General features: G+C 47.7%; 1 protein-coding gene across 5 annotated transcripts; it reads right to left on the bottom strand.

Moving 5' to 3' along the window:
* Positions 1 to 65,134: 65,134 nt before the first annotated feature.
* On the bottom strand, positions 65,135 to 141,451 carry NF2 (NF2, moesin-ezrin-radixin like (MERLIN) tumor suppressor). 5 transcript variants are annotated; one of them, XM_019493670.2, is made up of 17 exons: positions 141,173 to 141,451; positions 117,767 to 117,892; positions 116,400 to 116,522; positions 113,741 to 113,824; positions 108,211 to 108,279; positions 107,574 to 107,656; positions 106,585 to 106,660; positions 106,076 to 106,210; positions 103,628 to 103,702; positions 101,988 to 102,101; positions 99,680 to 99,802; positions 99,043 to 99,260; positions 95,539 to 95,644; positions 89,791 to 89,915; positions 88,559 to 88,718; positions 86,541 to 86,585; positions 65,135 to 68,807 (listed from the first exon to the last, which is right to left on the bottom strand). In XM_019493670.2, the coding sequence occupies exons 1-16, from the start codon at positions 141,284 to 141,286 to the stop codon at positions 86,550 to 86,552; spliced, it is 1,767 nt and encodes a 588-aa protein (XP_019349215.1). In that variant the 5' UTR covers positions 141,287 to 141,451; the 3' UTR covers positions 65,135 to 68,807; positions 86,541 to 86,549. The 5 variants fall into 5 exon arrangements, with proteins under 5 accessions (XP_019349215.1, XP_006265891.1, XP_014449095.1 ...); XM_006265829.4 differs by having other exon boundaries at positions 89,791 to 89,912; XM_014593609.3 differs by lacking the exon at positions 86,541 to 86,585 and having other exon boundaries at positions 141,173 to 141,450.
* Positions 141,452 to 144,179: the final 2,728 nt, after the last annotated feature.

The following is a 144,179-nucleotide window of genomic DNA, read 5'->3' as shown; positions in this document are numbered from 1 at the left end:
TTAAAGAGTCTCCCAGCCCAGCCATCAACCTTACACTGTTCGTTACCCACTGAGGCTTTGATTAATAGCTGCCTCACATGTACACAGCATCTTTCATCCCAGAGGGGATCCAAGCATAACATACACATGCCACAGCTGGTTGTTTGAATCATGCAGAAACCCAACTACATTGTGAGCTCAATGTCTAGTTGGCAGCGGGTATCAAGTGGAGTGCTCCAGGGATCAGTGCTGGGGCCAGTTTTGTTTAATTGGGGCCGGCCCATCCTATACTGCGAAACCTGAGGCCACAGGGGGGCCCACAGCTTAGCCATTCATTAATGACTTGGAAGATGGCATAGGGTGTGCCCTCAGCAAGTTTGCAGATGACACAAAGCTGGTGGGGGGTAGTAGATAAGCTGGAGGGTAGGGCTAGGATTCAGAGTGACCTGGACAAATTGGAGGATTGGGCCAAAAGAAATCTCATGAGGTTCAACAAGGACAAGTGCAAAGTCCTGCACTTAGGACAGAATAATCCCATGCACCAGTACAGGCTTGGGGCTGACTGGCTGGGCAGCAGCTCTGCAGAACAGAACCTGGAGGTTACAATGGACGATAAGCTGAATATGAGCCAACAGTGTGCCCTTGTTGCCAAGAAGGCTACTGGCATACTGGGCTGCATTGGTAGGTGTGTTGCCAGCAGGTCAAGGGGAGGGATCATTCCTCTCTATTCAGCACTGCTGAGGCCACATCTGGAGTAGTGTGTTCAGTTTTGGGTCCCCCACTACAGAAAGGATGTGGACAAATTGGAAAGAGTTGAGCAGTGGACAACGAAAATGGTTCATAGATTCATAGATTCATAGATGTTAGGGTCGGAAGGGACCTCAATAGATCATCAAGTCCGACCCCCTGCATAAGCAGGAAAGAGTGCTGGGTCTAGATGACCCCAGCTAGATACTCATCTAACCTCCTCTTGAAGACCCCCAGGGTAGGGGAGAGCACCACCTCCCTTGGGAGCCCGTTCCAGATCTTGGCCACTCGAACTGTGAAGAAGTTCTTCCTAATGTCCAATCTAAATCTGCTCTCTGCTAGCTTGTGGCCATTATTTCTTGTAACCCCCGGGGGTGCCTTGGTGAATAAATACTCACCAATTCCCTTCTGTGCCCCCGTGATGAACTTAAAGGCAGCCACAAGGTCGCCTCTCAACCTTCTCTTGCGGAGGCTGAAAAGGTCCAGTTTCTCTAGTCTTTCCTCGTAGGGCTTGGTCTGCAAGCCCTTGACCATACGAGTTTCCCTTCTCTGGACCCTCTCCAGGTTATCCGCATCCTTCTTGAAGTGTGGCGCCCAGAATTACATTCAGTACTCCAACTGCAGTCTGACCAGCGCCCTATAGAGGGGAAGTATCACCTCCCTGGACCTATTCATCATGCATCTGCTGATGCACGATAAAGTGCCATTGGCTTTTCTGATGGCTTCGTCACACTGCCAGCTCATGTTCAACTTGGAGTCCACTAGGACTCCAAGATCCCTTTCCACCTCTGTGCCACCCAGCAGGTCATTCCCTAGGCTGTAGGTGTGCTGGACATTTTTCCTCCCTAGGTGCAGCACTTTGCATTTCTCCTTGTTGCACTGCATCCTGTTGTTTTCTGCCCACTTGTCCAACCTATCCAGGTCTGCCTGCAGCTGTTCCCTGCCCTCCGGCGTGTCCACTTCTCCCCATACCTTTGTGTCATCTGCAAACTTGGACAGAATACATTTGACTCCCTCGTCCAAGTTGCTGATGAAGACATTAAAGAGTATCGGTCCAAGGACCGAGCCCTGCGGGACCCCACTGCCCACACCCTTCCAGGTTGAGACCGACCCATCCACCACAACTCTCTGGGTGCGGCCCTCTAGCCAATTCGCCACCCACCGGACTGTGCAGTCATCCACATCACAGCCTCTTAGCTTGTTCACCAGTATGGGGTGGGATACCGTATCGAAGGCCTTCCTGAAGTCTAAGTATACAACATCCACCCCTCCTCCTGTGTCCAGGCGTTTCGTAACCTGGTCATAGAAAGAGACTAGATTGGTCAGGCACGATCTGCCCGCCACAAACCCGTGCTGGTTTCCCCTCAGCATAATTTGCCCTGCCGGGCTCTCACAAATGTGAGCCTTGTTCGGGGGCTGGAGCACATGACTTCTGAAGAGAGGCAGAGGGAACTGGGCTTATTTAGTCTAGAGAAGAGAAGACTGAGAGGGGATTTAATAGCAGCCTTCAACTACCTGAGGGGTGGTTCCAAAGAGGATGGAGCTGGACTGTTCTCAGTGGTGGCCGATGACAAAACAAGAAGCAATGGTCTCAAGTTGCAGCAAGGGAAGTCTAGGTTAGATATTAGGAAGGATTTTCTCACTAGGAGCAGGGTTCGAATTACACTCCTGTTCTTGGGGGGTCTGCAGCGGTGGCACCTGGAAGTCAGAAGAAGCCACCACCACCACTGCCTGAGCTGCTTAGAAAGGTGTGGGGCAGGCTGGGAACTCTTGTTTCTTATGGGGAGGGGGCTTATGGGGGCTCTCATCTCTTATGGAGGGGCTCAGTCCCCACAAGCCTCCATGTATTTCAAACCCTAACTTGGAGGGTAGTAAAACACTGGAACAGATTACCCAGAGTGGTTGTGGACTCTGCATCCTTGGAGGCTTTTAAGACCCAGCTAGACAAAGCTTTGTCTGGGATGATCTAGTTGGAGATGGTCCTGCTTTGAGCACGGGTTTGAACTACATGACCTCCTGAGGTCCCTTCCAGCCCTTAATTTTCTATGATTCTATGATCTCTCTCTAGCCATGTTGATGTTTCTCATGGGATATTTGGGAGGGCCCCATATTATGAGTCCCAGATGACATGAGTTGTTCTGCACATGGCATTTCAGGACCCTGATGGTAGAAGAATTTTGGTATTTAACTTTATGTTGTTTTGCTCTAGTAAATGGTTTCCTGAGGCATTAAAGCCTGTAAAAGGTTATATTGAAATGACAGGATCCCGGGTAAGGCATGACTACTATTTAGTAGGGCATCATCATGACTCTGTGGAGCAATGTAGGTCAGGAGTGCAGCTTCTTTCCCTAGCAGAGTCCACCTCCCCTCCACCAGGGGACACAGAGGACCAGGAAAGCCCAAACGCACAGCTGCAGGGCTTGCACGTGGTATGCGTGGATACTCACTGCAGACACAGGAGAGACCCAGAGAAGTATGTAGACCAGCAATACCCACCTCTGTCTCTTGGAGTGATGCCCTTTAGGCAGCAGATGGCTGGTCTCCCACAGCTTGCATCAAGCAGCACTCATGGCACTCTCGGTGTGACAGGCTCCCCAGGCAGATTTTTTTTTGCAGTCACCCAGAACCATGGGGCTTGTCTGGTAACTCACTGCATCTTATTATGGCTTGTTTGGGCTGTCTCCACAGTATCTGCACCACTGTCTGTTCTTCAAGAAGAGGCCAATGGAGAGACATGCAGCCCTCTACACATGTTTCCAAGCACCTTGTCATAGAGTTTTGCTGGGAGTGTTGGGTTCAAATCACCGCAAACCCCACACACTCTAGAAATTTTAAGACACAGAAAACCAAAAACTGAGCCCAAGTTCACTCTGAAGGGTTGACGCTTGACTCAACTGCAGAGATAGTTTTGCAGTTAGATCACTGGGCTTGGACCAGGAGATCTGGATTTAATTCAGATGTATGGTCATGGGCAAGTCACTTAATAACCCTGAATGTGTTCATGCTGGATGGATACCCTGATTTAGGTTTTAGTCCAAGCCAACGTACTGTCTACACCAGTGTTGCTCAACTTACAGCTTGTGGGCCAGATCTGGACCATGACACTGTGTCATCCAGCCCATAAGGTTCCCCATGAGTCCAGAAATTTGGTGGCAGGGAAGTGGTGGCACTGCTCCCCTGCTGCCAAATTTCCAGGCTCATGGGGAACTCCAGGACCTGTGCAATGGATCCAATATCTGATCCCAGCCCACAGAGCCAGGCAGGGGTGGCATCAGCCCCCAGGGCCTAATCCTGGTGTGCAGTGTGTGGGAGGGGGTGGTGCCAGGCCCCCCAGGTTAGATCTGTCCTGCAGATGGGACCTGCATCATTCATCTGGCTCATATGGCCAAAAGATTGAGCACTACTGGTCTACACAGAAAAACCTCTGACCTAAGCTTGCAGATGCCTTGAGGCTATGCTAGCTGACACAGTTGGTGTGATATGTTAGAACGCAAGCTCTCTTGTTACGCAGGCTGTGATCTGCCTGTTTCACAGTGAGGATGTAGGCAAAAGTCACTTGATTGATGAAATACTCCAATGCCCTTTCCACATTTCCCCTTAGAGGACAGACAAGTTCTCCCAGAATTCACAGGGAAGTAAGTCACAAAGAACCATGGGATACACCTCTCATACACATGGATAAGTACAGAAGGATTGAGGCCCCAGTAGCACAAGCAGGGCTTTGTCATGGAGGTACTCATGACATGGGATACCTGTGACTGGTGCACCTGGGTGCCGGCTTGCTGGGCTAACCATTCAGAGTAGATATATCCTTGTGTCTCATCTCTCCCTCTGTAAAATGGAGGATGGTGATACCACTCCCTTTGTCTATTTATCTCTCCAGGATGGGGACTGCCTCTAAAATGGTCACCTCCCTGTCATTGCTGAAAAATAAGCCTTGCTCACTCACTTCAAGGCCCCCATGGGTATCTGGCTATTAGGTGCTTTAGCAGTTTATGCTGCTGCTCTATATGTTCAGGACCCTGCAAAGCCATTGGTGTAATTGCTGGGCTTGAATGCAGGTGGCATGAGAGTGAGTGTAAGCAGCCCTGGGGTCATGAGGTAGACCAGGGTTTGGCAAGCCCCAGTGCACATGCCAGACCATGGCACGTGAGACCATTTTGCTCATCGTGCCACAGCCGGCCCTGGTTCAGGAGGGCAGCTGCAGCCGGCCACAGAGCCCAGGCTGCTCATAGCAGGCAGTGGGGAGATTGCAAGCAGCCTGGTTCTGTGGCAGGCAGCCGCTACCCAAAACCCCAGGCTGGCTTTGGCAGGCACCTGGGCGGCTGGAACTGGTGCACTGGGGTCCAGAACCGCAGTATGGTTCTGTGGCTGGTGGTAGCTGCTCACACATCTTGGGGCACGCAGTGGGAAAGGGGCTGGGGCAGTGCAACCCCTCCCCTGCCATCTGCCTATAGGTGCATGTGCACCTGCTGCCAGTAGTGAGCCATGGCAGGACTCCACAGACCTCAATGCAGCTGCTTGCAGCATCCCTGCCACCTCCTGCAAGTAGCCCAGGCTCTGTGGCGGGTGGCAGGGGCCTGCCCAGAGCTCAGCTCAGGCTGGCTGTAACAGGTGCCCAGGAGACTGTAAGCTGCTGCACCAAGGGCTGCAGAGCCCCAGCCCAGCTCATTGCTATCAGTGGATGCATGTGCTCTTCTGGCTGGATGGCAAGGGAGAGGCCAGGGTTGCACTGCCCTGGTCCCTTCCCTACCATGTGCTCTGAGGTATACGTGCAGCTGCCACTGGTCAAGGCGCCTCCAGCCCCGGTGCAGCTGTTTTCAGCCTGCCCGCTGCCTGCTGTGAGCACAGCCCAGGCTCCTTGGCTGTCTGTGGCTGCATGTGCCATCTGCCCAGAGGTGCATGTGCAACTGCTGCTAGCAATGAGAATCAGGCCCCTCGCAGCTCCTGGGCCTTCTGCCCCTGGCACACAAAGTTGAGGAGTGGGTCAAGGTTGGGGTGTTTTTGGCACTCTGGCCAAAAACATTGCTGACCCCTGAGATAGACAGTATAGGCCTGGCCAGTGGGGCTGTACAGATGCAAACCTAGGGCAGCGCTGACCTCGGTCAAGTAACCTTAGGTGCTACAGAAACAGCGTTGCCAGCTCCTTGTACTTTTATCACAGATCAGGCAGTCTCCACAATTTTCTCTTAAAAACCTTGTTATGTGAACACAACTGAAGCTCAGCTTTCACTACATAAAAAAAAAAACCCTGCTAAAAGATATAAAACCTGGAGTTAGTGACTCATAGAAGAATCAAATGCCAGAAGGTAAATAAAAAGCCCCACGGGTTTTAGCTTTAAAATCTCATGATCTTTAAGTAGTTGGGGCTAGCTGTTCTGCAGAAATATGCATACATAATGAATAATTAACAGGCAGTGGACTGGTACTGGCTCTGTGGGTCTGTCTGCAGCCCACTGGGGTGGGGAACACAGCGGCATAAACAAATGGGACTGAGGAGAGCCGTCACTGCTCAGCCAGAGAAGAATTGTTAAACTCTGCTAGCTGGAACACGAGTGCTGGAACAAGGTGTCTCCTGGTTGAAGCAATTAATTGACTGAACAATTAAGCTAATTTTGTCATGTTTACATGAAACAAGAGCACTCAGATGAAAAGAGAACAACGAGCAGCGGGTTGCAAGTAGTATTTATCCAATAGAAGATGGAAAAAGGAGGGTCTCATTGAAGGAGGGGGAGGAGGAGCCTCACCGCTTTCCAAAGGATCTGAAGCAGCCACCGCAACTGGGTGCAACTGCCTGAGCCCTGTCTGCTTTGCAAACCTGCCCTGATGCCCTTGGACAACCATCTCTGGGAAACACCTAATGCAAGTGAGGTAAAGTGCAATAATCTATGACTGATGCCCTCATTCCAGTTTAACCCAAGTTTCAGACATGGATTGACAACACGGTCTGCTTGTGCAGGAGGTTGGGACTGGTATAGCTCTACAAATACAGACCAAGCCACTGAGTCCCAGGGGCCACATCTCCGCTTGGGGGTTTCTCCTATGCACAAGACATGGGGATCAGCAGGATTTTGCATCCATGAAAGGCCATGGCTGCAGAAGGAGCACCATTCAGTCACTGACTTGACGGACTATGAGGGGCACACTGAGATTTTAGAGTTCCAATAGAGATAGAGAGGACCTGCCCCTATGCACCCTTGACATAGCCTTTGAGAACAGAGATGAGTTGGAAATGGCTTTCCTGCCCAGGGGACCTGAGTCAGGTGAGTGATTTAACCACTGGGCCAGCAGCTGTCCTGATTGGGGTCTCACTCTAACTTTGACCAGGAATTCTGCCCTGGATCCAATAAAGCTTTGCTGTCCAAACTGATGTGTGCGTTCCCTCAAAAGGTTTGGCTTCAGTGCACTGAGGATTTATGATGAACAGCCATTTCACCAGAAAATTCCCAGCTAGCTTTTCTCAAGAAGCCCAAGGCTGTACTCTTAGAGCTGTGCAGCCACAGATGGAGTTGGGCATGAAGCTGGGATATCTCACATGAGGTCCTTTCTTTACCTTTCCTGTTGAGGTCCTTTCTTTACCTTTCCTGTGGGACCTGGGGAAATGAGGGGTCACTCATGCAGGGTTGTACTTTATCACCCCTGATGTTCGATATGAACTCGGTGAGGCACCATCAGGGCTGCAGTGCCATCTGCCTGCAGACATATGGATCTAAGGGCTCACCTACATCAGTGATGCCCAACCTTTTGACCCCATGTGCCAGGCAAGTAGTGTGGGGCTGGTTCATAGGCCAGACCAGGCCCCATGTGCCAGGATTGGGCCCTGCGCTGCCTCTGCCTGGACTTGCATGCCTGGATTGGGCCCCAAGACCCTATGCCATACCTACCTAGCAGGATTGGGCCTTGCAATGCCACCAGGCACTAGGATGAGACTCACGTCACTCTCCATGCTTGAACTAGGGCCACACTACCCAGCCCCTGGGGCTCCGTGTGGGTCCAGAAATTTAGCAGCGGGGTGGTGGCAATCAGTGTTGCCACTGTCACTAAATTTCTGGATTGGCGGGGAGCTGGAGGACTTGGGTCCAGGGGCTGGATCTGGCTCAGGCTGAGGTTGAGCACCCCCACGTTAGGGGGCTGCTGCCACCATAACTGCACTGGCAGAGCATGGCAGCAGTGCCCCCTTGTGGCGCTGCTGTGAATGGCAGCAGAAGGGCTTTTTGCCAGTTTAAGTTACACTAGGGCCATTTCACCCAGTCCAGGGGGCTGGGAGAGCGGTCAGGAATTTAGGGGCAGGGAGGCCAGGGGCAGGATCCGCCACCAAATCCCAAGCAATGGAGCCCTGATGGACATGTATGTTGGTGGCAGCAGCTGCATTAACACCTCCCCACCTCCCGCCCACCCCACTGCCATGGGGCCCAGATCTGGCCTGCAGCACCCCTGAACTACACTATTCACCAAACACCACAAATTAAGCTATCAAAAGCCCTCTTTTGCTGGTATAGCTGCATCTGTACCATAAGTTTTGTTTGTATTGGGGATGATCTTTTCACACCAACAAAGCCATGTGTGCAGGCCCGCCCTTAGGCTCATCCTTGTCAGGCCCTGAGGGCACAGTATTTCACCAGACCAGTGCCAAGCCAAGATGGGGACTGAGAGGAGACTGCAGAGACACCACCAGCTTGGAGAGAAAGGCTCTTGAAGGAAGGGTGAAGGGGAACATTGCTTGTGTTTGGGAGATGCTTTCTCCAGACTTTGCTCAAGGAACTTGCAGTATTGGGGTGAGGGGAGGAGAGCTCTGCTCTTGAGTCTTCAGGACATGCAGATCACCACTACTGGCATGGGGGGTGAGCAGTGGCCACTGGCCAGCATCTGATAAAGGGATGAAACCTTTGTGATATCTATCTATCTATAGACATATATGTAGATGTGTGTGTATACACACATATATACTTTGGCTAGCCTATAAGGTACAAATCTAGCCTGCCTTCAGCATGACACACACATTTTTCTGCCACTGCATTGTGTGCTTCCACACATCCAGGAGTTATTTTGGGTGTCGGTATTGATCTACAAGCCTCTTACCTTGATTCTTTGAATGATCCCCTGTGAACAACCAGGCCACTTGAGATCAAGTGGGTGCTGGAGCTCACAGTCCTTGACTCTGATCCACCATGGCTGGGTAAAGGGCCTTCCACTCTGGATTTCGCTTTCACAGATAGGTTGACAGAGCTAGAGTTGACTGACATGCAGGGCAGTGTGCACCACCCATCTGGGTTTGCCTACAGTCCAGGTAAATAAACACATTAATAGCAGTGCTTCTCATTTGTCATGCAAATATCTCAAAGCACTGTACATGAGGGAGAGTCTGTGTAATAATCACCTTGCTGCAGAAGAGGACCCTGAGGTGCAGAGAGGTGGAGGCAGTGGCAGAGCTGGGAACAGAGCCCAGATATCCTGTGTCCCAGTCCTGGGTCCAACCCAGGCTGCCCCTCCTTTCATAACCCATGGGGGCTGTTGCCTCTCAGAATTCTTCACTGCCACTGCCTCCCCCGGACAGTGTCAGCCCTTCTCTGCCCTGGTGGCAGGGAAACTGTGAACATACATCCAAGTTAAATCAGCAGCTTCCCCACAAGGCAAGCACAACTTGGGAGCTGTCTCTTTACAAGGGGCAATTAATCTGTGCACTGAAAAGCCGCCAGTCCAAAGTGTCTGGGAAATGAGGAAGGCGTCTGAAATCACAGCACAATCTGCTGCTCCCGTCTGGTTCTTGACCGCTTCCTCCTTCTGCCCCCTCCCCAACTCCTGTGTGATGCTCTGGGGGACAGCCTGGGCTGTACTAGTGAAAGGCACAAACAAGGACTCTGGTTTAGATTGTAGATCCTTCTGCTCGTGATGCAGTGAAGAGGGGCTGGGTGATTGTCTGTGGAGACTTGGTAAGGATGTGGGGATACTGCCCCTTGATGGGACTGCTTCTTGTTTTGCTTATCCTTTCTGTGATTCGTATTTCACTGCAGTATGACCTAGGCCACATAGTACATAGGCTTCTTTAGATGAGTGATGGAGAGTCCCAAACTCAGCATTAGATCTTTTGGAGGTACTTAGACAGCCACTGCTAAACTGGCTAAGTACCTGCCCCAGTGGGTGGTTAGCTGAGCTGCACCTCTGCTGAACAGGGCCTCAGTCTGCTGGAGTCACACACAGGTGCCTCCCACACCTTCCCTGGAATATCAATGGACAGGAAACATCTGTTTTTCTGGGTTAATGGCTTCTCCATCCCATAAGGGAGGCAATCTCTGCAGCCAAGAAGCAGCTTCTGTATAAATCTGTGCTATGTGCTGTCAGAGCAAGCTGCATGGAATCCAAGTGTCCAGTCAATCAGGGACCAGATCATTGCTCCCCAGGGTAGATCATCCTCCCTGGCACCTCCACAGGTTCATGGGCATTATGACTAGAGACCACCAGACAGTCTGACTTCCTGCATCCCAGGACCTGTCAACTATCACCCAGGCACTCTGAATAAAGTCCATACACTTTAGTTAGTTAGACAAAGACATTTCAGTCCTCAGGAGATTAACCTGTGTGCCACAGACAAAGAAAACATTCCCATTAATACACAAGGCCCCTTCAATGGCAGGGAACTGATGAGGAGAGAGTTTCCCAGGTGATGTCATTTCCAGAGACACAATAGAAATATTCCTGGTATAGCAGAGGAAAGCAAGAAGTCTCTGAAGTCCTTGGCAGGCCACCTTTCCCCAAGGGAACACCCTAAGTTAGAATACTCCCCAGCTCTGACCCTGAAATAATGCAACTCATACAAACGGGAGCTGCTGTTCAAATGTCTACCATCTTCCACTCCAGAGATGTCTGTCTCTTTAGGGGAAGGGGAATATGTATTTGTTATTCTATTACCCTATCCTGCATGATGAGCTTGCAGATTCATTCAGCCTTCACATGGCTTTACTTGAAACTAAAGCAATCCAAGAAAGAATAGAAGTGAAACCTTCATGGAGACAGAGCGCAGAGCATGAATCTGGAAGAGGGGGCTGCCACTCTTGACAGAAGTTTTAGCACATTTTAAGGTCCAGGAAAAATCATCCAAGTTTCACAGTCACCATTTTAGTTAAATGCTTTGGGATTCTGTAGGATTAAATTAGTTATGTAAATGTTTGCTGTGGATTATAACAATTAGGTCTCCTCATCCCAGCCACAGCAACACAACATTCATATGGATGTGTATTATGCTAGCAGAGGATGTGAACTAGTGCCTGCTGCAGTCAGTGGAAAGACTCCCATTGACTTCAGCAGGTATTTGGTGAAACCGTCTGGGTAGGGACAGCATCCGCCTCATACCTGAACCACATCTGGGGTAACAGGCTGCTGTTCAGAACAGAATTACTTTTTAGCTCAAGCCATTTTAGTGAGAGGGTCCAGTGGTACGCAGTCCATAAAGGGTGTTTTATAAGGTTAACTCAAGCTTAAATCCAGAGCTTCTGATGGTTTCTTTAGCTTCTAAAGCAGTGCTCACCAACCGGTCAATCCCAATTGACTGGTTGATCGTGGAGCCTCTGACAGTTGATCTCAGTCTGGGGGGGGGGGGGGGGGGTGAGCGTGTGCCCAGAGCTCCTAGACTGAGATCAACTATCAGAGGGTTTGGGAATGGGAGCAGCGGGACGCATGTGCGAAGCGGCCGGGACGCGATCCAGAAGTGGCAGGACTGACGTGGCTGGGCTGAGCTGCGCCCCCTGCCACCAGGGCCGGGCTGGGTGAGTGGGGCAATCCCCCTCCGTGCCTTGCTGCCCTGAGATGGGGCAGGGGCAGGGGTAAGTGGGGCCCTGGCAAGGCCAGGGGAGGATCAGAGCCCTGCTCTAAAGGCAAAATGGCTTCTTTTCTGTAGTGGCATGAGGGTGACCAACTCATATTTAGTCATAGATACAGGATTCAGGTCTGGTAATGTAAACATAGGTGTAACCCCAAATAACCCTGGGTGGGTTTGAACAGCTGCACTTAAGGCTGTCACCTGACAAAACCTTTGACCCTCTCGCACAGAGTCATCCCTCCAGGATGACCAGCCACTGTTTCATTTTTGAATGGGGTTGGAAACACTTGGAGGATTCTCCAGGTGAAAGAGCAAGCCCATGATTTTAAAATCAAAGTGTTTGGGGTTCAATGGGCAAAAAAAAAAAATGATGAAATTGATGATTCTGCTGTTAATGAAACCTTAATTCTGAAGGGTTCTGGCTGCTAATGAAACCAAGTGACAAGCATTGCTGAGAGATGCTGCATCATGTAGCAATGACAAGGGACCAGAAGAGGACAGAGAGGGTAGAAGAAACCCCTGCATCAATACAGCTTGTTATAGGGATGAGAAGTTATAATGCTACGATGGAAGAAACAGCTTCCTTGCAGGAACAGGGCTGGGGGTACAGAACTTGAGCTGTAACTGAGTTTAATCTCACCCAAGCCATTTATATTCAATCTGTGTTTAACCCTAGAAATGTTGTTCACATTAATTTCCCTTAAGCAAGACTCCACTGGCATTTCCTTTGCCTGCCCCTAGGGAAAGCAGGAGCCCACAAACATGAGACATTTCCCTTTCACTCTGCTGTCAACAGATTTGTGCCTGTGCTCCCGAAGGAGAAGGGCCCTAATTGAGCAGCGGGAGAAGCAGACGTTGATGGATTGCTTGCTGGCAAAAGGTGACTGGATGGTTGTGTGAGCCAAGGCCCTATTCCTAGACACTCACCACTGAATGATTACTTCAGGAATAGCAAGCCAGGGACTATAATTAAAGATCTATTCAGCAAGAGGGGAGGAGGCTGGCTGGGAATTACAGCAATGAGAGATTCCCCTTACGTTAATCAAACAGGCCCACCTAAAACAAGTCTCTGTATCCAGCTGCACTGTAGTGAGGTGAAAGGTGAACACTATGATGGGTTACAGTCCCAGGGAACATTGGAGGATGTGTAACTCAAATTATAGCAGAGATTGTGGCTGTATGTGGGATAGAAGTTCAGGATTTTGTTATACTGTTAATTATTTTAAAAACTAAAAAAAAATCCCCCTTATTTTGGCTTGAACTGAAATTTTTGACCAATAAAAGAGAGAGAGAGAGAGAGAGAGAGATCTCTTTTTTTTTTTTGAACAAAACATGTTGTTAAACCCAAAACAAACTGTCATGTTGGACAATTTTTTTAACTGTTTATTTTTTTTAATATTGCAGGAAACTTAAAAGAACCTAAAAAGTAATTTCAGACTTTAAACTCAGAGCATTTCACTTAGAAAATATAGAATTAAAACTTTATGGGGGGTTTTTGAGTTGTGGAGGTTTTGTAGACTGACTCCGGTGACAAAAAGCCACCAGAAGATGCAGCATCAATCTGCATTTCTTTTGCCAAATAAAAGTTGGTTGAAAACCAACTTCATGGGAAGTTAGAAAAAAACCCAAGAGGAACATTGAACCATTGCTGAACTAAATGGGGCAGCTGACAACCGACACCCAGGCAAAAGCTAATCTCCACAGTGATTACTTTGCATTGGTTTTCCACCAGCCCAAGGGGAATCACCCTGCCTGACAGGACACAGGACTACCAGGGTAGGGCATCATATGCCTATAATTGGTGAAGATCTTGTGAGGGAACAGTTTGAGAGGCTGGACATCCGGAAGTTAGCTGGCCTGGATTGAATGCGCCCAAGAGTGCTAAAAGAGTTGGCTGACATTGTAGCATGACTAATGGCGAGGATATCTGAGAACTTGTGGCACTTGGGAGAGGCTCCTGAAGATTGGAAGAAGGACAACGTGGTGCCTATCTTCAAGAAAGGAAGATCCAGGGAACTAGAGGCCAATCAATTTGACCTCAAACCCTGGAAAGATTTTGGAAAAGATCAAAGAAACATTAACAGGCTAACGGAAGACACCATTCTGAAAGATAGCCAACATGGCTTCATTGCGGGTAGGTCTTGCTTTACCAACCTCGTTTTCTCCTATGACCAGGTAACACATCACCTGGACAAAGGAGAAGAGGTTGATGCCATATATTTAGATTTCAACAAAGCCTTTGATTTAGTCTCCCATGATGTCCTCATGGTAAAATTGGGGAACTGTAGTCTCAACAGCCTTATGGTCCGATGGCTGGGGAACTGGCTCTGTGATCAGACCCAGAGAGTGATTATTTATGGAACCGAGTCAACATGGCACATGGCGACCAGTGGTATCTCCCAAGGCTCAGTACTCAGACCGATATTCTTTAATATATTCATAAATGGTCTGGATTCAGGTGTCAGAAGTGGACTGGCTACGTTCACAGACAACACCAAATTATGGGGAAGTGCAATCATGCTAGAGGATAGGGTGGCAACTCATAGATTTCATAGATTTCATAGACATTAGGGCTGGAAGGGACCTCGGAAGATCATCAAGTCCAGCCCCCTGCCCAAAGGGCAGGAAGTCAGCTGGGGTCATAGGATCCCAGCAAGATGAGCATCCAGTTTGCTCTTGAAGGTGTTCAATGTAGGCGCTTGAACCACCTCCGGTGGCAGGCTGTTCCAGACCTTGGGGGCTCGGACAGTAAAGAAATTCTTCCTTATGTCCAGCCTGAAACGGTCTTGTACTAGTTTATGACCATTCGACCTAGTTGTCATCCCTTGGGGCGCTCTGGTGAACAAACGTTCCCCCAGATTCTGGTGGTCACCCCTGATAAACTTATAGGTGGCCATCAGATCACCCCTGAGCCTGCGCTTTTCCAGGCTAAAGAGCCCCAGGGCTCTCAGCCTGTCGTCGTAGGGTCTGCTTCCCTGACCTCTGATCATGCACGTGGCTCTTCTCTGGACTCTCTCAAGCTTCTCCACATCCTTTTTGAATTGTGGAGCCCAAAACTGGATGCAGTACTCCAGCTGCGGCCTCATTAAGGCCGAGTACAGGGGGAGAATGACGTCCCGGGATTTGCTTGAGAAGCATCTATGGATGCAAGCCAGCGTTTTGGTCGCTTTACTAGCCACAGCATTGCACTGCAGGCTCACGTTCATCTTGTGGTCAATGATGACCCCCAAGTCTCTTTCTTGCATAGTGCTAGCCAACATAGCACTGCCGAGCCTATAAGGATGCTGCGGGTTTTTCTTCCCAAGGTAGAGAACCTTGCATTTATCGGCGTTGAACACCATCAGATTCTCATCGGCCCACTTGCTGAGCCTGTCCAGGTCAGCCTGGATCACCCGCCTGTCTTCTGGTGTGGATGCTTTGCCCCAAAATTTGGTGTCATCGGCAAACTCAGGCTGACCTGGACAGAATCACAAGGAGGGTGGATCAAAACCTGATGGCATTCAACACGGAGAAATCCAAGGTGGTCCACCTCAGGAAAAAAAAAACCCACATCATACTTGTGGGCTCATCAGTGCTACACTCACTAGCACCACAACTGAAAGAGATTTGGGGGTCATGATTGACCACAAAATGAACTTGAGCCACCAATGCGATGCTGCAGCCGGCAAAGCAAATAAAACTCTACTGATGCCCGGCAAAGCAAATAAAACTCTACTGATGCATCTCAAGCAAGACCCAAGAAGTCATCCTCCCACTTTACGTGGCCTTGGTGAGGCCACAGCTGGAGTACTGCATCCAATTCTGGGCTCCACACTTTAGAAAGGATGTGAAGAAGCTTGAGAGAGTCCAGAGGAGAGCCACACACATGATTAGAGGTCAAGAGAACAGGGCTTATGAGGAGAGGCATGGGACTCTTCAGCCTGGAGAATCAAAGACTTGGTGGCAAGCTATAAGGTGTATTATGCTCCAGGATCTGGGAGAACATCTGTTCACCAGGGCATCCCGAGGGAAGACAAGGTCTAACGGTCACAAACTGCTGGAAGACTGTTTTAGGTTGGACATAAGGAAAAACGTCTTTACTGTTCGAGTCTCTAGAGCCTGGAATAGACTCCCCACCAGAGGTGGTGCAAGCACCTACTCTGGATACCATTAAAATACACTAGGATGCTTATCTTGCTGGGGTGTGACCGCAGCTGAATTCCTGCCCCTTGGGCAGGGGGCTGGACCCGATGATCTCGTGAGGTCCCTTGCAGACTCTATGTCTATGAAATCTATGAAAAATTTCCCCCCACTAGTGAAAGATCTGAGCATTTGACTCCCTCGGCACTCCCAGGGCCAGGACTGTTCGACTGTTACAAGTCATGGGAAAAGCTCTGGAACCAGCGAGCATGGTACTGCCTACCAAAGGTCAGTTGTCCCAGGACCTATGTGATGAATGGCTGTGTCTCAACATACTCACCAGGCATCCATATCACATGACCATTCCCACCTAACTGAGCCACGAGTTGTCAGGCTTGGCAGACAGGCCGTAGAGGCTGAATACCACTATTCTTGGCAACCAGGGTCATTTGGAGCCAAGATCAGCTGGGGGCAGTACATGAGGAACAGGGAACTCAGGCCAAACACACATTAAAACCTGTCACTTTTGCCTCTGCACAGGTGCCAAATGCCTCACTGCTTCCAAGGCTAAAACCCTTGTCCAAGTTGGACTGCTGGCTTTCTTGCACTACTCCTCTTCCTGCCCAACCTGCTCAGAGCACAGCTGCTCAGTCCTCTTCCTTTCTAGCCAAATCACCTCCCTTCTTAAACCACTTCCTGGCCTATCAGTAACCTTTCCCACTAGACCTGATGCCATCTCCCTCTGCTTAACACTGCCTGGAATAGTCTTGGGCCAGATTCTCCCAGCCTTGCTTCCTGGATCATCATTCACAGCCAAGATAGTAAGGGATCCAGGCCTCCAGTTACCAAGTTCTCCATCTCTGTTTCTTCAAACCATCTTCTGTGAAGCCTCCCCAGCTATAGCTCTTCATAAATGAGGTCCCTATGTTCTCTCATTTGTCACTGTAATGGGTTCAGGGATTTGCTTAGCTCAAATAGCTTTTGCTTCCTGAGCACACTTATCCCACTGGAAACCTCCTACTTCAATCAGTGCTCAACAATACATGTAATATAGTTCATAGAGGAGGACTCACAGTCCTGGAGTCTGTCTAGCCCCTAAAAAGATGCTGTCAGCTTCATGCTGCTCCCCCAGCACCGCAGTGCAGCCCTCTTCCTCTCCCTCAAGTGAGTTCCCTTTCATAGCCTCACGGTGCTGGTGCCTCCAGTCTTGCTGCCCTGGGAAAGTCCCTAGCTCAGTTCTACCACCACTAGCCAAGCTCCTGTGCACACTCCCTAGCTTCCTGTGGGCTACCTAATTATCCTCTGCAGCTGGTCCACTTGTCCTAGGCAGCCTGCAATTAGAGCCTACTGTCTTCAGCTGGGCTGTAGTCCCTGCCAACCTGCAGGCTCCTACAGCTGGGAGTGTGAAGGCTGCTGCAAGTGACTGCCAGCCATCCTGCTACAGTGCCCATTGCAACTTAGTTTCCATGGGTTTAGGCACATCTCTTATTGAGCTTCTCCCAACAAGTCTCCTCATAGGTCACCAAACATACCTAAATGCAAGACCTTCAGATCCAGAGTACAGATCCCTCCCATAGGAGTAACCCCATCAACTAGCAGTAGCAATAGACTGTTATCAAATGGATACTTTTTCTTGAGGAAGTGCATATAGCACAGTGAAACAACTGATTAGTGCTAGAGATCTGGCATTGTGGGAGTTGGGGAGAGGTCAGAAACCAGAAAATAAAAAACAGGATATCCATCTTGAGAAGGGCTCTTCCCAGCTTAAGGCTGGTTGAGAACAAGGCAAGCACCTGCTCTAGTTGCCTATAGAGGGGGGAGATCCCTAATGAAGGGAGAAGCCCCCAGGCCAGTCAGTGTGATGGCTTCTGCTCTGATACAGTGGTAGGATGAGAGTTTGCTCCCCCATGAGATGACTGTCTCTTTGCTCTATGTCTGTACAGTGCCTGGCAAAATGGGGTCCTCATCCATGCCAGCAAAAGACAATACTCTGAGGGTAGCAGCACTTTAATAAACCCATCTGCTCTGATCACGTTTTCTTCATTAGCTGAAAGTGGCCACAGGGTCAGCAGGATCAAGATACCCAGTGGCTCAGAGCCCATCTGCTCCATCTCCAGCAAGAAAAGAGCAGAGAGCCAGTCCTCTCCCCTTCTGCCATCCACACCCCACAGAGTCCTTTTACAGACTGAAGCTCATTCATCACCCTTTTGCTAGCTATTACTCATGTGGAAATGAAGTTGTTAGTGATGGGCGCTGTGAGGGAGGGTGAGAAATCACAGTTCTGCTGCCTTCAGCCAACTGCCAAATGCTATGGGATGAACAGGCCTAGGCTACATGGGCCACTCCATCTGATGCAACTTTCTTTTGGCAAGTTTCTTTCCCCACTGTAAAGCATCAAGCTGGTGCCGGAGTGAGGCCGAGGGATGATATATTCTGGGCATATCCTGGTCATACACTGCGGTTCTTTGCCAGAAGAGTGGCTAGTGGGACTAGTGAGGGTTGATGCCAAGGGTGAGCAAAAAGGCCTCCATTTCCTCTCCCACACATTGTCCATGTAGATTGTAAGCTCTTTGGAGATGGATGTTTCTCTTACACTCTCTGGTACTTAGCACAATGGACCCCTGATCTTAGCTGGTGTGAAATGTGAATCTTTTCCTCACAGTTGGATCTCCCTGTAAATCCAAATGTGAGATCAATAGTGACAGACTTGTACCTATTTATACAGGTGGTCCACACCAGAATTGGGTCCAAAACTCTGAGCTCAGAGGAAAAACTTTCCCTTCGTAACAATAGACATAGAGTCACAAGCTGAGGGAAATCATTTGGGGATAGTTTGCTATAATAAGGACACTGGAGAATGTAATAAAGCCAAGCCACCACCTGTCAGAGTCCTACAGACATGAAGTAGGATAAAAACCTGGCTTAAGTAGGATAAAATCTGATTTTCCTTCTGGATCACTAAAGGGGTGCATACTGACCCTGCAAAAATGGCTACTGCAGAGCTGGCTGTACTTCTCACAAGGGAAAGTGTCCTGGTCAGAGAACAGCCTTTGCTATCTCCAGCTGAGGTGCATGAGCAAAAAAAATCTTTAGCAAAGAGAATGTGAACCAGAACAACAACTTCTCCCAACTTGCCCTCCTGGCTGTGTCTCACTGCTTATTAATGACTGGGCTTCAGCAAGGCCAAAGGACCTACTCTTGGTGTTAGAGCAAGGTAGTGATGGCCTCTAATTCAAACAGTGAAGGCCTATATTCTTGAGACTAATGGATCAAAGTTCTGATCCCAGCTCCCAGGTGCACAGTTGCTTTATATAGTTATCACACTGGCTGTCTGCAGCACATGGATTCATTATAGCACCAGAGAAAGAATCAATTTAGACATCAGTGCACAAGGCTATGGAAGTGCCCTGCCTTCAGCTATCTTCCTGACTCCCAGGAGCTGAGAGTGAAAGTAACCTGCAGTGCTTTGTTTCAAGGATCTGATACAGAGTTCCAATTACTTGCCTTTGGCTGCCTGTGGCTGCACCTGTGTCTTCTTAACAGAACAGCAGCTGTGTTGGCCATTTGCAGGAAGATCTGTCAGTGCAGAAAAATCCGAGTCTCCTCTTTCAGACATTATGCTGGAAAGAAAAGACACTCAAAATCCCTATATCACCTCCCAGGCACACACTCCACCTATAGTACCTATAGCAGTTTTATGCAGAAAGCAGGGTAGGCAGCAGAGGCACTGAGTACCTTCCACATGTCCATCATCTTAGCCCACCCCCCGGCAAAAATTAAAGTCAGTGCCTATGACAGACAGGGAGGAAACAGAGGGAGTGGAAGGTAAATGTACATAGGGAACTCCTAAGAAATTCCCATCTCTTGGGTTCTCATCTCATCCCAAGAAATTCCTATCTCTTGATTCCCATTTCACTCTGGCTGCCAGTGTCACCAACCCCAAATGTTCAAAAACTCACAAGCAACTCCTCCAACTAACTAGCTCCTAAGTACAGTAAGATTTTGTGGACTCTTTTGTGTTTGCTTTCTGGTGTTTGAGCTTTTTGGGGACTCCATCTAAATGGACTAGATTAAGGCTGTTCAACTTCAAAGCAGCCAGGGGTAAGGGCAGGAAGTGAAAGTTGGAGGAGAGAGGGGGAGGCCAAAGACCCTAACTGTTGCTGAGGTGTGTGGTAGCTGCATGGGAGCCTGGGTGCTCCAAATGGGTGCACACCTTGCTGGGTTTATTTGACCCCAGCAGTCTTTCCTGCCCAGAGCAGGGGGGCTGGACCCGATGATCTCATGAGGTCCCTTCCAGCCCTAAACTTCAGTGAATCTGTGAAATTACCCCATTGTGGGCTAACAGTTGGACATCCCTGGCCTAGATCGATTCCTAGTGTCTTGTCCCAGCATACACTGGAGTTAACCTGAAACCCAGGACCTTCAACCCTGTAAGTTCTGTAACTAACCACAGGACTGGCCCCAGGACTGTGAAGTTTTTTTAAGTTCATACTGTATTTTCATACTGTTACTGTAGTTTCAGCCTTTAGATTGGGGTGGGCAAAATATGGCCCACAGGCTGGATCTGGCCCGTGGAGGGATTTTGTTTGGCCCACGGCCCATCCCTTGGTCCTGCCTGGCCCAGGTGCTGTCTGGCCCATGGTGCAGCCCACCACTCCCAGGTGCACAGCAGGACAGGCATCTCCAGAGCCAGAATCCATTTCCTGGTAGCCCCGGTGGTGGTGGCTCCTTCTGGCTGTAGCTGTTGCTGCCCCTGGCCCCATAAAGACTGGTGGTGGTGAGGGGGAGGCAGCCATGCTCTCCGGCAGGTTCCACTTTTTCCATGCCCAGCAGCACCTTTTGCCTGGCTGTGGGCTGAGCACGCAGGCCTGGCCTCAGCCCTGGCTTGCCCCACATGGAGGGTGTTGAGATTACTGCCGCGCCTGCTTTGGATCTGCCCCACTTTATCTCAGTGGCCAGCAGCAGCTTCTGCCTGGCTGCCACCCCTGCCACCATCTCCATGCCTGGGCTGCTGCTGCCGAACCTCATCATGGCTGGGACAGGCAGGTTCAGAGTGGGCACTACAGGGACCCTGACACCCCCCTCCCCCCCCCCCCCCCAATGCAGGGAAGGCTGGGGCCGGGGCCCGTGGCCAGGCAGAAGCTGCTGCTAACCACTGGGAAAAAGTGGGACCTGGCGGTGGGCACGGCTGCCTCCGCCTCACCACTGCTAGGACCCTCTCACTGGGGCCACCCAGAGTCTGTTCCAGGGCTTCCCTACAGCTCCTTTCTGCCACCCTGGCATGCTGAGCAGTAGCCCCAGGACAGCCCTGGCACAGGTTCTGGACAGCTTCAGCAAGAAGGTCCCAGCAGCAGTGAGAGGTAGGCAGCCATGCCCGCCAACAGGTCCTGAATTTTGTCAGTGCCCAGCAGCAGGCCTGGACTCTATCATTGCCACCACCTCCACGCCTGGGCTGCCACCACTGAACCTGGACAGCTGCTCCATCATCTCCTCGGAATAGAAGGATGGCCTCCCGGAGGCAGAGCTGGTGGCAGTGGGGGCCCTGGCTGAACTGTCCCTGCCTGTGCCCACGCCAGCTCCCAGCCTGCCCACAGCCCCATCCCACATAGGGAGGCTTGGAGAGCTATTGTGCGCAGGAGGTAGTGGGGGTGCTGTCCTGGCCCACAACAGCTCCCCAAATCTCCCTATGTGGTCCATGGACCTAAATAATTGTCCACCCCTGCTTCTTTTGATCCTTGAACCCCTTCTGCCCTTCCAGTGTGGATGTATGCAGATGTAGTGATGGTTAGAGTTGCCCAGTCTCCCAGATGCACTGGCTGGCATGGTTGTGGCCTCTGCTACAGGCACTCTCACTTTGGCCAGATGGTGCCTAACTCCCAAGCCACAAAGTTCTCATTAGACCACTCTATGCCCCAGCCTTGCAGCTTTCCTGTACAGGCCTGCAGTTCACCCCATTGGCGATGTGTAGGAGGTGCACATGGGTACACATGCACCCCCTGAGATTGGTGGTGCACCCCCAGCGAAAAATGCTGTTGACGCTGCCCGCAGCGGTGCTGGCAGGCAGTCACCACTTGTCACCCACCCCATTGCCGACACTGCTAGTGGTGTCTGCAGGCAGACCCTGATTGCCGCTGGCCACTGCTGATGCTGCCAGCAGCATCTGCGGGTGGTTGCTGACCACCGATCAGCACTCACCCTCTTCCCCCCAACTGCTGACACCGCTGTGACCACCTGCGGGAGCTCCCTGCTTGGCCTGCCCCCACCACTGACCAGTGCCGTTGCTTCTGGGGGCATACATTGTTCATGTCTGAAATAGTACCAGTTATTCACAGTTCTCTCTCTCAAAACAGGAAAGGCACAGGCGTGAGTCATATGGCTTGGGTCATGAATTATTCAAGGTGACCAAAACTTCTTGATGTGTAAATGTACACAGTACTGTAACTAGGAGTGGGCGAGGGGCACCTGCCTCAAGCACCAAGTTAGGATGGGTGTTAGAATTGTCCCCTTCCCCCTAGAGCAGTGGTCTCTAACCTTTTTAAGTAGGAGATCACCTTTGGCATTTAAAGGCAACCCAAGATCTACTGTGCGCCACTGCCACCCCTCGCCCCTCCCCCCCAGCAGGTAAGTCTGTGGGGAGGGATGAGGGGGGGCAATCGAGGCAGAGAGAGAAAAAATTATTTGGGGGCACACCTCCCCAGCAGGTAAGTCCCACCCAACTTCAATTTACTACTGTTCCTGCCTCTGCGGTACTGTCCCTGACCATGGGAACCTCGATCTAGCCCCTGCCCCTTCCCTCCCTCATGGAATGACTTGTTGGGCTGGGTATGCCTGCATGTGGGCACTCAGCCCCCCACCCCAGCCTCGGATCGACTCCAAGAGGCTCTGAGATCTACTGCAAGAGACTCTGAGATCTACTGGTGGATCAAGATCCACTGGTTGGTGACCACTGCCCTGGAGTCTGCGCCCTGGCAGCATGCCATGCTGGGAACTCCAAAACAATTCTCAGCTGCTGCTGTTTAAGAACACCAGCTGGGATGGGCAGAGCATGCATGGCAGCAGTAGTAGGTTAGCCAGGACTACATAGATTTTCCAGCATAAAACTGTTATCATAGGCAACTGGTACGTACGGGAGGCAAAGGGGGGCACGTGGCCTCCCTCACAGAACCACCCCCGCCGCCAGTTCCAGCACCAGCATCTGTGGTTGCTCGCCAGCTCTTTCCCAGCTGCCGGTGCCGGCATCTGCAGGTGCTTGCCAGCTCTATCCCCGCCACCGGTGCCAGCATCTGTGTGTGCTCACCAGCTCCGTCCCCGCCGCCAATGCTGGCTTCTGTGGGTGCCCAGACTCAGGAGCCACCAGTCGCCCATGGTTTGCCCTGTGACCCAGCCCTCCCCCAGCTCCAGCAGCTTGCCTTGCCATGCCCTGCCCTGCCCTCCCCATACCTGGTTTTGCAGGAGGGAAAGGGGATGAAGCAAAGAATAGATTGGCTCATCCCACACCAGATGGAAAGGGGGACAGAGGCTGGAACAGCCCTGTGCTCCTGGCCTCTCTCTTCTTCCTTCTTAGAATCATAAAAAATTAGGGTTGGAAGTGACCTCAGGAGGTCATCTAGTCAAACCCTATTCTCAAAGCAGGACTGTCCCCTACTAGATCATCCCAGCCAAGACTTTATCTAGTGGGGTCTTAAAAACCCCCAAGGATGGAGAGTTCACAGCTTCTCTGGGTAACCTGTTCCAGTGCTTTACTACCCTCCATGTGAGGAAATTCTTCCTAATATCTAACCTAAACTTCTCTTGCTGCAACTTGAGATCCTTGCTCCTTGTTCTTTCACCACTGAGAACAGTCTAGCTCCATCCTCTTTCAAACCCCATTTCAGGTAGTTGAAGGCTGCTATTAAATCCCTTCTCAGTCTTCTCTTCTCTAAACTAAATAAGCCCAATATCCTCTGCCTCTCCTCAGAAGTCATGTGCCCCAGCCCCTGAACCATTTTCATTGTCCTTTGCTGGACTTCAGTTTGTCCATATCCTTTCATATCCCCTTTGTGGGACCCAAAACTGAACACAGTACTCCAGATGTGGCCTCACCAGTGCTGAATAGAAGGGAATAATCACTTCCCTTGACCTGCTGGCAACGCTCCTAATAATGCAGCCCAAAATGCCATTAGCCTTCTTGGCAACAAGGGCACACTGTTGGCTCATATTCAGCTTATTGCTCACTATAACCCCCAGGTCCATTTCTGCAGAGCTGCTGCTCAGCCAGTCAGCCCCCAGCCTGTACTGGTGCATGGGATTGTTCTGTCCTAAGTACAGGACTTTGCACTTGTCCTTGTTGAACTGCATGAGATTTCTTTTGGCCCAATCCTGATCCAGAAGGATGTGGAGAAACTTGAGAGAGTCCAGAGAAGAGCCACTTGTATGATTAGAGGCCTGAAGAGCAAGCCATACAAGGAAAGGCTAACAGATATGGGACTGTTCAGCCTAGAAAAGAGAAGACTTCAGGTGGATTTGGTGGCAGCCTACAAATATATCAGGGGAGAGCATCAGGGGCTAGGCAAACAACTATTTACCAAAGCACCCCAGAGCAAAACCAAGAGCAATGGTCATAACTCCTAGAAGAAGGTTTCAGACTGGATATAAGGAAAAACTATTCATGGTTTGTGTGACCAGACTCTTGAATAGACTTCTAGAGGGGGTGGTGCAGGCACCTACCCTGGATATCTTCAAAAGAAGACTGAATGCACACCTTGCTGCGGTTATTTGAGCCCCAGCAGTCTTTCCTGCCCAAAGCAGGGGGGCTGAACCTGATGATCTCATGAGGTCCCTTCCAGCCCTAAACTTCTGTGAATCTGTGAATCCTCCAATTTGTCTAGGTCACTCTGAATCCTAGCCCTACCCTCCAGCATATCTACTACTCCCCTGAGCTTGGTGTCATCTGCAAACTTGCTGAGGGTGCACATCTATGCCATCTTCCAAGTTGTTGGTGAAGGTACTGGACAAAACCAGCCCCAGGACCAACCCCTGGAGCACTCCACTTGATACTGGCTGCCAACTAGACATTGAGCCACTGATTATTACCCTCTGAGCCTGATGTGCCAGCCAGTTTTTTATCCACCTTACAGTCCATTCATCCATAGCTTACCTGTGAGAATGCTGTGGGAGACCATATCAAAAGCCTTGCTAAAATCAAGATATACCACATCCACCAGTCTCCCCACATCCACGGATCAAGTCATCTCATCATAGAAGGCAATCAGGTTGGTCAGGCATGACTTGCCCTTGGTGAATCCATGCTGACTGTTCCTAATCACCGTCTTCTCCTCCAAGTGCTTAAAAATTGATTCCTTGAGGATCTGCTCCATGTTTTTTCCAGGGAGTGAGGTGAAGCTGACCAGTTTATATTTCCCTGGATCCTCCTTTTTTCCTTTCTCAAATATGGGCACTACATTTGCTTTTTCCAATCATCCAGGACCTCTCCTGTTCACCATGAGTTTTCAAAGATGATGGCCAGCGGCTCTATAATCACTTCAGCCAACTCCCTCAGCGCCCTTGGATGCATCCCATCTGGCCTCATGGACTTTTATATGTCCAGCCTTTCTAAATAGTCCCTAACCTGTTCTTTTGCCACTGTTGGCTGCTCACCTCCTCCCCAAACTGTGCTGCCAGGTGCAGTAGTCTGGGAGCTGACCTTGCCTACAGACTGAGGTGAAAAAGGCATTGAGCATGTCAGCCTTTTCTGCATCCTCTGTCACAAGGTTGCCCCCCCCCCCCCCCCAATAAGGGACCCACACTTTCCCTGATCCTCCTCTTGTTACTGACATACTTGTAGAAACCTTTCTGAACCTTTCTTCACACCCCTTGCTAGCTGCAGCTCCAATTGCACTTTGGCCTTCCTGACTTTATACTTGCAACAGTGCTCTTATACTCCTCCCTAGCTGTTTGTCCAAGTTTCCACTTCTTCTAAGCTTCCTTTTTACAACTTTCTGAAGAGTTCCCTGCTAAGCCAAGCTGGTTTTCTGCCATATTTGCTAGTCTTCTTGTGCATTAGGATGGTTTGTTTCTGCACTTTCAGTTAGGCTTCTTTAAAGTACAGCCCGCTCTCCTGGACTCCTCTCCCCCTCAGACTGGCTTCCCAGGGGATACTGCTGATGAATTCCCTGAGTGAATCGAAGTCTGATTTTCTGAAGTCCAGGGTCCTTACTCTGCTGCTCCATCCTTCCTTTCCTCAGGATCCTGAACTCAGTCATCTTGTGGTTGCTGCTGCCCAAGTTGCCATCATCCACTACTACATTCCCCACCAATCCTTCCATGTTTATGAGCAGCAGGTCAAGAAGAGTTGGCCTAGTCGAAGTCTTCTCTTTTCTAGGCTGAACAGTCCCATATCTGTTAGCCTTTCCTTGTATGGCTTGCTCTTCAGGCCTCTAATCATACAAGTGGCTCTTCTCTGGACTCTCTCAAGTTTCTCCACATCCTTCTGGATCAGGATTGGGCCAAAAGAAATCTCATGCAGTTCAACAAGGACAGCTCCTAGTTGGCCTCTCCAACACTTCTTCTGCCTCTGCTGTGAGAAAAGTGTTGCTTACTCCTTCCACCCCTTCCCTACCCTGCCGGCCAGCTTACTGAAGCTGACAGCATTCTTGGATTGGCTGGTTTGTCCCAGGAGACAGGCAAATAAAGAAGGCAGCCAGTCAGAAGATACTTTTTTTCCCTGGGCAGGGTTGCAATTTGCAGGCCCCTGGAAGACTGGGTCCAACCGGGGCAGCTGCCAGATCACAGTAGTCAGCAACAATGGAAGTCTTCTGCAATCTCTTCACCAGACACTCTGATGCCTGGGTCAGGATGTTAGAGAGGAATATCCATCCCTAGCATACTGGTTCACAGTGCTGTGTTTCCTCTTATGGATCACCTGGAGCTCATACCTCCCACCACTGAAACCAAACCAGGAGATTATAAGAACGTAAGAAGTGCCATCCTGGGTCAGACCAGTGGTCCATTGACCCCAGTAGCCTGTGTCTGACAGTGGCAAAAGTGGATGCTTTAGGGCATCAAACTGGATATATCTAGAGTGATCTATACCCTCCCTGGGATCCACTATTATTGGTTTAGAGATGTCACAGGAAACATCTCCAACTGTTCTGTTTGGTGGCTATTAATAGCTCTGTCATCCATGAATTTGTACAGTCCCTTCTTGAACCTGGCTATGCTATCTGACTCTACCACCTCCAGTGGCAATGAGTTCCACAAGTTATCTATGTGTTTCATGAAAGAGAAGCCTGTTCCAGTGAGCAATATGGAAAGGTCAAGAAGACTGTGACCCTCTGACACCACGTTTCTGATGACACCATGGATCATAACCCCAAGGCCAAACCCCCTGCTCTAAGACATGTTAATATCACTGGGTTTAACAAGAAAAGGGTGAACAAGAATAATAGTTCATGGGCTTTACCTACTCTCTATTCATGTAATTCACACAAATTTCCCAAGAAAGCTTCCCAGAGCAGAGTGACATTTGATTTTTGTCTTTCATCAATTCAGTTGAAATCACAGCTAATTGTTCTGAAGGGCATAGTGGTATTTTACTTTGTTTTCTTTGGTTTGGACTATTTTCATCAGTTGAGTTTTTTGCCCTAGGAGAACCCTTGAAACACCCTCATCTCCCTGTGTGAGAATGTAATGACTTAAGAAGCCAAGATCTGTAGCAGCTTTAGAAAGAAAATCAGATCTGATCATCAAAATGACTCATTTCATAATATTCAATCATCATCAATTGTCCTGGAATGTGGAATTCTTTCCGGAAAGCAATCCTACACACACAAGCATGAAGACTTGCAATTTTCAGCCCTCAAGTCATGTTTTTAATCATTTCATTTTTTTGAAATTTACCCTTTCTGTAAATGTCAGATTTTGGGATAAAAGGAGAAACTGAATGAACTGGCAAGTGGTGGGGGGAAGGGTGGGGAGGGAAGGTGAGAGAGAGGGAGAAGGAGAGAGTGCACATGCACATTGCCTTCTAATAGATGGTATAAGAATTGCTCAGATGTATGTCCTAGTCTCTATCTTGCTGTCATACATTCTATAGTTCAATGATGCTTAATCTTTTGGTCCCATGGGCCAGATGAGTGGTGTGAGCACAGTCCATGGGCTGGTATCCTTGTGGAGTCAATGTGCAGGGTTGGGTCCTTCATGCTTGAATCAGGTCCCACACTAACTCGGCCCAGCCCCACACATTGGGATGATGGCCTACGCCTCCTCAGCCCCATGTACCCAATCTAGCATGCAGGTCCATGCTATCTGGCCCACTGGGCTCCCTATGGGTACATAAATTCGGGGGCAGGAGAACTGCAATTAATACTGCCACAGCTCCCCTGCCACCAAATTTCCAGAACCATGGGGAGCCCAGCAACCCTGATAATATAGCTCCATGGGCTGGACCTGGTCTGTTTGCAAGGGGTTGAGCATCCCTGCCTAGGTCAAGTGGTAGGGGCCTGAACTCTCCAAATAGGAAGATTTGAGATCTATTCTGACTGTGCTTATGAAGGTGAAAGTAACCACAAGGTCCTTGGTGGGCTTGGTTGTGTTTCCAGCATGATGCAGGGATGGTAAGACTCAGCAGACTCTACCCCTCCCTGAGTGTTATTGTGCAGGGAATTCAGGATGGCTCCAGCACACAAATCTCCCTTCAATGAAATTTGGGATTGGGCACTTTCATGGGTGCAGGTGCAGCTAAGGCAAGTCACAGGGCTCCATCTCCAATGATGGCCTAGAACAGCTACCCACAAGCTGCTATCCCACCCTGTGTCTTGCTGTTTCTCACTGGCTATCATTCTAAAAATACTTTCCGTCTGCCCATGGGTTTGTGTCTTCTGTTAGGTTCCCTTTAAATGTGCGCAAGCATGTGCACACACTGACTTACACAGTTATTTACCCTGTGGGTAGCAGCTTTCACATCAGCATAGACCCAGTGTTAGACAACCCAGCTCCACCCTTAAGCTGGGGAGAGCAGGAGTGGGTGGAAGGTGGGCAGGAATAGGAGGGAGGACTATTAGGCTAAGAAGCTGGTAACACTTGGGCAGTGGTGCTGGAGGAAGAGATAAAATGAGCTGACAATCAGAATAATAGGCAGAAAAATTCTGGAGGAGCTGATTCAATTTGTTGAACCTGCTTGAGCAAGATTGCCTTGTGCTGAATTGCTGGATCTACTGCAGCCAGGCAAGCACTTAAATGCCCCTGCACATTGATAAGATGTTATTGGTGCTACCAGAACATATGAAGCCCACAGGAAAATGGTAATTGGGTCACGGCAGAAAGGGCCCCCATCGTCCACACATGCTTAGTACAGCCTCACCCATAGCCAGTGTTCCTGATCCCTCATAGGAATGCAGCATTGTGAGAATGGATCAGAAGACAGGGCTATCTTGTCCAATACCCTGTGTGTCACAATGGCCGGTACCAGATGTAGCAGAGAAAACTGCAAGCATTATCAACTGGAAAGTGAGCAGTCATCCCTAGTGGTTAGGGCTTTGCCTAGGGACCAGTCAGAAGCCAGGAGACAAGCCAAGGACATGAACCAGGGTCAGGAGCTGAGAGTCATAGTCAGGAGCAAGTCAAAGATCAGTGACTCAGACACCCAAGAGAACAGGGAACAGAGCAGGGACCAGAGCTAAGATAAAGTGCTAAGATCAGGGCAGTCTATAAGCTCACCAGGAGACAGGTTGTGCTGGCTGCTTCTCACTATCTGCCCAGATAGTTTTAACGCTGTGAATGGAACAGGGGCAGTTCCATATTAGCCAAGGATTGGCTCAGGTGGAGAGTCTATCATGGACCTAGATCTAGGTTTCTAAGCCTGCCGCTCAGGTGGAGTGCTAACTAATCCTAGTACAAAACCCCGCAGCATCTCCCATCTGGTCACATCCTCTCCCCTAGAAGAGTTTAGCTTGGGCCTTGAAGCACCTGCTTCCATCTCCCTTTCCAAACTGTTGTTAGCATTATCTCCAGCTTACCCATACCAATGTACCCTGTAGCAGGGCACTAAGGTGCCTGCTACTTGGAGAGCTGGAATAACCACGCAGGTGCTGGTTGCTGGGGTAACCAGAGCGAACTAGTGACCACACCTGCTTAGTCAGCTGACCAGAAAGGGCAGGGCCTGGCTCCTATATAAACCACAGGATGGAGGCCAGGAGGCAGTTCCCTGCTGGCATCTATGGGAGAAGGAGCTCTGCTGGAGAGAGTAATGAGAAGCTTGAATACACAAGCGGCTGGAGATGGTGAGAGATGGAGTACCCCTGGTGTGGCGGGAAGAATGTTGGAGCCAGAGGGCTGAGATTTATGTTATAGCTCAGGGGTTTATGCTTTGTGTTTGCTGTTTGTGACTGGAGGTTTGGGTGAGGCTATAAGGGGATGGAAGAGGCCTTGTAAGGGGACTCACAGTAGTGTGGGCACCCCAGCCCCAGAGTGAGGGCAGCACTGTGAGAGGCCCCAAAGCAGGGGGCAGTGACCAACGTAAGCCCGAAAGGGCAGCAGTGGGAGTGTGCTGACCCCGAGCGCCAAAAAGAGCGCAGCAGTAAGAGTGTGCCAACCCCGAGTGCCTGGTAAGGCAAAATGAGAAGAGGTCATGTGGAACCCAAACGCCCAGTGGAGCGCCATTGAGAAACAGGGCTGCGGAGAGCCCGAACACCCAGTGGAGGGACAGGGCTCCGGAGAACCCAAGGGATAGTATAAGACCACAGACTGAAGATCGTCCGTTCCATCTGCAAGGCTTGGGGCGTGGTATAGGGCTGGTTGGAGCCACATGTAGCCCATAAGGCCGGGTTGCACAGAAAACCCATTCTAGAAACAGGACTAATGACAGCAGGAGAACCGTGGCCAAGAGGATGAAAGGTAGCCTCCCTATAAAACATACTACATGAAAGACGTGGCAGGAGAGACTAGAGGGTGCTTGTAGGCAGCTTGGTACGGTACAGAGGGCAACTAGGAGAGAGCACGGCGACCCGAGGATGCCCCTCCTGTTACATACCCACACCCTTTGGACCTATGCTAATTTCTTAGTTTCAACAACTTCCAGTAGCACAATCTAAATACAGGTTGTATGGAAAATGATTCCCTTTGAGCTGTTTTGAACTTCTTACCATTTCATCTCTTTGCTGTCCCCTTGTACCCTGATTATGAAACAGAAGCTAAAAGGTTCCAAACTCCCTTCTCTGGACCATTAGTTTATATGCTTTTAGCATATGTTCCCTTATAGATACCCTGACCAAGCTAACAGGCTCAGTGGTCATCTTTTTCTGAACCAAACCCTTTCACACCAGAAATATAGGTTTCTTCCAAAACTTTTTTCACCAGCCCATCTTCCCATCTTGCCACTTGAATTGGGGTCCTGGTTTGACTGTATACACTTTAGTATCAGGGCAAGAACAACCAGCTCTTTCTGATGGCTAGAATATGATATTTAGAGGTTTGCTCTTGGGAACTGGCTTGTAGGTAAATTAGATATGCATTAGAATAATAGTCCAGGGCAACAGCAAGGGTTAACTGGTTTCTAAATACCTGCTTGTGGCAAAGTTTCCTTCAAGGCCCCCCGTGTCTGGAACCAGCAGACACCATGTCTGAGACTATCAGACAAGCAGGCATATACAGGCTGGGACATTGAAAACATATACCACACTGTTCCATAATATAAGAGAAGGGACTCTGCTGTGGTGAGCAGTTCATAGTGCCTAGCTGCAGGACTCGTGGGATTTCTGGCTTTGGTGGACAGACCAAATTAAGACACCAGTAAATGGCCAAATTAAGATGTGTGCATATGATAGGTTTGTTGGAAAAAAGGAATATGCTGACAGAATAGAACGTGGACAGTATGACAACCACAAGGAAACCAATCGACAGTACCCAGGAATGAGGAGTCATCAGAGGGGAGAAAGAATACAAAGGGAGGGATTTCAGAGCAGCAGGGAGTCCCCGGTGGAGGGAACACAAGGCCGCCATGGACTGAGGACACAACATTACCCTGTCTCACCCACCCCACTGTGGGGAGGATGAGAGGGTAGGCCTTAGTCCTCCGCCTCCAAGCTGCTGACATCTGACATTCAAGAAAGAACTACAGGGTGACACTCACATACTGGCCAGATGTACCTTCCCTCTGTGACAGCCCTAGGACTGGTAGATATAGAACTGGGGGGCGGGGGGTTATTTTGATTGCCTTGCCTGCATTATTTTTATCTGCTATCACTGTATATCGATAAAATCTGTTTATTATCAAATAGAGAAGTTGTGGTCAGTCTGAGGGTTTGGCTTCACCTGGAACAAGGTATCTGGGTCATAAATCCAGTGCCAACACTTTCCATCCAGGAGTTAAAGTTCAGTCATGGGGCAGCCAAGAGGGAGATATGAGGGGCCAGGAGGAAGTGAACAAGCTACAGCAGTGGTTTTCTACCTGTAGTCCATGGACCCCTGGGAGTCCACACGCTATGTCTAAGGTCTCTGCGAAAGATGACTATGATCAATCAAAAGCATGTGAATGCCTACACTTACAATTCAAAGGGGTCCACACCTCCATTCAAAAATGTGTAGGGGTCCACAAACAAAAACAGGTTGAAAACCACTAAGCTAGAGGGTATATGGCTCAGTGATAGGGGTCCTACCATGGATTGGAGGGCCTAGCCTCTAGCTGAGTTTTTTCCTGCTAGTAAGTCAGAAACTGCTTCACTGCTCTCCATTCATTTTATCCAATGACTATTGAATGCAAAGTGCAGTGGCTCAGCTTTAAAAAGAGTGTTGGAGAGAGGGCTGGATAGTACCTGACCCATGGCCTTGTAGTTAAAGCAGCTACAACCTTGGGATTTATGTAACTCAGATATGCACATATGGAGTCACGCAGCAACCCAGACAACACACAGCTGTCATGTGGATGCTTGTACATCCATATTGTGTGTGGCATTGGACCCTAAACTGCATTAACCGCTGAAAATGGCAGTTCTAGATAAGTGCCTCTAGGTATGTTGAATGGAATAGGATTCTGGCCTGTATATTTTCATCCCTAGGTACAACTTTTCTGAAATAACATTGGAAAAGGCTGACTCCAGGAGATTGAAACGTTTCACTGGATGCATCAATTATTTTTTTTTTTTATTTTTTTTAGGAAATGTATGAAATGTTTCATTTTGATAAGGTTGCAATGTTGTCTGTAGAGCAAATCAATAAGATTATAAATTCTAATGTAATATAAAAGTCAACAATAAAGAGTTGTGATTTTATACAAACAAAATATTTTAAGAAGGTTGAAATGAAGCATATGGGAAGTATTTTATTCTTTGAAAAAATGTAAGCTTTCAGCTGTCTATCCTGTTCTAAGATGGCACCAGGTTTTGGGACCTCAGAAGTACCTGGCAGATGGAAGCTCCAATTTTTGCCCAGCTCTAGCATTTAGCAGCACCATGAATCAGAAAGTGGAAGGCCCATTCCTATGGTCCAATCCCACGGAGCCAGGGGGAGGTCAAGGAGCTCAGTCGTTCTCAACATCAGGACTGAGTCAGTGTATCTCAGGAACATTTGACCTATAGAAGACATATACTTTGGGATAGTAGCCTTGTATATTAAGAACTACAGATTTCTTATAGTGATACATTTTATTGAACCAACTGCAGGGTTGGGACAGTGTTAGACAAGTTTTCAAATGCAAGACATTCTTCTTTAGGTTACATTGAGAGCTGCTGAATTATTACAGCTAGAGGCTGTACACAGGCATTCAATCCTGCAGTCCCCTCTCCTGTCAGGGCCTTAGTCTCAGAAAGGCTACCCTCTCCTGCCTTATTCCAACTGTCTTGTTTCCCTGACTGCTCATTGCACCAATGCAACCAAAGCACAGACTGTCCAAGGATTCATTAGAGGAGCAGTGCAGGGACCTGGCTGCATCTCCCCTTTGTTTTCAGAGGTTGAGGTTCTCTTCCCCATAGGTTTCACCTGGCTCAGGTCCCCTTTCCCTTCACCCATCCTGTGCCATTCTGTATAATTACAAATCCCAGTGGGGCTGTAGGTTCCTTTGACCCATGCTGTCTAGCAGCAGTGCTGTATGATTGGTGTTTCCCTTCCAGCACTGACTTAAGAGAAGCAGCTGCTGGCTTAGACACTGCAGTCATTAGTGCAGATTCTCTCCTTTCACAGAGCTTGGAATTAACATGCTATGGCTGTTAATTCCATAATTACCATAAGGAATGTATTGTTAGGAACTAGCAACTTCCATTATACTCTAGTCATTTCTGCCCCAAATGATGTCCTAGGCACTGGGACAGGAGTGGGAATAGCAGTTAGACTGTGTGGGTGTGGGGAGTCTCAGCATCCAGACTCCTGGGTTCAGTTCTGTACCCTGGGGCACTAGAAAAGAAGCAGGTTCTTATGGTAGTGTGTGCTGGGAGTCAGGACTCCTGGTTTCTGTCCCTAACTCTGTGACGCTGAGTGAATCACTCGACTTTCCTGTGCCCACTGCTTTGCCCTTCCCAAGCAATGACATGTGACATAGCAATAATATAACACCCAGAATAGGAGGTAAAGCTTTGGTAATGCTGATGGTGCCTGGTGTCACTGACTCTGTGAAGGGATTCTGTGGAGTGAACATAGGGTCCTGGTTCTCCATTCACTAGAGAGGACTAAAAGAGGATACAAGACTGATGTCTCCTGGTGGGGGGTGGGAATTATTGGTGAGTTTTAAGATGGCTGAAGAGTCCATTCTGTGCTCTGCAAGTTTTTCCAGAGATATCACAGATGGTGCCGGGGGGTACACAGCTGTTGGCCAGGATTTTGTGCACATTCCTTCCTCCTCTGCCATTTCTTGGCTTCCTGAGCAAGACGGTTCTCTTTAAAGTGAGCTGTAGCTTGATGTACGGTGCAGTGCCATTGGTGGTGGCTTGGTCCGGGGGGGGTGAAAAGTTAAAAAATGATTGGTGTGGGGATTCCCTTTTCCCCAACAACCAGGTCCCTATAAGAGGAGAAGGCTGCCCCCACCTAGGGGCCAGGTAGAGAAACGGGACCTGAACAAAGATTCACCTCTCATGTCTCTTGATTGGTCCTGCCAGCCACCTGGAAGGGGATAAAAGGGGCAGTGCACCTGGCTCCAGAGAGAAGACGATGAGAGATGAAGGAGAGGAGTCCTGAAGAGCTGGTGAGAGTTGGCCAGTGGGGCCAAGCAGTTGCCCCAGAAGAGCCCGAGACCTGCAGGTGACGGCTGGGCTGGGCTGGGCTGGGCTGGGCTGGGCTGGGCTGCTTGGCGCGTGAGGCAGTGCTCAGCGAGTCTCCAGCAAGGATCTGGAGCCTGGGAGCTGCAGACAGAGGCTTGGTTCGGTTACTCAGTGCACAGGGCAGTGCATGGTGAGTCTCCGATGGGGACCCAGAGCCTGGAAGCTTCAGGCGGCAACTTAGCTCGGCCACTCAGTGCATAAGCTGGTACATGGCAAGGCTCCGAGGGGGATCCTGAGCCTGGAGTCGCAGGAGGTGGCTTGGCTTGGCTGCAGCGGCACAACTTGGGCCCCCTTTTTTTTCCTTTTCTGTTGATACCCCACCATGATGCCAGGAAACTGGCTCAGCATGTGGGTGGCATACAGAGGATCCTGGAGGGACTAGACCCCTTGAGCTGCAGGCAGCAGCACAGGTATTGATGGCTCAGTGGTAGAGTTCTTGCCTGTCACATGCAAGACTCTAGTTTGTTTCCCCAGCCAAGGCACTAGAGGGGTGAGTTGCCAAGAGGGAATCCTCACTAAGGAGAAGGGTTCCCCTGCCCAGCATGCCTGCACCTCAAATTTTGTGAACCTGTGCCTTACATTTTGTGAAACCTCAAGCTCTGTTGTTGATTTGCCTCTGCTAGATGTATGTGTGCACTTAACCTTTACTGAATCCCCTCTTGCTCTCCAGCACCTATGTCCTACCCCAGCCTGGCTTGTCCCTTATTAAATTGTATGTGGTTAAGTTCCAACTAGTGTCTTGGCTCTACTCTATAGGGAATAGGAGGAGAGCTGCTCCCCATAAGTGGCTACGCCTCCCATAGCGCACTAGTACCCGCTAAATCCCTTCAATTGTAGAGGGGTTACCTTGTCTGAGTACCTCCCAGGTTACACCTGTTACCAGCCAGCACTTCCCACTTTGTAAGGTTAATGCCACCCTTCTTAAGGCATGCTTTCAGGATGTCCTTGTAGCTCTTCCTCTGTCCTCTTCTTACCATGACTAAATTGAGAGAAGAGGACTTGCTTTGGGAGATGTGTGTCTGCCATCTGCACACAGTGGCCAGCTCAGCAAAGTTGATGTTTCATTATCTTTGCCTCAATCCTGGTTATGTTAGCTGCAGAGAAGATGCTGGCACTGGTGTAGTGATCTTCCCATCTGATGCAAAGGATCTTCCTGAAGCAAAGCTGATGGAACCATTCCAAGTGCTTAAGATGGCTTCAATATGTCTCCCACATCTCACACCCATAGAGAAGCATGCAGATAACCACTGCATTGTAGACCAGGATCTTAGTTTCCATCTGCAGATCTCAGTCAGTAAAGACACAGTGAAGCAGCTTTCCGAAGAATATGCTGGCACAGTGAATCTTGTGGTTGATTTCTATATCAAGAGTGACTGACTGGGAGAGGTGACTGCCAAGGTATGGGAAATGTTTGGAGTTTTCCACCAATAGTAATTTGTGGTGGGGAGGGGAACAGCTTGTGCTGGGGCAGGCTGATAGAGCACCTTGGTCTTCCCAATGTTAAGGGCATCCCAGGCTGCAATAGGCACCTGAGAAAAGGTCAAGGGTGGATTGCAAATCAGTCTCAGTGTGTGCGAGGATAACAGTCATCAGCATACTGAAGGTCAGTGATGCCAATCTTGGTAACTTGTTTTGCTGTGAAGGTGCCACAGGTTGAAAAGCTGACTGTCCATTCAATACTCAGTCCCAATTCTGGGAGGAAGGTGATCACAGATAAGAATCAAAATCGGAGCAAGATAGATGGGAAAAAAAGGGTTGGGGTGATGACACAGCCCTGCTTGACACTAGTACAGATGGAAAATGGGTCTTCCCAGTACAGATGGTAAATAACACTAGTACAGATGGTAAATGGATCCTTAAAAGGACTATGGCAGTCATCCCATTATGGATTGATGGAGTCATAAGTCAATGAATGCCATAACAGTTCCTGGTGTTGCTCTCTACACTTCTCCTGGATCTGTCATGGAACAAAAATCATGGTGGTACCCCATGATGGTCTAAAGCCCCACTGGGATTCTGGAATGACACCTTCAGCAAGGGGAAAGAGGCAATTCAAAAGGATACAAGTAAGAATCTTCCCGGCAACAGAGAAGAGAGCAATGCCTCAGTAATTCTCACACGCTGACTTGTCTCCTTTCTTCAAGATGGTCACAACATTAGCATTCTTTAAGTCAGGTGGAGCTTCCTCATTAAACCCTATTTTGATGAGAAGTTGGTGAAGTTTTTGCACTAGTGCTGTTCCACCAACTTTGAAGACCTCTGCAGGGATGTGATCTGGTTCTGCCACCTTATTATTCTTGGTCTGAGTGATGGTATGCCAGACTTCCTTGAAGGATAGGGGATCAGCAAGAGGTTCTATTACTGGGTCTTGAGGGATGGACTCAATGGTGGCACCTGAGACCTCAGATTCACGGTTGAGTAGAGTCTTGAAGTGCTCCTGCCATCGTTTTTTGATGGATACACTATCTTTGAGAAGGGTGGAGCCAACCTGGGATCGCAAGAGGGTTGAGCCATTGGAACATGGCCGATGGATTGCTTTTATTGCTTGAAAAAAGCTTCTTATGTTATGTTGATCAGCGAAACTCTGGATCTCCATGGCCTTTGCTTGCCACCACTGGTTTTTGATGTCCCGTAGCCTCCTCTGAACCACAGCTTTAAGCCAGTGGTAAGCTTCTCATTTTTGGTGGTTAGAGGGTTCGTTTTGCCAACTACAGAACATGTTTTTCTTCTGATGGATAAGTGTTAGGATTTCTTCATTATTCTCGTCAAACCAATCTTGGTGACAGTAAGTGGAATATCCAGTTGATTCAGTGCATGCCTTGTGAATAACATTCAGAAGTTCTTCCCAATGTGCCTGGATGTCCTTGATGTCATCAGGTAGGTCAGAAAGCCTCTCAGTAAGGTGTTGCTGAAGAGCCTCATATCTAGCTTGATCTCAGAGTGCGTTGATGTTCAATCACTTCTGCACTCCTTTCAGTTGTTTATGGTGTTGTGGTGCAAGCTACATGTCTATGATTGATCTGACTAAATGGTGGTCTGTCCAACAGTCATTTGCACCTCTCAGGTGATATGAGCAATGGTACAATCATGGGCTCTGACAATAATATAGTCAAGAAGGTGCCAGTGATTGGAGCATGAATGTTTCCAAGTAGTCTTATTTTTATCACTCTGTGTGAAGATAGTATTCATGATGAGCAAGTCATGCTCTGCACATTTGCTAAGGAGGAGGATACCACTGGAATTGACTTTTCGCACCCCCTCTTTCCCAATGGTGCCACTCCTGAGTTTAGTATCACCCAACTCTTACATTGAAGGCAGGACTAGGGAGTCTATAATTAAAACAGGACAATCACTGGAGGAAAGCCAGATTACAAACGATTCTATGTCTTCTGCAACAGGGGCTCCCACCCTTTTTAGGCTGAGAACCGGCAAACTGCGGACTGGAAGTGATCGTGGACTGGCAAACTGTGTACCAGCAGTGACTGGCATACTGTGGGCAGGCAGCCAACCTTTTTTTATACTCAGTATAAAAAAGGGTTGGCTGCCAGTCCGCAGTATGCCGGTCACTTCCAGTCCCTGGTTTCCCGGCCCGCAGTCATTCTCGGTCTGGCAGCCAACCCTTCATGGCCCAGCACCAGACCACAGCCCGGGGGCTGGGAACCCCTGCTCTACAACACTATATAGTGTCAGAAGTGGGGTTGATTCCTTTTTCTATGAAAAAGAGAGAGAGAAAGGGAGAAGAGTCCCCACACTGCCAGAAAGCAAAGGGAGTCAGGAGGGAGATTATGTGCACTGATCATGGGAAGATGATTTAGGATGCCATTAGCTTTGGCACCCACGTAGCCTACACCAAGATGGTCCAACCTGAGGGAATTCATGAAACAAGATGCTGATCAGCAGCAAAAGGAACTTCAGTACTAGACACGGAGAGAAACCACTGCCAGAACTGTGGCCAGGGGACAGAGTTTAGCTCAAAAGCTCCCAAATGCTAGGAACTGTTCAAAATATGGTAAATATGCCTATTATATTTCTTAGAGACTCCAGAGGACCTTTTGCAGAGAAATAGGCTTCATCTGCAGTTATCTTTCACCTCACTAAAAAGAGGATCAGACCCTGACATGGACAGTGTCAGAAAATAAAAATGAATCCTCTCCTCAGGGAAGTCTGCAAGAAAACTCAGTTAGAGAGGGAAGCGCCACACAAGTTAGAGCACGATCAGGAAAACTGAGCAGATCTCCTCAGAGACTTACCCTTTAGACATTCATTTACAGTTATTCCTGTATAGATTGTTAAGCTGGTATAGAAATGGAAATAGCTTTAAGAGTCATAGATTATTGTTATTTGTTTATAACGAGTTGTAATCTAATCTTTCTTCTTCTTTTTAAAGGAAGAGAGATATGGAGTGATCAGAGAGTCCTGGTTCTCCACACCCACCAGGGAGAACAGGAGAGCAATAGTAAAGGTCAGACAGCCCCTGCAGGGGAGCCAGGTGACACCCACAAGAGGGGTGCATGCGCGTGTCTCTCTCCCACGTGCTACAGATTCTGACACAGGACTCCTGCAGTCATGTCAGGATCTCTGCAGAGCACCACAGCGGCTCTCTTTCCTCCTTTCCCTTCCAAACTGACAACCAAGCCAACTTGTGCTGCGCCTTGCCCAATCGAATCAGCTTTCAACCAGAGTGTCGACTAAACTGTACCAGCATGAAGATTGGGACTGACAACAGCATACTATTGCATAGTTGCTACAGTCAGCCTTGTCACCCTTTTTTTTTGAGCTGAGATAGAAAACCCCCTTTTTCCAGACATCAGGGATACTCTGGAGAAGATTATGCAGCCACTACACAGAAATATTCTCACGTGTCAGCAGTTCAGGGTTATGTCACAGAAGCCCGATGTTTACTGTGACTGCAGTCTGGATATCTTCTTGGTTAAAGGAAGGGGACGCTACCAAAATTTCCCAACCCAATTCAAGTAGGACTGTTGCTGGCAGACAGCTCAGAAAAATCTTAAAATGATCTTCACGTTGATACAGTTGAATTTATAAAGTGTGGGTAATATTACCATCCCCCCAGGGTCAGGTCATGAGGGTCTTTCTACCACATGTATCAGTAGTCCACATAGTTGAGAAGGCCACAGGGTAGTCTCTGCCTCTGAGGTGACAACGATCACAGAAACCTTGTAAAAGGGCTATCCCAGAATCCTGTGCATTGGTGGCAAGCCAGGAAATATTGAAAAGAAAGCTGAGAAAAGTTTTCTGATGGATTGCTTCAGTAAGGGGTGGGACTATATTTTCATCCAGTGTTCAGGGGGGCACTGCAGGTTGCCAGGTGATTAATCAGCAAATCATTAGTATCCAATATTTTACTAGGTTTGGATATCTGATCATTATGGATGTGTACAGTCCTCAAAGCTAATGATGCAGCTGCAGATAATTTTCACTAACAACTGCAAGAAGTTATTAATGAAACCCTAAAAAGAAATGTCACTGGCATCCTGTGTGAACTTAATGCCCAGATAGGATTATGACAACTGGGCAAGGACACTGGTATCTGGCAGAACCAGGAATGGGGAATGATTGTTGGAGTCTGCTATGGTCAGCAACAAAGCAAGCAATGACTTGCTTATCTATCATCTAATGAGTCACAAGGAAAAAAGGTAGTCTGGATGCTTCACTAGCCTGGTATTGATCGTGTTCCTGCTAAGTGCAGTAGACGGTCAATGATCATGGTTATAAAAGTTCACAGAGGTGAACTTAACACTGATTATCAGCTTTGGCTGACAAAAGTGCAATTCTTACTTCAATGTCAGCCAGCTAACAGACAGAAATTAGTATGAATCAACTAAAAACTCTTATTAGCGCCAGGCTATTAGCTGGCATTTTGATTTGAATTGCTTGATGCTTTTAAAACTCTGAAGAACGCAAGACTTCAGTTATCCATACTGACCCCTGCCAGCCTGGTGCTAGAGTCTCCCCCTTCACGCATCAACTGTGGACCACTGAGGAGCTGCTCCCAACTACAAGAGCTAGGAGAAAAGTGCAGTTACAATTTTGGTTTTCAAAAACAACATTTGGGTCTGAAGTCCAAGCAAAAACTAAATGGATTTGACTTTAGAGCATTATCGAATATGTCAGATGAGTAAAGAGCTCTGGTGGCTGAGACACACCAATGGAGATCACACTGCTGGCATGCATGATCTTCTCAGCATGTGTTCAGCATTGCAGTGTTTTCACTAGGAGCATCCATCAGCTTCCCCAGTAAGGAATTGGGATAGGAGGTGCAATACCAGTGCTCAGTTCCTGGCACTGCCACAGGTGTGGTTCAGGAAACTAAGTCACTCCTCTGTCTGCCTCAGTGACTCCAACTATCAAATAGCAGTATGATGCAATCCTCTTTTTCAAGAAAGTGCTTGGAGATCTACAAAAAAGGGCAGTTCAGAAGCTAGGTATGGTTAAATGATGTTTTAAAATCAGCATGTGATGTCAGCAAGCAGGGCCCTATCAGTGGTGCACATACTAATCCTACTGTAATGAATTGGCCAACATATTTGTGTCACCTCTGCCCTCTGCTTGTCAGCATCAGAAATGCTTACTGTGGCAGGGCACTGTTTGTGTCTTCCACTTCAAGGGCCAGAAGACAGCAGCCGGCAGGTGCCTGATGAGGGCAGCCATTTTAGATTCAGGGCTGCCCTTATAAACAGGGCATTTTGCTGCCTAGGAGGCCAGGCAACAACATTGCCTGGCTGCAGGTATCATCTGGAGGTAAGGGAGGAGCTGTAGGGGATGGTCAGGAGGTGCCTGGTCCTGGGCATGACCTAAAACTGCACCCTGCTGGGAGTGGGTGGCCTGGTGGGGCTCATCCCCAGGAAATGCCAGGCCAGTTACCACCCTGGTGAAAGGCAGGTTGGGGTGCCTTAACCCCAGCTCCCACAACCGGGTTGGTTACCCACTTTGTAGGGTCTGGAAGGTGGACCCCAAAGAGAGCATGAGGCCACAGACTCAAGAACCTGTCTGAACATCCCCCGACTGGTCCAAGCTGGGGCCAGGACTGGAAGGGTCGAAGGGCCAGGGGCCCACCGCAAGGGACATCCAAGAGCTGAGGGCCTGGGGTCCCGACTGGCATGGAGGTGGGCCAGGGCCAATAAGCCAAAGGTCCTGGGGCCCCACACCTGTAAGGGGAAGCGGTTCAGGGAACTATGCAGCTGGGAATGAAGGCGTAATAGGCTGCCTGAATGGAGGGATCCAGGTGGGGTTCAATTAGTGGGGTTCTGGGGCCCAGTGCAGGGCTGGTGATATGGATAACATCTAGATGCCATCTGTGAGGCTTGGGCTGCGGTGTAGGGAAGGAGCAGAGCCGCAGATAGCGCCCCTTGGTATCGGGGCAAGAAATGGGCAGCCTCCCACTTAATTGAAATCAATGAATTAACAACAAGGCATGGTGGGCGGCTAGCCCAGAAACAGGTGGGTGGGCCACAGGAAAAATCGGCCCCGAGAAGGACCCCTGTTACACTCACCCATATGTCAGACCCCATATTGCTAACAGGTAATGAAGATCCTCCTTTAGCTCAGGGGTCTGAGCTTTGAAATCAAGAAGGGCTGAGTACTATTCCAACTAATGCTATAAACATCTGAGCAGTTGTTGTCTGCAGCAGATGGCAACCATCTCCCTCGATGGCCCTAGCAATGTTCCAATATGGGTACATTCTTATATGATGTCTGATCTCTGCCTTGATGCTAAGGGAAGAGAAGAGAGAGACCTCATGAGTGGAACTGCTGGGGACAAGATATTCCATCTCAAAGCAGCAGTGAAGATAAACACCCAGACACAGATCAGTCATCCTGTATTGTAGCCACGCACACATAGCATATATATTTCGTCCCCCTCTTGCTGTTTTTCAGGCCTGAAATTACTACAGTTGGCAGCTGGAGAGAATGAGAAGTGCTGCAATGTGAGGGGAATACATACAAGGGAATGTGCCAACAGGGGTGTGTTAAACCAGGGCACCTTGCAGTTAGGCAGGTCTGCAGGTCCTCTGTGGATTTATATGTATAATCCCAGGAAGCACTTGGGAAGGATTATACTAATAGCACTTAACCCAATCTCTAGCTACAGAAGGCCTGGAAGACACCTGCTTCGAGTCAAATTGTCCAAAGAGGAGCTTTGGGTGCCTTTATTTGAGGCATCTAGTGTTGGCCACTGCTGGAGACAAGATGCTGGGTTACATGGACCACAAGTCTGACCCAATTAGGCAGCTCCTCTGGCATTAATTTCCAGAAGGAAAAAACATGGTTGTGTCCACAGACTGCTTTTCTCCCTATGATTTCCCAGTGGTGCAGCAAAAAGAGTGCTGCTCTGCTGCAGCCTGCTTTCCAGCTGATGCCATGGGCATTACCAAGATGCAGGGCATCAGGGTCAAGGGTAAGAGCACAAGGCTGGGAAGTCCAAATGCAAAATACTAGAGAGTCTGAGCCCTAGGGGGTAGGTAGGGATGCAGGCAGGAATCAAGGACTAGGAGTAATGCTAAGGGGGTCAGGCTAGGAAAAGGTACAAGCAGAAGCTAGGCAAAGGCTCAGGTAGGAGCTGGAGAAGCAAAAAGAACCATATTATAGAATCCCAGAGCTAGGAACCGGGTCTAGGAATCAAGGACCAAGACTATGCAGCACAAGCCATAGGCTCTGGAGTGAGGAAATGCCCATCTCACACCAAGTGCTGCTGCTTATATGCGCTTTTAGCAGAGGCCAGCCGAGGGCACTCGGGCAGCCTGCAGCCATTCCTACCCAAAATATCAGGGGCAGCTGGGGCTTGTCTGTCTACCTGCAGCTCAGAGTCCTGACAGCTGATGAATTGCTAGCTTGAGGAACTCACTGCAGCAAGATATTGCTAAGGTGCAGAGCTTGGAAGGGATCAAGGTGGGTCCTGAACATCACTCTGGATTAGAAGTATGTGCAGAGAGACAGCAGTAAGGATTAAGGAAGATGTCAGAGACAAGAACCTTCCTGTTTCAGGACAGAACTGAGCTCTGATTGACTGAGATTGGGAAGAAATGTCACCTTTGAGCAGATTTGCCCATTGCTGCCACTTACCTGGCTCTTTATACTTTCCTCTGTTATTAGACAGTTTTGGAGAGCAGGGACTGATCCAGGCCAGTAAATTCTATGCTTCTTTATTTAATCTTCCTCCCATCAAAACCTGCTCAGAACAGTTCTAGATGATGCAATGGGTAAAGCACTAGTAGTTCATAGTGATGTTTTTATGCTGGAGATCCCAGTGCTCTTAGCACCAATCCAGCTGTATCAAGAGGATGTTTGGGGGAGTAGACTAGTGCCATGAGCTTCTGACAGCTACAGCAGGGGTAGGGAGGGGCGTACAGGCAGCGATGAGGGAGGGAGTGGGGCTGGGGCAACCTGGGGCTAGAAGAGGGGCAGGTGCTGCACAACCAGTGGGGTGTGGGACTGAGCCGTGAGCTGGCTTGTCCAGGGGGCACGGCTCCTGCTGCTAAATCCCAGGAGCCATGCGGGGGGGGGCCGTGTCCCCAGATCTGCACAGGGCAGGATGGGCTGCTGCTGTGGGCTGGGGCTGGGACTGCAACACTGGGAGGGGGCTATGGTGGAGGGCAGCCACCTCAAAATTCAGCATAGCCCCCCCGATCCCTCTCCCAGCGTCACCCCCTTCAGGAAGAGCCCAGTGTAGCAGTCTTCCCCATGCAGATCCAGGTGAATGCACCCCCACCCCCCCATGCCTTCTGGGACATGTGCAGTGGCGGGAGCCACCACCCCCTCCCTGCGTCCCCCCAGATGGGGTGGGGTGGGTGCAGGGGTCCTGGGGGCTCCATCCCTTCCAGCCCAGCACCGCAGCCGAGGCTGACCCGGCTCTGGCCCCCATCACCAGCACCCCCCCAGCTGGGGCTGGGGCTGGTACAGGGAGGCAGCTGGGGCCAGTGCAAAGCTGGGGGAGGTAGATTCATTGGTGCAGGATGCACAGTGCTGGACTACAACCCTGGGCATGGGGGAAGAGGTGGCCACACAGGCGCAGTGGGCCCCAGCCCTGATCCCAATCCTGGCTCGGCTCTGCTCCCTCCTGGTCCTAGTCCCAGCCCCACTCCCTCCTGCCACCCCCATGGCGCTTTCCTTTCCCCCTGCCCCTTCCACCACAGACTTCCTGCCTCACATGCTCAGCCCCCCCCAAATTATTTTCTCCCTCCACCTATGAGCTGAATCCAAGGCTGGGGCCAGGGCCAGGGGCTAGGCAGGTGGCAGGTGGGGCTGGAGCTGGGTGGTGGGTGGCACGAACGTGCCAGCATGGTGTACAGTACCCAGTGGTCCTCCTCTGTAGCCTCCACTTCTCATGCCACTGACAGCCTTCTTGTCCTGCACCTCCAGCATCCTCTTGAGGAGGGCAGTGTGCCTCTCCTTGAGGGCCAGGAGCCTATCCCAGAAGGTGCAGTCCTCCCAGTCCCTCTTCTGCTTGTGTGTGATGGTCTGCAGGACTGCTGGAGTCAGCACATGCCTGCAGCACAGGGGCTTGGTGCCCAGGGGCTAGGGAGCAGGTGGCTGAGGCCTGGGGGTCAGGCCAGGGCTCTGCAGCACTGCTGCACCCAGCAAGTGCCCACCACACCAGCACACGGTGGCCAGGGGCAGGCAGTAGATGGCCCAGGCCCTAGAAGTCAAGCCAGAGGTCTGGAGGCCAGCCAGGGGCTGCTAAAGAGCCACCCTGCCCCATGGTTGGAGGGACTCCCAGCCACATTGCTCTTCCCCTGGCAGGAGGCTGGCCCCTGCTGGTCTGGCTAACCAGGAGCAAATTTGTCTCCAGTCAGTGTCTACACATGCACTACAGCACATTAGCTAATGCACAGTAAATCTACTACCCATAAATATGGGTAGTAGATTTACTATGCATTAGCCTATTATACTGCACAGTAGCTCAGTTTACAGTTAAAAAGTGACATTTTTATTGTGCAGTAGATTAGTCTACTATGCAATAAAACATCTTGTGTAGATGCACCCACACAGAAGGAGGACTGGAAGAGACCTCGAGAGCAGTGCCCAAGGCAGGACCATCCCCATCCAAACCATCCCATCCATACAAATCAGTTCTCTAATACCTTAGCAAAACTTTGCAGTGAACCTTGACACAAAACCCAAAGCAACCCAAGAAGCTCACCTGAGCGTCAGGGCCCGAGGCCAGGCTATCCCATAGGCTGCCCCTCTCTGCAGCATGTTCAGAAGTCACGCAGGCTAAAGGCTGATAGCACAGGAAGTCTGCCAGCACCTAACTTCTGCATCTTTTGCACCCCACTTGCTGTTTTTCTTGCCAGTTATCAGAGCCAAGCAGAGAAGAAAGCACAAATGGTAGATGAATTCATTCCTAGAAAGGCTGTACTTGAGTCCTTCTGAAAATCTGTCTTCCCAGTACGTATTTCTCTTTCTGGATTTGACAGGACTCTTCAGCAAGGTAACAGGAACAGGGAGGGCCAGACTTGGGTACAGTCTTCCTCACGCTCAGTAGAACTCCACTCCACAAATAGATTCAGTGGAGCTGCCTGTGGTGTAGATATTATTTAGCATGATGAAAGGTCTCCAGTACAGCCCCTGAGCCTCAATTCCCCAGCTGTAAAATGCAGACAATGAGCCTTCCTTTGTCTGTCCCATCTAGCTTGATTGCAAACACTTGGAAATTAGTGTCTGTGCAGCACCCAGCACAATGAGGTCCTGATCTCAGCTGGTGCCACAAGCTGCCACCTCCATCTAAATAATAATAATGACACTTGTTCATCTCCTTTCTCTACAGCTTAGATGCCTGAGGTCTCTCTGAAGGAGGCTGGTAAATTTTAGAGCCAGGGGGGTTTATACAGGGTCTCTGGTTTTCATGCTTATATATCTTCTCTTCCCAGATGTATTGGACTGGTACTTAGGAACGTTCCATGGGCCAAAATGCAAGACAGAATCCTGGAGCCTCCATAGGGAGGTATCAAAATGAACGTTTGGAGCTCCTCAGGTAAAAGGTCCCCTCCTGGAAGGTATGTGGTTGCCAGAGATGCAGTTGGCTCTGTGCCATGGACAAGGACTGAGGTTAGACTCCTACAAGACCAGAAGAGACGCGTGTGGTCATCTCATATGATCCCCTGCAGAATACAAGCAAGAGAACCTGACCCTGGGACTTGTGCACCAAGCCCAGAACCTCTGGTTGAAATAGAAACACGTCTTCAAGGAGTCAAGAATTCACCACATCTCGTCTAATATCTTGTATTCCAGGGGTTAATGACCATTTCTGCTAAAAATGTGTGTCTTTCTAGCATGTATGTTTCCAGCCTTGGAAATAGATCCAGGGGGAGTGGAAAGTCTGAGATCAGAAAGCAGACTGCTCTCTGAGCTCAGTGCACATGCAGAATAGCTCATGAGAACTTCCATGTTGGATCAGATCAAGGGTCCTCTAGCTCAAGATCTATCCCCATAACTGGCAAGTAGTGAATGCCTTAAAGGAAGAGTATAAAAAATAGAGCCTATGTGCAGTGATCTATCCCACGTCATGCCCTCCCAGCAGGCATGGGTTTGGGGATATCCTGAACCTAAGGTTATAGCTCCAGCTCTTGCATTTAACAGGTCCTGATGGACCTGACCTCCATAAACTTGAACCCAGTTATACTATCGACATCCATAATGTCCTGTAGTGATGAGCTCCCAAGTTAATTATATGTTGTGTAAATAAGAATTTCATTGATGGGAGATGATGGCTTGGTTGGACCTGGTATAGCTCAGAGTGGAAGGTGGATCTGTTGGGACTAGCTTAATTTGGTATTTTGATGAAGGTTGTGTCTTTGCTGCAGTGCAAGGCATGAGCACAGCCAGTGTAGACTTGCCCAAGCCAGCTTTATTCTAGCCAGCTCAGATCCCAATAGTAAGAAGCCATGGCAGCCCAGACCCCAGAATAAGTCAGTCACTTGAGGAAGTGCCAGAGTCCAAGATAGTGCAGTTGTGATGGGCTATTACCGGGAGCCAAGCTAGCTCAAGTACAGCTACTTCAGATATATCTACACACATTGCATTCACACCCCTGACTTCAGTGTAGAAGTGTTAATGCTGGGCTCAGCTGCTCCAGGGGAAACATCACTGGGAGCCCCATCGTAGCCTGGGAGCAAGCAACCGGTTCTATCTTGTCCATGCTTCTGTGGCACCCCCTGCCCAGCATCCCACCTCCCTGGGTTCCTGCCCCACCCCCTGCCCAGTGTGTGCCTGGCTGGGCTTAGCAGAGATCCTGAGCTCCTTGGGGAAAGGCTTCTACCTTAATCACTCTCCGAAAAGCTCTGAGTAAACTCCCTGTACAGTCTAAATGATATTTGATCATATTAACATGAAGCCGGCAAAGTGCTGGGAATTACAGCCCCAAGCCAGCCCTCTCATCAGCCAGACCCAGCAAAGGAGAGGCAGGACAGACCTCGCAGACAGACAGTACCTGGGTTCAGTCTCACATCCAGCCTCCTGAAGCCTAGGTAGCACTGCTGGGATGGGAAGGCTGAGATAACAGTGTCAAAAACTGCTGACCTTGCTATTACCTCTGCCTCCTCTGCTACTGGCCCCACCACAGCCACAGCCATCACTTGCCCCACAGATTCAGCCTACAAGGAGCCCCACAGTCCAGATCCAACCTGGAGCACAGGGTGAGATGGACACACCTGCTTTAACCTCTGCTGACCAAGCTAATGCATAACAAGTCCTCAAAGTGGCATCACTGACTGAATGCCAAGAACCTCATTTACCTTGGGAGGAAGGCTACAGAGGAAAGATGTGTGTATGCACTCATGTACATGCATGTTTGTGTGTCTGTACATGTGCAGGGGAACTCAGCATTCTCCATGGAGGGCACTTCCAGGTCAATCAGCAGCCCATGACTCAGTCCCTGATGCTGTGATCATCAGGGCCTGATATGGAGCCAAATGCATCTCCTATAAGAGCTGAGTATTAATGCACCAGCTTGAGTCCTGACCTGCAGCGCCCTCTCCTACTCCAGTCCCCTTCCCCATCTCCTGTCCTAGCCCCCCAGTGCAGTGTGTTGGCTTCCTAGTTTCTGGCATTTTTCTCTTGACTGGGTGCAGAGACACCATAAACTTTAATGAGGTGAAGCCCAGTAGATGGCAGAAAATGAGACTCCAGCCATTTTAATTAGCCTGAGGAGAATTAGATTTAATTGTTCCAAGCTGCTCCATGATGCTTCCTGTGCTAGTACATTCACAAACAGGCACTGAATCTCAGTGACTGTATCTGGCTTGCACAGTGTCTTTCCTGTCCTTTACTGGCTTCTGGCAGCCCCATACCACCCCCAAGGGGCTATCCCAAGCCCTTGTAGCCAGCTCTCTTCCACACCACAAGGATCCAGACCTGAAAAACTCCAAAAAAAGGACCTTCTTCTTTTGCATTCTCCCAAGCAACTCCAGGCTCTAAATCAGTCCTCTGTCTGCCTCCTGTGTCTGGACACTTGATATCTCCTATCTGTGAGCTCCCGCAGGCCCTGGGGAAGAGATCTACAGTGGTCCCCAATGCCTCAGCCTCCTCTTCCCATTGCTGTGTTTTCCATCCTGATTGTCACATCCTCTTGTTCCCAGAACTGAATCTTTGTTCTTTGGTAACCCCCCAGCCCAGCCTGGACAGGAGATGCCATCACTTACTCAAGGCAACTCAGTCACATCCCTGCCATTCTCTTCCTGCCTCCCATGTCACCCCCTACTAATAAGGATTTGACAGGGGCATCCTACCCACCACAGGGCCCTTGACAATAATGAATTCAGTTGCGCTGAATTCATTATGGTTGCTGGCATTTAGGGTGTAGATATTTTGGGGGGTGATGTCTTTTATTGGACTGACTGCATGGTTGGGAGAGATTTTAGACAAGCTTTTGAGCTCAAAATACTGGAACTGGGGACTGGTTTATATGTTTACTATAGACAGAGCTCTACACGGGCAAGATAAATGCTCTGTGTTTTGTTGTCTGTCATTGTTTGGGGTTTGTGTTAGACTAGAGAACTAGCTTGTGGTTGCAGAGGAGGAAGAAGCCTCTGAGCAGGGTGCCTGGGGCACCCTGAGCTTCGACCCTGGCAAAGTGGGGTAAGCTGGGTTGAGGCCATGAGGGCTAAGGTCTAGGCAAAAGCTCCATGAGACTGGGTCCCCTGAAGGGCAGCTAGTCTGGGACTGGTTGTGAGAGGAGGCCTAAAAAGGCCTGTGCCTGGGGAGCTGAGGAGCTAACCATGAAGTGCAGGTGGGGCTGAGGCTGAGGGGCCAATGCCCGAGGCCTAGGGAGGGGTCTGTGCTTGGGGCCAAGGGCTGACTGTCGGGCACAAGCAGGGCTGAGGCCAAGGGGCTGACACATGAACAGAGGACCAGGTAGAAGGGGTCACAGGGGGAGTGCCCCAGAGACTGCCCCCCCTTCCATATTGTGAGCAGCCCAGGCTCAGACAGAATCCTGCTAGGGCCAGGGACCTGGTGGGCAGCTAGGGATAAATCCCAGAGAGACTGGGCCAGGGGGGCCTGGACAAGAGAGATCCCTGCTATGGTTAGGGATATGACAACTGGCAGGCTAATGATGAGCAGGGTGGGGTAATGCACCAAAAGCCAAAGTCTGGGCACCTGAAGGCAGCCTCCCCAAATATATTAATTTTGTGGCAGGTGAGAGTGGAGGTGGCCCAAGAGGAGGAACAGGTGTAGGGTGGCCCTAGGGTGCACTGCAGCCCCTTGTGATGTGGTGCCTGTTACACCCCCCAAAAAAATCATCTCCAAAAGTCCTCAGATACTACCCCCAAAATATCCTTGCCTCTTGCATATTTCCTGGACTGCCATAGCTACATCACTCCAGCACTACCACAACATTTAGGGTGTGGACCAACAAGTAACTACCATTTTAATGCAAAAGGATTAACCACAGTTCAGCTGAACCTGTTGCAATTGTTCTTTCTGTCCACTCCTGCTGGAGGTAAGTGGAAGTTCAACAAAAGCAACTTACCCAGGAATGGGGCAGGGTTAAGTTAACACAATTCAGTTGCATTTCCAGTAGGACAAATGTAGACAGAAAACCTAGTTACATTACACTGCCTGCTGTGTGCTCACAACTGGGAAGCTTCCCCTTACTTTAAAATAGTGCAACTGCTTGCTAGCAACCTTTGTTCACTTGGTTAACATGGGACTGTGTAAGCCAGCTCCCTTGCCATGGCTGGGCTGCCTCTGCCAGACTAAAACTGAGCAAGAACTTCCTTTGTCCCCCTATGTCAGTGCCAGACCCCCCTGCCAAGTGGCCCCTAGGGTTGTTGGTTGTAGCTGTGCTGGTCTAAGGACATAGGCAGACACATTTTGGGGGTAAATGTGATATCTTATATTAGACCAACTAAATAGTTGGAAAAATAGTTCTTTGCAAGCTTTTGGGCACAAACACCCTTCTTCAGACATAGGAAGAGTCTCTTCTTGGTCCTCTTAACTCTGAGGGTCTCCTCCTTCCCATCTTAGCAAGGAGCTCTCCCTGCCCCTTTCTGGCACTCCCTTTGTCCCAAATTTGCAGGACATGTTTACACTGGACAAACTCCAGCGTGAGATGGGCTGTCTGCCCTCTCACACCTGTAATGCAGCAACATTGCACTGAGCAGGAAGAATCTGTTGCTGCTGCTGCTTCTGGGCAAGCAGGGTGGGCTGAGCCTGGCCTGGCCTGCCATGCTGACGAACATGGTCTCGCCCTGCGCCCTGATCTGCCTGTCGTCTCTGGAAGCACAGTGGGGCAGAGGCCATCTTCTTGGTCTGCTTGCACAGCACTGAGCACAACTGGATCCTGGTTCACCTCCTGGGCCCATGGCTCTGCCTATGCAGCTTGTAGGGCTCTTGACAGTGCCACACTAAGCTTTTCATTGTCATTATTGGGTTGAGCCTCATGAACCCATCCAGGAGCATGAGAGCTGCTTTTGTCCCCCGGTACAGAGGAGAACTTAAAGAGCTAGGTCAGGTGGTTAAATAGCTTGACCATGATCACATATGACACACGTAGCAGAGAATCAAACCTGGGTCTCTTAGGTGCCAGCCTAGCACGGTAACCTCATCTTGAGTAATAAAGGAAAAGGAGTTATGAGAACCACTGGCTCAAATTCCCTCAGCACAGCTTTTTCTGTATGGAAGGTCAGTCCTGAGGGCTTGCAGTCATCGACACAGTGCAGTTTCCTGTGAGGAGAGAGGTCAGAACAGAAACCTTTCATTAGCTCTTCCGCTCCTCTGGCCTTGCAGGGTGAAAGGCAGCCAGCTCCCTGGCACTGTCCTTGGTACCCGCAGGCCCATGAGCTCTTGGCTGGCTGAACTGCCCTGAATGAGGAGAGACTTCTAGGAGTTTAGTATAAAAAAAGGGCTCTGAATATCCTCCCTTAGTCTCTTGGCAGGATGGAGTGCCCCTTCCCCCTCCCCCAATAGATGCTTATCCACCCTGGATCATGGGTGCTTGAACAGATTTCACTGGAATTGGAATCGGGGAGTGATGGGAGTATGTGCAGTGTACTTGATCATGCAGATGCAGCCTCCTGAATGAACTGTTGTAACTGTGTGTGTGTGTGTGTGTGTGTGTGTGTGTGTGTACACATCACTGCCCCATACTGGCTCAAATCAGAACAGCTCTTCTATACCTCAGAGCCTCTGTACTGCTCTAATGGACATTCTCCCTTATCTAAACTGGGAGAGGTCTGTGTTTATGCAGAGGAAGGATCTCCCTATCTCCTGCTCCATTGCTGGGCACTTCTAGGTAACTGCAGAGATCCTGCGTATTTTCCAGGATCCTTGAGGACCTGAGTCTTGCAGTGAGTTGTCATGAGAAGGGCTGGGAGTCAGGGCTGGACTCGTGCTCTGTTCCCAGCTCTGCTGCATACTTACAGTCTGACCTGGGGAAAGTCTCTTCCACTTTCTGTGCCTCAGTTTCTTCCTCCCTCCTCCGAGGAGAGTGCTACAGCTTTCACTGGGGAGGGGGAGTGCAGGTCATTAATGTTTGTAAGGTGATGCAGTTGCTCAAAATGCATTCACCTGGGTAGTAGCATGGCATTCCTCTTTGCAGAACAGTGCAGCTTCTCTAAGCCTTTCTGGATAGGGCAGGCTATAAACCTGATTAACAATAGTAACAACAACCTGAGCTCCTCCCAGCACCCTCTGTATGCCCCTAGGAGGGAGGGAAGAATTAGTCTCATTTTACACATGGGGAAACTGAGACACACAGTAACTAAACATCTTGTGCAAATTCAGGCAGGAATTCTGTAGCAGAGCCATGGAGCTGAAAGCAGCTCTGCTGAGTCCTAGCCAAGTGCCCCGCCCATGAGACCACCCTTGTTCCAGGAAGAAGCTGAAGTCCCTTCCAACCCTAATTTTCTAGGATTCATTGTCCTGGCATTCTAGACAGCAGGGCAGCAAAGGGTTAAACAGTCTGAGCCTGATGGGGAATCCCCTGGCTGGTGCAGGATCTAACCCAGCCATTCCTGCATCTCATGTGGCCACAGTTTAAATGGACACATTTGCAGATCTTAGCACCTCCTATTATTCAATAAAGATCCTGCCCAGCACACGGTTTGGGGAATAAATGGCCTGCGTGTAATGAGAAACCGCTCGAAAAATCTGGGTAGAATTGCAATTTACCAGACGCTTAAAGTGGAAATCAAAACGAAGAGGTGGGGGAAGGAGCAGGCAGCGGCATTCAGTCCCACAGCCCAGAAATCAGCAGACTGGGAATGTGCCTGACCCTGAGAAGAGAGGTCAGGGCTGGCAGAGACCCCCTTCTCCCCATGATGTATCCACCTCTGCTCAGATCCTTGCTGGGATTTAGGTGCCTCACTCTCATAGGCTGCAAAGGGGCTTCTGGGCCTTATTTGACCTCTGGGCCTTACCCTGGGGGTGTTGAGTGGGTGCAAGATGGTGGTGTGTGCGAACTGAAAGAAAGCACCAGTAAGTGGGGCTGGTCAGTTGGGGACCAGCACAACCGCAGATCAGCCAGGAGTCATGAGCTTAATAAGTGGTAAGCAGAGCCTTCCCCAGCCTGGGATCATACTGAACCCCAGCCTGGGATCATCTGTGCACAGGGGCCCACCCTCTTACTCACTCACACACACACACACACACACACACACACACCCCCCAGATACCAACCCACCTACAAACATAAACATACAGCCTGCAACCCACACCCTAAGGCAGCTCTTGATCTACACACAAGCACCCATGTACACAAACACACACGTGCATCCCCATGCTCACACCCCACCCCCACAGTTGTACACCCCTGCACGTTCTAACACCCCCCTTCACAGCCACACAGACTGCAGCTCCATTCACAGCTGCATGGGCGCCCCCTCCCCTGCCATCAGCAACCACGTAGCAGCTACAGCTGTTGCTCACTTGCAAGTGACATGAAAGGCGTGTTTGCTGTGGGTTGGGTCGTTGCGTGTGTGTTGTAGCACATGGACAGATCTCACCCCACCAGACTGGCCAGTTCTGCTTGAGTCACTGTGCAGAAGCTGCTGCCCCGAACCATGACTGCTCTGAAGGAAGATGCCTTTGACATACCCAAGAAAGGGATGACGGTTCAACCAAGAGAGCATCAGGCTGGTGATGGCTGGTAGTGGGGTGGAGAAGTTCCACCATGGGAAGGATTACGCTAGTAATAAAAGGAGCTGATTTGAAAACAGGAAGGAACAAGCTTGTCAGCCCATCTCACTGGCACTCAAGACTTGCTCTTTCTGCGGAGGGCAGCAACTCCCTTGGCCATGAGGGCAACTCCCAGACCAAGTGGGTCTTTGTCTCCCTCTACTGGCCAATCTATGCCAAGACTAAAAACATACCACGCATGCCAGTTAAAGGAGCTGCTCCCTGAGGTCAAAACAGAGGCTGATTCTTTCAGTGCTGAAAACCCCAAATTCAACTCCCACTGGCAGATGCAGTGAGAAAGGCAGAGAGATGCAGTGGTGGGCACAGACTGCTCTGCATATCCAGCTTCAAAAAAACTGCTGGGCCATGCAATGAAAAACCACTTTGGCTAACGTGCTGGGACCCCCAGACAGCTGTCTTGGTGCACTGGAGGATTGTTCTCTGTTACCCACATTTATAACAAGAATTTTCATTCCTGCGATGAGGGTTTAATGGCTCCAATTTCAGCTCAGTATGAATCTATCAAGGCTGCTTTGACTGTAAAATGACAATGTAAAAAAATCCTCATATGTACCAGCTGAGTTCTTTGAGTGTGACAGAGCCACAGCCGCTGCGTGGAGTCCTTAGGGGAAGCTCACCCTCCCATAGGCACCATGGGGGTAGGCCTAGACAGGTATGTGCATCACTGTAATTCATGACAGTACCTGGCAGTGGCATGTTCCAGCATTGGCAAAGGGAATCTTGCCTCTTGTCAATAGCAGGCTTGACCCAGCAGTCTTGCAGGTGAGTGCTTCTGCCTGTCCAGGTCTGGAAATCCAGTTAATGCTGCCACTGCTCCCCCACTGCCAAATTTCTGAACCTATAGGGTGACTCACAGGCTGGATGACGCTGCTCTGTGGGCCAGGTGTTGAGCACCACTGGGCTGGCATGTCCCTCTGTCAAGCAGTCACACAGAGCAAACACAGTGGAATTCTAGTCACATTCCTCTGCAATTCCCCAGACTGCCAGCACTCCTCAGCAGCCAGCCAGATGTTAATAGGAATAATGATGATAACTCTTTGATCTTCTCTGGTGCCTCGGAGATGGGGATCTCAAAGCTGGTGAAGTGCGTGAAGTTATTCAGAGGAGCAGAAAGGAGGGGAATACTGTCAAATCCAGGTTACAGCTGGGCAGAGGGAGGTGCAGGAAAGCTGCAGCTGACTTGCCATAGGGAAATAAATCTTGTCAATGCAGGTTTCCCTGGAAGACTCTATGAATGAGTAGAAAAGCAGTAGGTTGATGACATCACCAAGGGCCTGGACACAGAACATCCATACTGGTATAAAATAGAAACGGAGACCTGACATAAATCCTAGCACTGCTGAAACTCACTAGAATCCTGTACTTGGTTGCTCCAGGAAAAAGAAAAGCAGTAAAGCCACTGGTGCAGGTGCCCTGTGTTTGCAGATGCCTGGATGTAGCTTTGACCTGTCAATGTACCTCCTGCAACAACTACCCCTGGTCACCTCTTCACTGCATGCTGATTCCCAGCCACGTACAAAACCAATGCAAGTTCCACATGTTCTGTGCCCAGACCCTAAGGAGGTGAAAGCTCAGCTGTGGGGAGACTGTTAAGCAGGCTCCTTTGCTCTCTGTTGACACCTACTTGGCCCCGACACAATACCTTGTGAAGAAAGCACCTTTGCTTCAATATTCAACACCTACCCCCAGTGCCTTCAATCAGGCCTTGGTGTAATGCTTGTTTAGACTCATGCTGATTTTAACAGAAGGCAGCTCAAGCTCTTAAAGAGAGAGAAAATTCCTACTTGCTGGTCTGCCCTTGGGCGCTCCAGCAACAATAGGTGATGTCTTGCCAAAGCCTCTAAAAAATCAAATCAGAGAATAAAGGCTCATGAATTGAAGGATTTGGACCAAGGCTATGGAAAGAGCAAACAGGACACAAAGCTGGGACCTTTGCCCTTTTTAGTCACCATTAAATACTTTCCGGGAGGCCACAAAGGAATTCCATGGGCATGGAACTAATCTCCCTGCTGCCTCTGGTAATGCACTGCAGGCCTTTCACCTGGCTACACCCTTTGAGACTACCTGCTGTCCCAGAGATACTCCTGTTTCTCAAGTGAGCAATGATCTCATGGATTCCCAGCAGCCTAGACTCCCCAGGACCCAAGCCATTAGGCAGTGCAGGTCAACATAGACTGTGGTAGCAAGAGGCTTGGCATAGGCACAAAATCCTTGCAAGCAGCAGGACCTGGCTGAGCAGCTCTCGCCCAGACTCCTCTGCTTAGCATTCGGGCTCAGTCAGCAGCGAGGATGACAGGCTGCCCTGATCATTACTGGTAGTGCCATTAATCACTCGCCCCTTCCAAGGGATCCATGGGACCAGGCTGTGGCTCACTCAGAATATTTATTATCCAAGGAGGAGTTTGCCTTTGGGAAACACAAGGTAACCCATGTCCCAAAGACAACACTCAGCTTCCTCCTGGGGAAATCAGGGAGGGTTCTGGTGGGGAGGATGGAAGATGTCATCTTCATTGCAATTCCGGTCAGAGGATTTTAGACCTCTAGTGGGTTTCCCACTGTGTCGTGTGCAACGAATCTTCCTCCACTCACTCCGGCCTTAGCTGTGGATTTGCTTTCCAGCCACTTCCTCTTCATGGCTGGGATGCAGGAGGCAGCTTCTTTCTCCTGGACTAAGTGGATCTTGGCAGACGTGAAGGACATGCAAACCCCATCCCTTCTCCTCCCTTGCTGCTCTCCAGCAAGCTAATTTCTGCAGAGAAATCACGCTTCTAAATCTGCCCGGTGGGATCCAAAAGGGAGCCAGAGGATAAAAAAGGGAGGGCTGAAGATGGGGTGGGGACAGCCAATTTAAATAAAAGCACAAGGAGTATATGGGATGGCCCCAGCTCTGAATAGCAGTGGGGTGTGAGAATCCAAAGCCACTGATGCATGCACATTGCAGCCAAGATTAAAATTAAAGCAAGGGGGGGAAGCTTTCCAATGACTATTAATAGGATTGAGCCAACGGAGAAGCTGAGCACAACTGCAGGGCTGGGGAGGGACCAACAGCAGAGCCCTGGGCAGGAAGTGTGTGATGGAAGGAGCGTGGGAGCTCTGAGAAGGATAGTGCCTGATGCAGCTGAGGATGCAAGATAGGCCTGTGACAACACAGCCATTACCTGCTTCCCTTAGTGCCCTCCCCAGGACACTAGCCAGTCCAGGATGGGACATAGGTTTGTTTGAAATCTACCAGCCCTTCCCACCAGCCAGGATGGCATCCACACAGGAGAGAGGGATGCAGGATCTGAGGTGAGTAGAGCTCCTCTCAGCACTGAGAGAGGGTGGTACAAATACTTCCATGTGCCTTCAAGTCATATTGGACAAGAGTCTGCTACAGCTTCATGACAGCATGACTCCCTAGGCTCAGCCAACTCCTGCATATGGCTCTGGAGTACCATGGGTCAGTCTTCAGAGCAGTGGCTTTCGCAGTGAGGTGGAGAGAAGACCCAGGTGGTAGAAAGTAGGCGCTGCTGCTTCACTGTATGTAGCATCACTTTTGCTGGGATCAGACTCTAGCTTGGTGCATTTGAAACTCTCTTCATACCCCCCTGGCTCCTGGAAAGCATTGCCTTTTCCTCTCCCTACTGTGAGATAGTAACCCATCCTCTCAACCCGTTCTCCAGCTTCTCCTTTTTCGGTTCACTTCTTCCACATTCTAAAGCCTACCTCTGCCCAAAGCTTGCAGTACCAGGGACTTTGCTATCAGAATTCGAACCAGTCTGGTTACACATGAACCTGACCTGGGTGTAGTTAATTTCACCCCCAGCAATAGCAGAGACACTGGAGTTGTCTGCAGACTCAGGCAGACTTCACAACACCAGGTACATGGTTTACCTTTGAGATAAATGTTTTATGATCAAAGAGAGAGAGAGAGAGTATACATATATATAGCTTAAACATAACAGATGCCAGTGAGTTATCTTTGCTCACCCAGAAACGCTCCTTACCTGCCGATGTTGGGTAAGATCTTTGGTTGAGGTCAGTTTGTCTTTTGAGCAAAGAGATATGATGACATAAGAGATTTTTCCCTGATCCCTGCACTAGGCTTGTTCACTCTAAGGTCTGAGAACTCCTCAAACAATTTGTGTCCTTAACAAGCAAGGGACAAGAAACGGCTGAGCCAGGCTGGATCACACGACTTTCCCTTACCGCTCTTTCCTGGTGTTGATGTCTTCAAAGGATCAAGGTGGCTCTTGACTCAGGTGTGAACTTGCCCAGGTAATGAGCATCCTTCATGCTGATCTCATGCAGGCAGACTGTTTTGCAGCACTTTAAAAATAATAGTTTGCTTGGGAGCTGTCAACATTTTTCAAAGGCTGGGGATCGATCAGGCCAGTTCTTTTAGCACAGTCCCTGGAGCACTGCTCTTTTCTGTGTGGGTGTTCCTCCACCCCCCACAGGCCTGCTGGACACGCTTCATTTGCGGCCAGGGCTGTTTTGGTGGAATGGAAAGCTTTATTTGGGTTCAATCAAGCTAGTGCCAGAAATGCAGCCCCATAGCTCTATCTCCCCACTGAACCCAGGGGGGGATCTCTGGTCACCTGAGAAGCAAGCCCTGATGGCAGGCACAGATATGCTGCTGCTGTGCCCCCACCATTTGCAGTGCTGCCCTTCTCTTCTCCTCCCCTAGCCCTACATAGTTAACTCCTACTTGCAGCCAAAAATTCAGCTCAGTTCTGATGAAGAACCTAACTTGGGATTTGCAGAGTTTATAAAAACCTTTTAGTCTTTGTTTACCAGTGAAAATTCCCCAAGATCAGAGACTCTTGCCTTAATCTGCACACACGCAGCAGCCGCTACATTATTTATATTAGAGATATTCCAGCGGTGTAAGGCCTTCTCTGCATTTGATACCAGGGAAATTAGGTCAGCATCACTTTGCCTTCCCTTTATTTTGCAGTCTGTTCTTTATGGAACAGTTTGGGCATCCCCCGCTTTCCTCTTCATTATCCCTTCCAGAATTAAAGTCAGCTTCACTCCCCTGAGCCGGCCCCCCATTAAAACAAGAAACTAGAGCGCAATCAGCCCACCCACTTCTTCCGAGTATATTATTGACTGCAAAAAAAAAAAAAAAGTGCAGCACATCAATGTGACAAACAGAACCATCATTCTAGGACAAGCCCTCGTCAAGAGCTAAATTTAATCTCCAGGGGCTTTGCTGCTGGGGCTGTGCAAACAAGGAGCAGATAAACAACTCTGCCGCTGAATTCATTAGGTTACATAGGCAAACACGTGGCTCCCAACCTGCCAGCACAGCAGCATGATGGGGCCCATGTGGGGCCAACTGGAGGGGTCTGCCTCTTGTTTGGTGGGGTGTGCATGGCTTCCCATCCTCTGGAGCCATGTAAATTATGGAGACCAGTAAAAATTAAGCTTCATTTCTTGCTCCCAGCATAGCTCAGATAACAGCTGGGTCAAGTGGCTATTAACCTAGCTCTTCAGCAGCTCCCTGCAGCCCAAGCTGATGTGTTCAAAAATGGGACACGCCTGCCAAGAAATGGCAGCTGATTGGAGATGGGGCACCTGCACCACAGCTGGAGGTATACAGGCCACTAGTGTGCTTGGTGCTGTACAGGAAACACAGGGAGATGCTGTCTGGTCCACATCTCAATGGGCTGACAGCTGCTTCTGGGCCAGCGCCTGTGATGCTAAACCTCAGGGCTGTGACAGAGAGCAGAACAACTGTGATCAAAGCAGAGAGAGACCCATGTGTTCCCAGGACTCATTGGATCAGGTTCTGCTGTAATGAATAGCTTCTGCCTGATTTACCAACTTCATTTACAAGACAGAACAAGCCAATCTATTAACATGAGCCATGAGGTTGCAGCTGTGTCTCCTGTAATGAAATGCCTTGGCGATCATGCTAGTACCTTCAGCCTGAAACAGCCCTAAAGTGACACTTCACATGGATGCAAGATGCACTGAGCAATTGCTTCACCGTCATTAGGGGGAAGGCACCTCTAGGGTAGGTAACAACAGCTGCCAAGTTGTGCCCAAGACTACACAGCTTGTTGTCAAGGAATATGGGATACAGCTGCACACTGAGCCTGGACTAGCCCCACTGGAGCTGGATACTAAGGTCTCAAGCAAAAGGCACCGTCTTCTGCATCAGCTGCTCCCTTACACAATGCCTATGCTCAGTTGTACTGGGACTTTGGTTTAGTGTTGGCTGGGAGGGAAGGGCACTGGGAACAATCCCTTGGCAGGCCTGGATCATTGTGGGCTCCCCTGAGCAAGCAGCACTGCAGGAAGCAGACTGCAAATTGGAGGGTCCCAGTCTACTTACTGCTCGTCCTCTGGGAGAAAATGAATGGCCCCAGGCAAACAGACAGTGCTCTGCTGGACAGTGCATTGAGAAGGCAGAGCCAAGACTGCTCACTCTATGCTGTCCTTCCCTGCTACCTGAAGGTAGCAGGGAAGAAACTGTGACGCTGCAGGGTTTGCTTCCCCTTTGCTGAAAACTGTGGCATGTACAATATGTCAGCTCATGCCACGTACAGTTCAGCAGCTGATACGTGAGCTCCAGCTCCTGAAAGCTTGTGCTACATAGATCTAATTTACTTAGTCTATACAATACAGATCTACCCTGCTCAGGAAGGGAGCACATTACACTGTCTCTCAAGCAGACATGGTGGACTAGGGGTAATGCAGTGCACAAGGCATCACCAATCAGTGGTTTTTAACTAGGGTGTGTGATGTGGGGGGCTGCCATAGCCCAGTTGAAATGCCCCACACATCTTCTGTAAAGGCAGACTGGGGAACAGGTGTGGCTGAAGCACACATTCCTGCTACCCTTCCCTGCTCTGACCCCACACTCCTCCCAGAAATGGAGCTGTGCCAGGCAGATGCGTCTGTCCCACACCCTCCCACTTTCAGGAGGAGCATGTAGGATCAGATTGGGAAGGGCTATGGCAAAAGCATGTGCTCTGGATGCAGCGCCTTTCATTGCCCATCTGGAGGGCTTGGGCTGGGCTGGAGGAGACCTTTGCACTGCCTAGTCAGAAGAGCTTCCTACCCCAATGGCACATGGGAGTTTTGCCCAGGGCACAAATCTCATTAGTTATGCCTCTGCTACTGCCTGCTTTAGGTGTATCAGAAAACCCTACTACAGGCAGAAATGTACAGCAGTACCTGGCTGAGAATCACTGAGGTACACAGAAGCAGCACAATGATGGTTCTCAAGTGGGGAAACTACCAAATTCATACAAAGTTGTGGAAGGTGCCCTGACTAAAAAGGTTGAGAACCACTGACATGGATAGAACAAAGAAGATGTTATTTTCTCTCACCACTGGAGGTTCCCCAGCGTTGGGCCATCCTATAGCTCAGGGGTGGCAAAATATGGCCCGTGGGCTGCATCCGGCCCACCAGGCCATTATATCAGGCCCACGGGGCCTCTAAAAAATTTAGAAAATTAAATATTTATCTGCCCCAGGCTGCCTGTCAAACATGACAGGAGTTAGGGGCAGTAGGACCCAGGGGAAACTACGGCAGGACCCTGAACAGCAAGGCCCACCCTGCTGGAAGCCCCTGCCTAGCAGGGGCTTCTTCCCAGAGAACATGGGGCAGTTCGTGCCTCCCTGTGCTGGAGTGGGAATTTCAGGTAAGAAGGGGTGGAGGCAGAGGAGGACCACAGGCAACTGCCCCAGTCCTTGGGGTCAGGCCAGGTCCTGCTGAGTCTCACGGTCCAGCCATTCAGCTGGGAGCCACATGGTGCAGAGCAGCCGGTGGGCAGGAAAGCAGCGGGGAGTGTGGAAGCAAGCAGGCACGCAGTGCCCGCACTGGTGTCCCAGGGCCAGTGCCAGTGGGGCCCAGAGCGGGGTGGCAGGAATGCAGGACACAGGCTGGCAGGGGTCTGTGGAGCCAGGCTGGGCTGCACCAGCAGGGAGAGAGGGGAGATGGCCCAGATCCATAGAGACCCAGCCAGCCGGGACCCCGTGCTCCTGCTCCCCACCAGCACTTGCCCCAGCACACCAGTGCAGGCCCCACGCTCCTGTCCAGCTGTCGCTGGCTCCTGCACACCCCAACCCTGCAGTACAGGCGGGAACAAGCTCGTGCAGCCCTGACACCATGCTTGCCTGTCCGGGCTGAGCAGCAGCGGCGCAGAACGAACTGCTGCTTGGCATGGGAGAAAAGCTCTGCCAGTGGCCAATGCTTCCTGATGCAGCCACCCGGAGCCCATGTGAGGTCGTTCTGCATCTGTGCTGCATCACCACCTCTGGGTTGTCCCGTGGGACAGCAGTGGCAGCAGAGAGCAGGTACAGGTAGCCCTGCCTGGGCTCCAAGCAGCTGCACCAAAGAGCACCAGCAGCGAGAGGGACCACTTTTCTCCCGTGCTGAGCAGCAGTTTGTCCCACACTGCCGCTGCTGAGCATGGGCCTCATGCCAGCTCTGGGCTCGCCTGTCTGGGCTGAGCAGGAGCAGCTGGACAGAAACTGCTGCTCTGTGTAGGGGAAGCAGCTCCCCCCTCACTACTGCTGGGCAATTTTTGCTGCGACTGCTGGAAGCCTGCACCGCGCTGGGCTGCAGTATGGCTCCTTCACTGCCGCTTGTGAGCTGTCCTGTGGCTGCTCCACATGGCCACTGCTGCTACGCTAGGCAGCACAAAGGTGGCAAAGGAGCCACACCGCAGCCTAGTGTGGTGCGGGCTCCAGGCGGATGCAGCTAAAACTGCCTGGTGACGGCAAGAGAGGGAGCCGCTTTCCACCGTGCCAGCAGCAGTTTCTGCCCAGGATCATGGGGTCTGGGCTGGTAGGGGCTGTATGGAGCTGGGCTGCACTGCTCAAGCAGGGAAAGGAGAAGCCAGCCCAGCTCCATGGACCTCTGCTGGCCCTGACCCTGCACTCCTGTTGCCCTGCTGGCACTAGCCCTGGTGCACCAGCACAGGGCCTGCACTCCCACCCAGCTGTTGCTGTGCTTCGCATGCCTGCTTGTTGCCCCTTCCCCCCACCTGCCACAGCCATTTTCCCACTCCCCCCTGCTCACCTGCCGGTGGCTCTAGCACCACCTGGTTCCCAGTTGCATTGCTGAGACTGTAGGAGAAGCTGAAACCTGGTGCTGGAGTGGTGGTGGGGGGAAACATGGAAGTGGCAGAAGAAGAACAGCACTGGCAAATAGGGGAAGTGGCAGCAAGTGGGAGTATGGGGCCTATGCTGGTGCTCTGGGGACAAGAGCAGCAGGACTGCAGAGACCAGGCTTGCAGGAGCACTGACTGGGGCTCTGCCTCCTGTGGGGGGAGGAGGGGGTGTGCTGTGGGCAAACCCTCCCCACACACACTCATAGCCCCCTACAAAATCCACACACACCCACACGACACCCCCCCCCAATCCACCCCCAAATCCCGCACAGACACCCACACCCTCCATACCTACAAACCTATTGACCTGGGGGTGTCAATTGACCAGAAGATGAATATGAGTCACCAGTGTGATGAAGTCACCAGCAGGGCAAATAGTACTCTGGCATGCATCAACAGATGTGTTGCCAACAGATCCAGAGGTGCTCCTCCCCCTCTATTCGGCATTGGTGAGGCCACAGCTGAAGTACTGTGTCCAGTTCTGGGCACCGTACTTCAAGAAGGATGTGGACAAGCTCGAAAGGGTGCAGAGAAGGGCCACCTGCATGAACCAGGGCCAGGGGGACAGGCCCTTTGAGGAGAGACTTTGGGATCTGGGTTTGTTCAGCCTGAGCAAAAGAAGGCTGAGAGGTGACTTGATAGCTACCTACAAATATGTCAAGGGAGAACACCAGGATCTAGGAGAACAACTTTTCAGAAAAGCTCCCCCCAGGAAAACACAGACCAATGGACACAAGCTAGTTTAGGAAAGGACTGGCTGGGCATAAGGAAAAAACTTCTTTTCCATATGGATAACTAGAATCTAGAACACACTTCCAGCAGGGGTGGTGCAGTTGCTATCTCTGGTAGTCTTTTTTAAAAAGAGGCTGGACAAATACCTTATTGAGCTTGTTTGAGCCCAATTACCTCCTGCAAATGGCAGGGGATCAGACCAGATCTTACAGGTCCCTTCCAGTCCTTTCCATGATTCTATACCCACCCTCCCACAATCTACAAGTGTAAGACTTCATTTTAACCTATTATACTATCACCTCTATGTACACTACACAAATGCAGGTAAATCAGGACAAAAATATTTTTTTAAAGGAAATTAATGAGTGCTGTAGTACATTTGATTTTTAGAATATAATTTGGTATTTTTCTGGTTCTGAGATGGCAAACCCCCTTGCTGAAAGGAGTACTTTCATGTGGCAAAGGTCAGTGGTTAGGGAGCGAGACTTCTGGTTCCAAGATGGCGACCAGGGGGCAGGGCACCTGTCAAGGGGCGGGGCTACCCATGCAGCCCTCTGCCCCTGCTATAGCTAGTGGATGGCATTGTATCTTGGTGTTGGAAGTTCATTTATGCTGCGTTTACCATTCTGGAGGAGCTGTAGTCCTGTCACTCATTAAAGCTGCTTTAGAACTTGCTGCAGTATTACAGGAACAAAGCCCTCTTGTATTCATTCTGGCCCCCCACTTCCCCAAAAAAGCCCACACTGCCTCTTGGAGTGCTTTGAGTTTTTATTAAAACAAATGAGAAAACAATCAATTCTTTGAAACAATCCATGGGAATAGAAAAAGGGCCTTATGTACTGGCCCCTGTCCAAGGAAAAGGGCTACTGTATATCTGAATTTCAGACACATACATTCTCAAATAGGAGGGGATTCAATAAAAATCAGGGACCTTCTCAATTAAAAAAAAAGATGTCAGGACATGATCTGCTAAAAGCCAGAAGAGATATGGCGGACTGAGCCATCAGCTGAACCTCAGGGCCAAAGCCATCACAACCAGACCTTGCCTGAAGTCACCGCTGGGATGAATGTGATCCTTTAATCCTTTGTGGTTAAAACAGACAGTTGTGGAAAGAAAAAAAAATGGAGGTATGGGGAAGCAGGATAGTTGTGCTGGTTAAAGTGGGATCATTAGTGTTTTTGCTGCTTGCAGAGTGTGGACAGGTAGGCCATCACTGTTAGTGTTACTGAAGGAAAGTGCTTGGATTTTGAAAGGGGAAATGGGCAAGGGAAAAAACACCTCCTCACCCATCTCCATAGGAAATTTGCTTCAATTCCAAAAGTCATTAGCCAGTCTCCCCAGAGATGCCCAGTCAAACCTCACATGTAAGCAAAACAGACTGCAATTCGTATCCAGTTGAGGATCACGCTGGACTTCACAGGATTGTCCAAGTGCCCAGGGTTAAAAGTCTGTGCAAATGCTGTGGGGAGCAGTGTTAAGGGATGTTAAATGCTGGCAGGCAGCATGTGGGTTGAACTTGCCCCAGTGTATTAACTGAAAACTCTGAGAGAAATACTGGCTCCCTCAAAAGAAGTGTCAAACTTCCATTGGCTGCAGAGGGGCTGGGATTCACAGCTCTAGCCATCAGGCTGCTCATGGTGAATTGCTCTTCAGTGCTTCTAGGCTGCACCAGGACACAAGCCCAGCCTTTCAGTAAATGTGATGGCACTGTTTCTGGGGTCTGTGGGTGGATGCAAGGGTCCCAGTGGGGACCTGGCAGTAGCCCAGGACCCAGAGTTGGACTCTGCAGCTGGATAGCTGGGCACCTGCTCTGCCTCCTTCCCCTGCGAACACTACAAAAAGCAACACGCTCCAAAATAGTATCTTGTTTCCAGAGTGAGGTATAAGTAGGCTCAACACCATGGAGGCATCTTGTGACCAATACCTATACTACACAAAAGCAGGCTGCCACCTACACAAGCTCACAGGTTTCTTTGTGGGTACCAATAGACCACTGAAATCTTTTAAAAGGCAACTGCAATGATAAGCAGGATATACATATAGCTCTATGACTGCTCTCACCAGGTAAACATGGGCAGCACTGACACTGGGTAGCTGGGAAGGATCCTATTTGTCAAAACTCAAAGTATCCCCAGGTCTGCTATAGATGTGGGACTACTTTGCCCCTGGATTCAAGGCCAACACATGGGTTAACACATAAGAAGCTGCTCTGTTCTGTCTGGCTGGAAAGCTTTATACCAAAGTAGAATGTAATAATAATGGGACCAGTGGGATGTTATGGGAGAGCAGCCTCTTATGGGCAGGGAGTTCAGCATGGGTGGGGGATGAGAAGCCATCATTCAAGGGCAAGGCTCTGAAGTTCGTGAAGGGCAATCCAGCCTGGGAGATCAATTGTAAACATGATTCCTAGCACCTATCCATGCACATCCCCCAACACAGAGAAAACAAAGCAAAAAGGCTGATTGGAGTTAGTCTTGGCACAGGAGGCAGGGGGTTGGCCAAGCATGTGACAGGCATTATTCTTCTCCCAAGGGTAGGAGGTAGCCTGGGTCTGCTCTTTTCAGGTGAGGCCCCCACTGACCTCATTCATTTGGCTACCTAGAAAGCTATTTCACCCCTTTCACTTAACAGCCAATCCCACCATGGCCACATCAGGACAAATCTCTTGTGTGGCTCTGTGCCAGGGTGGCCACAGGAGCCACAAGTACTCATAGCATGCTCCTTAAGAGAGAGGAAATCACAGACTCTGCACCAGACAAAGCCACCTTGCTCCTATTGCATGGGCTCAGCAGGATTCAACAGCCAGGAGAGGCTACAGCAGCAGAGGTCCAGCTCTCTGTGCTATCTGAGGTGACAAAAGAACAAGGGCAGAGGTTTGCAAAGAGGCTGAGCAGCTGCAATTCTCATGAACAGGAGCATGTATAAACAGGTCAGCTCAGCAGTACACCTTGGGATGTGCGTAGGGTCTCCATGATGATCCCGAGTGGGCGGTGGAAAAGCAAGCTACTCCCATAAGCTCCTGCCCCACACATGCTGCATGTCTTTACTGTCGGAGCAGTGCTAGACACACCCAGAGCTGCTCCCAGGGGCTTGCCCAAGACTAAGAGCATCCCTCGGTCTGTGCCAAAAAGCAACCTTGCAACAGGACATCACCATGCAGCAAGTGCAGAGAGCAAGTCAGTTGGCAGTGGGTTGGGGACCGCCACAGGGACGATACAGACATATCCCTAGTCCAGTATTCTGTCCTCAACAATGGCATGAACCATATGCTTCCAAAGAACGCAAAACAACTGTGTAGTATGCAGCTAAGGGATGACTTGCCCGCCCAAAAAACAACCTCTGGTTTCTAGCGATCGAGGGGCTCCTCCCTTAACAGAGGCTTGGAGCTCAACCTTGTAACATTTTGTGTCAGAATTGGCTGGTTTTGTATCCAGCTAAAGCCTGGTATTCTCATGGCCCTCAATGACATTTTTAGCAGAGTTTCACAGACCCATTGCACAAGTTGAGAAGGTAGTTTCTTTGGCCAGCTTTGAGTATGCCATCATCCAATTCAACTAACCACTGACTCATTCTTATGCTTTAAGAGAAGAAGTGATCCCGTCCTCCCTCCCATATTCACTGCTGTGTACTTTCACTCTCTCCTGCCTAAGGTAAACAGCTTCAATTGCTTCACTCTTGCCTTAAACAGAAGTCTCCATAAGCCTCCAATTGCTATCACTGTTTATCTTTGATCTATTCCTGCAAGGTTCTTTTAGAGATGGTGTAACCCAGCCTGAGCACACTCTAAGGTAAGGCTGCCCTACAGAACTGCATCATAGCAGGCTGTGTTCGCAAGGGGTCCCAGAGGCACTCGGCCCCTCTGAAATCAGGCTGACATTTGTGGTCATCTGGCCAGGAGCAGATGTGCCCCCAGGAACTGCCAGCCATGCCACATCTTTGCTTGCAGGAGAACACGGCATTTATGGTGACCCCCGAACCAGGGCTGGTGGGAAAGGAGTCTCTTCCCATGTACATGTTCATTCCTACCCTGTCATCTCCCAAAACAGTCATGCAAGAGTCATGACCAAGTAAAATGCCGTTAAAAAGACTGCAGGGGATAGCACGGCTCTACATTATAAAAGAAGAGGGCAGATAGTTAAAAACTACAGGGCATTAATATATACTAAGCTAGAGAACATAAATGCTGAAATCCTTGGACAGCTGATGGACCAAGTCCATTGCACATGAATGGCACCACGTCCCAGACTGCACCCAGCTGGCGAGTGGAAGAGCTCAAACCTGGCTCCCTAGCCAGTGGCATGTGCATACGTATCCTTGGTCAGAGCGGTTCCGGCTGGCTTGGTGGAAGCAGCAGTGCAGAGTGGTTGGTTCACCTCCTACAGCTCCTCAAAGAAGGCCACACGGGACTTGGTGCTCTGCAAGGTGAGCTGCAAGAGAGAAGAGAGGGACGCTGAGGAAAGGGTCTGACCTGCATCCCCCCACCATGCAATGTTAACCTGGTCTGTGCACATGCCAAGTGAGTTCGGCATAATGGGTCTGATCCACAGAAGGACTGAGCACCTGGAACAGCAAGTCCCCTGGGTATCACCAGCACACAGGATCCCCCCAGATCAGGCCTTGCTTCAGGAAAGTAGATTAAGTCTCAAGGAGCCCTAAGTGGGGAGAGTAATTATGTAAGGAGGAGCCATCTTCCATAGGCCTGAGGGAAAGCTGAATTTCTTGGCAGCCCAATGGAAAGCAGCAGCAGCTGTATTTAATGCAAGTCTCTTCATTCAGCATCCCAGGTAACTAGCAAGGGTGAGCAGAACCCAAAGCAAGAAAAGGCCCAACCGATTAGAGGAAGGAGAGGCTAGAGGACCCCAACATCGAAAGATTACAGGTACAACACAAGGATAAAGGTGCAAGTCATGGGGTTCAATGGAGGGGAACACTGAGCACAAAACCCCAGACAATGCCCACCCTTCCAGTCCCTGGATCCAGTGGATTCTGCCAGGATGCATGAATGGACAAAAGACAAGATAAGGACCTCACAATCACAGAGTACCATCCCTCAGCCCTGGGGTTCTGCACTCTCTCTAGACATAGTACAGAATACGAGCAGCAAGCTTTACTTTGCCCCACATACATCCCTCCCCCTGCCATGAAGGGATCGCTTCCTAGGACAGCACATGGGGCTTGACCTATAACCTATCTTTAGGTCAGGCTGTAATTGCAACCTCAGCTACTGTGACGCAAGCTCCCATCTGTCAGTACATGGCCTGACACCCATCAGCTCTTGTTTTCAAAGAGGATTCTAGGGAGTTGTTGCTTGGCAGGCAGGATGGAGTCTACAAGGCCAGGCAGAGGGGAGCTCTAGCATCAGGCTAGCACTCTTCCAAGACCATCTAATTTGACTCCTCTGTGAAGGCTGCAGGATTTCATCATCACACTACCTTAAAGGAAAGGGAGTCACCCCATGGAGAAAGTTATTATACAGGAAAGTCTGGATGAATATGGAGAGAACACTTGAAAGGTAGGGGAGATGAAACACATTTGGTTTGAGGCTGATGGAATTCACAGACAGCTCTGGCACCTTTCCCTGCATAAACCTGATTTGCACTGGCTACAGAACTGAGCAGGCACTGCTGGAGATGAAATGAAGCCACAAGTCACTGTGTACCCCCCCCCTCAATGGGGCCAGTAATAGCAGTTCAGCTCTGCCCCCCACAGTCTGCAGCCTGGATGCTAGTTGCACGCACATACCTGCAGGCAGGCAGCTCCAGATAGGACACCCAGGAAAAAATTTCAGGCCTTCCCTTTTCCTCCTCTGAATACTGCCTTAGGGAGTGAAAACACATGGCAGTTTGATCTGCTAAAGAAAACACCTCAGGGCCGAGTTATTTCAATCGTCTGTTGAAACTCTGTAGGATCTCGACTAGAAGAGGCTTCTGGGTAACACACTCAACAGTCCTTTGAAATCAGGCATTTTTGTTTTGGGGATCTGCTGGTATAAGGAGGTTGTTTTCAGTCAGGCCTACAACTCAGAACTGCAGGGCTAGGCTGTTTATCACCGCTCTTCCTCTGTGTGGGGGAAGCGATGCAACTGGATTCTCTCTCCCAGATGCTGGCTGGTGACATTTTTAAGAGCGTCTTCCCCAGCGGACTACCACTCTGAGCTGTGGGCTGATGGTGGAACACCCACTCTGCTGTGCCGTGCAAGCAAGTCCCCTACGCTCTGCTCAGAGAATACCCCAAACTAGCCTCTTCCTGGACACCACTGACCATAAAAAACAGGAGAATGGTGGCATAGGAAGCATATTTAAACGAAGGTCTTCTAGCTCCATACCTCAGAAATTGAGTCCATCAACCATAGGACCTATTCATTCTTATCCACATTACAGTAATTCCTGCTACATCCTCCAGTTTGGAGCCTTATAGCTGGTGGGTTAAAGATCTCTCCACATCAACCTCCTTCACAAGAGACAGAGGGGGAAATACTCAGATTGAAGCTGCTACAGTGAGACCAAACATTCATGCTGACATTCCTTCCCCCTCATTAGCATGTGACCTCCCCCCACTGCTCAACCCCAGAGAAGACTTCCACGTGCTCCAGGGATTTGCTGTGGAACTTGGCAAGTCTATGACAGGGGTTTCAGACCAGGGGTACCTGGGATGGCCTCAGGGGGTATCCAGCAGTGGGGGCTGGCCTCCACTGCCGGCACACTCGCTGATCGGCTATGGCCCCCCACACCCCCTGGGCTCATCTGGCCACCAGGGGACTCCTGCCTTCTCAACCAGCCACCAAGGGTACAATGGGCAGGAGGGAAGGGCACTGGGAACAATCGCTTGGCAGGCCTGGATCACTGTGGGCTGCCCTGAGCAAGCAGCACCTCAGGAACTGACTCATAAAGGTTGAAAACCCCTGGTCTATGAAGAAGAAACAAATTCAGCAGATTTCACAGTGCTGAAGCTGAGCCCACCATCTTGCCAAAGCTTGCTTACTGCTATATCTTTGGTTCTGCAGTGGGGGCATTAGCTGGATGATTGACATTGTTGTCTACTGCGTTGCCCAGAAGAGGCAGGTAGCGTCCTGATCTCCTCAACTGACGAACTGCAGGACAAGCAAAGCCCAGAGCCACTGCTCAAGTTCCTTGTAAAAGGCATATGTGTTGGCCACTGTCCCTGTGTTGATCCCTGATGTCTGGCAGCAGAAGTGGCTGGAAATCAGGTGAAACAGTATAGGGAAATTATAGAGATGCCTGGTTTAGCCCCGGGAGCAGGAAAAGTCATAACTGGAGTCTGGTCAGGGATGTCAGCATGGAGGGAAGCAGGCTGGCCAGTATCAGCATGCTACCAGCAGCTTTAAGACTAGCTGTGTGGATTGTAGACCCTACCTTGCATAGTATTAGAGACCTCTTTGGAGGCACCCTCCCACTTTGGGGCATAACAAGGAAACCAGACTCAGAGATTCCTCATGGGTTTGTTGCCATGCTAGGCTGGTTCAGAGGCCTTTCCAGTCCCTCCCTTCCCAAGGAAACCATGGGGGATCTCAACAAGCAGCAGGGGGGCAGAGAGGAGCAGCTTTGACAAATCTAGTGGAACTTAGATGCATTCTGTTTCTGACACCTCTTTCATATGCAGCAAAGGATGCTGCATAGCAACCAATTAAATCAATGTAATTAATGCAATTACACTACTGCAGAATTTAGGCTTATTGCATTGTGAAGTATATAGGGGCCCTACCCATGGATCTTATCCCACTAACACTGAAGCCAATGAGAGCGTTGACACTGGCCAATCAGGCACCAGGTGATGTCCTATCAATCTACAAGGCTGTGGACAGCTTTTAAGTATGGCACACTGAGTCACATCCCATAGCCCTGTCCTTGGCTTTCAGTGAGAGACTCTCCCATGGCATGCTACAGTGGGAATGAGCTATTAAAAATTAGCCAGAGCTGTGCTCCCCAACCTGCCTCTCTTTCTAGGGGAACTTTGGCTCTGTCTGCCTTTCTGCTGGAAACCTGATGAGAAAATTCCAGCAGGAGTAAAACAGGAGGGGAAAGAGTGGCAGGAAGCCCTGCTGCAAGTGCTCCCAGTAGGAGGTCTATGGGGAACCCAGGCAAATCGATTCATCATGTCACTGCAAAACCCAGGTGCTGTCCAGGTTAAACTCCTCACTGTGGCTGTTATAGTTAACAGTTATATCCTTCAGAGTAATGATCTGCCCATCCTTAGGAAGGAGTTCAGTACACCTTTCCTACCCCACACAACAGGTGTGCAGACAGGAATGGTCAGCACCTATGCCCCATCTCTAACATACAGAGCTGTGGCTTGATTTTCAGGGGTGCTGAGCTCTCCAGCTGAAGCTTTAAGAGCCCAGCACCTCTGGAAAAGCAGGCCACCAGGAACTCCCTATGGCTGTACGCCTTACAGCAGGCAGGCCTCTGTCATACTGCCCGTCATCATCCTTAGCATACCTCTCATCTCCTAGGGCCTGGCAGCTGCTTGCTTGCGTTTAAGGCAGATCTAGCAAGAAGCTAAGCATCCTTGACTCTTCTGGAGGCAACAGAAGCTGAGGACATGAGATACAGGTCTGAGAGCATCTTCCTTTTTCAAGACTGCATCCTCAGTGCTCTGAAGGGGATAGAATATGTCCACTCCCTGCCTGGGAAGCAGAAGCTCATTCAGTGGAGCTACATAGGGTATTTTAAACAATACTGTCCCAGCAAGAACCACAACTCAATTTTCTTATGAAATGAGGCACTTGGGAGGAAGGCAAAAGCAACAGTGCTGGCCCCACAAGGGAGTCATAGTATTTAAATATAGTCAGAGAAATGAGTGTCCAGGGATAATTTCTGCCTTCCAAACAGTTGCTGAATCAGTAAATGTGATGGGGAGGGAGCAGAACAGCTGAGGCAGGGAGCACATCAAACCTCCTGGCTAATTGAGAACATTTCATTTCCGATGGATTAAGCCATGTGCCACCAGTTGAGGGGCTGATGTTTTGCTGAAACAGGAATCCTAGAATCCCTTCACAATAAGTTATAAGTTCCACAATTCAGGCTGTCAAGCTTTCCCCTCCTCCTCCTCCCGCCTGCTCCCATGTCCTTTACTTAATAATTTCTCGCAGTTCTATTTTGCTCTGAAAACATGTATTGCAGAAGAAATTTCTGCAGGAGCTTAATGCCTTCTCTTGGAACACTTCCAAGCAGGGCCATGGCCAGGGCTTGCTCAACTGGCAACAGGCAATTACTCCTCTCCGAGGCATCAGACAGGTCCTTGGTTGAGACCTGCCTCCAGGTTCAATCCCAGATGCATGCAAGAGAAGGAAGCAAAATGCTTTTCCCTCATTGAATACAAGTCTCTGGGCCCAACCCAAGATACATGCAGGACCAAATGTTACAATTCACATTGCATGAAGCTGGGAAAGGAAGAGGCAGAAACATCTCGTCTAAAAAACAATTATCAAGATTCAGCTGGAATTAACCCTCTTGCAATCCCTGGGCATAATTAACCCTTTTTTAATTGCTGGATAAGAGCAACAGAGTGAAGCAGGAGGGCACCAGAATTCAGGGCAAACTTGGTCCTGGCTTTCCCAGTAGAAACCATGGTCTGCTACAAAGGGCAACTGGCAAATACTTGCCTGCTTATAAGGCCAGAGGGCTCGGCTTGGGAAAACAAAGACAAACCCTAAGGCCAGTTTCAGCTTGCCAGGCTCTTCCTTCCTTCTGGTTGCAACTCCTGTGAGGGCCTCACTGTGCCATAATACTCCATTTGTACCAACAGAGAGAGAGCAGGGGAAGGGAACTGGCTGACTCTCCTCCCCCAAAATGTTTCCATGGTGCCAGGGAGCACCTTGCCTCAGCATAGTACAACTGCTGCATTCAGGGACCCACTCTGCTCCCTGCCGCTTCCTCTGATGGAATCACTGATTTGGCCCACCCCACTTGGTATCACTCTAGTCTAAACCCTCCTGGCAGTGAGGGAATGGGGAAGAGGGGGTCATCAAATCAGGAGGAGGACACAGGGAAATGGTTACAGAAGGACTCTCCACTGGGATGCCAATGAGAGGTACTGGCACCAAGAGGTCCCGTGTGTGGAGTCCACATTAACTTTTTATGTTGGCAGATGTAATTCCAAGCGTCAAGGAGAAAAGCCTCTCCCCTTCCTCCTCCCATGGCCTGCTGAAGCAGACTGTAGTCTTTTGGTCGTTCCCTTCAGCTCAGCTGTGACAATAAAATGCACAACTGCCTCTGAGCAGCTGGTTCTGACCAAGTAGGCAATATTTAACTTTAGTGCTGCAAGTCACACCTTCCACTATTAGGATACTCTCTTGTGCAGCATAGACAAGAGCAGAAGCAGCCTGGAAGAGGAATGCTCAGGACCATCATAGCATAGGGAAGCAGACCCTACGATGACAGGCTGAGAGCCCTGGGGCTCTTTAGCCTGGAAAAGCGCAGGCTCAGGGGTGATCTGATGGCCACCTACAAGTTTATCAGGGGTGACCACCAGTATCTAGGGGAACGTTTGTTCACCAGAGCGCCCCAAGGGATGACGAGGTCGAATGGTCACAAACTACTACAAGATCGTTTCAGGCTGGACATAAGGAAGAATTTCTTTACTGTCCGAGCCCCCAAGGTCTGGAACAGCCTGCCACCGGAAGTTGTTCACGCGCCTTCATTGAACACCTTCAAGATGAAACTGGATGCTTATCTTGCTGGGATCCTATGACCCCAGCTGACTTCCTGCCCTTTGGGCGGGGGGCTGGACTCGATGATCTTCCGAGGTCCCTTCCAGCCCTAATGTCTATGAAATCTATGAAATCATTCCCCATATCCCTTGGTTTTGACTGGCCCCCATGTCATTAAAAAGAAACAGTGGAAGCTTGCTGGCTCTGAGAAATGACACTGAATGACAAATTACAGACTCAGTGTTCAGATACTACAGTTCAGAGCGACTCAGGGAAGGAAGAGGTGCATTTCCTTGGTTTCAAAGGAGATTGTCATATTTTGACTCCGCTGTCTACTGCTATTAATACCTTCTAATGCGTGTAGTCTTTTCCATGAATTCTCTTCCCATCTAGTTTCTAGTACATTTTAAACCAACACAGTCATTCATATTTACTTCTTTGTTCATGCACCAGCAGCTGTGCCAGAGCTGAACCACTCTGATTAAATGCTATTGCAAAGGCAAGAGGCGGAGGGAGCACATAAGCACAGCAATGAAGGGATCCAGCATAGACACAAGGAGAAAGAAGAGACCTGGTTCAGGACCTTTCACAGGTTACAAGCTGCTCTGCATTGCTCCCTCCTCGTACAACAAAGGCATGAGAACAGGAAGCAGCTTACCCAAGTTCATGGGGTGTTAGAGAGAGAGCTGGGAACAAAATGCAGGTGGGCCTGGTCACCATGTTGAATAGGTCAGTTATGGTGAATTCTGGCATAATGGCTACAACCCACTGAGCCCACGCAAAGGAGATTACTCAGCAAGGAGGGCCACAGTTTCCTCTCTGATGCCAGCAGCACTACAGACTCCAACAAAAGATTACCCTGTCTAACAAGAGGAGAAACTGGCCATAAAACTCTGGACTGTATTAAGTTAGCTGTAACAGCAGGATACCAAAGATCATTGTTTGAGTGCCCTGTCTACAATATGATTTCTGAGAAAGCCATAAACCCTGCCCCCTTGTGCACAATTCCATGAAAGAAAACCCCTTCCCAGTTTATGGTCACACCCAGAAGGATCAATAAGCCTTTAAATATCAGCCTCACTGATTTCCTAGAGAGCGTCACACACAAAGCAGGGGAGCAATTCTGGGTAGGATGGCTTCACTGCCCTGGCAGTGAGAACTTGGGCTGTAAGAGAAGGCTCCAGCCACAATTCCATGCTAGAAAGCTACACTGCAGCATAAGGTCACACTGCCCCACCACTCAGGGAACAAGGACAACTCCTGACAGGCATCACCGTAACCTCACAGAACTGTAAGTTGCTTCCAACTAGGCACTGGGGCTGATCTGCATCTCTCAGCCAGTTGCCTTCTCACATCCGATTAAAATCAGGCGCCTGAACAGCACAGGAAAAATTGAGTTTGCTCTCGACTGAGCAGATTGCTCTTTTCTGTCACTGACGCTCCAGTACTCCTGGAAGGGGAAAAAAAATGTATACTGTATTTTCTCACATATAAAATTCACACCTTTATACCCCAAAACCAGCTGGGGAAGAAATTGGTGTGTGCATTATATGCAAGGAAAAGAGCTCCCCACAGATACAGAAATTTGTTGAGGCGAGGAGGGGAGGTGAAGCACTGGCAGCAATAATTCCTATACCATGGCAATTAATGCTGCCACTGCTCCCTCTGCCCCTACCCTGCACCATATTTCTGGGCCCATGTGGAGCCCCTCTCACCAAAACATGTGCCAGATCAGGCAACCGCACAGGACTGGTCCTCAGCCAGTGAGCTGGGTCCAGCCCCACATGCTGGCTGTGGGGCGTGCAGTCTCAGATTTGGCACACCCAGACCCTGCACGTGGCTTCAGAGCCAGTGCAGGGTCCTGGATTCACCACATAGTCCCAGCATCAGCATCCCAGCACTGGGGTTGCATGGCAAGGCCCAATCCTGCACAGTGGCACCACAGGATCAGGCCCTAGCATATGGCCCTTCCTACAACACAACACCAGAAGCAGGCAGCCCTCAGTTCCACCACAATCTCCCAACCTTAGTTACTTACTTGTACCTGCAAGGTAAGCCTTTTTTTTTTCCCCGCCCCCTTCTCAGGGTTTCAAAAAATAGGGTGTGTACTATATACATGGGTGTGTTACATGCAAAAAAAATATAGTATTTAAGAGCCTGTAAATATATTTATTATTTCTTTTCCACAGTAGTGAAATTCCAGACAGTTTGGGCTTTGGCTGGCCTCCCTCCCCCCCCACTCCAGCATTGACAAGAAATGCTCAGGTGACTCCGCTTGTGGAAGCTCTAATCCTGGCCTGCAGTTTGCTGATCAACATGCCTATTGCTTTTGACAGTGACTGTGCTGCAGGGCTGCTCAGAGAGAGCTGTGTGCTTATTCCGATGTTACACATAGGGACTGCATCCAAACTGTGCATGCTATGACAAACCCCGACACATCCACTCAAGTAAAAAGGAAGTCCAGGCTACTGAAGGCTCTTCCCAGCTTCAGCACAGAGGAAACAAGACTCATGGCACTCTGACTCATCTTGCTGCATGTTGCTGAGTGGCCTGAGGTATTATGGAAGTGGGCTCCTGTGAACCAAGCTATCTTACCTTATTTCTGCTGCAAAAGGGACTGGCTCCAGGCAACTTCTCAGGGAAATCCCACCCCTCCTTCTGGAAACCGACTTCACTCTTTCCTTCCCTGCACCATGACTACATTCAAGTGAGCGACTAGCTGTAGGGGGTGTTACAGTGCTAAGACACCGTTGCCTGCAAGGGGAAGCTGGGACCAGAAAAGTGGAGATTTGCTACTGGTTTTACAGTGCTCCCTATAGCAACTCTCAGTAGGTATCCAGAGCTGGGAACTCCCCCCCAGCCCTTCCCTCCACAGCTTCTCGGTGGCAGGAAATGAACTGTAAGCTGCCCCCATTCCCCCTATCACTACCCCAAGTCTGGAAAGCCTGGTACTGAACAGCTACAAGCTCTCCTTAAAGCATTCCTTACCTCAATTTCATTTTCCCAGTGATACAAGAATAAATAACTATATATGTAATGTAAGGCTGCGCAGGCAAAGCTGAGTGATTAAGAGCGAGATACATTTTCGTCAGTGCAGAGAGAAAATTGATTTACAAGGCAGTATTATGATAATCTCCTTCCTGCAGCAAGGAGGGTGGGATGGACTCCACAGTGTACTACCAGAACCATCAAAGGAAATTTAGAGGGAGAGAGGGGGCAATTAAGCAGTCAGAGCTAAAATGAATCTAGATCTAGAAACGGGAACAGTTTCATTCCCTGTGCCCCTCTACTGCAGCTTCTCAGAGCTTCTGCCTTTACCCGGGGAGTCCAGGCGTTATTTCATTTTAAAGCAAACAGTAAGTCCTTCCCACCCAAACCCATTTTACAACAGCTAAGCCAACAGTGCCAGGGAAAGGACTTCTGCTAGCACAGCAAAAATTGCATGCAATTGAAACGAGACCACCAAATCCAGGCATACTCCCTCCCTGATAATAATGAAAGATTAAGTGTGGCGGGTGGATAGAGAAGGGTATAAAAATCATACTAATCAGTGTCCGGAAGCCCGTTTCTAGAAAAATGATGCTACAAAACTACCAGAGAAAAAAAATGAATCGATTCCTTAACTCACAAGATAAAAATGCCCCTTTCAAGTAGGGGTAAAAAGAGGGAACAGAGGAGGTTTCTGATTGATGGGATGATCAGATTAACACCTAGAATTTTTTTTTAAATAGCAATTTCCTTACCTACGCTACAGAAGTGCCACTTCAGATGACTACAAAAGAGTTTTAAAATTCTAACTTCCCCATCATTCCCTGTTTATGCTGCAGGACTGCCAGCCTCAAGGAGAGAGTGACCTAAGCCCCTCAAGAGAGGCAAGCATTCCTCCTCCCCCCTTTCCAACTTGGGTATATTTTCAGGCTGCTGGTAGAAAGATCTACATTCCCCATTAACTCATAAATTCAAAATGTTGTGTACAACAAACTTCTGTGAATCTGTGAACAGTCTCTCCTGCTGCTGACATGTCTCTCCAGCTCTTCTCCACTTATTACTAACTAGAGTGTTTAATTCCATCCTTGCCTCCCTATAGTTAAAAAAATGCTTCTGAAGATTTTTTGGTCCCCTCCTTGCCCTTTTCCTGCCATTTGCTATTTCCCTTGGTCAACACCTTTCTCACTCCCACATCAGTTGGTTTCTTGGGCATACAGGCCAGAACACAGGTTTTCCTCATCCTCCAAACAGTAATGAGCATAACAGTGATGAGCATGTTGGAAGGGAAGAGACAGCATTTAGTTTGCACTTTCCAAACACTGGTAAGAGAAAAATCCAGATATCTCCTTGTTTCATTTTGCTCAGTGTGATAGGAAGAAGCAGCTGGTCATTTTCCTTTGGGTGCCTATTTAGCTTCATGTTCTGGCTCAGGAGATGTCTAGAAGACAGTGGTAAAGAAACTAGTGCCTTTGCCTAAATATGCACTCCCAACAAGTGGAATCCACAATAAGAAATAAATCTAATATGGCTCTGCCTCAAGGTCTCATATATACACTGCACAGGCATGATTTTCAGAGGCACTGAGGATCCACTCCTCCCTTCAGTTACTGAGTGTAATTGTAGGTATTCAGCACCTCAAAATCTGAATCCCCAGCTGTCCTGTACTGCTGCTGCCTCAAACCATAACAGTGGAACAGAATTAAAATTTCAGAATGTGCATTCCCACACCCCATACCCTGTCCCCACATGTACACCCCCCACCCATAAAATACCCTACACACACCCTCACACCTACACCCCCTCAACTCCCACTATACACATACATCCTCCAACCACTCCCCACACACACAGTAAGACTTTATTTTTGAGCTATTATGTGATCACCTCTATATACACTATGCAAACATAAATAATGATAACAATATTTTTTGAAATAACAATAAAGTGTTATAGAAGATGTTTGACTTCTAGTATACAATTTGTTTTTTTTCTGGTTCCAAGATGGCAACCCACCCACCTATACACACACACCAGAAGTACTACCAGAGGCAAGGGGAGGGACATCCAGTGACAAAGGTCAGAGGTTATGGGAGAGATGTCTGGTCCTAAGAAGGTGACCAGGGGCTGGGGCATCTGTCAAGGGGTGAGGCTACCCTTGCAGCCCTAGACAGCTCACCAAATCTCATTAAGCAGCCCTCCAGCCAAAATAATTGTGCACCCCTACAGTAAACCATCCAAGGTAGAACTACATTTTCTCTGCCCTATCAGTTGTCAGGGAAATGGTAGACCAAAGAAGGGATAAAGTTATGCTCCAGTTGCATTCTCCTCATTTTGTGGCATGTATCACCCTGCTAAGGGATGTGCTTGTAGTGCCATGTGATAAATACAGTACATTGCTCTGTGTGACCTCATTGTTAACATACACATTTAGCAGCATTCAGGGAGAGCAGGAGAGAGAGAAACACAAATGCTCAACTCCAAAGTAAGTCTGCCTTGCTCATTCCATTATTCAGTATCTAGCCAGCTTCCAGAGGTTTAACCTTGATAGAAAAGAGGTCATACTCGCCCAGCGCAGCAGGGGGTTACAACTCCCAGCCAAAAGAGACACGTCAAAGCCAGCCTATTGTTGGTAGATGGAGTTTGAAGTGGACCACCAAAATATCAGTGGTATGCAAGAAAATACCACATTCAAGGGCTCTGTAAGATCTTAATATCTTGACTTCCACATTTCAAGGCATCTTTGTTTTGCACAAGGAAAAGAATCATCCAATGATTGCATTGATACAATGCAACTACTGCATGCAGGGTCAGCAACAGCTTATACAAAGCCATGGGTGGATCCAAAATTTTGAAAAGTGGGACGCACATGGTGAGGTTCACCATCATATATAACAGTACACATTTTTAAAATAAACTAGAAGCTTGGGGTCTAGGGCTGTATTAGCAAAAACAAATATAACTTCACTGGAAGGAGTTAAAAAACAATCTTCAGGGCTGTGAAATAGAAACTTCATTACCAGGAGCAGCTAACACACAGCAGAAACGCAGAACAAAGGACAACTTGACTGGTGGAACATCAAAACCATTAAAAAGAAGACAGGGTCATTAACACCAGTGGAATAAAGAGTTTAGAAGGGACCCAGTAGATTATAATGAGCCATTAACTAACTTCCTTGGCACTGTCTGACTTGATACTACTGCCACTGCCAGACAGTTTGTTTTAAACTTTGGATGGACCAGGAACCAAAGAAGGGTGCAAGTGCACCAGTGCACCCATCCTGGATCCACCTCTGCATACAGCCATGGACATTAGGAGTCATTTTACTGAATGCAAGAATGCTGGTGCAGCCTCAAGGAGCTCTGTGATCTGAACAGAGCGTCACGGGGTCTCTAAGCTACACCTGAAGGTTCTCAGAGAATGCACCTCAACCCAACATTTCCCATGACTTACTGAATAGCAACTCCCTGGCCAATGACAACAATGGGACCTGCATGATTGACCATCCTAGCACGGAGGGACTACTCATTTACAGAGCACCAAAGCACAGTCTAAAAGCCAAATCTACTGGCTTTGGGCACAGATACAGTGCCTCACTCCTAAGTTTTGGTACTTCAAAAGGAATAATAATTATGGGAGTAGGTGAAATCCATGCAAGAGAGAAAGGATCACGTATAAAAAAAAGTGTTTCCAATAAATTTTGTTGCCTCCTATTCAGCTTTAAGCAGACTTGATACCTGCCCTATGAGAGGCCCCTCATCGCCAGCAAAAGGAAGGAGATAGAAACTCTTGATTTTTGTATTTGAAGACAGTCTAAGCAGCAAACCTTCCTGAAGTGGAGCCAGCTGGAGTTAGAGCCAGCACACATTGGAGAGAGCAAGCTTTATGGAAAGGAAATCAGTTTCCAGATGAGGTGCTTGTACTGTGCCCACAGAGCTCATAAAAAGGGATTAGCATGTTAACCACATAATTAAACATGAAAAACTTAGCAGGCATCTTCAAAGGCAGGCAACAAAACCCAGAGGTCACACAAACAGCACTTACTGTGCATCTGGTTTAATTATGGGGGGCTCCTTCCAGATACAGGATTTCTTACAGTTGATGAATTATTCCCTTCACAAATTGTCAGCGCTTCATTTCATCTCAGTTGTGTTGTGCCCACAAATGGCTTTTGCCCAAAGTAAAGATGACACTAAGATTCTTAAAATAACCACAGATTAAAGATGGGACAGCAGGCTCTGACAACATAAATGCTCATCTCATCCCATCTGAGCAGTTGATCCAAACCTTCCAAAGGTTGATAAAAACTGGATCAAGTGCTTCAGTGCAGTTCTCCCCATTTTAGTTTCATGTTTGGCCTTTTTGCCCTTCCTGCAAGGAAATACCAAAAATTTGAGAACAGCTCGAGGCACTTTGTAACTCAGTAGGGAGCAATAAGTAATGGATCTTTTATGCAAAATCCTGGCCAGGTCTGCAGACCCATGAGATCTGGATCATCCAAATAAGAATCCAAAGCTACCCATGACCACAGCAGGCTGCTAAGCCAGTAAATAGTCAATGGCTAGCCCCACACACATTATACATCATTCCTATGACAAACTTTAGCTGTGTAGAATGTTGTCACAAATCAGCCTGCAAATGCAAGTCACATCCATATGATAGGCGCTGTAGGTTAGTTCAATAGGAGAAACAAGTAGTGCTCTTGACTACCCTGACTGCTGCCAGCTGTCACACAGGGCAAACATTTGATTCAGGCAGATCCTACTGTGGCATAGATACTAAGAGAGTAAAAGATGAGTGGGGAGCAGAGATAAGCAACTTGGGACTAAATGTTCCAAAGTGTGATATCCAGGGCAACTGCCCCATCCAGATTTTTAGTAGGAGAAACAGAAAATATTCAACGGAAAATAAAACTGACAACATCAGATTCTGGACAACAAATTCTTGGATCTCATCATCCATAGACCTCAGAGGGCTTTGCCACAAGGTAAGTACCATTACTTTAATTTTACAAAAGGGGGAAGGAAAGGCATATAGGAGTAACTTGCTCAAGTTTGAAGACAGAGCTAGCAAAAACCCAGGCCTCTTGATTCCCAACCTAAGGACATCTGTGCTTGAACCAGCCACATCCCAATAAAATGAGTCTTCCTGGTTTTGAACTAAGAATTTTAGGTGTGTTTAAGGTGCATGATCCCTATCATGTCACACAGAACTTCATTTCAAAATGACTTTGGTTTTCCACTTGCATCTAAGAGGCTCCTAGCATGACACACAGTAACACAACTTCTTCCAATGATATGTTCAGGATTTGCTGTAGCCCTCTGCTGTATGAGATCAGGGGCCATTGACCACAGCCATAGAGAAAGCAAAGAGATACTACTCTTGAAGCTGTGCAAGGTATAAAAATGAACTTCACAAAAAAGGCACATGAAACTCTCACTTGCACACATGCCAGCTACAAACTGAGGCCAATGCGAGAATCTAAATCTTTACAGGAAAGCACATCTTTGTAGGCCACAGATATGGTGTTAAGAGCACTAGAGTGCTCAGGGAGAGGGGGTTAGGGAAAGAGCACAGCAGCAAAGGGATCAAAGACCGAAAAGAGAATTCTGACAGGTGCCAGCATTAGTTGATACTCCAAACACCACATTATGCTCCTATCAATAGCAATGGTGTGTGCACCTGGGACAGAGCAGATTTTGGACCCTAGAGACTACAACAATTAAAAAAAGATTTGCCATCTCACTGTCCAGACTTTTACACTGGCCATGCTGGCCTGTGTAATACTAACCTTGAAATCTAGGTCAGGCAGGGGTAGGCAACATTTTTGGCCGGAGTACAGGAAAAACTACAATGTCTACCTTGTAAGGTGCTGGAGTGCCAGCATGCCAGAAAAATAAAACCAGAGCAGGGGGTACATAGCAGGATACACTGCATCTTAATATAGTTAATAATCATAAATGTTGCTTTTTTGGGGGAGGGTTTTTGTTTTGGTTTTTTACAGTAAATACCAGGTTTTCTAAAAATTCTAAATCTGGTGTCAATAAATAAAACTTCATATACTACCTTTGTTCCTGTGTATTCTTTTTTTGTTAAGCATGTTGTGATGAGGAGGGGGGGGGGGATAAAAAGAGAAAGAAAGGAGAGAAAAAGAAGAAATAGGAGAGAGAAAAAAAGAGAAGAGAAAAAGAGGGGAGAAAAAAGGAGATGAGAAGAGAGAGGGAAAGAAAGAAAAAGAAAGAAGAGAAAAAAGAAGAGGAGCAAGAGGGAAAGAAAAAAGAGAGAAAAACAGAAACAAGACAGGAGAGAAAGAGAAGAGAAAGAAGAAAAAAGGAAAGAGACAAAAGAAGAAAGAAAAGAAAAGAATAGAGAGAAAGAAAGAGAAAAGGAAAAAAAGAACGAGGGTGTGTCCCTTGCCACCCATGTCTCCCACTGCTACTAGCTGTGGCTCAGGCCTGCTGGTCCAGAGCAGTGTCCAGTGGAGGAGGCAGCGACATCCAAGCAGCAGCCACCAGGGCTGGGGGACTCAGGCCTCCCTGACAGCCCCCAACTGGGAGAAGCCCAGGACCAGGGCTGGGAAGGAGGGCCCAGCCAGGGCTCAGGCAGACAGACACCCCATCCCACCCAGGCGGGGGCAGCACCGGGATGCTGAGTCCTGGGCTGAGCACTCAGGGCAGGGTCTGGGCAGTGCAGGGAGAAGCAGGTGCAGAGGGAGGCACCACAGGCAGGCCAGCCTGGCTGGGCCTTTGGGAAGGCAGCAGCTGGAGGAGAAAGAGAAGGCTGGATGTGAAGTGCAGGCTGCCCTGGGGTTGCTCAGACTCAAGCCATGGGCAGTCAGGCAGGGGCACCCAACAGCACCTGAGGTGGAGCCTGGCCCAACCCCCACAGCTCCATGGGGATGGGCCAGGGCCAGGGCCATCCTGCCCACGAGGGGATGCCTCCTGGCCTGGGTAGGACACCAGTCTCAGGGGGCTTCCGGCTCCAGGCTTCCCTGCATGCTGGGTACAGTGTGAGCAGGGCAGAGCCACCCCTGATTCAAGGGCCCAGATGCAGGAGCTACCCAGGCCCTAGGAACAGCCCCATGGGCAGCCCTTGGGGCTGGGCCAGCCAGGAGCCTCCAAGCACAATGGCCCTCCACAGTGCCTGTCTGGTCCCCAGCCTTGCCCACCCACAGCTCCCCTCCAGGGCCTGGACCAGGCTGGACGCTGTAGTCTGGGGAAAGGGGGCAAGGTCAGCAGGATGAAGACAGCATCCCTGCCTGTATTCTCCTGACTCCACCCACAGTGCCTGCTGTGGCATTGGGACTTGTGGCTGCTCCAGAGACCCGGGAGCAACAACTTAAGAAAAGAAAATGTTTTTAAAGCAAATTTCCTCACACACCTCTAGGCTTGCCAAGGAAAATGTCTCCACGTGCCACTAATTGGCACATGTGCCAGGGGTTGCCTATCCCTGATCTAGGTGTTGCATAGAATTAGAGGCAATATGATCTGCTCAGCTAACACTCAAGCTTTCCCAAGGGAGGTGGCAGATGTGCCACTCTTAAAGTCATTTAAAATTAACTAGTTAATGCCCAGGGGCAGGTACTGTGGGGAATAATTTCACCCCCAGGGTCTGGACAAGGAACCAAATAAATCCTTTTCAGCTTCAATTTCCAAGATACTCCACAACTGCAGACAGCCAAGAAGCACGGGACACCTAAAACAAAGAATGCTGGTCCCTGGGTAGCAAGTACAGCAAACAATTCTATTTATGAGTTACTCTCACAGGAATAGTCTTAGCTGTGCTGCTTCATGACTGATGCTTCCTCATACTGGCTCTTTTCAATTGTGTTCTTTCTATCAGTTAGATACTTCTCTTGACCAAGCAGCAGATATGCCGATTCTGTGTGCACCTGCTACTCTACTCCAAGACAGGGGTGTGGCTTCTCAAGGCCTCAGGGCGATTTTAAAAGCACAAGTAGCAACAGCCAGAGGAAGATTAAGATTAACTCATGAATTTTCATCAGATGCAAATCAAGGGGAAAGAACTTTTGCCTGTACAATGCATTAGACATCCATTTCTCTGGTTGGTTTCTCACCACATGCAGCACAGTGGTAGTGTGCATGTATGCCACATTTAAGCATCTACTCCAACACCTCATTTATGGTCCCACTTCAGCTTCCACCAAGGAGGACATTACCAGAATAAAAGGACTCTGGGCAGAAGTGAATGGACAGAAGCTGTGAACCCCACAGACAGAGGATGACACAGGGCTTTTCTGTTGTCTATGACATGCTCTCCAGATATACCAAGGGAGGGCTGGCGTGCTGCACTTCAGCCAACATGACACTAGATCTCACACTTGCAAAGTACACTGTTGGCGTGCTTCAGGTTTACAGTGCACTTTAGGGGATGCCACACTGAGAACTGGCTACAGTAGCATATTTCACAGGCAAGCTCATGCACGGGTTAGTATCACAGACGGTGATCCCACCACCACACGCAGAGTACCTTAGAATAACCTACTTTGCAGTCTCAAATGCAGATAGGTCTTCTGCCCTGGGCTTGAGGCTATACCAGTGAAATAAAGTGAACAAGAAAACAAACAAACAAACAAAAAATCCTCTGTAATATGAACAATGCTAAGGCATTTGTGCGATCTACATAACAGTCCCTACTGCTAGAGGTCAGCACAGTTTCCAGGGGAAGCAGAGGGTGGGTATCATTTAACCAAGGGAAAAAAGTTGAGTTAGTTTCCCTTTCAGATGCCTGGATGGTCTACCCTAATGGTAAAAACTAAACCTGTTCTGGTCCCAAGGGCACGGGGGTGGTCTGAAAGCTTATTTTCATTTGTCTTGCTAATAGAGTACTTAAACAAAACAAAACAAAGCCTTCGATCCACCAGCTGAGATGCGGGAGCTATGCTTTCAAGGCCCCTTCAGAAGAGATTTCAGAAGTGAAGTGGAGAAGACCCAAGATTCAGGTAGTGAACAAAGGGCAACCCAGACAGCCCTGATTACAATGATGATTCACTGGCAGACATCTAAATGACTGCCTAGCCACCTTTGAGTGAGACAAATGGGACAATCAACTCTCTGCCTCTGCCAGCAGCTTTGGAGATTTATTTACAAAGGTAAAATTTGCCATTTTCCATTTGAAAAAAGGGGACTCACCAGCAGTGCAGGCTTCAAAGAACTTCAACAAAATATAATGCAGCCAGAAAGGTTTTCTGGCTTGCTAGATACAGGAACCCAAACAGCTTAAGGCTGGTACAGGAAAAGTGGAAAGTGAAACCGACTAAGTTGATTTTACTGTCCCAATTCAATGAGATACAAAAAGTAAAATAAACTGCCAGTGGTGAAAATCAAAGTAAATGAAAACTCTAAAGTGCCTTCATTTCCAATACTCTTGGGGTGAGGATTAGAAATGCAAGAAAGGATTTAGTTTTAATTTGTTTAATTTAATTCTGTTTATTTTTATCATCAATGATATCCCTTTATATAATAGCCCCTGCAACACGTCTTCTGACTTCCAAACTTTCAGAGGCAAAGAGACTATAAGAAAGGCAGGCTCAAAAGCTCCTTCACATGCTTGAATGTCCAATTATGTATCTTTTCACTGACCGATCCCTTATTAAAAATGTGTCTAGTTGCAAGGACTGAGTATTGGAGCAATGAAAAAAAAAGAACAGTTAAAAAACAAAAAGATCAATTTTATCAGAGCCTTTCACAATTACTGTCTTCCTAATACATAATGTCACATTAAATCCTTTGGCTGATGCTCATTCAGAAAGCGTTACTACACACAGGGGGCTCTTGGACCCAGGTGACAATTTGAAAGAAGGAAAAATGAGCAAACCTTTTATACCATGTGTACAAAAGATCTGACTACTTAAAGCATTGCAAAGCTTAAGATCAACCTATTTGAGGAAGCCACCTATCCCTGTACGCCTTGCAATGATAAGTTAGTTAGGAAGGATTAAAGAGCCAAAGACAATCCTTCTCCACCTTGCACACCCAATTCAGGAATGCTCTTCCATTTGCTATGCACCAAAGCTCAAGACTTAAATTTGTTTATCATGGGGGTGCTATTTAATTGGGATATGCCTCCATTTATTGTTATTGTTCACTGCTGTGATTCCTTCCACACCTGGAGTTATTTGGGCAGGATGCCCTATATAATTATCTCTTTATATTGTTTTGATTAAGACTTAAGGAAGCCTTCAAGCCTTAGCAGTATGTCGTCTCTTTTCATAGCATGGATTCGATTGCTATGAATTTAAAATGGAACTTGCTGGTAAAGCTGGCAGATATGGACAGACCCCATGGTTCTTTCTGGCTCTCTGAGCTGCAAGGCTAAAAGACACACAGCCTGAAACTGCCTAATGCTACAGCAAATGGTTTTCTTGACTGCTTAGTTCCAAGCCAGGATTTAGGAAGGAAGCCTGCATCTCATTTTTATGAAGACACATTGAGCAAAGCTGAAGCCCTGTTTTTCTTAAAATGACTCAGTGAGCTGAGGCTAGAGCTGGGGAACTCGGGTACCTTTTTAATGGTGTTGTGCTTGCTGTTGCCTCGGTCGGCATTCTCACTGTGCAATATATCCAAAGCTGTCTCTCTCTCTTTTAGCTTCAATGCCTCAATCTCTGTCTTCAGCTCATTCAGCTGCTCCTGCAGATGCTTGCTCTTCTCCATGTACTCCACCCTGTCACACACAAAACAGCCTTGTGGTAAACATTTGTGCATCTGCACAAGGTTTGTGGTAAAGACAGCCAATAAGGAACTTCTAAGATAGGTTAGGATTTCATCATTTACAGAGTATAAAATGGGTAACACTTGCATGCCTTCTAGAATGAACACCACTGAGCAACAGTTTGTTCACTATTAAAAATAAGAGCCAGGTATCCAATCCAAGAGCAAGATCATGTCACACAGGTATGAGAGAAAGCCAACTCAGCATTTCCAGAAGATATAACCCTTCCCATTTCCATTAGGAGGTGCACTATGACACAGGATAAGGGTGACTAATGAATTTGAGTATCCTCAAATTGAGACATCCAATCTGACACATCTTAAAGGATCCCTGATTTTAAATGATAGGGAGTCAGCATGGCCTTAAAACTGGGTCCCTTTAGAAGTGTCAAGTTCCCCCAAAATTAAGGCACCAAGAATTAGTCACTCTTGAAACTTAGTCTTAACTACTTTTCATTGTAGAGTACCTACTTCATGTTCACAACAAATCAGCCACTACTCTTGTAATTGAGTACTAAGATCCAAGCAATGACACTAAAACATCTTGGGCTGCATTGCAGCGCGAGGCAAATGCATCCCAGTACCCAAAGACCATGCACATTCCTGCAGTTTACTGGACCCTAGAAGTTGCATTAAAACCCCAGGAAGTTTGCAGTTGGGCTTACGCCCACAGCAAATGAGAACACATCCCTTCTGTTTTTTGGTGCAATTGATTATTTTCATTAGGCAGATTAAGGTCAAACTGGTTCTGAATCCTGTTGAACTCTTGGTCTCAACACACTCAGGATGCTATTCTAGGAGACAAAGGACAGGTTTCTTAACAGGTATACCACATTCTTCAGAGACAATTAATAGCAGAACCTAGCAAAGAGCTTCCTGTTCTTTTGCCTTACACTGGTACCAACGTGAAAGACATTTTCAGAACAAGCCAAATTCACCCTTGGTGAAACTCCATTAACTGCATGTATGCTATATCAGGACTGAATGCGACACATGCACATAGGCAATGGAAGCATACGACATACTTCTCTTTTTCTATTTCCATGGAAAGTCTCTTCATATCAGTATCCTTGAAGTCAAAGGACAGACTCTCACTGATGAAACTTGGCAGATCAGCAGGAAGTGTTGTCGTGCTCGAGTTCATCGGCTGCTAAAGACAGAGTACAAATTAATCATCTTTGGACGTGCAATTGCTGTTGCCCGCAAACATTTAGTAACAAAAGGGCACAATAAGAGAGAAAAAGCAACTGCTGACCCCATAATGCAAGAAGCTACTTAATGGTACTTCAGTGAAGAGCTAGCTCGCTGACTGTATGAGTAATTCAGGTCATATGCTAGTACTTCGTATCCCTTTTGCAGGATGCTGTGCTGGCTCCAACAGAAGTGAGCAAAAAAGTGTCTCCACTGCTGTTGTCAGGGTTAAGGAGTGGGTTCAGATAAGGTACCCTTCACATTCCTTAAGGTCATCCACAAAACCCAGCCTGCTCCACTGTCAAAATGACGCCATACAGCTACTTTGATGATAGCACCCTTTACGCTGAGAGATTCTCCAAATGCTTTTAGTACTAGAAAAAGCTGGTGCAGTTTAGTGCTTAGAGAACTGCCCTGGAACTTAGGGGACTATTCCCAGCTGTCACTGGCCAGGTGGCTGACTTAAGACAAGCCACCTCTGTGCCTCCCTTTCCTCCATCTGTAAAATGGGGATCATGAATCTGACCTTTGATATCTACTGATGAAAACTGCTACACAAGAGTTAGACAATGTTATTGACATATTATAGCTGTCACTACAGATTCTGTTTAAATGTAGCTACCTCTTGGGAGAATCTTGGCAGGTATTTAATGGTAAAAGCCACACTATAGTTAAAGAAAGGAAATGAATTATGTCAATACAAAACACTAAGAAAGAAAAAATCCTACATGCAAAGGAAATAAGTTGGTAGAATGAAGTGAGAAATTGGTCAGGACCTTTGACTTAACATCCTGCCGAAAGCATAGTTACACAGTATCCTCACTGGCCACAAACAGCCAAGATCTCAGTTTTAAGCCTTATCTGAAAGACATCAATTCAAGCAACAAACTGTGCCCTCTAGCCATAGGCCAAGGAATTAGTTTACTGAAGAGCATCATGCACTGTATCAGCACCAGTAATTCCTGCAATACACTATTTGTTACTTTAAGATCTACCCTACTTTGGCCTGAAGATCAGAGCAAAGGTCTTGGGCTTCGTGGCTAAGCTTGTTTAAAGATTGGACAACTATCAGTAAGGTCAAGAAGAGGACTGAGTCTGGGACTGAGGGCTGGGATGTCTGTGCACTTCACCGATTAGGAAGCTATCCTTGGTTGTTAGTTTCCCTCCCTTACTTCTAAGATTTGAAATGAACCTACAATTGCACTCTCTCCCTATTTGGCAACAGCAGTCAGAAATGAAATAAGTGACATTTTTACTCCATATAGTAGTCCTTCCCTCACCACATGCATGGAATTCATGGGTGGCAGAGACTTGTCCTGGAATCAATGAATGTGAGGAGTCAGTATTTCCCTTGTTCTGCAGATCTGGGACAGAATTATATTTCCCTCTGGGTGCTCTACACGTGCCATTAATGTGAAGCAATAAGTTTATTGCTCTCATGCATGCCATTTGAACGTGTGCATGGGAACAATAAACTCTAGAGTTCATTGTCATTTGCACATGCACCTGGGACTGCAGTATGTTGAGCCAGGTTGGAGCAGCCCTGGCTGGCAGGAAGCTCCAGGAGCGGTCAGCCTGCCAGTCTAGAACTGCTTCCCCTGCCCCCCCCCCCCCCCCAGCTCAGTGTGCTGCAGAGGGGCTGGCTGGGGCACAAGGACATTTCAATGCAAGGCTAGCCAGCAAGCAGCCCCTGCACTGAAGCACCCCAGTGAGCTGGGGCAGCATCTACATATGTACTACTACAGAGTTTTTTACTCCACAGCAGGACAGTACTTATATTTACAAGTACTTTCCCACTGCAAAGTAAATTAATTTACTCCAACCTAATAGGGGCCCCCCCATGTAGATGCCGAGATGTTTATTGCACAGTTAATTCATCAACTGTGCAGTAAACATCTCTTGTAAAAACATCCTCCATGGAATAAATAGTACTGACCAAGCGACTTAGCCTTTTTGGCACTTATACACAGGTCACAATTTGATTACCCCTGCAATGGGAAGTGTACATCTGCACGCGCAGTATGGAAGCACTGGCTGGGCAGGTACACATGTGCATAGCCACTGTTTAAGTCCACAAAGGGTTATAAAATTCTACACCTGGAGCTGAAATATGAACATTTGTACAATTAGAAGTAATCAAGAATGAAGCAACTAAAGCTTGGTCTGGCCAGAGGGTTACGTTAAGTTTGGCACTCTGCACACAGTATATGCACTAGTTCCCCCTCCTGCTTTTCTTCAGGGCACAGCTTATTTCATGGCTGCACTGCTCAAACAGCAAAGTCAATATTGCTTTGGGACCATGAACAGGGACATCCACGGGCCCAGTTTAAAATCCACAGTGTGGAGGTAAAGTAGGGACAAAATAACAAACGAACAAACAAACAAAAAAACCCACCTTAAATCACTAAGACGCTTTAACAATTTTACCCAGTGCGAAGTCCCCCAGCCCGTGTGCTGCATCCTTCTGGCCTTAAATCATTCTAGAGAATTTACAAGATTTCAAATGTTTACAGACTTTGGGCACTTTTACACATGATCTGGGGGTGGGGGAGGGCAGCACTTCAACTAGAGCAGCTACCAGCTGCTTTAATTAAAAAGTGTTGCAGTGACTCATGTATCAGTGTCCCTATGCTTAAAAATGGCAGCTTGAACTAAAGCTTATTCAACAAGCTTTATTTCAAGCAATCTGCCGCCATTTTCAAGTGCGAGGACGCTGATACACGAGACACAGGAGGTTGCTGGAGTACAGCAATTACCACATTCCAGCAGACTCTATTAAATTGAGTCTGCTCTGACATGCTGTAATTACAGCGCATCGAAGCAGCCTCCGCACTTATATACAGGCACCCTTTAAGAGGAGCTTCAGGAGCTCTGTTCTCTAAATCATCATTCCAATTTTTTGTCACTATCATCATCATGTTCTTCCCTATGGGTTTAGGAAAAATAACCAGGCAGGGAGTTGGGGTGGAGGCAGCTGCTGAAGACCAGGGATAAAGAGACTGGTATGGAAAGAAAGAGGACATCTGTGAAGGGTCTGCCAAGTCCTCCTGAGAGTGATGAGAATTCTTCCCCTCCTTTTACTCCTCTTGCACTCTGCCAGCAAATGGGAATTGGATGAGACTCGCTCTGGAGCCAGACACTGCCAACTGCATCAATAAAGAATGGCACAAAGCAATTGTATCCCTGCTGGCCAGAGACTTAAATTCATATTCCCTTTGTGCTGCATATGCCAATGGCTAGTAATAAAAAAAAAAAAGCCAGCTGGCCATGGACTCCAAGAGCTGCAAGGACACTTTAGAAAGCTCTGTAAAGAACATCAACAGCCAGTCAGAGATGGGAACGTCACAAAACTATTAATGATCACTTGTCCTTTTGGCAGCTTTAGCTACTTCTGCTCTTCCATGTCTCTCTCACTTTCCTCCCTTGGCAGCCTAGTAAAAGGATCCCACTCGCTCCAATTGCTGAGAGACCATATAACCTAACTACAGGGACAAAACAGGAAAGCACATATTTAGGAGTTATAGCCTAGTAAAGGCAGGGAGAGGTCCAGATACCATACAGTATATTAGGCAGAGCTGATATTTACCTAAGGGGCATAAGCCTCCTAACATGAAGATGCAGTAGCTTTAGAAACCCATCTCCTCTACGTCACTACATTCTTATTCACCTTCTCCAATTGTTCATGGTCCCTCTGCGTGCTAGCAGGGAAGGGATGCTTACCTATAAGCCACCTCTCAAACACTGTGCAAGTACTGGATTTCAGTATTTTCACTTGACTGCCCCCTAACACAGAGCAGAGCAAGACAAACCACATGGGAAGAAAAAAAGACAGGCATAACAACAGATGAGGAGAAGAGCACTTCAGAAATATGCAGCACACTAAGCAGTGCTCTACTTATGCAACTACAGTGGCCACACTTGCATACTACTGACATTTGCCATCACGGTAAATAGCAACCTTTGAGCACATGTGATGTATAGGTACTTATCGAGTTAATCCGAGTGGCAACCTACAGGGGGCAGCTAAAAATGTAACTAGTAGTAGAAAAAAAAAAAAAAAAAGGAGAGAAAGACACCTTTTTTCTTCCCCGTACTGGGAGCTTTGCTGTGAAGAGCTCACATCCCTTTAAAAGGAGAGGGTGCAACAAAATGTATGGCAGAAGCAGAAGTTCTACATGGAATACCTCCAGGATCGATACGGCTGGAGGGGTGGAACCCATCTTGATTCTGTCCTGCAATATTCCCTTTAATCATATTTCAGTTCTAGAGGCAAGAATATATCAATGCTGGCTACTGATTAGCACAGAGCAAGACAGAGGATGGGGCAGGAGAAGAAAGCTTGCTAGTCACTTTCCTGTGGGTTTAACGAAGGATGGACCCACCAGCCTAAGGGAGCCTAGAGATATAAAACTCTTCGCTTGACTGATATGGCCCTTAGGCTTTCAAGCAAGGATCTGCCACCCTTTGGGTACAATAAAGCCATCATTAGAGAGCTAGTGGACCTTCAGCAGCCTGTTGATCCATGGGGTAGTAAAGCTAGGAGCATTCCAAAAGGCAGCTTATAAAGCACAGAGGCAGTGAGCGTTCAACTTGGGGCCCTCAGGCTGGAAGTGTCTGACTTATTTCATCTCTGCAGTTTCTTAAAAGCTTCTGAACATTTTCAGGAAGCTTTGGAGAACCTGGATGAAAAGTGATGTACCTCAAACTCTTTCTACTACCTGTTTGAACACTTATGCGAAGGGAGGGAGGTTTGAAAAAAACCTGCAATGGGGAAAGGGTTAATAACTATTCTCTTTTGGATGCAACCCGCGAGTTTATTCAGGAAGACAACCCATCCCCCTCCAAGACAAACATCAGTATGGGAAGCCCAGAAAGTGTAAGCTGCTGAGGCTGAAAATATTTGATAGCAAAGCAGTTCCTAATGTGATTTATTGCATTATAAAGGAAAAACAGGAAAAAGGGAATTGCCAGATCAAATCAGAGTAGTGGTCATTTGGTCTAGAATTCAGTCTCCCAGAGCCACCAACACAGGATGTTTCAATGGAAGGTGTGAAAACCTCTTCCTGGGCAATTACATAATCATCCCTCCCCAAAGGAAGTTACTTCCTGAACCCAGGTAGTCAGCAGTTGGTTTATGCCCTGAAGCATGAGTTTACAGGTTTTGAGCAATTTTTATCCTATCTAACGAAATGAAGGATGTTCTTATATGAATAAGTATTTTAATCCTATTCTGAATGCTGCTACTAAGCCCTCAGCCACAAATACTACCTTATGTCAGCGAGCACTACAGGCTAGCAAAGCACCGCTTTTCATTAGCTTAAAGCCTGCTGCCTTTACTTTAACTGGGGAACTTCCTTGTTCTTTGATTATGAAACAGGGTAAGTAGGAGGCAAAATGAAGCCATCTCCTCTCTGCTAGCAAAGGAGCCCAGGATTCTGTCGGCCAGCACAGGAAATTGCTGGCAATTACCATTCCTGCGCAACCGAATAACCCGACTCATGTCACTCCACAAAGGGACCTTTGTGCCCTCTCATGTAGCAGCAGGGGAAGGGAGCAATAGAACTATAATATAGATCACTTACTGTGTAGGATGACTTGCTGGTGATCTCCAAGAGTTTTTGCTTTGCTCTCCGCTCTGACTCACGGGCTTCCTGAAGGTCCTGTTTTAGCTGATCAGCCTCCTTTGCCCTAGATACAGGAGCAGCAATAATGACAAATACCAGATCAAAGTTGAGCAGGGAAGAATAGAGCACGTTAAAAGCTGGAAGAAAGGCAATGAAGCACAAAGTCTAGATGTAGGGAGAATTGATATTTCTCTGGCAATGAGACTTGTCAAATTATGGAATAGACTGTACAAGGAAAATGGTGGGAACTAGAGCACTTGAAACTTTCGAACCAGACTGAACAAAACATGACAGAAACAAACCTGCGCTGGCTACTGTACATGAGAGACCAACTAGATGATCTACTAGGGTCTTTTATATCAGTTTATAGCCAGATACCCCAGGTAAAGATTCCAGAGATGGCAAGGTTAAAATCAGGAAGTGCGTATATAGGCATTATGCCAACCTTTGCAAAGAGACTAACACTTGAAGGAGCAGGTCAAGCTGGTTAGAGTAGAAAGAGCAACTTGGGAACAACAATGAACAATCAAAAATTGAAGGAGAGCAGACTGAAGCTCCTGCTTGTCTTCTGAATATTAACCATCTACTAAGAGCTGCAAGAATTAAATGTACTCTATACAGAAAATACTCAAGTATATGGCCCTTCACACTAATCTCAGAGCCCTGGGGTTTTACTATAGCATTTCCCCTGGATGCTCACAGCTCCTGAGGATATGCCCTGGGTGGAAAGCAAAGGGAAAGATCGGGAGGAGAGGTTGGAGAGATGAAAGCCTACTTTGCTGAATCAAAGTTTACAGGAAGATCAAGGTAGAGAAAGGATTAGGGACAGTTCCTGAGCAAGTGAAATCTGAAACCTATTGCATTCCTATAGCAAGGAAGCTGCTATTTTTAATCCACCCACTAATGAATGCACTGTACAACAGGAACTCTAGCATCTTAAAGCTAGAAACATGAAATTTAATGCATGACAAACTCTGGCACCAAGGGCAGAATCACAGGAGTAGAAGGGACCTGTAAGATCATCAAGCCTGGTTCCCTGCCATGGATAGGGGGTTATTGCGCTCAAACATGCTCAATGAGGTGCCTGTCCAGCCTCCTCTTGAACACTCCAAGGATGGAGACTACACCACCTCTGCTGGGAGTGTGTTCCAGATTCTAGACACCCTTACGGAAAAGAAGGTTTTCCTAACGTCTAACTTAAATCTTCCCTCAATTAGTTTGTGCCTGTTGGTCCTTGTCCTCCCTGGAAGTGCTCTATTGAAGAGCTGCTCCCCTAGATCTTGGTGTTCATCCTTGACATACTTGTGGGCAGCTATCAAGTCACCTCAGTCTTCTCTTGCTCCAGTACCTGGAATCTCTTCAAAGGGCCCATCCTCCAGGCCCCTGATCATCCGAGTGGCCCTTCTCTACAACCTCTGAAGTTTATCAACATCCTTCCTAAAGTGTGGTGCACAGAACTGGACACAGTACTCCAGCTGTGGCCTCACCAAATAGAGGGGGAGAAGCACTTCTCTGAATCTGTTCGCACCACATCAGCTGATACACACCAGAGTCCTATTTGCCCTGCTGGCAACTTCATCACACGGTTGGCTCATATTCATCTTCTGCTCAACTGTCACCCCAAGGTCCCTCTCAGATATAGTGCCAGACAGAGGACCACTATCCATCATATAGATATGGTGAAGGTTCCTCCTACCTGGATGAAGAAGCCGGCACTTGTCTCTACTGAACCTCATCTGACTGCGTTCAGCCCATAGGACCAATCTGTCAAGGTCATCTTGGATCCTTACTCGGATGTGTCCACATTTCCCCACAGCTTGGTGTAGTCCGCAAACTTAACCACCGAGCTTTCTACCCCTTCATCCAAGGCATTGATAAAGATGTTGAAGAGCACGGGCCCAAGCACTGATCCCTGGGGAACACCACTGGAGATGGCCCTCCAGGATGAAGCCATCCCATCAATTACAACTCTCTGGGATCAACCTCTGAGTCAGTTGCCAACCCACCTCACTGTAGACTGGTTTAGGGCAGTACCCTCCAGCTTAATTGACAGGATCTCATGGGAAATGGCATCAAAGGCCTTGCTGAAGTCTAGGTAAATGATGTCACCCTCATGCCCTTTGTCCCGCTAATTAGTTAGCTAGTCATAAAAGGACACCAGGTTTGTTAGGCATGACCTGCCCTTGACAAATCCCTGCTTGTTGCTTCTTAACACCCCACCAATTACAAGCTTGTGGTTGATGGCCTCCTTGGACAATTTTTTCAAAGATTGCTCCCAGGACCAAGGTTAGACTGCCCAGTCTGTAGTTTGCAGGATCATCCTTTTTTCCTTTTTTAAGGATGGGTATCACGTTAGCTTTCTTTCAGTCATTTGGGACCACTCCCGAGTTCCACAACTCTTTGAACAGCTTTGCCAGAGGCTCTGCTATGAGCTCAGCCAGTTCTTTCATGACTCTTGGATGCAGGTCATCTGGCCCAGAAGACTTGAATACATCCAGATGATCTAAGAGTACCCTCACCTGTTGAGAACTGATTTTATGTGGGTTGTTGTCTTCCCCATATTCCCTGGGCCTCTGGAGAGGTGAACAGCTCCTGTCTGATTTCAGGAACACCGATGTGAAGCAAGCAGTTAGGAGCTCTACCTTTTCATGGGGATCAACTGCGGGCTGCCCCCTCATTCTGTAGGGGTCCCACAGTGGTGCTTGATTTTTTTTCTTGCTCCTTATGTACCTATAGAAGAACTTTTTGTTGTCCTTTAAAGCCTAACATGCAACAGAAGCTCTGTGACTTGTCAGGACAATAAGAAGTCTGGGAGTGCAACATACAGAGGCCAGATGAAGAATAAGGAATTGAATTTGGTAGCTAAAAGCAAAATTAAATATTGTTAATTAAAGATTTGGAAACTATAGAGGGCGTTTGTCAAGGAGTTGTAGGGTTGCCAGAGAGCACAAGCCAACAGTTGTTGATGTTTATGTAGTGTTTGCTCCAAGATGATTCGGGGAAAGAGACTTGCACAGTTTAGAAGGAACAATGTCTTCCAGGTACAAAATACTCCACCCATTCCCAAAGCTATTAGTTGAGGACCCATTTTCTAGTCACTCTGCATAGTATTTCTTTCCTCCCAATAAGAACACAGGGAAGCAGCAAGCACCAGAAAGAGAAAAAAAAAAAATACAGGGATAGCTATACTCTATCTCTGTAATATCTCTATCTGCATCTCTCTCTACGTATAGTAGCATCAGTTTACCATGCAGTGACTAGCTAATCATGGCAAGCAGTTCCATAAAGGGAGGAACCAGCTGGGGCCATAAGCCATTGCATGCGCAGGGGATGCCAGGGGCTCACAGTCAACCATCTGGAAGGTCTATGCAGTGGTGATATCTGAGTAAACTGTCTTGGCTAGCTCACTGAGAGACTTGGAAAACGAAGCACCAAAGCAGGTGCAGGGTTCTTCCTTCTGACCTTCTCTCTGATTCTTCTGCCATTTTCAGGGCCAACATCTCTGCTTCCAGCACCTTCTGTTCCATCAAGCGTTTCTCCTCTTCTGTCCGGATGGCTGTGGCTTTGATTCGCTGCATCTCCTGTTCTGCCTCAGCTGCTTTCTGAGCCAGGAGCTTGGCCTCCTCTTCTGTGATCTGGGCTTTTTCAGCCAGCAAATCCGCTGTCTCTTCAGATCTCATCTGAGAAGTAATGCACATCTCTGTCAGTATGTACAGGACCTCCACCACAATGTACATAAGATCCAGTTGCAGAAACTGAGCTGCCTCCCCCACCAATTACATTTGAGTCAGAGTTAAACTGAACTCCCCACTTACACAGTAGTCTGCAGTGCCCTGGCCTTTGCATACTAGCTCCCAAAACCCAAAAAATATTAGCATCTATATCTCTAATCAAACTTCCTTGGAGATCCTGATACAGCAGGAATCAACCCTCCTCCAGAGCTCTTACTTCATACCCATCTGACCAGCCTATCTGCCCCCCTGATCACTATCCACTTTGATCACAACCTCAAGGTGCTTACTGCATGTCCCCTAGAACATTTCAGCAGCAGAGATCAAGAATGGCTGCAGTGCCTGGGAAAGGTTCCCCACAGACTTACCAGAGCCTCATTGGCCATTGTGGCCTCTTCTTTTAGCTGCAAAAGCCTCCTCTCTAACTCATCCCTTGTTCGCTCTGCCTCTTCCCTCATCTGCTTCTCCCGGGCCAGACGCTGTCGTTCCATCTACGGACAAGGGTCAGAGAAGGGAAAAGCCACATATATCAGAGTAACAAAAGTTTGATGCATCACTTAAGTATAGAGCCATCTCACAGGACAGGAAGGAAGGACTGCTCAGTGGTTAGAATGCAGGACTGAGTAATCCTGAATATGAAAGAATATGCAGTTATTTTCAGACCAGCACAACAGATCTAGCCTAGCGCACTAACAGTTCCTTCCCCTTTGCATTCATTCACCGTGGAAGCCAGAAAGGAGTACAATGTCCCACATTCCAACTCCTATACAAGGCAAGCTGCTACCTCTAATGCTGTCAACAAAAAGCCACGATACTCTCTCCAGTGCAACAAAACCTACCAGAATGTCCTGCACCTGAAACCCAGAAGAGTGTGGAGTGAAAAGGCAGTTCTCTGATACTGGCTGTTTAAAACAGCAGCAGCATACTATGCAAACTCAGGCCAAGTGGTGAAGGGGACCCACAAAGGCAGTTAGTATGCCAGTTTCTGTTAGCCACATACCACAGCAATAGATCCATTATAAACGTCTAGATTACATTCAAGGATCGCTGCATTATTCATAGGACATGCAGAGTTTAATAAAAGGAAAAAAGCGTGGCAAGACACTTTCCTGGTCCTCGGCCACAGGCTGTGCTCTGAAAGCATGCTATTCATTGCAACAGGACTGCTGCTTCTGTCTGTTAAAGATGCTCCTCATCATTTATGACTTATCACAAGCTGTATCATAGGCACTCATAGGCCCCTGATGTTACAGAGCTGCCCAGAGCTAGTTAACAATTCCAGAGCTTGAGGACTGAGGTGGAACATGGGGATTAAATCAAGACAGGGCAGCACATCACCACAGGATCCATGGCATTTCTTGTGCAGTGTATACTTTTCCACAGCCCTACAAAAACACTGTCCCTTTCATTGTCTACAATAAATGTTTAGTTGCCCCATATCCAGTGCCAGGTAGCCACAACCCCATGTAGCTTCCCCCAAGACTACAGGCCCCCGCCAGGTTGCCAACAGGATCTCAAGCTTTTGTTGAATTTATTGAGAGGTCCTCCACTTTCCAAAAGGAACTCATTAAATTCCAAATACCTACTCCCCTCATATGCTGAAAGTTCCAGGTTCCCTCTTCATCCTCCATGCCAAGAACAACTGCAGGGGGCTCCTTTAATTCTGCTCAAGCCAGTTTCTTATGGCCAAAGAGGTGGTTGTTGGATGCAAGTTGCTTTTCCTCTCAAAAGATGAAGACATGCACAATACCCTGGAGCCCACCCACTCAGCTCTCCTCCATTCAGACAAGAGATCTGGACACAAGTCTTCTCTAAGGCCATCTACAGCATACCACTAAGCTGGTCAAAGCACTCAGTTCTAGCCCCACAATACTGTGTGGTGACCCTCAATGAACATGCTCAGATCCAAGTGAAGTACATTAATCTAATACTCTTTTGAGCTTAGACGTCTCTTGGTGTAGCTGGTTGCTTTAGCTGTTGCTGCTGCTATCTAGTGGCTTACCCAGAAATGAAAATTTATATTCTAAGCAGTAGCACTAAGATTAGCTGTGTGGGTTTCAATGAGTAGAAAAGGTCTACGAGCAGAAAACAATGATTCATACAATCCAATTTGCTGATATATGCTCATTGGCTACATGCTGCTGCCTGCGATGTGCTGTTCCTGCTGCTTAGGCTGACCTGCAGTGGATAAAAGGAGGCCAGGACTAAATTAGCATGCAAGCTGCACACCCCAAAATGTCGGTGTGCATTCCATCACCATCTAATTAGAAAATGAGAGCACAGAGCAAAGGCAAAGCACAGCTTCCCCTCACAGGCCCTGCCTTAATTACGATCAACTTCCCCAAGACATTAAACCTTCCAGCAAAAGAGCCCAGAAGCAGGATTATCAGGGGCGGATAAACGCATATTTACAGTACACACAGGTTATCCCTTCCCTATTATATTCCTGAGCGTGTAGGCTGCCAAGTCGGCAGCCATTCTGCCATCAACTCATGTAACAAAATACAGAATGACTGGTAGTGAGAGAGCAGGCTACTTAACAAGAAATTAAGTGTAGCCTAAACCTGGATAGTTCAACCTGCTGCTGGCTGTTTATGTCCTGCAATCTGCTTCTCCCTGCTAAGTTTATACTTCTAATTTTGGCTCAAGGGATGGCTGGATTGTAAGGCATCTCACCTGCTTCCTGGCTTTCTCTTCCCTGGCCTGTGCTTTCATCTGCTGGACTTCCAATGAGTCTGCCTTTCTTCTTCTCATGAATAAGTCATGATTTCCAATACACAGCTGAAGAATCTGTCCCAGTCAAAAAGAAAAAAGAGGAGTGGAAGGAAATTACCATATACTCATAAGGTGTGGCTTTTACTTCTGGCACCTAAAGTAGAGCTGTAGTAGCCAGCTCTTATAAAGCATTTTCAAGCATGAAATCTGCACAGGCCTACAAAATTATTATCCCCATTTCAAAGATAAGGAAGATCAAGACACAAGAAGGTGGAATGAGTTGCCAAGGAATAGAACTTGGACTGTAAACTCTTTAGGGGCACAAAGAATATTTTTGTTCTGGATCTAGGTCCCTCATGACCACAGAGCTTTTGTAATTCAAACAGTAAAATAAGTCTTATACATTTCACTCTGGTTCTTTACTCAGTGGACACTGCTGCCTTTTTGGGTTCAAGATCCACCTGCATGCAGCAGCAGAATGCTTACAGCTGAGCCATTCAATTTCAAAGCAGACGAATGCTGCATACTAAGGGGGCCCCCAACCTCATCCTCACCTCCCCTGCCACACCATGCCACATAGGCTCCCCCAATTCCAGGTTCCCCCAGCCCTATAGGCTGTACCATGTCACACTACTCTGCTCCCTGTGGCAGGGACAATAACTGTAAGCCGAGGAGGGAGAGGGAGCCTGGAGACCCTGGTTGATACTACAGCTGGAGCTGTTGGGGGAAGAGCAGCTGGGTGGGAACCTGGGGGCTGCAAATTAATCCCTCATGGCCTGCAGGCCACCAGTTGAACAACCTGGCTTACAACATCATTAATTGTATTCACCAGCTTCACAGTGGTTATTATAGCTTCTGGGTTAAATTTTCAAAAAGCAAATCAGCACCCAGAAGCTCTCACTGTTCCCAAAGAATGGAGAGCAGCACTGAAAATAAGGCCATTTTTTAATGCCTGAATGGGAGCTGTGTGGATGGAGTCAATTTTGTAAATCTGGCCCTATCTTACTATGAGGTTTCCCAACTGAATTATGATGGGTGTTTAATGTTTTCAATGAGGTAAAAAAAAAAAAAAAAAAAAAGCTATAAATAATGAATAGAACTGAGCCAAGGTCACCTACCTCTCTCTTTGGGCAACCACTTATCCCGACTCAAGGCTTGCCTCCTGAAAGAGGCCCAGTGTGGACCAACCAATTAGTTAACATTTGCCTAGCAACAATTGCTATCACCCCAGATCAAGGAGAAATATTTCAGCAGAGAAGCAAAAAGGTGGTCAGAGAGGTACACAGGATTTTAGGAGACAAAAAAAATGTTTTACCTACCAAGTTCTGCCACAGTACTGGGCAGATGCAACCAAAAGAAGAACAATGGAAGTGGGGTGAATTTACATGAAGAAGCAAGCCCTCTTCTTATAAGCAGGCTACAACTTAATTGCATATACCACACTGGATTTAACCTAGAGTGCAGCAGTCCAGTTTGCTGCCTCGAACTATGGCCCGATTTGAAAAAGAGGAACCCCAAAAGTGTCGTCTTACTCTGCTAGTGGAGCTTCCCCAGGAAATCAGTTGCAGATAATAAAAATCACTGTCTGTGAACTTACTCACCAGCTTGTTCACACGCAGTTTTGATGAATTGAACTTAAAGACATCAATCTTTTTGTCCAATGGCTTAATCGTAAACTGAAGAGAGAAGGGAAAAAAAAAAGAAAGTATCAAGCAAAGCCTAGTATTAAGAAAAAAAAAAAAGAGGCCACAATGAGAATTACATAGAGCGCTGGCTAACAACAGGTCAGCGGAGTGCCAGATAAACAAGGCCGAGAGCTGTCTCCCAGGGCTGGCTGCCAAACGGGCTAACTAGGATCAAAAGCAATCAAGGGAGTATTGTTCCCCTGGTCAGGAAAGCTCTGTGCCACACACACAAGCAATGTTTCCTCTGGCTGCAGTAGCAAAAAAAAATGTTTTCTGGAGACAGGCAATGCCTTTCTTCTGCTGACCATCCCCAACAGAAGCACTGGGCTTCTGAGGGACAGCTCCATCCTTCCAGTCAAAGACAAAATACTTCTGTCCATCAAAATAAGGAGGAGTGAGAACATAAGAGAAAACTGTGGCCCGTCAGAAAAGAAATACTGGAGGAACCTGTCTGAACAGCCTAATGGAACAGGGGTTAAATAAGGAAAGTAGAAATGGGTACAGTAATTTTCTACCCACCCATCTTCAGGCCTGATGACCAGTACAAGATTGTTGCTTATATTTGGTTTTCCAAGACTCAGGCTAGTTCAGTCTTACATAAAAAGGTGTCACTACTTCCCTTAGAAGACTGTTCTCAGTTTTAGATGTTATAACTGTCCTCTTACTTGTATTTAAACTCTCTTATGCCATCCTAAATGGTTTTACCCCCTTCTGGGTGCTTATATCATTCAAACCCTTTCCAGCTATGATGATCTCCCTCCAGGTTAAAGTGGATATCATGCTGATGGCAGTACCAGGGATAGGATTCTAACAAGATGGCCCTCAGCAGCATAGCAGAGAGGGGACTACGGGCTCCTGAAACTCCAATGCTCAATAACACTGAATTTTTGGAGGCCAGAAATATATTCCATCACTCCGACACATCGCGAAAAAAAAAAAGCTGGCTGAACTGATAACCCTGTTGAATAGAGTCTATATCCATTAAACGAGGTCTATTTGTCAATATATTGTATTATCAGAAAACAAATTCAGCAGAACTCATCTCAGTGTCTTTGTTTTGTCAGTTTAAGAGTCAATCTTTAAATCTTTCACATAGGCAGACGTGCCTGAATGTCTTTGGATTTTAACTCGAGCAAAACCCATGATATTCACTGCTAGCAACAAGGGGAGGGGGAGAAGAGAAACACCAACTCTCCACAACCAGTTGATCTTTGTTACAACATATTAAACATCTCTGTTGTGTTGATGTAGCTGTCATACACAGCTATTAAGCCTGCTTACTATCATGTCAGGTCTACTTGTGGTCATCTTATTACAAGGATTATTGACATGATAGAAGATGACAGCTCCTTTCCCCAAGGAAAGATCTATTACAGTCTTATGTCAAGGCCTAGCAACAGAGATTTCAGGTCTCAGATTCTTTGGAGGAATGCATGGTCAGAAAGCTTTCACTTCTCTGACCTGGGGAGGTCTGCAAAGAGCCTTTGAAAATGAAGAACTGTTGTGCTTGGGGTGTTTCTTTATGTTACAGAAATTTTTAATTTTAAGTTCAACACCCTCCCCCCCCCCCCCCACACACACACACACACACCATGGGCTAAGTAATCACCCAAGATGTAACAAAACATGGAATGAGAAATCTTTAGTTCCCACTGATATTACGTTTAAATTAAAAAGAAAAAAGCTAATGTTTCCCACCACAAATGTACCCCATTTCTTTTGTACAATTCCTTCAAATTGGAAAACAAATTAGTCAGTTTTACTTTCCATAGTCAATTTTATTCCAAACAGTGTTTGATGTCCAACAATTCAGGCAACAGATTTGTATTTACATTGAGGGCTTAATCAAAAATCTTCTGTACGCATTGGAACTAAACTACTTTACCCTCCTAGAAAAAAAATTCCAATCATTGTGTCAAGCCAGGCAGTTTGAAAGTTCGGAAGCTCAGAACACTATAATGAGGCAAAGGGGATCCAAAACTGTTCTTGCTAGGAAGATATTTAATTATACTTCACAATACAAGGCTACATTTGCAGTAAGACAGGATTCTCACCTTCTGAACTTTCAGACAGCTGGGCTGAGCACACCAAGGGAAATGTTCTTTATGAAATGGCTAAGCAGAGGTTTTGTAAATGCTCTAAAAATAACAAATAAAAATAGCTTCTGGCTGAGCTCTTGCATGCCTGCTTTCAGAAAACTTCTAAAAGCCTTGGAATTAAGGGTTCTACTGGAAAGGCTGAAACAGCCTTGGCTGTACTAGTCATAGCAAGTGCAAGCAAAACTGGAGATAAAAGAAGTCACATTTATTTGCTGCCATACTCTGATTGGGATTTGTATTAAAGATAAGGGCAGACATGTCCTACCTCTTTATCACTGTAAGAGATGTTCCGGATCTCATTCCATGGAAAAGAGATTTTGGGGGTCAGTCTGTTTTCTGGGTCATAAATGTGAAGCCCCAGGGCATCAACACCAAGTAACAGTTCAGTGCCCTTCTTATTCTGAAGGAGGGAAAAACAGAGCAGAGCACATCTTTTTATTCACTTAAGAAAAATTTGACACAAACAGTTACATTCTACTAGCATCATCCAGCCCTGAGCAGCGATAACTGCCATGCATCCTACAGGGACTTGAGCTTCCCAAGCCCCAGGCAGGTAGAGTGTATGGTGGTGGTGACTTGCTCATTCTCTTGGGAAAATTCAGTAATCAGCCTTCCACTAGCTCTCCTGGCTACAGAAAAGTAACTAGCACAGCGCACAAAAATTCCAGCCAGCAATCTCAAAGTCAGTTTGAAGGTGAGCCTATAATGGAAGAACCACCCCTTTACATGGGAGACATGTGAAACTAAAGAAACTCCACCCTGTCCCAGACTCACCTTTATTGCAAAGTAGTTCACTCCATACATCTCCAAGTCCTGAGCTATCTTCAAATATTCCATTTCAGCTTCATCTCTTGTCAGATAAAAAAGGATCAAAGATACAGATGTTGAGGAAGAATGGAGGAGGAGGTGGTGCCTTCTCTTAGCCTCATATTACACAATGCACCGGAGCATGGTCTGGCTCCACTGCACAGGTCAAGTCTGTCTTTACCAGCAGGATCAATGAAGATCCACAGCAAATCCCACTCTGCAGCCTGCCTGCATCCTAATGCCTGCACAGTAACACAATGCTTCAAGCTTTGCCTCGTATCCATTCCAGGTCCTTCAACATTAATGGAAATATACTCAATTTTTGCAGTCCTATATTCAGATGCATCTTCCTTTGTGCTCAGTCTGAAGGAGAAGAAGATTACTACCCTAGGCAGCAATTCACCAGATTAATCTGAAGTATTAAGGAATTGCTAGATTCCTAAGATTTCCCAAGCAAGGATTCCTATTGCTTTCTCCTACTCAATAAACATATCTTGCATCTCAATGGCTATCCAGAAGAAATGCTTCCAGGTCTCTTCACCAGCTGGTCTCACCATAGTAACATTCCAATGTCTCCATCTGGAATTCCATCAGTGTGAAACAACTGGGCAGCAGGGGTACTATAAAGGCAGAAGGCTCTTACCCCACAAGGGCGTTGCTCTATTTTAAACCTCACCTGTGTAGCTAAAAAGATTCAGCCACCCCAATATGATTGCAATTTTGGAACTGACTTCTATTCCAATAGGTGTGAATAATGCTGTAGGTTCACTGTTCCCACTCAGACAGCATAACTATGGTAACTTGGGTCACCTATCTAGACTCTGCTAGAAGGTCTTTGTTAGCAAAACTCATGAATAGCTTGTGAAGGCTCAAGGAGACTATATTTCACTCTGCATGGCCTGATGCTGGGCTAGGGAGTTTACATCAATCCACAGGTCATGCCAGCAGATGCTCACCTTGCTCTGCCTCGATGCTCTGCATACCATGCTGTTATTCTTTCCTCCCACATCTCTGGAGTCATCTGGTAAAGGTTTATTACCTGAGGGGGGGAAAAAAAAAAAAGCAGAGAAATTTTGGTTCATATTGCCACACTTCTGGCACTCTCACTACCCAGAACCGGATATACTGAGCTTTAAAATTCAAAAATTGACCCTTCTTCCCCTTTCACATACATCATCCCAATCCTCATGTCTGATCTCCAATTCAGATGCCTTTCCTTCTGCCTCATGAATAAGCTATGCTCAGCCCTCTGCTCTTTTAATTAACCAGCATTCAGCTAACCTTCCTAAGCATATCTCAAACCGCTACAAAATGCCTGCAGAATGCAGCTGTAAGATCCAGTGAGCAGAAAACATTTGCTATGTTTTCATGAAAAAAATTCTAGATTCAAATTAAACTGCCCCCATTCAATTAACCCTTTTGTATCATTTCCCTTGATAAAGCAACTCTCATAAAGGCAAAGTGGTCTACCTTTGTGAATTTTGCAGACAAAATTATGTCTACCTTCTGCACAAAGGTTATTTTATATAACATGCCATTAAGTCCCAGAAACTCAACTGTGAACATGGTCTTCTACTTGATTGAGCAGCTTACCCGTTTTGGAAGCAGCTCCTCTTGTGCCAAGAAGCCCCGCTTATGAACACTGGGATCATAATCTCCATACTAAAAAAAACCCCACAGATATCACATGATGAGAAAGATGGTGTCAATACAAGCTACACAGTACAAAGAAATCCCTTCTGAATCACTTGAGACAGCTGCCACCTACCCACACCTCTTCAAATAACTATGTAAAAGTAGAGAATAAAGGATGGCCAGTAAGGTTTAGTACCACAATTTTATAATTTTAGTGTTGTTTAACCCTGAGCACCTGGCTCTGGAGACCTACTTATTTGTTTTTATGCATGCAATAAGTAGGGTGCAGATGTAGTAGAACCAGCTTCCCTCCATCTACCACTCCCATTAACAGTACCCCTTCTAACAGAAAGATGGAAGCTTTCCCTTTGCAGACGTTCAATTAAAGCTTCCAACAAGATGGGGTGGGGAGAGCAACTGCATTGATCAATTGTGTCTACCCATTAAGAACTGACCAGCACCAGCAACTTTTCTGATGCAGCTGGATGACAGTACCCTACCAGTCTGTACTCAACATTAAAAACGTATTAATTAGGACACCAAGAACATTTTAAAATAGATTTGGATCCCATCCTCATAGACAGGAGTTTGTTCCACTGCCAGAAGTTCTCTTGCTCAATTGGTCGCAAAATACCATTCTGATTTGATATGCGTACCCAATAATTATCAATGTTCATGGAGACTATATATCTTCCAAGCTTCCCATAAAATGAATGGACAAAATGATTGCTTTAGAAATAAAAGCATTTAATAAAGATTCAAATGCTGGGTGCCCCTGCAGTGCATGTGAAAATTAAGATCTTTCCCACATAATACCCTGGTACATATAATGACCAAGTCATAGTGCCTGAAACAAACAAGCTACTGAAAGAGGAGATGATGATTTATATGCACAATTTACTTTGATTTTCATTCATCTCTCAGTTCAGGACTCCCAACACGGCAGTGGCCAAGTATAAAAACAGGACACTCTAACTCAGTCATTAATGTCCATCTTCTCTCTGCAATCCCCAACAAACTGAGCTTGAAAAGAACGAACAGTGGCAATTTTTACAAGACAGATAAATAATGAAACGGAGTTAAGCACAGGAAGTCAGGTGACATTGCAAATCAGTCTCTCTTTAATGCCAGAGCTGCGATGACATGTACTAACACCAGAGTTCCGCATCAACAATCCATACATACATCCTCTCAACAGCAACATCTCGAACAAGACAAGTGGGGATTAAAGTGGAAATATTGATTTGGAGCCAACACAGATGCAAAGGAAGCAGGCAACAATCAACAACTGACTCAGACTTAAATTAGTGCAAACAGAAATGCCATAGGTTGGATCCTGGGAGGTGCTGGCCAGCTCACCACTCAGTTGTAGCTGCAGATGCTTCTTAAAAAACAACCTGCATGAGTAGATCTACTGAACCCACATAAAAATGGAAATCAGCAATAAAAATGCAGGAGCTGGGAAAAGAAACGGCTCCAATAACCTTGGACAGACTGAAAATAAATTATTTCTGGATGAAAAAAAAGCAATAAATAGGATTAATACGATTATTCTGGGTTGTGATCTACCATGGAGATCCAAGACTAAGTATGGATTATGTGCTTTTAGCATGGTCAAGAACACCGTCACATCCCAAAGGAATGTTTGGACAAAGAGAAAGGCTGGGAGTGAACATTAATTATTCAAAAGTGAAAAATCAACGAACAGCCTAAGTATTGCAAGCTATGCTAGTTCAAGTGACTGGATAAACATATTTAAAAATAAAAACTTTCAATTAAATTATAACTCAAAAACTGTCATGGAAATTTGGTTCTTGTTAATTGAGCTCAATGATTAATATTTGTGTTTATACTTCAAGACTGCTTTTATATCACTCAGACATCTGGCTTATGCTATACTGTATTAATTCATACACATTGATATTTTAAATATAATGCAACATGTTGCTTTATCTTGGGGAAAAAGATAAACCAACAAGGGAAAAAAAAGTCACATCTAGGATCCCAGCACCTGCAAAGACCTGAGGTACTGAATAGGCTCTGAATCAAAACTATTCACATTTAAGATAGTAAAACCAAGCTACTGGATTTTATAGTAAAATATACGTCAAAGAGATATATACTTTAGTAGATTTGAGTAAATTCTGTACTTCTATTATTAAGCAATTAAAACCAAAAACTGATCCAACATTTGAAATTGGGGCAGATGTTCTGAATGCAACATTGTAGGTAAAAAAAAAGATAAAGAAAAAAAGATGTAATTCTTGTATAATATATTCTTTAATGGTCAGTCTGTACTTACAAGTAGGTGCATAAAAAGCAATACAAAGGAATACACCTGTCAATCAGCTTGTTAAATCAACTGTCACTGTGTTTGTATGCATCACTACAGTGATTACTTTACAGTTAGGACGGCCAGGCTCTGGAATGGGCTCCCAAGTGAGGTTGTACTCTCTCCTACCTTGGGGGTCTTCAAGAGAAGGCTGGACAGATATTTGGCTGGGGTGATATGACCCCAGCACCCGTTCCTGCCCAGGACAGGGGGGTTGAACCTGATGATCTGTTTAGGTCCCTTCTGACCCTAAGCACTATGATACTATTACACTTCTAACAACAAACACAGTTAATCATTAGAGAAAAACACCCTTGGGTGACCTCCCCTGGATAAACAGGAAGATGGTGGCTTCTAGTGGCAAGATGGAAGCCAGCTGTTGGGATTTCTCTCTCTTCTTATCCAACTCTGATCAGAATATACCTCTCCAGAATCAGCCCTGCTTCCTTCAGCTGAGGATAGGTCAAGTGCAATTCTGAGCCTCTGCTTAGCCAGTAGGGGCAGAATGAGTTCTGGTGGTAGGAAGAAAGCCCCTAGGAAAGCAGGCAGACAGATGATGGAGATGCAAGCAGGATGCAAAAAAATTCAAGGGGGTAATTTTTCCTACCCACTTTGACCTGCTTGGGGAAAAAATCACAAGTAATGGGTTAGTAAACCATGCTTCTCCCTACAAGAAGCTAAGCATGAAGAAAGTTGATAGCCTGTGACTGAGTATGCAGCCAGCAGATGAACTGCACGAGTCGCTGGGGCGGGAGAAAAGGAACACTGGCAGCACAGTAGTATCTTGCCTACCTGCAGGCTGTTACCAAATGTGTGAAGGGTAGCTTCAGTGGCCATGAATTACCATTGCACAGTATTTACTCAGTTTATTAATTTTGATGACTGAATAAGTTGCTCTGTGTATATTCTCCTTACCACGTGAACAGAGAGAAAATGAAATAAATGTTTGCTCATACACTCAAACATAAGGATGCTGAGCAAATGCTCACTGCATCACTCCTTTGCAAACAGACATTTTCTCTGGCTGATAAGTGCTCTAAATAAAAGGATAACGTTCTGTTAGAAATAGCCACAATATTTTAGCTGTCAAAAACACCCTGACACTTTTAGTAAGTCCCACCATTCGTCAATAAGAGCTTGTTTCAAATGTTGCTCTACCACATAGAGGTAATAAAACCAACACTGTTTTTTGCCTGAATAAAGGGTTATGAGAAAGAGAGCCAGACAGGTAAAGACGACAGAAGGATGAGACCATCACCTCTAAAAGGGTAAACAACCTCCGTTCCAGGACTGCAAAGCAAAAGAACTACCATGAGCTAACAAAACCCCAGTGCTGCTCTGTATGCAAGCAGATCACAAATGCTGATCAGTAACAGTATTCTACAAGTTCCTGGAGACAGCAAGCCAAGGACATAGGCAGACACTGCACAGCTCCAATGGCTAAAACTTTTAGATAAAAGGCACATAAAAGCTGTAGCTATGACTGCAGCCTGGCAGTTGCAACAAAGAATGTGGCTGATCTAACATTTATGACATATTCCCTTCCCTTCTAGTTAGTTTCACATAGATCTTGGGCACAAGTATTATTAGCTCAGGTTTGGGATGAAGACACAGAATTTGACCCATGGTTGCTGACACCAAGGTAAGTCACATGTGGCAAAAGCACTCACAATCAAATGCTTAAGACAATGGGAGAAAGGAGAGAAAACACTTCACTGAAACTATGTACTTCTCCCCAGTCAGATTACAGTAATACTGACTAGGGGTGCACCAGCAAAGATTTTTTGGGCTGATACTGAAGGCTGATTATTAATGAGCTATATTGGCCAATTCCAATCCTATTGCCAATATGCAGCCTGGCAGCTTGGAGAGCAGCATCCAGCTGGGAAGTCTGCTGGAGGGAAGGGACAGATTGAGGCCCCCATGGTAAGGGAGGGAGTAGGGCAGGGGCAAGGGCAGAGTCTGGCTGGGCAGCACGAGCAGCTCATCCAGGGGGCATAGTGGGATGCACCCCCAGGGGAACCATGGGGGGGTATGTGCCCCCCAGATCTGTGTATGGGGAGAGGGCAGGCTGGAGCAGCACTGGGCTCTTTCCAGCAGAGGGTTGTGCTGGGGCTGTGCTTGGGGTGGCTGCAGCTGCATTGGGGGGGGGGGGGGGTTTGGAAGTACTATGGAGAATTCTGGGGTGGCTGTAGTCACCCCCCCCCCCCCACCATAGCCCCGTTCCCAGTGCCACTACTGCTCATCCAGAGTGCAGCCCCCAGTGGCATCCCACCCTCGTCCCATGCAGATCTGAGGAGCACACGCTGCCCCCCCACCATGCCTCCACTGGAGGTATGCACAGTGGAAGGAGCCACCACCCCCCTCACCCTGTCCCCTGGATGAGTCACTTGCAGCTCAGTTTTGAGCCCTGCCCTGCCCCACTCCCTCTCTCACCATGGGAGTCTTGATCTGCTCCCTGCCCCATGCCCCTTCCCTCCCCTCCAACAGATTTATGAGCTGGATGCTGCTCTCCACGCTGCCAGACTGGCCACATGCATGCTGTGGCTGCATGCATGCACATGGCATTTATCGGCAACATTAGCAGCCACAACAGCCAAAAAAAGCCGAGTCCCGATAACGTCAATTTTCCTTTTATTGGTGCCGATACAATATGGACCCATATAGAGGTGCACCTCTAATACTAACATAATTAGACTGTAGCTCTGAAGCTAAAATAGTAACACCAGAAAGACATCAGGTCTTCTATAACATCAGTAGAAGGATTACTTAATTCCAAGGTAACCTGGCTTTGCTGTGTCCAGTCAGATAACAGAAACAGGTGAAGAAGAGCAAGAGCAGTGATAGGCTTGAAAGTGCTCCTGACAAAAAGAGAGGTGAGGCATAGAGACTTATCATCAATCACAACACCAGTTAGAATGGGCACTGAAAGAGTACAGACATGGGAGTACAGGATCTATCCTATGGACTGAAGGCAACAATACTGGAGCAGTTTCTGTCATTCACTTAAGTCTACAAGCACCTAAAGCACTACTATGTCCCCTGCAAACTAAAGTATCCCTACACAGCTGGCACCTCAAGAGGCATGAGGAAAAAACTAAGTCCCTGTGACACCAGTGACCTGACCAAAAATTCCCATCATTCCTCTGTGCCTACCTTGGCTTGGACAGCATAGGAGGCCAGAAGAACAGATGCCTCAGGTGGACAGTAGATCTTCTCATCTAAAATCTGCTTCTTTACCTAAACAAAGCAAAAAGAAGATGACATAATGCTGAGTTAGTGGAGCTGTGCAAGGGGTGACTGTCACAGCAGATGGCTCTAGTCTGTTTCAACTAGAGCTGCCAACAAACCAACTAACCAATTTTCCTGACACAAGGCACAGTTCTGACCAATGCAGACTGGTGTTCTGGAGACAAACGACTCAGGTGCTCATAGGCCAATTGTTTCAGAAGGATTCAAAACTTACTTTGCATATGTAAAACACTGTACCCCAACATTAGACACAAGATTTCTCTGCATCTTCAAAAGGAGGAAAAACCCTGTTACAGCCCAAGTTAAGATATAAAATTCATCTCTCTCACTTTTTCTCTCTTGCTTTCCACCCTCTCGTCGACACATACCATAACATTATGTGGTTGTACAGAAACTATAGCTGAACTTCATTACACGCATTACATACAGGACAAATTGTACTGACTCTGCACCCAATCAGGTCAGATAATAAATACACTCAAATCCCACTGACCACAATGAAAGCTACAAGTAACCTCCAGAGAAAATGTTTTAATGGCACGTACAACACTTGCATACATTTCCAAGAGGGACAAAAGTTACAGGCCCTGAGAACTATTACTTCCTGACTTATATGCATTTAAAAATTAAACTTGCCATATTTGACTTTTTATTTTAAATGCCTGATTTTCTGAATATAACAAATGCATTTCATTTCCATGTGAGGTTTAAATTGACTGTCACAAAGGTACAGTAACATCACTTTGCACTTGCAGTATGTTTTGCATCTTCAAAATGCTTTACTATTCCATCACTAAGGATACTTTCCTGAATTAATATAAGCTGGTAAATAAGCTGGACTAATGCACAACCCTGTCTGAAGTAAACAGTTAGAGCACCATCTTCCCAATGTGTTATTAAAAATCCCAGTGGAAAGTCCCACATTGTACTTACACAATGAAGTTTTCAACTACTCTAACTTTGTTATTTCTAAACCAGACAGCTTCAAACATGTCAAAGGCAATTTTTCTCATCAAGGACTAAGCCCATGACAAGCTTGACATTTAAAAATAACCAATGAGGCATATTTTTACAAAATAGGCCTAAAAATTAACAATACTTTGTCCTGATGCAATACCTTTATGCTGGGAAATAGAGTAAATTATGAATATTTAACTAAGCCTCAGAACAACCCGATGAAGGAGTTTTCAACCTATTTTACAGAACAAAAAACTGCAAAGAGAGAGTAAAGATTACATTTGCAAAAGTGTTCCCTGACCTGTCTTGCCTTAATTCTGGGGTAAAAGATCAAAATATTTGACTACCTATTAATTTGAGACACCAGCAGATCCAACATGAAGGCTCCTGAAGCTCAGAAATCCATAATCAGAACCCAGAAATCCTACTGTATCCATGTGATAACCTGACACTTTCCTAGTTATTTTCCACCACCCCCCACGCACAAGTTCTCTTAAGGGCTGATAATCAGGAATGCTGCAGCACAAGAGGTAGCTATTTCAAAAAGTCAAACTTGCCTGAAAAATAGGACTTTTGATTAAAGTACCTCCATTATCAGAAGTATAGTGCTGTTCCTGCCTTCCCACAGTAGTATTGTATACTTTCTCTAGAAAGTAATAAAGCTGAAGAATCTATTAACATCATATATAGGCAAATGTACATAGATGGTAATCTACAGTTGGGTTAACTGTGACAACAGTTAGGACTTGTCTATGATGACCTGCCACTAGAACTTCTAGCAGCAGACAGTAACCACTATTGCCCAGCTGCATATCCACATCTGCATACACATGCCTTGAGTGTACCATGCTGTAGCAGCAACCAGAAGCACCAGCTACTGAAGGAACTTGGGCAGTTAGACAGCACAAAAATATCTACCTTAGACATTCATAGCAGAAGGAATTTAACTCCAGCAGAAAGGAGGGCTTTGCCACCAGGCAAAAGCTTTTGGGAGTGCTCTTGGCACAAGTGGAGTTCTCTTGGCAAAATGCTGCAGCGCAGAATAGGCCTTAGCAGTCAGCAGGGTAGAGAACGCCTGGCTTCTGACCCAGCTGTGCTTTGGGGATCTTCATCTGTTCCAATTATTCGGAGACTATGTGGTGATGAAATTAGTTTAGCAGTATACCCTGAACACAGCAAGTGCTGGACATGTTCTGCTTTTCTTTAGGAAAAGGTTCTTGTCATATGTAACAAAAACAGAGTACATGCACACACAGAGTCTGTACCTTCTGATCAAATGATTCACCCTTTATGCAGCTGTGTGGAGTCCAGTCTTTCAGGGCCGGGTTCATAAAGGTGTCCATTTCTCACAGATGCAGCCCTTTGGAGCTGACCTATTAATACTGCTAGTCACATGTTAACTCCAAGGAAAAGATGCCATGATTTCACAGACTATGTTGAACAGTGCTTCATTTACATAAATGTTTTTATTTTCACATCATCCTGACTATTGAAATTACTGGGTTTAGAACTGAGCTGCCAGATCTAGGTGCAGTCAAACATACTGAAAATTTTCTGGTTCACCACCATTGTTTTCTTCCCAAGGGCTGACCAATGAGGTACCTACCTGCAGAAAGAACAAGTGTTGTGTGATCTCCTGAACCAGCTCCTCCTCAGCATTCTCAGGGTAAAATTTGGCTAGGAAGTGAAAAGTGACTGGCTCTTCTGTCGGAACATCATGATCAAGGACCTGTAGAATTATGCACTGTTTGGTTACTTAGTCAAGCCCCAAGCCACAATCTCTTAAAGCGAAGACTTGGATACTGTAAATTTCTACCTCCCCTCACTCCTCTCCTATTCCCCTCTATGGTGTGAACAACTCTAGAAAGACCAGGAGGTACTGCCCCATAAGTCTGTGAGAAGTTTGCTACTTTCAGATATTTAAGGAAACAAAGAAAAGGCAGAAAGACATGCATCACAGTAGCAGGGTGGTATTTATTTCCCTGATGCAGAGGGTTATAATTTTTTTTCTCCAATGTATTGACCTCCTTGAAAACTCTTAAGTTACTCTTCAAAATTTGCAGTTTCCAGCTGCATTGACAACTAGCAAAATTAGAGGGCCACTTCCTCTCCCCAAACATTACAATTGCTCCTCACTACCTAATTTTGGTCTGCAGAACACTGGATTGAATCCTTGGTTTGGAAAAAGCAGCACAACCATATCTAGCTTCAATAATGCTCAAGACAAAAAAAAAAAAAAAAAAAAACAAACCCAAAGGAGAAGAAATATTCAAATCCCCCAGGCGAGACTATACAAACTTAGTTGTTATTGTGGGTTTTCTACTGTTTTTTTCCTTTTAGAATAAGACATCCATCATCACTTCTCTGAGGAGAACATTTGAGAGCCTAAAGGTCCACTGTTGGGATATGTTCCTTTCCTTAATTTCTCTGCTTTATACGCTTACTATTTTCTTAGCTTCTTAGCTTTTTACAAATTCTCTACCACTAGAAAACAGGTAGCAGAAAGAAGGTATAGGTAACCTTCCCTTTTCCACTATCTGCCCAGTATGACCAAAATAATTTAAACAAACTGCAGTCTCTAGTGTCTGTCCTTTATACGCCCATGGAAAGCTTTTTAAAAAGACTATTAGATCAAATTTATATAACAATCAAGGAGAGCCATGGACCCCCGAGATGAAACCATTCAAGCACCACTTTAATAGGGTAGAAGGGATCTTGCATGCATAGTCCAAGGCCGTGCATGGTTCAGGGATAATGTAAAAAGCCTTCCAGCACAAGAAGTGTTGGTGAGAACAGGTATATTGTATTTAGGTTTTTTTGGCTGCTGTCTCTATACATCAAGCCAAACAGATTTCTGCTCTCATTGCCCTCTCAGACTTCTTACTAATGCACTTTCATGCATACACAACATGGAGGAAGTATATCTTTTCTCCCCAAAACATGTAACCCTTCAGTGGAAAACTATTTTCCAACCTTCTTGTCCATTTTGAGCCATGCCACAGTATCCTTGATTGTGTACTGAAGTCCAAAGAACCAGGTTTCCCGGAGTCCTAGCGTCCTGCATACTAAGTCAAACAAATCCTTCCCTTTCCACTTCACCTGCAACAGAAAAAGCAAACAGCAAATTGCATTTAAAAACATCCGAGTTCCCCTCCCCTTCTCCATTGATCCAAATCAAATTTACTTTCTCCTGAACATGTATTTGCACTGCCCTCCCCCCACTCCCTCCCACCCCAACATATACGCACTATCACTGGGAATGTGGAAAGGGTGGTAATGTAACAAGGTAAGAGATCTCATTCTACTTTAAATCCTCCAAAATCATGCCACCTGCAGATTACCAACTCCACTCTGGTAGAATGAAATGTGGTTCTCCTCTCAAAAGTGACAGTAAAGTATGACATCTTGGGGTCTGATTTTGACACATCAATTCAAAATTAAGGAGATATTGTCTTTTTTGTCTGCCAACACACTAAGCCTCATCCTAGGATCTGAAACATGCTCTGGATTCTTTTTGACTCATGCATCACTATGAATAGTCACAATTCGAGCAGGCAAATCCTACTCTGCATTGCCCTTTGACAGCCCCAAGTGTCTTCTAATCTTGTCTCAGTTATTGCCACACTTCACTCAAAGACCTAGAACAGATTTCACAGGTGACACACTGCAGATATGGGTGGTACAGCTGGGACTTTTTAAAAATTCTGATAGGTAAAATCTAGCTCATTTGCCCAGAGACTGTGGCAATATAGGGTTAACAGGAATAACAAGCAACAAAATCCATTTTTGTTATTAGAGCCAGCAGCTCTGAACCTGAACTCACAAGGGGAGATGGGGTAAGTAACAAAAGGCCAATTTTATAAAGAACAGAACTACAATTTACACTGGAAACATTTGTTAACAAAAGTAACCTCTGGAATTGATAAAAATGCTCCAACCCAAAACCCACGTCCTTCATACAACTCCCCAGCTGCTTCAGTCTTGTTGTCAGAGTCTTATTTTTACAAATTGAAGGTGGTGGGAACAGGAAGGTAAAGAGGGATATAAAACAGGAAATTCTAATATGCCAAAGCCACTTTGGTCTTCCATCTGCACAAAACGAAAGACTACTGAATAGGGACATATGGCCATTATTCTGAAGCCCTAAGGCAAAAGGATATCAGCACATCTTCTTGTCACTGTTCCTCAATCTTGGTACCACCTGGACAGCATCAATATTAATGCCACACATGGCACAGACTGTTCTTCATGGACACCAGCTCTGCTGCTGCTGTCATACACTGCCACCTTGTGGGCAAAGCAATCAAGGAATAGTCCAGGCCCATTACTCAGCTGGTGTTCTGCATCAGACACAACGGCTTTCTTCTCTCTTCTTAACGCAGGCACAAACACTACTGAAATGTCCCAAAGAACAGGAGACAGGCACTCAGATGCACACAACTCCTGAGTGACCTGGAAGAGCTACTTTGTGATTCACATAAGATACAATCAAGACCTTGAAGTTGAAAGACACCAGAAAGAACTGGTTTTCCAGTGCTGCCATCATAAAACCTTACATTCAAACACCTTCCCTCTTCTTGAAGTGGGATACAACTTGATACATTAGGACACAGATCCAGGCTACCATCATTTTTAGCAAGGGGTTAATTTCCTAACTAGGACTAAACTGCTTTCTGTAAAGTAACATCAGCTTTTTTTAAGGCAAACTTTAAGCCTATTGTTTTAAAGGACAAATGAGTGTGTGCGCACAAACATTTATCCATCATCCAAAGAGACAGGGAAGAAAGCATTTCAAATGGAGGCTACCGCACACTGTCAATGGGAGGCTTTCATCCACAGATGCAGATTCATACTCTGTGGAATCAATGTTTTGAAACTCCAGCTGTGCTTTAAACTACAAACTACACTGAGGCCTTCCCAGCTGGAGTTTAAACCAGTCGGCCGACTACAAATGATTTGCAGTTATATAATTACGTTCAGAAACCCATTTTAAAATCCTCATTTCTGAGTACTGCATTAACTAAGGCAAGTAAAGAAATTCAAAGACTCTCTCCTCCCCAGGAACACGCTTATGCTCAGTTTAAAATATTGATAGTCTGTATTTAAGCATGTTCCCCCTACAATTGTGATTTGACCCCTGCATATTAACATGCCTTTTGAATGACTATTTATGCTGTTACATTTATGCCTTAACACACACAAAGACACAGTTATGGTTGCTGTGACAATCATACATCTGAAAATTCTTACTGCAGTGTTAAAATTCTCAGCCATACCATCATATTGATGTGATCCCCCAATGGTTAATTACCTTAATTAAAATGAAAATTAGATTGCAGTTTATTTCAATACATTCAGATTTCATTCCACGCTTTCAAACTGCCAAAATGCTCTGCACCTTACCAGCAGCTTCTGACCAATGACCTCAAGATGCTTTACAAATATTCATGAATCAAGCTGCATATCATCTCCACTTGACAGGCAAGTATTATTAACCCCCCCATGTGAAGGTTAAAAAAAATATAGGAGGCAAACAGAAGTACTTCTTGCCACCCACCCACCTCCATCCCCCATCCTGCAATGATAAGAAACTTTGACGCAATGATCGTTACAAGCACCCGAAAAAAAAAAAATCTCAGCCATACATTAGAATAGTTGCCATAAAGCTATAACAAACATTAATCCCCAAATAAAAACAACAATAGGGGAGTGACCTTAATCTAAACACAGACCCACAATGATTCTGCTACTGTCTAGGCAGAAAGGAGCCAGGTACAACACACTCCTTCAATGTCCCTTTTGAGCCAGAGGCTTGTGAATGAATGGTCTTGCATTTGTGGCTTTGTACTACCCCATTAACTTTATCTTAACGTGGTTGTTAGATATATTTGCAAGTCTTGGAGGAATACGTGGATGAACTACTTTATAAACAGGACTAAGTGCTGCAAGGCTGTTATTTTGCGGAGCTGGAATTTATGATCTTTACTAAATGCAGAGTGCTTGTAATTTATCAACACAGAGTGTTTTAAGCAAACAGAACTAAGCACTTGAAACTCCAAAGCCAGTTGCTGAAACAGGGGACTTCCAGCATGCGTCTTGGCACAATCATTTTCTCCAGTGGCGATGTCAGATTTGGGATCTATTAATAGGGTTTATGTTATTTAATCACCAGGGATCCTGGTTTTCTGTTTAAAAATTGTAAATTCTCCAATTAAAAAATCTGTCGCCTGTGCTGCCCCCTGCCATGTGGCCTGTGCCCCCCCCCAATCCTGCCAATGTGTCACCTATGCCTCCTGCCCCCAGCCCCACAGGCTTACTTGAAGGGAGCTGTGGGAGCTGCTCTCCACCACTGCCTGACTACCATGTGCCTATGTGCACACGCACATGGTGCCCCCTGCATCCCACCTTTTCCCCACCCCAAGCAGCCCCTCACAGGCTGGAACTCTGCCAGTCTGCAAGGGGAAACCTGTGGTTTCCTGTGTTTTCCTCTGTTAAAGGAGAAAGTTATTTTTCCACAGAAAACAGAACACCCTGCACCAAGAGCCATTTGCAACCAGCAAGCAAATGAACCATCAGTAAGATAATTTGTTCTGCTATGATAGCCCTCCTCCAAGGGTCAAGACTGCTTCTTAGGCCAATACAGTCTGCAGAATAGTAGTAAACACAAACAAGAAGGTTAGCTGAGCTTGCATAATTAGCATGGGGTAAAAAGCAAGGAAGGCAAACATTAGTGAAAATATACACCAAGATACAAGGGGGTGCAACTGCTGTGTAAGGGGCAAGGAAGGATCAACTCTGACTATAAATGCTGTGCTGTTCCACCTTTTTTGCTTACATGATGCCAATCAAACTTACTCGAGTCACAAAGAAATGTGCTGCCATCACCCCCCCACAGCCAAATTTCAAGCCCTGCAGCACGGGGAGTCAAGGCTGGGACAACGAGGCCCAATCTGGTACGTGCAGGACTGGGGTCAGGACAGTGAGGATGCAGACAGTTTTAGTCTTAAGTGTGCTGCATTTGTGTTTCCAGACCCCACTGATGAAGTGAGCTTTGAAGAGACAGGAAGCTGTTATAATGCTGGAATATGGAAGGAGACAAGTGTCAAGAGCAACAGAGCTGGCAAAACAAAACAGAAGAGAGAGGAGAGATAAAGATAAGGTAGGAATCATTGGCAAAACTCAGCACTGGTGTATGGTAGGTAGGGTGAGAGCTGTGAGAAATAAACCTAGCTGAATATTAACTGCCCTGTTTCCTAAACATGGAGAATAAATCAAATGAATTGTGTTGTAAAAAAAGGAAGGTCATATGTACAAAGCTGGGCATTGGCTAATGAGATGGACTCCCAAAGCAGCTCACTGATTCACAGGAGGCAAATCTAAGCCTGTGAAGTATATTCACCCATCATGGTGAATTTCAAAAACATGGTGGAATTTTTCCTTGATGTACTATGTATAGTTTTGATTTAAAAACCACTGATAGCAACCCAAAAATAAGATATTAAATATTCTTCAGTATTTCACAATAAAGAGCTATCAAATACTTAATTGGCACTTACCAAGCCACAAGAAGGGGCTGTAAGTTATTTTTATTTACTAATGTTATACGACAACATGATAATGAGTTTTTAATTAAAATCTATTTCTGTTAACCACTACAGAGGCTGAAAACTTGCCATAGTACATCAACCCAGATGGTGCAGTCAAGCATGTTTCTCAGTGTCTGCCTGAGATTGAGACAAGCTAGGATATGGAAGAAGGTGAGCTATGGAAGCTCAATCCAGATAAGGAGTGAAAAGAGCAGGCTGGGGAGAAAAGTACCCAGAAGGGATGCCAATAAAGACAACAGACACTATGCCTGATTTTGCTCACTGTTTAAACACACTTGATTTTGCAGTGTGAAAGTCAGAGCAGAGATCAAGTGGCAGCAAATGGAAATAGCTCTTTCTTTCCATCTGAATCTGGCCCAGACCTTGAGTATCAGTTGGTGACTTCCCTTGCTCCTGCAATCTGTGTCTTGGTCACCCTGACAGGACCGCAATGTGTTCTACATGGATCTAAATCAAGGTTGCCCAACTGGTGGGCTATGGGGGGACACGTGGCCCCCAAGGAGTTAGCTGGCAGCCCCCAGGCTCCTACTCAGCTGTTGCTGTACCCCCACTGCTCCAGCTGCAGCAGCAAATGGAGTCTCCAGGCTCCCCCTCCTTCTTCCAGCTTCTATTTCCTGCCCTTACCTCATGGGCTGGGCACAACATCCCAGCACAGCCTGCAATGCCAGGGAAGCCTGCAGCCAAGGGTGGAGGATGAGGTACCTGCATGAAGTAGCAGGGAGTATCTGTGTGGCAAGAGGCCCAGGACTCATGCTGCCAAGACCTCCACACTATGTGGTCCCCCAGCTGCTTAGAGAAGCTGCAGAGCCCTCATCTACCCTTAAATCCATCTGGAGACCAAAATTAGTATAGCATGCAGCTGCCTCCATGTTATATTAAAGTACTGCATTGGCAACGTTACCATGCTGCTGCAGTACCCGTAACAACTGCCTGCTGGTTTTTAAGAGTAGTTTAAAGCATAGGGAATAATCTTCTACTGACACCAATATGCTACCGTAGCGTTTCTCAACCAGTAACTCGCAACTCAGCAGGGGGAAGAGCAAAGAGAGTTGAGCCGAGGCACTGATTATTGTAATTCTAAGAGAATAAGGAGGGGAAAAAAGAATTTCAGAAATAACTTCAGATGGCCAAAACTCCCTTACAAGGTCAAGTTTCCTCCACCACTCTCTCAAAACAACATGCAATGAATAATTAAGACTCCCCTTACCGGTAAATGTGAGGGTCAGGAAAGTTTCTTCCTGGGAATACAGGTTGCCAAACTCAAGTGGTAGAGAAATTTTGTACTACTGTCTTGACTTCAGTAGTTATTCCTGACGTACTTAGATAGGAGTCAGTAACACAATTTTGCCTATAAAGGCCTTAATTGACTGAGGCATGCTTATCTGAAAGAACTTGTACCTTAGTACTGCAGTCAATCAAAGCGCTCAGAGCAGAGCTATCTCACAATTTAACACCAAAAAGGGACCTCAGAAGACCATATTGCCCAGCCTCCTGAACCAAGACAGGATTAAGTTCATCTAGATCACAGGTGCTTAACCTCCAGTTTGTGGGACTTCCATGGGGAGCCCTGTGGGACAGATATGATCTGGAAGTTTGGTGGGAGAGGGGGCAACCATTAATACAGCCCTCCCCACCGCACCCCCCAAATTCCCAAGCCCTGGGCTACTGGTCTGGGCCAGGCTGGGGACTGGCCATCTCCTTCCTCACACAAGGCCAGACTACATCTCCCAACCTACCACAGGGCCAGGTCACCCCCTTACTGGGAGCTAGCCCACTACTACCTGCCCCAGATTGAAGGAGAAATTAATATGAATCTCTCTTTTTTTTTTTTTTTTCCAATTAACAGGGACTGGGAATCCAACAGGCTTCCTAAAACTGTCACAGCTTACAGGGAATTAGAAGAGTGTGGCATATAAAGGACAATTTTGAATGCACATTTAGAAAGGAAAAGGTAGAGATGGGGTGTACAGAATCCAAGAGGACATTCCAGGGGAAAAGGCAATGCCAAAGGAGATGCAGAAAAGCTACATTCATAGTACATTTCATGCAACTCATACAAACATAAAAAGGGGAGACAAAGCTGCATTATGACAGGACAAAAAGCATCTGTGAATCCCCTTGTCCACCCCACACTCCTCAAATTCAGAGTAAATATTGCTTTCCTTCAGAGTACTCCCCCCTCAACCTATCACAAAACCAAAATGAGAACAGGAGCCACCATTCTCCATTTCCTGTATTAAAAAATCAGCAGTAACCAAAAAGCATGCAATTTCAATACACTCTTAGAGCTGCAGAGCACGAGAGAATCAAACACCAATCTGCCAGTTGGCATCTCAAGGACTTCATTGAAATTCACTTTGTAGTTAGGGAAGAATTATTTTTTCTCTCTTTCCTTTAAGAATATTTGCTTCTACTGTCAACAACAGGTTCTTCCCTAACGAGTCATCTGTTGGCTGTTTGCTGAAGCTCCACCGCATTAAGAGAGGCCATTGTTGCTACCAGTATTGGTACATCCCTGAAGGACTGTTGATAGACAACATTTACCAATGTCACCTCTTTTAGACACCAAGCACCAGACTTTGCCCTAATTTATACCACTAGCCCCGCTCTTAGGCAACCCCAGGGACACAAGTTTGGCCCTAGAAATTGCCTTAAACAGAACCTTTGTTTTCTACAGTTTGGAGATGACAGGTCTAGGTGGCTTAGCTAAGCAAAAATATTGGATCCCAATTCCTGAAAAGGCAGATGCTAATCCTTTACTGCACACTGCAAGAGTTGGTCCTGTCATCTTAAAAGTGAACTGCAAAGCTTTACAACCAATAAGAGAAATAATTTAAGCTCCCAAACCAGTAACAGGATGCCAGTTTAGATTGACAAATACATTTATTCAAACTTGTATCCCGTTACCGGTTTGGGAGCTTCAATTACTTGCTGTAGAGCTTTGCAGCTCACTTTTAACATAAGATCCATAAAAGCTCCTGCTGTCAACATATTAAGGTCAGGGAACCGGCTGAGGCAAAAGCTGCATCTCAGCAGAATAACAATTCAAAGAGAACCTGGGGGTCCAAGCTCACAGCTGTTACAGAAAGGGGTGAACTGGGAACCCCATAAAAAAGGCTGCCCTAGACAAGGTGAAAGTGTGACACAGCAGTAAACCACACTGCAAAGGAAAGAAGAGGCTAAAGGCAGGAAAGGACACACACAGGTTAAGAACCAAAAAAGCAGGGTCTCTTGTCAGCCAGAAAATAAGGGAGTAAAACAACTAACCCGGTCTTAATTCTGGGAAGGTAGAGGAAGGGAGGGAATGAGGCATGAAAATGCCTGGGAAAGTGAACTTGCAATATGATCCAATTCATTTAAGAAGAAAAAAAAAATCAGAATGAACAAAATAAAAAAATACCTGTAGAGCACTTGGGATTATAAAGAAAAATAACCCCAAAAAGCCACTATGGCCTCATGATTAGGGATCTACCCAAACTGCAGTTCCACACATTTTGCAGAAACAGTATTGTCCACAATTGCAGGGAAATCTAGCATTGGTCACAATTCCCCATGAAATAAACTCAAAAAAAGTGGTAATGATCAGGGATCCGGGTATTCTATTTCCCACAGAAATAAACCAGGGATTTCCCCCTTTACTGAAGTAAAATGAAGATCTCATTTTAGCAGAAAAACCCATGGATTTTGTAGTTCTTCAGCGAGGCCTGTGCAGGTAAGGCACAACTCCAGCCTGCAAGGGGCTGGGGGGGGGAGCAGGAGGAGGGCAGTCAGGCAGGGGGCACCATGTACATCTACATGCACATGGCCCCAGGCAGCCTGGACAGCAGCTTCTGCAGGTGGGGAATCGAGGCCCCCATACGGAGGGATTTGGGTAAGGCTGGGGCTGCTGCTCTGCTTAGCAGTGTGTGGGGCTTGGGGCCGCAACGTGCAGCTTCAGAGCCCCAGCGGAGAGCAGGACAAGGCTGCAAGTGGGTTGTTTGGGTTCCCTGCTGCAGTGTGCACTCCTGGGGGGCAGGGGGGACCCACACCCCCCAGATCTGTGTACAGGGCAGGGGTGCGCTGCAGGCTTCTGCTCCCTGCCCTGCTGCCCTCCCCCAGAGCCTCCACAGTGCAGCATGTGAAATATGGCACTCACTGCAGGGCACAGCAGGGCTACGCAAGAAAGCTGCTTGCCCCTGTGAGCTAGACACTGCCCTGGCGATACTTCCCCTGTGTGTGTGGGTGGCGTGGGGTTTTCCCCTCACTGCTGCCCCTGCGGGCAAGGGAAGTGTCGCCAGGGCAGCACAGAGCTCACAGGGTCAAGCAGCTTTCCTGCACAGCCCCACTGTGCCTTGCAGCGCCCAGTTGCACATGCTGTGCTGCAGAGGCCCCAGGGAGGGCAGCAGGGTGGGGAGCACAAGCCTGCAACATACCCCTGCCCTGCCCTGCCCCACCCATGCACAGATCTGGGGGCACGGGTTCCCCCTGCCCCTGGAAGTGCACACTACAGCTGGGAGCCAGCCAGCAGGGAGGAGCTGGCTCCGTGCTCCTCCTGCAGCAGCCACTGCCTTCCGTCAGGGGCAGAGGCTGCAGACCTGGGTCCCTGGCCCCATGGCCCTGGCAGCTGGGGGCCCCTCTGGCAGGGCTGGAGGGGCAGGAGCATGAGTGAGGGGCACCATTAGGGCTGAGGGTCTGCTGTGAGGGAGTGAGGGGCACCAGTAGGGCCAGGGGATGGATGACCGTGGAGGGGCCTTTAATTTTAATTACGGGTTTGGGGGTTTTATCTGAGAATTTGCCATTTTTTAATCAGGGAAAACCAGGATCCCTGGTAATAATGTAAACTGAGTGAAGGCATCCTGAGACAAATCAGCAGCATGGGGCAGGGCTGTCAGGAAATGCCTGCGAAATTGCACACAGCAAGCGAGCTGCAAAAAGTCTCACCACAACTTGGGTAGGTCCCCACTTGTGGTCCAAGATCTTTGCTACTGCACATTTGATTGCTACCCCTTGGAGAGATACTGACAGAACTGAGGTACCATTGCTACATGAATTAGACAGCTTACACCCTATCACCATGCTAACTACACAGAAATGTAATCTTTCACTAAGATTTTTCTTGATCTCAAAGCAGGTTATCTGTACAAAATTGTTTAAACACAAAAAGTCTTGACCAAATTCTCAGGATGGTGAAACAAACAGTTTTAGCTATATGTGGTAATTTAAGAGGTACACAAGTATGTGTATCCATCCCTAATATGCTTTTGATTCATTAGCTGTCACACACAAATGACTATAATGAAAATAATAAAAGGGGAAACATTGAATTTGTGCCTTTAAGATCTTGCTAAACAAATTACATGTCTTTATAGTAAAACCCTAAATGTGATTATTAAGTTTCATCACAATGTAAAAGAGATTAAGTTTCCATTTCTATAAATTATTTTAGAATTGGGTTTAATTTAGAGACATTATTTGCAATGCAGACAGATGCAAAGCAGATTTAATCTCCTAAAATACACATCTGGGAATTGGTAAGGAACTGATTTAAAATCAGAATGTACTTTAAAAACCTACTCCTCTATTGAGCCTAGGTTAAAATGAGATGAAAGGAGACCACAAGTCAGGACTTCTAGGCTACTTACAGATATTATAAAAGCAAAACAAGACTGTGCTTTAGTTGAAACTCAGTGAGCTCCAGTGCTGAGCCCAGAGTATGCCCATAAGAGGCATTCTTTTAAATGGATGCAGCTTGTCCAACCTCTGTACAGATCAGGCTCTTTAGTGGGGCTTTTGGGGTGCTTTTATCTAATAGCTGATTGAAGCAGCTATTAAATAAAAGCACCAGAAAGCCCCACTGAAGCATTTGGTCTATACAGACATTGAGGAACCAGGTTGAACTATCATGCTGCTTCTTCTGGGAAAGCACGTTTTTTGGGGGGTTGTTTTGTGCTGTTTCCAGGTCTGTCACTGACTTACAACTATAACAAGCCAGTTAAGAACAGTCCACAGAGGGTTTAAAATACCTAGCTCTTGCAAGTGGAACTCCTAACTGAGTAAGGTGCCTAAGTTTCCTCTACACTGCATAGGGAAAAATGATGCACCTCAGCATGGGATTTAAAAACATGCTAAGCAGGGGGACACCTAAACCAGCCAAAAGGAAGGGGCAAAAGGAGTGTATCTGACATCCTGCCCCTCTTCCAGACTCAGGCACCTGCCTGCAGCCCTAAGTTAGGCTCCTATGTGAGGTGGGAACAACCACTACATTCTCCTTCTCTTCCTCTCATCATGATTTAGAATGAAAGTGCACGGGCCGGGAGCAGTCCGAGGCTTTCGGGGGCGCGCGGCAGGCTGTGGCCAGCAGCCCTGGCACGTGGGTCGGAGAATTCGGCACGGCGGACTAGAATTAGGCACGGACTCATAGCGGTTGATTAAAGATTATTTTACTTACACCGTAGATGGTCGCGGTGCAGGCAGGAAAAACTTCACTTAAGTTGCAGTTACAAACGAAAAGAAAACTCGCACGAACAAGACCCGTAGAAAACTCGAGCCTCTTAAACCTGGACAGAGCTCTGGATACCACGATGAGAGTCCAGAAGGTGACTCTCCACGAGCGCACAGGGAAGGGTACGTCGAGGGATCAAGCGGCGACGGGGAGAGGCTAGAGGTTGATCAGGCCCCTGTATCCTCCTCTAAGGCACACGCGCGGTTTGTTAGGCTCCACAGCGCGCTTAGAGAGTTCTCCACGAGATGGATGTGGAGTCCTCCTAAATGAGGTCCTCCCCGGAAATCTCCAACTTGGGCAGTGTCATGACCCAGAGGTCTGATTTTTTGTGTGTGCGCTTCGGCACTAAGAATTATCCCCGTGGGTATACCGCTTCGTTGCACGGAGGAGTTCTGCTGTGCAGAGAACCCGCGTGCAGGGAAGTGTTCCCGCCAATTTGCAACGATCTTTGCAGGGTGCGTTTCCTTTGCAGCACAGAAATGCACGGTGCAAAGGTTTCCCGCTCGTCATATGCAAATTCATGCCCCGCAATTGGCTAGGTCTAAATTATTCACATGTGGCGGCTAGCGATTGGCCTGCTAGCCATATAAGAGGCTTGAGCAGTTTCCGCCCAAGCCGAAGAGGACTCCGCATCCATCTCGTGGGGACTCTGGGTGTGCGTGGCAGGGTAATAGAAACCCTGTGTGTCGCTCAGAGGGGTTTGGCGGCCTGATCCACCGCCCACCTCTTCCCGTCTTCGAACGGAGCCTACTATAAGACGTAACGACGAGTTTAACGCGCGCTTGTCCTAGGAGTTTGTCTGCGTGGAGCCTAGCAACCTCCACGTGATTGTTCGTGTTTTTTGTTGTAACCGCAACTCAAGCAAGTTCTCAGCCTACACCACGACCATCTCGGTGTAAGTAAAATAATCTTAAAATCAACCGTTATGTGTCTGTGCCTAATTCTAGCTCGGCGCCCGCCCTCTCCGACCCGGCCTGCCCGGGCTGCTGGCCACAGCCCACGTGCAGAGCGACGAAAGCAACCCGGGGTCAGACCCGGCGCGCACATGGCAACGAGGATGGGATCAGGATCACAGCGGCACATACCGACGGGATCAGGATAGGGCTCGCTAGAGTTAGAATTAGTTGAGAAGTGCCCTTGGAGAAGTGGGAGACGCAGCGTAGCAAGCGTCAGAGAACTGGAGGCGCACCTCGCGTACCACCAGGCGGGCGGAACGGGCCGGAGATGTGTCCATGGACACCTTTCGTTAAGGGGAGAAAAGGGAACTCCAGAAGTCGGAGCCCTGGAAGGGAAAGAGATATATCTTCACCCCGCGGCGTTCGGGTGTATCATGGGCGATAAGCGGGTCCTGTATAGGCCCCTCGAAGCTGTGACCCTTGCCGAAGTCGACCCGGCGAGCGCAGGAAGCCCGACCCCCACCCGGGAGTGTGTCCGTTGCTCGCGGTGTGCCCGAGAGATGGGAGAGATGATGCCAATCGGCTGGTTTCCCCCGTGTATGGTGGTGCCCAGACTGAGGGGTCGAGAGCGCCCATCCGAGCTCCACGAAGACCCGGAGACGGAGGACCGCGCTGTAAATGAGAGAATGGTCCTATGGTGCGACAAGGGGGGAAAACTGAATGCAGCTTTTCAAACTATGGCTGATTTAATGACTGAAACTTTAAGCTTAAAGACCCAGCTGCATATGGCCGTTTGAGCGGTCGGAGAAGCGGCTGAGAAAGGGGATCTTGAAAAGCCCCAACAAGATGGCGCCGAGCAGAGGGAAGACCGCGTGGAGGAGCCGGAAGTGAGGGATGGAGCTTCGGGAGAGCCCGCGAGGGTTCGGCCAGTAACTCCGCCCAGCGACGCAGCGTCAGTTCCGCCGACCACGCCCCTTTGCCGAAGGGAGGGGGAGTCGGGCGGAGGAGTGCATCCGCCCCTCCCGCCTGAGACAGCAACGACTCCCACTGTAACAATGACTGCAGCTCCAACAGAAACAGCAACAGCAATGACAACTCACGAGGAAATTGATCAGCCTGCAGTATCAAGCAGCCCAGTCGTTGGTCCGCAGAGTGCAGTTCAAGCTACCACCTGTTACGCTTGTTCCAGAGCCGAACTGCAGAATTTGTGTAGAGAATCCAGGATACGATCCGACGAAACTCTGGCTGTGTGGTTGGGACGTCTGGTCATGGAACTTGGGTCCGACCTCCTGGACTAGGAAGAAGCAAGCTTCTTGGTGAGACAAGCTTCATGGAGTAGGGGACATGTCACCGACACCGACATGGTGGCGTTTAGCGTCCATTGGCCTATTCCGATTCCAGCGCTTGTGGCAGGAGTGATTGAACAGAAGGCCCACACATGGCACAACAACCGACCAGAGCACACCGGTGCAGAACAGCTTGTACTGGCTATTACCAGAGTTTCATACTGCACCTGGAACCCAAGAGAATGCACGTTGGGACTAACACCGCTCCAACGAATGCGACCGTGGCCTCATCGTCACCTGCGAGACCCTGGAACCGTTCCAGTGACTCTCGACAGCATAGATAGTTGTCTTAAAGTTTATGGGCAGAGAAACATCGTGGTTCTGCGAATTGTGCTGAACCCACTGGTCGATCATCCTGTGAGTAGTCTCCTTCATCAGTTGTCAAGACTGCGCGTCCTAATGGAGCCAAGACTATCCAGTGATCGGGAGTGTCAACGCCCGACTGAGGCTCAGAACACGAAACACCGCGAATCCGAGCGTCCAGTATTACGCCAGAGAACACAGGAGGAGAGATATATGTTTGGATACCTCCTGCAGCGTTCTGGACTTAATAAGAGACAGCTTCGGATTTTAGGAGACGTGGGACAATGGCAGCTAGCCTACGAGTTAGGTTTTCACTATCTAGAAGAAGGCGACGACGACTCATCGACGATTTCATCGAGTTGCTGAGTCGGAAAAGAAAGAGAGCTGTCCAGTATAAAATCGTGTTTATATATTTGTATTTAATAGTACTGATAAGTTTAATTGACTGCATTATCGTGCGGTCCTGTGTGATTTTATAGATAGTGTTGAATAACCATTTTAAGAGAGTTCTTTTACAGATCTGGAATTCGGAGTGCATGGTGGAGAGAGGCCATGAGAGGGACAACATCACCGAGAGGAACAAAGGCCTGATGAGCAATTCCACCATGACGCCCACCGAAGTCATGATCGTTCAGTTTTTTGTTATGAATGTGATTTTATGTATATGTGTGTGCGCGCCGGCTATTATTTGATTCGATCCCTTGAGGACGAACTTTTATTGTTGACTGATTTTGTTTTTGCTCGTTTAGTTTCGCGAACCATTGACAGAGCTATGAATAACCCGGATGATAGGTTTGAAGTATAATTCTATTGTGCCTTCAGCAAGGGGGGATGTCATGACCCAGAGGTCTGATTTTTTTTGTGTGTGCTTCAGCACTAAGAATTATCCCCGTGGGTATACCGCTTCGTTGCACGGAGGAGTTCTGCTGTGCAGAGAACCTGCGTGCAGGGGAGTGTTCCCGCCACTTTGCAGCCATCTTTGCAGGGTGCATTTCCTTTGCAGCACAGAAATGCACGGTGCAAAGGTTTCCTGCTCGTTGTATGCAAATTTGTGCCCCGCAATTGGCTAGGTCTAAATTATTCACATGTGGCAGCTAGCGATTGGCCTGCTAGCCATATAAGAGGCTTGAGCAGTTTCCGCCCAAGCCGAAGAGGACTCCGCATCCATCTCGTGGGGACTCTGGGTGTGCGCGGCAGGGTAATAGAAACCCTGTGTGTCGCTCAGAGGGGTTTGGCGGCCTGATCCACCGCCCACCTCTTCCCATCTTCGAACGGAGCCTACTATAAGACGTAACGACGAGTTTAATGCGCGCTTGTCCTGGACATCCAGAGTTTGTCTGCGTGGAGCCTTGCAACCTCCACATGTGTTCGTGTTTTTTGTTGTAACCGCAACTCAAGCAAGTTCTCAGCCTACACCACGACCATCTCGGTGTAAGTAAAATAATCTTAAAATCAACCGTTACGTGTCTGTGCCTAATTCTAGCTCGGCGCCCGCCCTCTCTGACCCGGCCTGCCCGGGCTGCTGGCCACAGCCCGCGTGCAGAGCGACGAAAGCGACCCGGGGTCAGACCCGGCGCGCACAGGCGGAAACCGCTCAAGCCTCTTATACAGCTAGCAAGCCAATCGCTAGCCGCCACGTGGGAATAATTTAGAAACAGCCAATAGTGGGAAACAAATTTGCATGCGAATGGCGGTAATTCCTTTGCACGGGGGTTCTCTCTATGCAACTGAAAATTGCACCGTGCAAAGAAAGCTCCTTGTGGCGGGAAATAATTCTGCAGTGCCGAAGCGCACACACAATCATACCCTTTGGGTCATAACAGAAAGCACCCCGGACACCATACTGAAAATGCTAACAACACGCATTAGGCACATTCTGAACACACCTACCAGTTGAAGCCCCTCAGGAAACTTTGGTGAGGGATGCCTGGCTGGCAAATCCCAAATAACCTTTCTTGTGAGACAAGCGCTGAGATGCTCAGCTCTGCTACAATGGTGGTACCTTTCGGCAAACACAACTGCAGAGCTGTAAATGCCTGGGAAACTTTACTGCTGGAAATTCATGAGCCTGTAGCTCCTCATCTGCCTACTTAAGTAGTGAGGATTTTGCAGATTGCTTGCTTGGATGCAGGCATGAGGATTCCACCTACACTAAACATTAAGCATCTTGGTCCTTTTTGGCTCTGGCTCTTAACCACTCATGCCACGTCTCTAAAAACAGGAGACTCCCACAAGGTTCTTGGAGGCTGCCCATTCATTAGGGCTTACAAAGGACTCCGAGATCTTTTGATGGAAGGTGCTGAAGAAGCAAGGGGAATGACTATGGCATTTCCATGCAAACACACTTTGTTACATAAGAGCTAGGGTTGTTCAAGTGCATTTCCTCACATGATCAATACAAATTAAGGAAACCACCAGTCAAGATCCAATCCAACCCATGCATTAACCTGCAACATCAGAACTATCCCAGGCACAGAAACTCTTCACTTCTATACTTAACTACAGTGCATATCCTGCTGTTTACACTCACTCATGCTGAAAACAAGGATAACAAAAAGTAAGGACAGGATGGAGGGAAGCAGCATGCATGGGAAAGAAATGCAGGAGATCACATCTATGAAGTTACCAATGGTTTAGGAAAGCAATACACAAGGGTAAGAGGAGAAGGGCTGGGGGGTGGAGCAGAGGGGGCTGAGTACAGGAAAAGATGGAGGGGAAGGATAAGCTCATGGCCCCACCACAACCAGCAGTACAGGCTCCACTCTCCTACAAGACTTAGTGGATCCATCAAAAGGAGAAGACAGAGAATCAACTTTCCATGCTTCTATCCTGCCCCCCACCCAAATACCAGTACCCTCCCAGACTCACCCAAGCTGTGCTTACACCTGAAGCTGTCAGCCACTCAGGCTCACCAGCAGGAGTTCCACTGAAGGTCCAAAGCACCATCAGAGCAGCTCTCCTTGCTCAGCCAACACACACAATTAGTCACACCCAGGCTGCATCTATCACTATGGATTTACATGGGTGTTTTTTTTTTAAGTAAACTCTGGCAGCAATCCTTCCCTCTGCCTGCTCAATTATTATTTAACTGGGCTTATAGAGTGATTATATGGACAAGGACCTGACTGTGCTGGGTGCTGTGCAGAAGCCATCTTGTTGCTCTGTCCTAGAAAGCTTACAAATCTCAGTAAATTACTGACTCATCCTTCCAAACATTTCACACCTACAACAGCAATAGGAAGTCCTGCACTGGGCAGCAGAACTTGGGTGAAAGGTCAAGCAAGGCAGGCACAAAGAGAGGGATAAGGAAATGGGAGGAAGAGAATAAGGGGTTGGGAAAGGAGTGCTTCCCTGCTTAGCCATTAGACCAGTGGTCGACTGGTCAATCACGGAGCCTCTGACAGTCGATCTCAGTCTATCAGAGGCTCCATGATTGGGAGCAGCAGGACCCACGTGGCTGGGTTGAGCCACATCCCCTGCCCGGAACCCGGGCCAGGCTGGGCGAGTGGGGTCAGAGCCCAGGTGGCTTGTCCGGGAGGCAGGGGAGCAGGCATGGGGGCCAGGGGGCGGTAGATTCTGGGGTGCCCTTTACTTACAAAATGTGATCTTCACCATAAAAAGCTTGGAAACCACTGCATTAGACAGATCTGGCTCACCTGAAAAGGGAAACCCTGTACTAGCAAGTCACAAAGGGGCTCCCTTCCTATACAAGCGAACTGCCCTTTGTCCTTCACATACCAGCCAGTATGGAGGAAGGACTATATTCGTCACAAAGAAGCCCAACTAAAAAAAGAAACCCCCAATGGGCATCTCTAAGAAACAACCACATTTATCCCCTCACTCCAAAGACTTGCTGTTTAGGGTCACAACCTTCTTTTCCACCCTGAGAAAGCCTCTTCAGCACACTTACTCAGACGTGAATTTGGACAACTGGGCATTATTTTTTTCCCCCATGCCTTTAAGGTTCTCCCAAGACCTCCCTCCTCAAATGGCTACAGGCCATATTCTACAGAACATGCTTACAGTTCACTCACACAAGCCCCTAGAGTACAGTGATCCTCAACCAGGATGCCACAGCACCCTTTGGTGCCTTGAGAGTCTTTCAAGGGTGCCACGCAATGTTTGCAGTGTTAAGTATGCAAACATGATTGACAAGATAAACCCAGAGATTTCAAATAGAACCCCAAAGCATTAAAATCATGTTGACCTATTATGATCTGAGTTCTTTGCAACAGATTTGCTTTATTATTTTTCTGTAGTCAAGGTACAAGTGAAAATTCAGAGCTGGGATTTTTCCAAGGTGCAACTTCAGCCTAAAGAGGTTGAGATCCACAGCTCAAGTAATCCTTCCACATTGCTTCTGGCCTAGACAAGGAACCAGCATTCCCTCTAAGCTGCACGCATGCGCAGCTACGCACAATAAAAAAAATCATGCCGCACAATAACTTTTTAATGCCACGTACACAGTGGCATACCCACAGGAGGGGCGGTAGAGGGCCATGGCCCCTGGGCACCAGCCTGGGGAGACACCCAATGCCGTGGCAAGGAGACGCCGATGCTCCCCCCCTTCACCCTGCTTCACATCCAGCCACTTGCCACCCGCACCAACCCAGCCACAGACTGCTGCAGGAGGGAGGGGGAACTGAGATACCCACACACTCCCAGCCAGGATTGCTCACGGATCACTAAACCTTAGAGGGAACATTGTGAGGGACTGTGGAGAAATGTCACTGCTGATGTGCTACCACCAGACTAATAGTTCCTCCTTTCTCTATCATTCCCACAGTTCAAGATCCTGCTGAGGTACTCAAAACTGCATGTGTGCTCCTGCATATGTTATTTTTTACAAGAGCATGTACATGGACCGCAGTGAGGCCAGGCAGGACGATTCATGCAGGTCTTGTCAATTCCTCTCTATGCATTCAGGAAAGGCTGTGAAAGCCAATTAGCAGAGACAAAACTAGGACTTTGCAGGCCTTTCCCTTGAGGAGTCATTTGAAGATGCTAAGAGCCACCAATTCAAATCCAACCCAGCAGGTTCCTGCCATCTGACAAATATTTTACAACCTACATGAAAGGACTAGCTACCAGGCTACAAAAAGCACCATTTGGCGTTGAACAGCATTATTATTAGCATTCTTAATAGGCGGAACAAGAACTGACTAGGCCAGGAAGACTCAACTCCTCTCTTCCCCTCAGTGGGGTTCCTCCATGGCAAATTGGAAAAACACGGGCAGGAGAGTTGCAGGAAGCCTGCCTGATGCAATGTATAATATACCTCTTATAAGGATAAAAGGAGTTCATCCTCCAACACAGAGTTATACCTCTTGCCACTGATAAAACCTACAAGGTAACCGCACTGAAGTAATTTCAGGGTGTGAATTGGAGCCATGACATTATAAAAATGTTTTTTAAATGCAAAGTCCAGCAAGATTCCAATTGTTGCCCAACCAATTTAGAGGTCTCACTGATCATTAGTATACATAGCAACAAGAAGCTAGGCTCAAGAGGGTTAAATATCAACCACTAAGCCAAACTGTTTAATGAGAGCTAGAAAATGGAAGTAGCAAAGAAACAACAGATGGAAGAGCAAGCAATAAAAGCTCTTTAGCTAGCATGTCTTCTTAAACACTTTTCATCTAGTAGACAGGGCTAATAAACCATATGGGGTTTGAAAGCTGTATTCATCATCTTCACAGGAAACATTTGGTGAGCATTTTAAGGGAACCATGTTAAATTTAAGCCATGCCATCCAATATAACTCAAGCTCTGCAAAGGTCTACTCTAATGGTTGCTTGGTAGCAAGTGCTGTAGTTATGGCTGCAAAATAAGTCTAGAGTTATAAACTGCACTTGTTTTGCTTTACTCATAACTTTTCTGAAAAAGTACCCCCTTGGGTATAAATTTTCCATGCTTGGTTCAGCTGAAGTGCAATATATTATTATTTGAGCAAATGGGGAGAAAACCCATTCAAGTGCTTTTGGGTTAAGTGAGGCAGGAGTGGGACAATGTTGGAATGGATACTAAACTTACATCTTATCAATTGCAACCAACAAATGAGTTCATGCTCTCTCTGCTTAGGATGTACAAAGAAGGTTTGAAAATGTTTGGTTTTTTTGTTTGTTTGTTTGTTGTTTTTTTGTTTGCTTTTTTTTTTTTACTTGGTGGAACAGGGGATGCTGTTTTCCAGTGATGATAATCAAGTCCCCTTCTCCTGCAGGTTCCTGAAAGACCAGAGAATGGGTATAGGAAGAGCAAATCCTGCATTTGTGCAGACTAGCTGACCCATGAGCTCCCTTCCAGCATTAACTGTGAGCGTAACTGAAGCTTTTTTTCAGCCCTCAACTGAAGAATAAGAAGAGCCGAATCTTTAACCATTCATTCTGTACCCAGCTGTTTTGTCTAATACTTGAGCTGAATAGGAAACTAAAGGGGGGAATTCTTATTAATTCCAAGTTTTAAGAAGCATTTGAAAAACTTTTCTTCTCAGTCATAAAAATGATAAGGGAAAGGAAGAGAAGACCAGGGAATCTAGTGAGACCCTCTACCAAGGCAGCAACCTTTTATCATTACCTTCTGAAAGCAAGAAAACAACACAGGCTAAAGAGCAGAGTGCACTATCAGCACCTAGACATGGACCGAACAGAAGATTCAACCCCAACCCCACCCCATAATTAGCATAGCTAGAGGAGAAAACAAGGAGGAAGCCACTGAATTATAGTTGAAACTATCTGGAGGCTAATTTAAAAAATGGAGACCCTAGACAGGTCTGGAGACAATCACCCTAGAGAACCGCTCTACATCCTGCAGCGGAGAAAATTATATCTTCTGCTTTAGTCCCAGATTTAAACAATATACTTCCTCTAAATCCTCTTCCATGCTGTTTGTAAGTCTCCTGCTCTTTGGCATCTGGTAATAGCTTTAAATCTTATTGCTGGCCTCTGTAATTGCCTACTCCTATTTGGGTACTTTCAAAAGTAAGCAGCATCAATTGTATCATGCAAACTGTGAAGCTGGAATACAAACTAACCCCAGCAAATGTTGGACAAATTGCTATTTTTACCATGCTGGCTCCTTAGTTTGATCCTACAACTCCAGGATTTGCCATCTACAATCTGGCAGTTAATCATTTGCATTACACATCAAATAAAGCTTTCCAGGGGCCAGCTAATGTGTTGGGATGTTTCAACTGATACAGGGGCAGAATGGCCAAATGCACACGGATGCTAGACCCTCATTAAGACCAGGGACAGAAATTACACAGAAACCAGTATAAGCAATCAGAAACTCTCTCAAATCTGTAGCATAAACACAACTTCAGTGCACATAAACCAGTTTCAAAATGGCTGAAACCAGCTTAAGATAAACCTGGATGGATGTAATATCAGTTAACTGATTTAGATTAAATCAGTTTATTGAACATCTGTCCAGATCCCCTCCAGATTCAAGTTAACTCTCAGTTCCCCAGCACCCCAGGATGCTTTGCACCTCCTCCACAAACCCTCTGCCCCCCATAGGGAGGGCAGGCCTGCCTTGGCCCAAGCTATATGTTCCTGCTGACCAGGGAGGTGTGCTCTAGCACCCCTTGGCTTCTGGCCTAGGCTACTGCAGGCATGCGGCTGCATTTTCAAAATCAAAATGAATACCCATTCAGTTGCTTATTGATTTAATCTACACAACTTTGGCTAACCTGCAAAGATTGAATGGATTCGGCCTCAGGCTCTTGACTATCTGTACTTAGCCTAAAAGTTGGTCCTTTCATACCCCCAAGCACAGTCATTCCAAGAGTCTGCTGCTCAGCATTGTAAACATTAATATTACTCAGATTTGTTCACAGCTTTCCATTTACTTACTATGCACAGTAGGTTTGCAAGAAGATCACCTTTAGGGGCTAGGAGAGAGTAGAGTACCTGCATTACTGGTGACCCAGAGCTGATGTTCAATCCTTTCACAATATTTTCAGCAATTATTTTTGACACATAATTTCTCTGCCTGAGGCTGAGGTCCCAACCCTGAAAATCTATGAATGTGCAGCAATATTGCAGAAGAGACAATCCTTTACTCTAGCTAAGGGAGTCACTGAAGAATTGCTTCTAGGAACCTCCCTCACAGAGACAACTATACCACCACCGAGAAAAAGCTTCTGGAAAGACACCAAGAAGCTCTATGGTGATAACGAGCACCAAAGAACAGTGAAGGGACACCTGGGAGAATACCAACCTGCCGCAAAAATACGTAGTCAGTGACCCTGCAATTCTCCAGCCAGGATTTGACCTATCGAGAAAGATTTGGTCCTCCCTGAATCACATCCAGACACTTAATGGAAAATGTGGACACCTACCCCATAAATAGAGAATCAAAGAATCTGGGTTGCAATTGTGGTGCGATTTTTCAGATGGTGTAACACATTGTAAACGACTGTCAAATTAAATATTTAATGGCAATCTAAAAAAAAAATAAAAAAAAAAATCAATCCATGCAGCTACCCCTAAAGCAGTCTAATGGTTATCAAATTTAGATATTAATCCATGAACATTGTAATCCTGAAATGTCATACAAAAGAAGATCACCCAAGTTACATCATGGCATTCAGGAATAGCAACTAATGACCTGACTTGAATCCCCACCATCATAACAGGGAAGAGCCCTGTACCAAATCTGGCGTGTGGGGCTGGTCTACAGGCCCAAACCAGACCAGCCTGAGATCCAGCACTCAAGGGCAATCTTGTGCAGTACGTGCCCCAGACCAACCCCACAAAGCATGTGGAGCACAGGACCAGTCCAGGGCACATGATGTATGTGGCACTTATGCCAGCCCAGACCTGCATGCTACAGCTGGTCTGTGGCTCAATCCAGACCAGCCCTGGATCCAGTGTGCATGGCCAGCCCAGCACACGTGGTGCACACAGCACATGCCCCAGACTGGTCCCACCCACTGTGTGTAGCACACATGCTGGCTCCAGCCCTAGCACTGTGTGCAGGCCATGCCCGATGGGCTCCACATGCACCATGAGGGTCTGTGGCCAGCACATGCTGTATACAACATGCCAGCCTGCAAACCTCCAAACACATGCTCTAGGGGCAAGATACTGCAAGGGGCTCTGCAAGGGCCTGCCTAACATCTTCCAGGGTTAGGTAACACCCACCACCATTTAAGTATTTACTTCCTGACCTCTCACGCACTTGGTCTGGAGACAGTGGATTGGGAGCACATTTGAGCGCATTCAAACGAACGCACCGCTTGTAGACAAGGATGGAACAATTACGCTCGCTGCTCAAAACCGATGCAGCGCACCGGTCCGGGGATGCCCATGGCCACTAGGAACAGCTCTGGACCCAGCAGCTCCGAACTCATAGGCCCGCAGGGCTGGGAGGGACCTGGTGAACTCACCTAGCCCAACCCCCTGCTTGAGGCGGGATCATCATTACCCAAACCACCTCGGCCAAGCGTGCGCTGGAGCAGTGCTTCTCAACCGGGGAGCGACCGCGCAGGCTCTGAGGGCGCTTCAGTGCAGGCGCCCTGCCCGGGGCACAGGTCAAGTGGGCGCAGGCTGCAGGGAGAGCCCTCAAGTGGGCAGGAGGCCGCCCCCAGCCAGAGGCGCCGGGACAGCTCCGCCTGCCCCGCTCGCCTGCGTGCCCGCAGCAAGGGCAGAGCGGGAAGGGCCGGGCCGGGGCCAGGGGCACTCCCCTCCGAGGCGGCCCACCCCGCGCACCCCTGGCCGGGCGGGACAGGACGGGCCCACTACCTCGCAGCTGAACTCCATCTCGGCGTCCATGGTGACGATGCGCACCGTGAAGGTCTTGGGCTGTTTCCTCTTCAGCGAGCTGAAGCTCATGCGGGACGCGATGGCCCCGGCCATGGCGGGCTCCGCCGCACCCGGCTCGGGGAGGGCGGGGCGGATCAGCCCCGGGCGCGGGGCCTCAGGGGGCCGGGCCGCGAGGGCGACATGGTGGAAAGGGGGGGGAGGGGCAACACCGGGCCAGGGCGGGCTGGGACCGCCGCTCCCTGCCCCGCCAACCTCCCGTCGCCGCTGCTGGTGCAACTTAACTCCACTACTCCCCGCCATTGGCCCAGCGGCTCGGGAGGGCGGGGCGCCCCTTTCGCCCGCCTCCTGGAGATGCGCTCAGCTAATCGCAAATTCAGTACGCTCCCACCCCCCTAACCCCCCGGCGCTGGGCGCGCTCCGAGTAGCCGAGCCCGGCTGCCACTCCTGCACTCCGGCCCCGCCTCCTCAGCAAGGGCGGTTGAGAGGCCGCCGAGCAACACCGGTCCCTGATTGGGCGAGGGCGGCCCGCGCTCCGGCTCCCCCTGGCGGGGACTCCCGCCTCGCGGCCTGTGGGAGCGCCGTGGGGCCCCGGGTGGAGGCTGGCGCTGTGCAGGAGCACTGGACCCGCCGGAGGGCTTGTTTGTGCACCGCCCCGGGAAGAGGGAAAGGACCTGGTCTGCCCGGGGGCCCCGCTCGGCCTGGCCTAGCCTAGCAAGGGGGCGACCCTGGAGTGGGCTGTCGTCCACAGCGCTGAAAGGCAACGGGCGAGGTCCCATTGTCCTGGCGCAGGCAGGCAGCAGAGCAGATCCAGGCTGGGGATGACTGTCCCAGCTGCAGAGAAAGACCTGGCCGTTGCAGTGGACCCTACACTGAATAGGAGCCAACAGCTTGCCCCTGTTGCCAAAAAACCCCCAAACAAAACAAAGGCAGCAGCATCCTGGGCTATATTAACAGGAGCATCCCTTGCAAATCAAGGGAAGTGATTCTTCCGCTGTATTCAGCCCTGGCGAGGCCTCACCTGGAGTGCCCTGTCCAGGTTTGGGCCCCACACTCCATGCAGGATGTGGACAGGTTGGAAGGAGTTCAGCACAGGGCAGCAGAAATGATCAGGGACCTGAAAGTAAAGGCTGGAAGAGCTAGAGTTATTTAGCTTGGAGAAGAGGATACCAAGGGGTGCTTTGATAACCATCTTCAGTTACTTGCAGGGTGATTGTAGAGAAGATGGAGATAGGCCTGTGGTCATAGGGGATAGGACTAGCGGTGGTCTCAAACTGCAGCAGGGGAAATTTAGGTTGAAGAGCGGTCGGGCATTGGAACAGACTACCTAGAGACATTGTGGACTTGATCCTTGGAAACTTTCAAAAGCAGGTTAGACGCACAGGGATGATCCTGCCTTGAGCAGGGGGCTGGACTAGATGATCTTACAAGGTCCTTTACAGCCTTAATTTGCTGTGATCCTATGAAATGCCTTAGAGTTGAGTGTCAGGCCTACCTTGGCTTGGTCACTTAGGGCAGTGGTTCTCAACCTTTTTTTTCCCCACCAGGACCCATCTATAAACATCAATAATCAGTCTCAGCCCAGTACTATTTGCTAATGACAAATAGTAACTTTGAAGTGGGAATCAAAGTTATCAGAGCCTGTTGTATGGAGGAACAGGAGGCAAATGGAGACACAGCTAATGAGCCAGGTAGACTAAGTCAGTCTCTTATGCATGTATATAGTTGTTATAAGTCAACTAAATAAGCTAATGTAACTGTAAGTGTCCTCTATTCCACTAGGTACAAGCCCTACAAATACCAGATCTGCCCTAGCAGCTGGAAGTTCCAACTCATTTATTACTTGAATTGTAACCCTTGGAGTTTGTTCTGATCCAGGACCCCACAGTGCTAAGCACTCTGCAGATTCTGAACAAAAAGATACTCTTTGCCCCCAAGAGCTAACAGTTGAATGAATCTCCCCATGATACAGGCGGTTTGATTAAATCTCAGTACATGGGGGTAGTGTAGGAATAGGCAGGATATGAAACTAAGATCACTGGGTGCATTCTTCTGAGTGCAAGGAAATTCCATCACATCACTGGCTGGCCTAAGGCTACCGAGTCTATTGCCTGTGACAGAAAACTCTATTAAAACCCAGCAACCATAAAGCTCCAAATGCATCTGCTTCTTTAGGCCTCTAACTTGTTCCACATCCTCTGAATTGTCAGACAGACTAATTTAGAAACTCAAGGAAAGTCAAAGCCATGAAAAGCTTTTATGACTCACCTTTCCTTGCTGGTCCTCTGAGTGCAGAACGTGCAGAATGAGGCTTGAGCTTCCATTTGTAATTTTGAAACCATGCCTATGGTAACAGATTGAGCTGTTCCTGTGTCACTTAATGGGGGCCATGGTTACAGGTGACTTGTGGGCTCAGGGAGGAACTCTTTAATGAAGAGTGCAAGCAGCAATGCTTCATCCTGGTTTCCTGCCAAGTACTTTTGCTTTAAAACCTACATGAGGTTGTGTACTAGGAAGCACACAGAACACAGTATATTAAGTATTATTGTAAAGCATAACCCCTCAGTGCCAAACAGAATTAATTTAAAGGTGACCTACTAGGAGAAAGAAAAAAGAAATGGGTTTGTGCCGTTACTTGCTTCTTTATGATAGATAAAAGCTTTTCAGCTTTATTTTCCTCTTACTTTTATGCCTTAGAAATAACAAGAGTATATAGAGTCTTTTCTTCCCTAACTTAGCTCCCAAAAAGATCTCCCCTCTTTACCCAGTTCTTAGGGTGGGAGTTGTTATTTAACAAGAGCTTTTCTCTCAACTGCTTTTATCAAACATTTGCGTTCTAAATACCATAAATTAAAATAGTTTCTTAACTCAGAGAAATGGAGGTTTTTCTTCCCAGCTGCTTGTGATTCCATGATTCTAACAGTTTTCCACATATCCATAGAGTCCTCTAGGGCAGAGCTGTTCAACTTCAGAGTAACTGGGGGCTGTT

The sequence above is a fragment of the Alligator mississippiensis genome, chromosome 10 (genome assembly GCF_030867095.1).
Source record: "Alligator mississippiensis isolate rAllMis1 chromosome 10, rAllMis1, whole genome shotgun sequence".
In the NCBI taxonomy this organism is placed as follows: Eukaryota; Metazoa; Chordata; order Crocodylia; family Alligatoridae; genus Alligator; species Alligator mississippiensis.
This window is presented reverse-complemented; position numbering and strand designations above follow the sequence as displayed.

Bases quoted from the DNA above. Each gene is read 5' to 3' on its own strand.
- NF2 (XM_014593609.3), bottom strand. From the start codon at position 141,286: ATGGCCGGGGCCATCGCGTCCCGCATGAGCTTCAGCTCGCTGAAGAGG. The intron at 117,893-141,172 runs GTAGTGGGCCCG...TTTCTGTTGCAG, and splicing joins AGATGGAGTTCAGCTGCGAG to GTGAAGTGGAAAGGGAAGGA. The intron at 108,280-113,740 runs GTAGGCACAGAG...GGTTTTTTTTAG, and splicing joins CCTATGCTGTCCAAGCCAAG to TATGGAGATTATGATCCCAG.